Source organism: Girardinichthys multiradiatus, chromosome Y (genome assembly GCF_021462225.1).
Source record: "Girardinichthys multiradiatus isolate DD_20200921_A chromosome Y, DD_fGirMul_XY1, whole genome shotgun sequence".
Taxonomy (NCBI): domain Eukaryota; kingdom Metazoa; phylum Chordata; class Actinopteri; order Cyprinodontiformes; family Goodeidae; genus Girardinichthys; species Girardinichthys multiradiatus.
This window is the reverse complement of record NC_061818.1, coordinates 21,659,871-21,780,839: the sequence shown is the minus strand read 5'-3', so window position 1 is coordinate 21,780,839 and position 120,969 is coordinate 21,659,871. Positions and strand designations below refer to the sequence as shown.

At 40.1% G+C, this 120,969-nt stretch overlaps 5 protein-coding genes and 1 long non-coding RNA gene across 9 annotated transcripts; 2 read left to right on the top strand and 4 right to left on the bottom strand.

Moving 5' to 3' along the window:
- The first annotated feature begins 252 nt into the window (after positions 1–252).
- Positions 253–6,058, top strand: LOC124864384 (meteorin-like protein). The gene is made up of 4 exons (XM_047359163.1): positions 253–430; positions 821–1,215; positions 4,328–4,387; positions 5,513–6,058. The coding sequence occupies exons 1-4, from the start codon at positions 348–350 to the stop codon at positions 5,839–5,841; spliced, it is 867 nt and encodes a 288-aa protein (XP_047215119.1). The 5' UTR covers positions 253–347; the 3' UTR covers positions 5,842–6,058.
- A 7,231-nt stretch (positions 6,059–13,289) lies between these two features.
- LOC124864370 (rho GTPase-activating protein 17-like) lies at positions 13,290–41,808 on the top strand. Of its 4 annotated transcripts, XM_047359140.1 has the most exons (21): positions 13,290–13,595; positions 17,850–17,889; positions 28,581–28,685; positions 29,121–29,197; positions 30,094–30,205; positions 30,414–30,490; positions 31,657–31,759; positions 32,066–32,134; positions 32,216–32,297; positions 32,925–33,052; positions 33,588–33,699; positions 33,788–33,869; positions 33,964–34,044; positions 34,437–34,550; positions 34,654–34,745; positions 36,163–36,298; positions 37,083–37,373; positions 37,943–38,064; positions 39,182–39,571; positions 40,104–40,155; positions 41,477–41,613. In XM_047359140.1, the coding sequence occupies exons 1-20, from the start codon at positions 13,543–13,545 to the stop codon at positions 40,109–40,111; spliced, it is 2,274 nt and encodes a 757-aa protein (XP_047215096.1). In that variant the 5' UTR covers positions 13,290–13,542; the 3' UTR covers positions 40,112–40,155; positions 41,477–41,613. The 4 variants fall into 4 exon arrangements, with proteins under 4 accessions (XP_047215096.1, XP_047215094.1, XP_047215097.1 ...); XM_047359138.1 differs by lacking the exon at positions 40,104–40,155 and having other exon boundaries at positions 41,477–41,808; XM_047359139.1 differs by lacking the exons at positions 13,290–13,595; positions 40,104–40,155 and adding an exon at positions 13,630–13,744 and having other exon boundaries at positions 41,477–41,808.
- LOC124864397 lies at positions 21,533–28,312 on the bottom strand. Its single transcript, XR_007037301.1, has 3 exons — positions 28,173–28,312; positions 27,885–27,947; positions 21,533–21,601 (listed from the first exon to the last, which is right to left on the bottom strand). It is a non-coding gene; the product is annotated as an uncharacterized LOC124864397 (long non-coding RNA).
- A 1,507-nt stretch (positions 41,809–43,315) lies between the features above and the next one.
- Positions 43,316–51,723, bottom strand: LOC124864372 (sodium/myo-inositol cotransporter 2-like). The gene is made up of 15 exons (XM_047359142.1): positions 51,566–51,723; positions 51,039–51,188; positions 49,645–49,716; positions 49,343–49,447; positions 49,202–49,261; positions 49,025–49,129; positions 48,831–48,936; positions 48,616–48,696; positions 48,324–48,529; positions 46,487–46,622; positions 46,298–46,405; positions 46,069–46,219; positions 44,534–44,702; positions 44,235–44,450; positions 43,316–44,062 (listed from the first exon to the last, which is right to left on the bottom strand). Exons 2-15 carry the CDS (start codon positions 51,186–51,188, stop codon positions 43,700–43,702), a joined length of 2,028 nt encoding a protein of 675 aa, XP_047215098.1. The 5' UTR covers positions 51,566–51,723; the 3' UTR covers positions 43,316–43,699.
- Positions 51,724–51,868: 145 nt separating this feature from the next.
- On the bottom strand, positions 51,869–106,452 carry LOC124864143 (delphilin-like). The gene is made up of 23 exons (XM_047358813.1): positions 105,353–106,452; positions 102,769–103,022; positions 102,336–102,668; positions 102,093–102,247; positions 84,037–84,315; positions 82,535–82,620; positions 82,335–82,404; positions 81,576–81,872; positions 80,690–80,841; positions 78,490–78,596; positions 78,244–78,391; positions 77,765–78,093; positions 74,704–77,019; positions 63,504–63,591; positions 62,680–62,769; positions 62,388–62,584; positions 62,126–62,281; positions 59,116–59,202; positions 58,904–59,033; positions 58,710–58,828; positions 58,453–58,617; positions 55,701–55,777; positions 51,869–52,005 (listed from the first exon to the last, which is right to left on the bottom strand). Exons 1-23 carry the CDS (start codon positions 105,432–105,434, stop codon positions 51,951–51,953), a joined length of 5,772 nt encoding a protein of 1,923 aa, XP_047214769.1. The 5' UTR covers positions 105,435–106,452; the 3' UTR covers positions 51,869–51,950.
- A 3,693-nt stretch (positions 106,453–110,145) lies between these two features.
- Positions 110,146–119,453, bottom strand: LOC124864142 (transcription factor E4F1-like). The gene is made up of 14 exons (XM_047358812.1): positions 119,310–119,453; positions 118,913–119,028; positions 117,632–117,713; positions 117,222–117,403; positions 117,008–117,128; positions 116,739–116,891; positions 115,210–115,397; positions 114,903–115,127; positions 114,701–114,806; positions 112,033–112,250; positions 111,749–111,947; positions 111,495–111,658; positions 110,686–110,745; positions 110,146–110,534 (listed from the first exon to the last, which is right to left on the bottom strand). The coding sequence occupies exons 1-14, from the start codon at positions 119,404–119,406 to the stop codon at positions 110,172–110,174; spliced, it is 2,274 nt and encodes a 757-aa protein (XP_047214768.1). The 5' UTR covers positions 119,407–119,453; the 3' UTR covers positions 110,146–110,171.
- Between the last annotated feature and the right edge of the window lie 1,516 nt (positions 119,454–120,969).

Genomic DNA, 120,969 nt, shown 5'->3' with positions numbered 1-120,969 from the left:
TTAAAGAATGTGGCTGGACACTTCAGTACTAATGTAAAAGTAGGATAATGGATTTCTTCAAGTAAATGAATACCGCTGCAGAAAAGCGCACTGCTCTCAACAGATGGCCGCAGTCTTTTCAAACTGACCGGGTCTTCAGAGGGGCAGATATAATAAGCTGCAGAGGCCAGCAGCCCCTAACAACTGGATCAGGACTAATTGGATCCTGAGAGAGAGAGAGAGACAGAGAGAGAGGGAGATCTGCAGCCAGAAGGCAATCTGCTTGTCTTTTCAGTTCGCTCTGCAGGTTTCCCTCTCAGCATTCAAACCATGCACCGCCGTCGGCCTCTCTGTGGATTCCTCCGGATATGTTGCCAAGTGTGATCATCGTCGCCTGCCTGCCTGTTTTGGTTCTTCGTTGTGCAGCTGATCTTTGCAACTGGACTGGAAGGTGAGCAGCTTCTCTGATTTTAAAAAATAATATATTCATGAAAAAAAAAAAAAACAGGTCAAATGGCAACACAAACAATTATACACTGTTAACATATTATTAAAAACGTCCGAAACTACATTTTGGATAGTTGTGTAAGACGAGTAAATGATTATGCATATTTAATATGATAGTTATAGTTGGGTGGGGGTGTTTTAACCGTTCACCCACATTTTCTGTTTTTTTAAGACATAAACTATTTATGTTTATTATAAATTTTCATTGCGATTATTAGCTATATACTTGCAATGAGTACTTTTTAAAACTTTTCATTCAAAAACCACTGTGCATGCCGTCAGAATCTGATTCAAAAGGCCGCTTAAATCCAGGCTCCGGTTCTTTTGCATGCAGCGGTTTTGCAGTAGGCGCGGACCCCAGGATCGTTCTCCAGGTGCGGCTCCGCTGCACGGAGGGTTCCGTCAGGTGGGTCTACCCGGGTCAGGCTCTCAGGGTGGCACTCGAACCCAATTTGTCGTCCATCCGGTACAACACGGTCTGCATCCAAGAGTTTCCATCCCTCAGCGGAGCCAGCGTCTTTATTGAGCGGGCCGGAGAGCTGGAGCTACTGGTGACAGAAGACGGCGGGCGCACCGGGCGGCAAGTGTTCTGTTTCCAGGCGGGTGAGCCACACAGGCCCGTCATCTACCTCCAGGCCGGTCCGCAGAGTCCCGAAACATGGAGCAGACGCATAGTGGGCTTTAGATACAAGCTGCTGCGCAACAGGAGCGCCAACAGTGGGTTGGAGAGTGAGTGTGGACCCTTTTGTTCATTAAGTTTAATTGGGTGCTGTAATTTAAACACGTATAAGGGTATTTATTTTTCAAATTATGGGTAAGGAAAGAAAGAAAGAAAGAAAGAAAGAAAGAAAGAAAGAAAGAAAGAAAGAAAGAAAGAATGTTTCTGAAATAATTGTTAATTAGGTGAAAAAGTATTTTGTCAGTTATCACACATTTCTTTTAATCTTTTTAAGGGTGATTGTTTTTTATGTACATTAAAAAGTAACTGATGGACCAGCAGAGTTTTATTAATACGTTCTCTTTGTGAGAACAGAAGAACAGACTGAAACAAATTCACTTAAATAAACTTTATCAACACTATTTAGCCCATGTTGAGACCTAACTATATCCTTACTATTTTAGTAGTCTTGAAAACGTTGATCCAAAGTTGTAGAACCATATAAGTAGGTCTATAGCAATGTAAAACTAAATGAAAACCCATTTAATTATTAAAAATCACTAACTTCATATAGTAAAATATATGACACCTCAGTTTGGTTTACATGTCAAATAATAAAAGTGAGTTTTTAAATTATAATTAATGGTGGGAGGTGTTTGTTATGACCCAAAAGGACCTAGCAAGGAAACCAGGCTACATCCCACTGCTCTTTACATCTAAGAACCTGACCTCAGTGACCTTTTCAAACTATTATATATTTGATATAAAGTTAAAAGGCAGCAGATGTCTGGAGATACAAACTCAAAAAAACCAATAGTTGTTGAAAAAAAATAAAAATGAACAGGAAGTCATTGTAAATAGGCCAAAATAGGTGAGAAGTCATTTGGCTTGTGTGTACCAGTCAAAAACTGAGCTGCAACAGTTAGGTACATTTTATATCTGACAGCAGTAACTGATTAATATCAAAATAAAAGCTATTACAGTAGTCAAGTCTATATGAAACACAGGCCAAGATCGCTTTCTCAGATTAGTTGAAAAGAGGGCACACTTGTCAAAGAAACTGACTTAGACAACAGACATTAATAATGTTGGCATGTATTTAGGTTCCAATGAACCAAGATTTTATATCATAAGAAAGAAGGTCCAAAATTGATCTATTTATTTTATTCTCATAGACATTTCTATCTGATGTTTGGTCTAGACTCGACAGTCCAGTGAGGCTCTCAAGATAACTGTAGCTTTAGTTAACTATGGCATAAAAACGTAGATCAAACATGAAATCAAGAATACATCCCTGAGGAACTCCACATGTGAGGAGACAACCAAGCTTTTTTGTTAGAGCTGCAAAGTCCGACATAAATGATTTGGGGTCTCCCAATATGTATGTGCCAGGATCCATTATTCTTTGCTAAGGTGTTAAATAAGCATTGAACACTCACCTGGATCTGTAATTATCTAAAGATCACTTAAATGTTTTAAAAGTAAAGTGATGATCTTTGCAGCAAACTACAATGTTTAGGGGTACTGTTTACAAGTTTTGATTGGGCTTTAGAAAGGAAAGGAAAGGAAAGGAAAGGGAAGGAAAGGAAAGGAAAGGAAAGGAAAGGAAAGGAAAGGAAAGGAAAGGAAAGGAAAGGAAAGGAAAGGAAAGGAAAGGAAAGGAAAGGAAAGGAAAGGAAAGGAAATGATTTTCAGTAATTTTTCTGAATATCAGACACATCAGATGGGTTCAGATTTCGGTTTGAATATATGGTTGCACTGTCGCATGTTAGAAAGACCTGTTTTAATGAAAGGTCATACAGGGAAAACACCAGTTAAAATCCAATAAGAAAGCATTGGCCAGCGGGCATGTTGTTGGCTTTAAATGGCAAATAATGTGTCCATCCATTATCTTCGCCTATCTGAAACTGGGTCACGAGGATAACAAGTCCAGGAGGGAAACCTAGACATCTTTCTGCCTAGCGGCACTTTCCAGCTCATTCTCAGCAATACCAAGATGGTCCCAAGGGCAAAAAAATATTTAAAACCTCCTGTGAGTTTTTGGTCAGCCTCAGGCTCTCTCCTTCCACAGGGATGTGTTTGGAAAACCTCCAAAGGAAGGCTGCCAAGCAGTGTCCTGAGCAAGATACTCATCTGATTCTTTTCAATGCAGAGGAGCATCCTTTTCTTCAAGCTCCCCCTGAATGACTGAGCTCCTCACTCTTTCTCCAAATCTGACACCATCTAACCACCTAATTTTGGCTGCTTGTATCCAGGATCTGATTCCTTATCTCAGGATCCTTATCTCAGTACTATGGCTGATGGTCAGAACCTACACGAACCAGTAAAACAAGAGCTTTAATTTTTAGTCTCAGCTCTTTCTTCAGCACAACAGAAAAGGCCCAAATCCCTGTCTGAAGTAAAAAACAAATCAGCCAAAACAGAAGAGAAACACACTCAAAACTCATCAAAAACATATGTTTTTATATTAAAATCAGGCATAAAAACAGTGCTAATTTAACAGGGATATGTCTTGTTGAGGAGAAAAAGCAGCTGCTGGTCAGTCTTATGTTTTGTCTGGTTGTCTGGTTTCCATCAGGACACAAAGCAGAGATGACACAGCAGACGACAGGGCGGCTGGAGGGCACCGGGCCAGCATGCCTGCATTCAACACGCAAATACTTTGCAGATTCCACAAATGCCTTATCATTGTACCAGTCTATTTATTAGCATTTATCCATGTGTGTGGACCGTTCCTGGCGTGCTGATGTCATCCCCTGCCCTTCATAAACAACTGCCTGTTTATCTTTTCTGTATTGGCAGTCTGGCGGAGTGTTTGACTCCTGCAGCCCTCTGCATTGGCATGGGGTCATTCAATTAGGTGTGCACAAAAGAAGCCAAACATGGGGTCAAGACCAGCGTGGGGTGTGGATGTGGAAGTGATGCTGTGGGCAGAGCACAAATGCAGGAGCAGCATTCCTTCAAGTAAACCATGGAGCCCCGGTCTGTGATGTGGGCTCGGTGATGAATGGAGACCGTATGCAGGTCAGGGAAGCACTAGGGAGGATTGACAACCTTCTCTCGATCACTGTCAGGCATAATGGATAGGAATCTCAAAGGGCAAGAACTATTGATTGAAAGTTGAAAAATGGGTCAAAAAATCAGCTTATATTAACACAGCATGCGTATTCTCTTCACCCACAGCTTCATGCCGACCCTGCAATGACACAGAATTGCTCATGGCTGTCTGCAGCAGTGATTTTGGTAAGTACATGCAGGGTTTGATCGTATAAGGCAACCCACATCTGTTTTAGGTTGAGTTAGAACTTTTTCACTTTGCAAATATAGCATTATAATAAATAAAAACATTATAATACAAATAACAATAAATTGCAACAGTTCATCTCTGTGTTGCATCACGTTTTGTTGCAAAGCACCACACAAGTAAACTGTAGAAACTCAGTAAAGTTTTGGGAACTGAAAACACCAACTGCTGAACAAGTGGTTCCCCTTTGTTGCCATATACAGTATTTTAACTGCTGAAGATTACAGGCACTTAATTTTTATTTCAAGAAGCTACAGCAACCCCCACACTTACAGCCACATCTGGTTGTAAAATAATAATAATAATGAAACATTATCTTTTATTGTAACAGCTATATCTCATAATTTTAGAAAAATCCTATCTTTAACCTGAGTACATTTATTAACTGGGGGAAAATAAATTATCCTTCCATAGTCCATACACGCTTATCCCTTGCCTATCTCCAGCGGTTACTGGGTGACAGACAGGGTACACCCTGGACAGGTCGCCAGTCCATCACAGAAACAGACAACAATGCACACACACCTATTAATTTAGATAAACCAATTAATCTAACAGTTGTGTTTTTGGACTGTGGGAGGAAGCTGGAGTACCCAGAGAGTCCACGCATGCATGTGGAGAACATGCAAACTCCATGCAGGGATTCAAACCTGTTGTTTGTGAAGCAAATGTTACTGTAGCCAAAGAATATAACATGTAAAGTTTTTTGAATAAACATTAAGGATGGCCTGCCTCTTGTCCAATTTAAATTTTGGCCCACTGCGTATTTGAGTTTGACACATCTAGAGAGACTGTGGGAAGAAGAATGATCTCTTTGTGTGATCAAAGTGATTCCAGCACAATCATTGGTGTGTATGGAACATGCATGAACAGGCATTAGTAGTATACATACACCATGTGTGGTGGTTTAAGGTGTAATTGCTACTAATTGTCTACACAGTGTCAAATGCTGTACAACTGAAAAAAGTTGGTTGTACAGTCAGTAGGGTTACCAAAAAGAGTGGCACTTGCGTTTAAAAAAACAAAAATTTTTTTTTAAGGAAACCTTTTCTTATATTTTGTAGTGGTTCGAGGCTACATCAAGAATGTCTTCCATGACTCTCGACGGCAGACATCACTGGTGGAGGTGTGGACAACAAAGGGTTACTTGCAGTGCAGTGGAGTTTTTGAGCAACAAGTGCATCCATATGTGTCATCTCAGTCCCGACATGGACGCATTCGAACGCTCCTGCAGTGCCACGTGAAGCCTGGGGACGGACAGTTTCTCTTCATGGGGTCAGACCATTTTGAGGAAGCTTGGTTAGGGTGCGCCCCACGCTACAAAGACTTCTTGTCCATCTATCACAAGGCCAGGATGGGACGTAGGACTTTCTGCAACTTCCCCCTAGACTGAAGAGCTGTGTTGTTTTAAGAGCCAAATAGACTCTGTAATGGCGCTGTGGGGACCCTGTAAAGCTGTCATATGCCAACAAGGTGGCATCAAGGTTCAACAGCGGGGGCAAAGCTGCTGAAATGCTGCTGGAAAACGCATGTGGTAGGGCAGAACAGCAGGGCCTCCTGAACTGAGGCTCAGAAAGGGTTGGCCTTTGTCTGTCTCCAATCACTGGCTTTACTCCTGGGAAGCTGAGGAGGGGTTGGGTTGCTGCTCTCTTTTTAAACTCTCCTCACATTAGCTGTTGTTCACTCTGCGGTCTCGGTGCGATCAGAGCTTTACAACCTGAGGTGGGAGGGAAGACGAAGATCGACTATTTGTCCTCACAGCTTGACTTAATGACTTTAGGCTTGTACATACATATGCCTGTAGGAGTCTGTATTTTCTTGTTGTTATCATCGCAATTGAAATAAAAGTTTTTTGTTTTTGTGTTTCCAGACTGGCATTAAAGCTAGAAATTATTTAAAATAATATTGGTTGATTTTTGAAATTGTTAGAAAAAAAGTTAAAGCTGTGTCATGAAGGAAATAATGCACGTATTCGTTCGCATTTTGTCACATAACAACCCCAGGAAATTTTCACAGGATTTTTTGTGATAGACCAACATAAAGTAACTCATGATACAACAGGAGGTTTTGATGTTCATATGTATTCATCTCATTTGTCAACGTTGTAGAAATACTTTTTCACTGCATATCTTTTGGGGCTATGTTTCTATCAGCTTTGCACCTCTAGAGACTGACATTTGTGCCTATGCTTCTATCTCTCTGCAAACAGTAATTTTCAAGCAAACATAGGATTTAGATCTGGACTTTGACTGGGCCATCCTAACATATGAAAATGTCTCATGACTTTTGCAGCCTCTGTTTCCACTCAATGTTGCCCTGTGTTTAACTTTATCCATATTTCTATCATCTCTGTGTTTAAGAAAAACATCTCTGGAGCATGATGCTGCCACCATCACGCTTCACAGTGGTGACAGCATGCTCAGGGGGAGGGGCATTGTTAGTTTTATTTCATGTGTAGTGTTGTGCGTATAGGCCAAAAAGTTAAATTTTGGTTTCATCTGATCATAGCACCCTCTTCCTCATCTTTGTTGTGTCCCCTGTGGCTCATGTCAGCAACTCCTCCAGAGTTACCATGGGCCAAGGGTTACTCCTGAATGAATGCTCTCCTTATCTGGCTTGCTGGTACCATTTTGGTAGGTTTGCAGTTGGTGTGTAATATGTTTTTTTTTTCTTACAAATATTGGGATATTGTTTTATACCCAAAAACTCTGTTTTCTACAGATTTACTCCTGATCTATGCGTGGTGTTCCTTGCTCCTCCATATTGCTGTTTGTTCACTAATGTTCTTTAAAAACCCTCTGGGGACTCCACAGAACAGCTGGATTCACACTGAGACGAAATTAAACACAGGTAACTCTATTTACTAGTTAGGTGATTTCTTCCATGGATTTTATTTAGGGGTATCACAGTGAAGGGGTCTTAAGTTTGTAGTTGTAACATGACAAAATGTGAAAAAGATTTCTAAGTGTGAATAATTTTTAAAACCCTGTAGATTTACATGTGTGTGCTCTTTTTCTTGGCTTTTATTCTTCCCTGAGGCAAGAAATAAAAAAACAAAATTGTAATGTGTTAAATTTGTAGCTTTTTATTGGCATATTTGAATAAACTACACACAAACTTTTAAAATGTATATTTGTGATTCTTGAATTGTTAATTATTCAAACTAATGTTTCCATGGAAAAATATTTATCCTCAAAATTAATGTAATCATTCATTCAGAATCCCCAAGATCAATCAACTAAACCCTTACATCTCTTTTTCTGAAGCAACTTTCTCCTGAGAATCTCCACCTCCTCTCCTTTCCTGGTTGTTGGGGAGAAAGGGTTTCCCTGCAGAACTGTTCAAAATGTCCCCTTTCCTTCATGCTAATATTATTATGATAATATGGTTGAAGAACATTCGTGGATTGCCACAAGTCAGAATCAGAACTTTCTTTTTAGGTTTATGCCCCCTTGCTTCTTGGCTCAAGAAAATAAGTAGACACATGTGAGGCCCCTCAAATCCCAGGGATCCTCCCCCTTTGGCCCTTCCTAGCCAGGAGAACAATTAATGAACTTTTAAAGCACCTGCTTTCTGAGCTCTTCCACACTTTGCTCCCTGGCTTAGCTGAGCTCACAAATTGGTGTGCTAAACTTTTTATGAGGACTAAATAGCTGCCAATGAAAGTGTAAATGACTGCATGGTGAATGGTGAGCACACAATGACCCTGTGGAGACAAGGCCTCTGGCAGACATAATAACCGTTGTTGCAGCTGCAGTCACAGACAGAGGCCATCAGGACTCCAGAGTGCAAGAAAGAAGGAGCATAAAATCTGTTTAACTGAAGCAACAATATTTCTCCATTTTCTTTTTCATTTTTTAACAATTTTTTTTAATTATTATTCCTGTTTTCAGGTTAAATAGAACCAATAAGTAGGCAAGCATCATAATAATCATGTACCATGTGCTGCAAGAGAAACCTTTACTTGGGCCATATCTCTCACATTATTCCAAGTCTGCTCTGATTGGTTGATCAGCCCCTAGTGACAACTCCTCTGAAGGCTAAGCCTGCTAGCCTCTAAAACGACTACGTTCAGAGAGTCGAACAGAGGTATAAAAAAAGAATCAAAACCATCAAGCAAAGTTGAAACTAGGACCTCTATAACTCTGCTGAATTTGTTTTTCCATCTTAAGTTTTGCAATGTTTGTCTAATTTGGTGTAAAATTTCTCAATGATTTTCGCTGTGGTTCCTCATCCAAAGCGGGGAATAACCAAAGCATCTGAAAGAACGGAACCAGAACTTCAGTGCAAATCCAGACGGAACGTGAACTGTCCTGCGAGTCATTTAGCTGAATCTGGACCACAGTAAGGCTACCTATTCTTTTTTGCTGGTGGTTCTGGTGTTGGAACTTTGAACATCAATGGTGGTTCTGAAGCTTTTAGTTATTCTTCTCTTTTTTTCACTTTTTTTTTTTCTCCCAACATTTTCCCCTCAATGTAACATTTAAATAAAACTTAAATCAGGATGCAAGTCCCTTTATTTAAACTCCCAAGAGACCAAAATAATTTTGTATAAAAGTGATACTTTATTCAGCATAGATAATACTCTGAATGTTTAATTTGCTTTTCATAAAACTTGCCGTCTTACTACTTTTAGAGTATTAGAGTAGATTTAATGTAGCAACTTTGTTTTATTTTTGTTTGTGTCTCTTTTTACCTAATTTAATCAGCAAAAAAAACTTTAATGTCATAAATGATCTAATAAATTCTTCATTACATAGACAAAATCATCATTGTTAATTAAAGGGTATTCATCCTTGTTTAATGGAGAATCTCCATGCTTCTATGTATGTTTTCTTTGCATTAACACCAATTAATGCAAAGGAAAACAACTCATCCCCAATTTACAAGACTGATAATAATACTGAACATTTAAGTGTACTAAAATTAACACAGCTTATCATAGTTACATAAGGATGCCCCTATAGAAAACCCTGCAGAAGCTCAGTATGATGTAGCCTCCCCCAGCTCTTTCCCAGGAGGCCACCATGTCAATTTTTCAAGCCAAATATAGTCTCTTAGTGGGCTTTTGAGTCCACACAATTCCCATCTCTGGAAATTCCAGCTGGCTCTCATGGGGATCGAGGCTAGGAGGGTTAGGGGCCCGGAGCCGCGGCATGGTGCAGCGGCAGGAGTCCGCTATGACTTGGGGAGTAATTGGTTTATCCTGCCGCCCGGCCTGCTTTCCCATGTGGGCCACTGCTGCAGGGAGGCTAAGGGGTACAATATGGAAACAGCATGACACCCTCCAGAGCCGCGCTGGCATTCACCTCTGCAGCTATAGAGAGCAGGGACAGAGTAGCAGGAACACAAAGCTGGAGAAGACATGTCTTTGAGCTTTGAAAAGGTTGCTATTTGATGTCCTTTTTTACAAAAAAAAAAGTGGCAAACATTTGTGGTTGAAAGCGAGAAGTAATCAAATTTTGACTGAAGCGTTTCTTAAAATAAATCTACAGCTGAAAGGGGCTTGAGTCAGAAAGATTTTACAGAGGTCAGATTGTAATTTATCATTCATGGGTATATATTTATATTGTCATTTTGGTTTAAAAGACAGAGCAAAGGGAAAGCCAAGGGTCTTTTTTTTTTTTTTTTTGGCTGAGCTCATTCTCAACAGCTATGAAATGAGACAATGTGTTCTTAAAGGATGAAAATAAATCTTAAAGTATCTATATAGTCTATATGTTTCTGACATATGGTCCCTTGCAAAAGTATTTATATCTGTGGACTTCTTCACAATTTACTTTTAAACAACAAACTTCCTTTGTTGACAAGACAATTGTTGGTTTTGCTTTCAGCAAATCAGACCTTACTGAAAGAGTAGCAAGACGAACGCATTAATAAGTCCTGTTTGCAGCTTGCAAAAGGAGACATAAACAATTGGAAGGTGTTCTAGTCCAACAAGAATCACATTGAACACTTTGGCCTACATGCAACATGCCACGTGTGGCAGAAAACTAACACTGCAAATCACCCTGAACACACCTTCCACACAGTAAAACATGGTGGTGGCAGCATCATGCTTTAAGGTAAGATTAATAGAGCAATGCGCCTTCAAGCAAGGCAATGACCCTAAACATACAGTCAGAGCTTCAAGGGAATGCTTTAGATTAAAACATATTCCAGTGTTAAAATGGCCTATTTAAAGTACAGACCTAAATCCAACTTAGGGAATGTGACAAGATTTGAAAATGTATGTTCATACTGGCTCTCCATCAAATCTTTCATGGTGACTGATTAGACTGATTACAGTTTAATCTGAACTCGGTTTAACAAGCAGAAAAGGAGCTGGCGAATAGAAGATATCATTACCAGCAACGCCCACAAGGTGGCAGCAGTTCACTCTGGAAAAACAGCTGTGGGAGATGGAGTTGTGGTTAATCTGAAACCATCCTGCAAATATCCTAAACTTTTCAGCTTCTGACTCAGAAACAAAAGTGAGAAAGACTTTTGATCTCAACTGTTGCTGCTTTAAATAAAGAAAGACCACTAATAAGCAAATTAAACACAGATATAATGTCAAGAACAGACTCAAGAACAATCATACTCCTTTTTCTTTACCTACGTTTTTTATTTCTTGACACACTAATGGAAAATAATAATATGCCTTTCTGGTCATCATCTAACGACCCACTGGGGGGCCTGATACGAATATACAGGTCCTTCTCAAAATATTAGCATATTGTGATAAAGTTCATTATTTTCCATAATGTCATGATGTAAATTTAACATTCATATATTTTAGATTCATTGCACACTAACTGAAATATTTCAGGTCTTTTATTGTCTTAATATGGATGATTTTGGCATACAGCTCATGAAAACCCAAAATTCCTATCTCACAAAATTAGCATATCATTAAAAGGGTCTCTAAACGAGCTATGAACCTAATCATCTGAATCAACAAGTTAAATCTAAACACCTGCAAAAGATTCCTGAGGCCTTTAAAACTCCCAGCCTGGTTCATCACTCAAAACCCCAATCATGGGTAAGACTGCCGACCTGACTGCTGTCCAGAAGAACACTATTGACACCCTCAAGCAAGAGGGTAAGACACAGAAAGAAATTTCTGAACGAATAGGCTGTTCCCAGAGTGCTGTATCAAGGCACCTCAGTGGGAAGTCTGTGGGAAGGAAAAAGTGTGGCAGAAAACGGTGCACAACGAGAAGAGGTGACCGGACCCTGAGGAAGATTGTGGAGAAGGGCCGATTCCAGACCTTGGGGGACCTGCGGAAGCAGTGGACTGAGTCTGGAGTAGAAACATCCAGAGCCACCGTGCACAGGCATGTGCAGGAAATGGGCTACAGGTGCCGCATTCCCCAGGTCAAGCCTCTTTTGAACCAGAAACAGTGGCAGAAGCGCCTGACTTGGGCTACAGAGAAGCAGCACTGGACTGTTGCTCAGTGGTCCAAAGTACTTTTTTCGGATGAAAGCAAATTCTGCATGTCATTCGGAAATCGAGGTGCCAGAGTCTGGAGGAAGACTGGGGAGAAGGAAATGCCAAAATGCCAGAAGTCCAGTGTCAAGTACCCACAGTCAGTGATGGTCTGGGGTGCCGTGTCAGCTGCTGGTGTTGGTCCACTGTGTTTTATCAAGGGCAGGGTCAATGCAGCTAGCTATCAGGAGATGTTGGAGCACTTCATGCTTCCATCTGCTGAAAAGCTTTATGGAGATGAAGATTTCATTTTTCAGCACGACCTGGCACCTGCTCACAGTGCCAAAACCACTGGTAAATGGTTTACTGACCATGGTATCACTGTGCTCAATTGGCCAGCCAACTCTCCTGACCTGAACCCCATAGAGAATCTGTGGGATATTGTGAAGAGAACGTTGAGAGACTCAAGACCCAACACTCTGGATGAGCTAAAGGCCGCTATCGAAGCATCCTGGGCCTCCATAAGACCTCAACAGTGCCACAGGCTGATTGCCTCCATGCCACACCGCATTGAATCAGTCATTTCTGCAAAAGGATTCCCGACCAAGTATTGAGTGCATAACTGTACATGATTATTTGAAGGTCGACGTTTTTTGTATTAAAAACACTTTTCTTTTATTGGTCGGATGAACTATGCTAATTTTGTGAGATAGGAATTTTGGGTTTTCATGAGCTGTATGCCACAATCATCCGTATTAAGACAATAAAAGACCTGAAATATTTCAGTTAGTGTGCAATGAATCTAAAATATATGAATGTTAAATTTTCATCATGACATTATGGAAAATAATGGAATTTATCACAATATGCTAATATTTTGAGAAGGACCTGTATACAGCTCTGGGTATCCTTAAATTTGACATTCTTTTGAATTATAGTTTTTTTTCCTAATGTGCATCATAAGCATGAAAGGATTACTGGAAAGATATATGAAGCAAATACTAAGATGCAAAAGGTGTCAGGGGGCCCAATTTTCGGATTCCGCATGGGGTCACTATGATTTCTTCTCGTTTGTTTATATTCAGCTAACTATAAAAAAAAAAAGAGGTGCAAAAATAAATCCCATCACAGCCAAATGATGGGACTTTTGGTGTGCAACAACTACATCCAAATTCACAGCTGGAGAACCCAGTGGTTATAACCCTATTTCTGGGGTTCTCTTGTTTTTATTTATTTATCTGTGTAGAAACTGAAAGCAGATTTATTCTGAAAGAAGTCTGATTTTGCAATGACAACAATGCCACAAACTGAGACCAATGGCTTCTTCTCGCAAAAGTGTCACATGCCACCAGGAGGCCCTGAGGCTTGTTTGCAGTCGGGAAGTAGAAGCACTTCCTCCTTCCTACCTCTCCTTGCTCCGAAACCAGTGGGGAACCAGGCGCCTGTCACAGCTCGAAAACACTGATTTCTTTTAAGGGGGAGGACAGACCCAAAGCAGCGGCGGATATCAGCCGGTTCGGTTCTGAAAGCTTCTCAGTTTTCAGTACGTAGAAAGTGACCGGAGTGAAAATAACAATGGCTGCGACGTAGCGGAACTTTTAGATCCAAGGGGTGGATGATCGAGAGTCGGTGGTGCTGGTGACTTTTACGGACTAGAAGGAGACTTGGAGGAGGACTTTCAACATGAAGAAACAGTTCAATCGCATGAAGCAGCTGGCCAACCAGACTGTTGGAAGGTGGGTGCTGATCTGGTGGCAAATGCTGCGGTTTAAACCGGGTCGGTAACGTTCAATCTGGATAATTTGGGTCTTCTATTGTCAGCCGTCTGCTTGTTGTTGTGGGCGGTGTCGGATGGACTGGGACGGGATTTTAGGGAAGGAAAAATGTAAGTGTTACTTTTTTAAAAAGCTGCTGTTTGAAGTTTGGTTTTGTTTTTAGGCTACAACCAGTTAACTGGAGGCCTTTAAATCACTAATATATAAAAGTTAAAGTGAGTCGAGGCTTCCGCAAGCTTCGATGTCTTACGCTTTTATTTATAATTTTATCCTATTTTTTATCGGTTTTTTCTAAATATTTAGTTTGTATTTATTGCATAGCTGGGGACAATTTTGCTGAATATTTTAGCTTGAAAGTGTTTATTTATATTACATATATGGCTAATAGTAATAGTGCCAACTCGACTAATTTAATGGACTCAATAAATAACTGTGTTTTTGTATGGAGCAGGGGCGTTTCCAAAACGTTTTTCAAGGGGTGGCTGGGTGGGGGCCCTATAATAATTTTGGGGTGGCTCACCAAAACAGGTCCAATTTAGAAATAAATAAATAAATATATAATTTGAGTCTTGATCTAAATAGTCTGTTGTAGTTTACAAGTAACCTTATACCAAACATCAGCTGATTTCATATGTTTGATGTTTTTTTTTTTTTTTTCCATGGTTTTCAAACGCTACAATTCTCCTATTTGTTTTTTTTTTTTCTACCTGAATAGTGTGTTAACCTGATATTTGAGAGTGAGGCCAGGAGTGAGTGACAGATGTCCAGGAAGGGCACTATGGAGGACATAAAACAGAATAGATTAATTAATATTTGCTACTCATTTATGTTTGTCTGTCTTAAATTCTTGGATAAAGAAATATAATGAATATAAAACTGCCTGGAATGAGGGGTGTGAGCGGGCTTTGATGCACATCCAGAAAGTTGACATTTTCATATTATTTCCATTTTATTATTATTTTTTTTGTCCTTTATTGTTTATTTTTTATCTGCGTTAATATTTTTCGGACATATTATAGGGAGTAAATGTAGATGTAATTTTTTCTATTTAAAAAAACACTAAAAGCTTTAATATCTGTTGCCTACAGTGCTAATACTAATTGCTCTAACTTGATCAATTTAATGCACTCATTATCAATTGTTTTATATTACAAGGATCAGTTTTGAGAACTAACAATAAATTATATTAATGTGCCAGATGTAGATTTCATGCTCTCCTTGACTGACTGGAATTTCCTCAGATGTAGTTTAAGACTCGTTTCCTGATGGCACAGCCGATTAGACCACCCGTTCCCGGTCTCGCCCTCTTCGCCGTCCCTAAGGGGCCACCCAGCCCTGTCCTCCATCAGCCAACTCTGTGCCAATCTTTCCACCTATTACTTCTTTCCACCTATTACTATAAACCACTGAATAAATCTGTGGTTGCTCTCCTTACAAGAGCCTTCTTAGAATGACTTACCCATCACTCTGTGGCATTGGCAGTGGATTCCTTCCAGTCATTGCTCCACATGTTGTGCAACAGCAGTAAAAGTCGACTGAGCGCACTCAGAGATTGCTTATTGAGAAACAAAACTGTTTGCGAGCACACCCACCTTGAATTTTGCCTGGATGGGATTTACAATGCTCAAAATGCTTACAAGTGCAAATTAGAAAATAAATAGCTTATCATGCTTAATTAATCCCACACCCAGCTGATTCTGGTTTAATACTTTGACAAGCTTTGATGCATAACAAACCAATAACCAAAGTTAGAAGGCACTGAATGAGGCACAGCTGCACACAAACAACAGCACAGTTGGTTTTAACAGATAGTGTGTTGCCGGCAGAGCAGGTCGGGATGGTTTGTTATGGGCAGCACACTGAGGGGATTTTGTGGAGTAAGCAGTGCGGAGGACACAGGCTGAAACAATGAAAGTCTCTTTCTTTTTATAAAGGAAGAAACCAGCTATATTTGCAGTCAATTAATAGTAGGAAGAAAGTTGAATGACGCACAGTTTAAACACAGTAGTGTTTACAAATAGCTTTGACCGAGGTATTTTAATAAAACAAAGATTATAGAATTACTCCTGACTGCGGTCAGATGTTTGCTCAACATGACTCAACAAAACTTCATAAAAACAGCATATTGCACATGACGTCTTCATGCATAGTGGACACTGTACATCATGTCTCTGTCTGAAGGAGTTTATTCTTAGAACAGTAGCTGTTGCCCGCCTCTGAGCTCGATCAATGCTAATTGAGTATTGATAAGAATCATTGGATTGTTTATAGCTTATCCCTTTAGAGGTTATCCGCTGCAGCATCGTGCTTAATGTGTTCATATAAGCTGCAACCAGGAACTTCAATTTATGTTTTTGGGACTTTATATGACAGAACAGCACAAAGCAGCAATTGGGAAGTGAAATTGTGGTGTGCATTTATCTACTACAATATTTATTTGTCCACAATATCATGATAAATCACCATTTTTATCACAATTTTCTTACAATAACCATTAAAAAAAATCCTCCACTCTCCCAGTCGGCATTCCCATGTCTGGAAACATGGAAAATCAGGCTCCTGAGTGCAAAGAGAACACACCACAAAAATTTATCCCAAGCTTTGAACTTCTCACAGAGTACTATTGATCATAAAATGGGAAGACTATGGCACAACTGGTAAGCTACCAAAACATATCGTCCAACTAACTGAGCTTTGATCACAGAAACATATAAATAGCAACACTTCACATCCATTTGAACACACCTTCCTAACAGACAGGGCGTTGGCAGCATTATGCTGTGGGGATGTTTTTGTTTTTTTTAGCTGTGTAAATGAATGATTAGGAAGACAGGTGAAGGTACATATAAAGCAGTCCTGGAAGGAAACCTTTTAGAGGCTGAATACAAATGCATACCATAATTTTCAGATTGAAAAGAAATGTAAAAACCATGTCATAAAATCCTCAGTAATATGTTGAAGTTTGTGGCTGTAATGTGGAAAGAACAATGAATATAATACTTTTGCAAGGCACTTTATCTAATGTAAGCACGTGCTACTGATCCAAATCCTGTTTTAATGAAACGTTTCTATATGAGAGTTAATGAATACATTATAATCTCTTGATTTCTAGCTTTTAAATTATTACATTCCTTAAATGTTGTCCTTTTACAATCTGGATTAAAAAAAGCCAGAGGTTTTCGTTTCTTCTTTTCTTTTAATAACAGTGGAGGCATTTAAGGCCCGAGTGAGGTGAGCCTTTACAGTATGCAGAGGGTGGAGCATGAAGATAATATTCTAAGAAGCTCATAACTGCATTGTGTAATACCTCATGTCTGAGCAGTAGATGGTTGATTGATCCCTGCCAGGTTTAGGCTCATGGTGTGGGCTCGGGCGGCTGCAGAGACAGAGATCTACGGGAAGTTGTGTGTGGAGACACAGCTCGCAGTGCATTTGTTAGATATCGATTGGAAATGAGACAGATTAAAACCAAAGGACAGAAAACAAGAGATTTTTTTTTTCCCGCTTGCAAACCCAAGATGCTCTAGTAGCAATTCCGTCAACATTTCCTTGAAGCTTGACAGCGATGACATGTCATTGTTTATACCCAGATTGTGTCACACTGCAGCGTGTTTCTGACATCAACAAGCCTCATGGCAACTCTCACTCTCGTGCATACATGCATGCACACATCTGCCCCTGTTGCCACTACAAATAAGGTGCAGATGGTTTGAGAAGTGTGCTTTTCAAACTGGGTGGAGGAATCTGACAGGTTTAGCTTGGCCTCTGGTACATACTCGTCGAGCATGAGTGTACAGATGGAGCACATTAAATTAAAGCTCATATGCTCCCTGACAGGTCGTTATAGGAAAAGTTTAATAGTGGGTTTCAGTTTGCTGCATGCTTTTGTTGCAACCTGCAGACAGAATGAGCTGGATTTGTTGACGTGCTCTAGTAAAACCTGTCAGTGTGGTTAAAACAATATTGGGTTATGATTAAAAATGGCAATAAATGTTATGTTTACATATACAAATTCATGCAAAATATTCTGCCAAACGTCTAAGATAAACAAACAATAGAAAAGACAAATGATTTACAGATTTAAGAGGTGCAACACTTTGTGTGGATGTGCCTCTCAGTGCCACTGAGAAAGCATAAAGAAAAAATGTATGGTGTTTATGTGAGGCTTGTTTTTATTGTTTTCAGACGTCTGATTTCTGTGTTTTTTCTCCACAGAGCTGAAAAAACAGAGGTCCTGAGTGATGACCTCCTTCAGGTAAACATCCCGTCCTCTATGTTGTCTGCTTGTTGAAATGTTTCCACTGTAATGCCTCGATATATGGTTTTATTTTAGTTTTTTGTATTTTCTCTTTTAGTTATTTTTATAACTTCATTAAATATCATTTTACTTTTTACTAAATGTTAAATGTATTAGTTTTAATTTTGTTATTTTTCTTTACTTTTGGTTTCATTTATTTTTTTTATTTTAAATTGTTTTGTTCTTTTTTGTTTTTTAAGGAAATAGTGCTTGTTCTACATGTTTATATTAATAAATAAACATGTTTGAAGTTGTTTCTCTGTTTATGTGTGAAATGTAAGTTGTGTTTACTGTTGCAGCCCTTGCAGAAAGAGCAGAGCCTGTACAAGACTGTAATTCATCTGTCTCTATTAAAAGTGATGGGGTCGGTGCTCTGTGTTACATCAGCTTTAGTTAAACTAATCTGCAAGTGATTTTTTTTTTTTTTAGTTTGAGCATATTTTCTGGAGGAAAAAAGGTTTTGAGAGTTTCAAGTTTTTTGTTCCCATCTTAGACTCTGTTAAAGCCATCATGGTCACAACTTGTTGAAGCCAAACCTTTCTCAGGGCTTGAGTACAACTGCTTGTGTTTAAACTTTAATTCAGTAAGGCTTTACCAGCACAAGTTTAGCACTTCAGAAGAAATTCCTCATTGTTTTTTTTTTTCTCACTCAAAGTGAAGTTGGGTTTAGAGTTTAGGAAATGCATGCTGCTGAGTGTGTATGTGGTTGTTGGGGGATGGGAACACTTACGCTTTTGAAACGATGAGAACATCTTTAGAAAGAAAATGTGGGAATAAATATGGCATGAACGAAGTACCACGGAAAGGTTATCCAGTGCAGAGTAAACCTTCAACAACCTTCATTCAGTCTCAGAAGTGGAAGCTTTATGACCTGCAGCAGTGAACTCTGACCCTGTAACTCCAAACACAAACTGGTGCTAAACATAAATATTTCCACATTAGTAGTACTCATCTTTCTTTATGTATGTGTTTGATGTTATTTCTTTAAGCTCACAGAAGCTAACACTGAATGCTCTTTCTCGTCTTTGGTGCTGACCGATGGGAGGTTTGTGCTGTGTTAGACATTCCTTGAGCTCTGGCTCTCAATGAGGAATGTTATTGTCAGGAGGCCAACGTTGTTAAAGTAGCTTGGATGTCTATTTGCAGCTCCAGCTTCTGACAGGTTTTCTGTTTAAAATGTCACGTACACACCTTTCTTAAAGTTCCAGGTCTTTGTTACCTAAAAAGAGGCAACCATGACAGATTATTTTCAAACGTTTTCCATCTTTAAGTGAGTCAAAACAACTTGTTTTTTGCTACTAATCATAATAGCATTCATGCTGACAAAAATCAGCCCATCATGTGAAGAAAAGTAAACCCCACAGCATGATGCAGCCACCACCATGTTTTACTGCAGAGTAGTTGTCTTGCAATCGGAAAGTTGTGGGTTTAATTCCAGCTTTTTTGTGTCACATGTCCATGTGCCCTTGTGCAGGGCACTTAATCCAAGTTTCCCACTGATCTGCAAATTAATGTATAGATGTATAGATATGTGGGTGCAGTTGGGTGAATGAGACTCTAGTGCTTTGAGTGGACACGATGGCTGCTAAAGTTCTCAGTAAGTTCAGTCTATTTCCCATTTAAGGCTTAGCTTCATTGGATTATAACACATTCTGCCACAAGTTTCTGGGCGACTTTAGACAGGTCAGGATGTATCTTTTTGGTCTTCCTACTCCTTTGTCCAGACATGTAGAATATAGGAGATTGGTGTAACAGTTTGTGATGGAAGTTCCTGCAGCTTCTTCACCGTTTATATCGGCCTCTCTGTAGCCAATTGCTTTCTAGTATTTTCTTTGTTCACGTGCAACCAGATACAGTACTGTGTCATGATATATACTGTACATGAGAAAAAAAGTCATTCTAATATTCCATTGTACTTCCTTTAGCTTTGATGATCACATCCTTTCACAGTGACATCTCTTCAATAAGCCTCTGCACTGTCACATTTATTTTATTTCAGATTTGTATAATTTTATAGCCAAGATCTTATAGATGATGGAAGAGATGGACTGCCGGGCAAATTCTTCTCCAGTACACACCCAAGGGTCTTAATGGGGCTAAGCTCTGAACTCTTTGGTGGCAAATCCTTTTGTGACAGCGGTGTCTCGGTCTCTTTGAACCACTCTTTCACAGTTTGAGCTTGTTGATGAATCCTGCCATTGTAATCTAGAAATATGCCTCAACCATCAGGAAAGACAAAATTCTCTGATGGAATAAACGGTTCATTCATTGTAATTAGTTTATGGCCTGACCTCAAGCTTTTATTACCCTAGATCTGACCAACTGCAGCAACCCCAGATCATACACTGCCTCCACAGGCTTGTCCTGTAGCCGCTAAGCATAATGGAAGCATTACTTCATGCACATCTCTTCTTACCCATCACTCTGGAACAGGGCAGAGCATGTGATCTACCATTGCGCCAGAGTCCAATCTTTACGCTTCCTAGCAAATTGAAGTCGTTTTTTCGTATTGGCCTCACTGATCAGTGGTTTTCTTAAGGCTACACGGCTGTTTAGCTCCAATCCCTTGAGTTCCCTTGGCACTGTGTGTGGAAATGTTCTTAGTTTAACTATTGAACACACTCTTTGATCACTGATCACAGTCAGCCAGGGTTTTTTGCTGACCACATTTTCTCCAAAGATGATGGTTCTCAACCTGTCCACGAGGACAATGTGTCCTCTGACATTGTTATTTTAGAAATGAGGACCCACTCACTGTATCTGCTAGGGGTAAGTTTTTACCTGCTGAAATCATCTATGCGGTAACTATCCCATTTATTTTATTATATTTTCTTCTCTAATGGCTTGTATTTTAGTCAAGTTGTACACTGTATATGTCACATTACAGTTGGAAAACATTTTTATGCAGTTGTTTGTCACAACAATCTGCACCTTTAGCAGGGATGTGTGCACTTTGTACTCAGTAGCACGTTGCTAATAGTCAGTTATTACAGCTGCTGTGATCTGAGTTAAGTTTGCAGTTTACTGACACATGAAGCAGTGAATCAGTATCAACATTGTGATTTAATCACACTACCTGGAAATGTTTTTCCCACATCTTCCAAGCATGAGACCAGAAGGGATCATTTTTCCTAACCTACTTCCCACATGTTCCTGCCCCCCCTTTCTACAAATGGTCCAACGTGAAATTTGGCTCTGTTATTTCCATGCTGTCATTGTACTCTCTTTTCCTGCATTTTCCGACGTGCTTTGCATTGGCTAATGCATTTATCTTGTTTGTACTCGTCCTGCCTCATTGGGAGGCTCTGGGAGGCTGTCAGACTGGATTGTACCCTCCTCTGCCTGGAGTGAAGGGCATCAGGTTAGAACTGGTTCCACAACTCAGTATTTGAATACAAGTGAAGATTAGATATACACTATACCTTAGATATACTATGCAATGCTCATATCTGGTGGTTATATGGCAGGCAGGTATTGCATTAGGCCCGGCGGTGAGAGAAACAAAACTTCAGTGTTTTGTTGGGTGCTGCTCTGACTTCCCATCCGCTTGCAGTGATCATGTGAATTCACACCACAAACATCTACGTCCAGTATAGTTCTTCTTTTCCACTAGTCAGCACAAATACACAAACCTTTTTCATGGTTGCAAAATGAAGAGCGCACATTTGATCTGTAAGTTGACATGTAATGTTAGGTCACACTAAATAAAAGTGGGAGCGAAACAGAGAAATAATTTTCTTAAAATGCAGATTTGTAGTCATGAGATAAGATACACTCCAAGAAATGTGTAGTAGTCCATTTCTGTGTGACCTTATCTGTTGCTCTACCTGTTGTAGAGGAAATTTGGCTCATTTTTTCTTTTACTTAATTGCTTCAGGTCATTTATATTTGAAGACTTTTGTTTATACACAGCTCTCTTAAGGTCCTACTATATAATTTCAATCATGTGGTCTGGACTTTGACTGGACCATTGTAACACCATAGTTCTGTTTTTATTTCCATTCTGTTGTATATTTGCATGATTGTCCTGTTGAAGATCCAGATCTGTAGGACATATGGCCTCATGTTTGTCTAGAGAATAGTTTGCATGTTTGCTCCACTCAGCGACCTCAATGTACTCTGGTCCTGGAGCTGCAAAACAGCCGGCAACATCACACCACCACCACGATGCTTCAGATTTGGTATGGTAGGTGTTAGGTTTTCGTCAGACATCCCTCTGTGTATATGACCCAGCATCCCTACTTGATCCAATCGGTCTAGAAGTCTTGAGGTTCTTTCATCTCAAACCTCAGCAATTGCTTCTCTAAGGTCTTTGCTGATGTCTTTCAAAACTTTGCATTGTGTAAACACACACCTGTATGCTCCAAACCAACACTAGTCTTGCTGTTATAGAGGTGGTCATGTTTGCTGTTTATCAATCAATCTAGTGGCTTTGATTAGTAACAGCCTGCTGTATTTCACATCAGCTCTTTGTTGAATCTATAGTAGGCCTGTTCTCATTGTATGTTTAGTCTCTTATAATAGAAAATAGAAACGGCACTCAAAGCCTTGATGGTACGTGACTTTCACTCTAATCTGTTCCACACTAAATATATAACCACTCAATAGCTTGAATTTAAAACCTGACGAGGCCTAATGATTGTCTGGTAAAGCAAGATTATCAGTTTTTATGTTAGCGATTATTATTATTAGCATAAAACTGATGTGTTTGTAAAGTTGCTGCTGTTTGTGTTTGTTAAATTATACAAACCAAACCGAGGCGCTTCACAGTAGCATCCCATAAATTACATAAAGTAAGCTGCTGTTTGTGCCAACCTCCGCTTGACACAACCTTCTGTTGCCGACTGATAGGCATATGGTATGTAGGTTAACTTCTAGCTCTGAGTATTCATGTTTTAAATTTGTGGAGCCATTTTTCTTTCAAGATATTAGGGTGTGCATTTTTATTGTAGAATTATTTTAACTCTTATATTGTACTGCTCTCACTTAAAAATTTGCTCTCACACTAAAATCAATCTACAAGTATACTTTGCTCTCTCTCAAAACTATGTTTCTGTGCTCAGATTTAACGCAAATATCTTCTGCTCCTGTTTGAGTCCTACACTTAAAGGTTTAACTTATGTAGGAATAAAACCAGCACTCTCAAGTGTTTTCTTTCCTTGCAAATTATCTTTGCCCTTTTTTGGAGCAACATCGTGGCATGGTAACAGTTCCTGCCAATAGAAAGACATTATGACTTTGACATCACTGCCTTCTTTGAGATGTTCCTCAAATTTCTCTCCAGAGATTCGTGAACTTGGAGATCAGAGCTGAGAGGCAGTTTTACCTGCGAGCAGAGGTCCTTTGACAGGCGGAGCAGGAGAGACCTCACATCTGACTGCAGAAACAGATTTTGGGGATGAGCACAGCATATTTGCAAGCAAGACTTTAAGTGTGAGCAGAATTTTAAGAGAGAGCGGTATACCGTCTGAGAAAAAATAGGGAATCTTTCATCCAAAGAATGAGCTTGTTACATTTTCAGATAAATTCCCCTCTTTTTCAATTTTATTATGATTTAACATTGTGTATGAACCAGATACTTAAAGTTCCAGTCAAATGAAAAACCAAGAATTAATGTTGAGAATCAACAAGACCGGGCCTCTCAACAGTCAGCATGGAGGGGCCTTCCTGATTTTAAAACATTTTTTTTAGCCTGGGCCTAGCTCCAAGAGCCAAAGGTCACCAACAGGTACTAGTGCGTGACCTTGCTAACTAGGCCACCACTAGATAGCGAGCCACCTACCTAGTCCAGATGGGCTCCACCTAATATTGTGGCCTCCATTCATTGAGATCACCCAGCTGCTCTTAGTTTGAGCCCTCACCTGGGCGTAGTATGATATGGGAGACTCCAGCAGGACAACACAGCTTCATGGATCATAGGCAGTACTCAAACTGTTTTATCACGATAAGAAGGTGATTCTTCAGAGGTCAGTGATTCTTCAGGGGAGATGTTAGTCACTTCCTTGAAAGGAGTAATTGAAGGAGGTTCTGGCATCTGATCAAGATGCCTCCAGGGTGCCTGATTTTGGACATTTTCTATGTGTATCCCACTTGGGAACACTCAAATAACACATCCTAGATCTGAATGAATGAAATATTCTCATTGAATACTTTGTTCTGTACAAAGTTGAATGTGCTGACAACAAAAACACACAAAAATCATCAACGGAAATCAAATTTATTAACCAATGGAGGCCTGGATTTGGAGTCACACACAAAATTAAAGTGGAAAAACACACTACAGGCTGATCCAACTTTGATGTAATGTCCTTAAAACAAGTCAAAATGAGGCTCAGTATTGTGTGTGGCCTCCATGTGTCTGTATGACCTCCCTACAACACCTGGACATGCTCCTGATGAGACGGTGGATGGTCTCCTGAGGGATCTTCTCCCAGACCTGGACTAAAGCATCCGCCAACTCCTGGAAAGTCTGTGGTGCAACGTGATGTTGGTGGATGGAGCGAGACATGATGTCCCAGATGTGCTCAATCGGATTCAGGTCTGGGGAACGGGCGGGCCAGTCCATAGCTTCAGTGTCTTCATCTTGCAGGAACTGCTGACACACTCCAGCCACATGAGGTCTAGCATTGTCCTGCATTAGGAGGAACCCAGGGCCAACCACACCAGCATATGGTCTCACAAGGGGTCTGAGGATCTCATCTCGGTACCTAATGGCAGTCAGGCTACCTCTGGCGAGCACATGGAGGGCCGTGCGACCCTCCAAAGAAATGCCACCCCACACCATTACTGACCCACTGCCACACCGGTCATGCTGAAGGATTGCAGGCAGCAGATCGCTCTCCACGGTGTCTCCAGACTCTGTCACGTCTGTCACATGTGCTCAGTGTGAACCTGCTTTCATCTGTGAAGACCACAGGGCACCAGTGGTGAATTTGCCAATCCTGGTGTTCTCTGGCAAATGCCAAGCGTCCTGCACGGTGTTGGGCTGTGAGCACAATCCCCATTTGTAGACGTCGGGCCCTCATACCATCCTCATGGAGTCGGTTTCTAACCGTTTGTGCAGACACATGCACATTTGTGGCCTGCTGGAGGTCATTTTGCAGGGCTCTGGCAGTGCTCCTCCTGTTCCTCCTTGCACAAAGGCGGAGGTAGTGGTCCTGCTGCTGGGTTGATGACCTCCTACGGCCTCCTCCACGTCTCCTGGTGTACTGGCCTGTCTCCTGGTAGCGCCTCCAGGCTCTGGACACTACGCTGACAGACACAGCAAACCTTCTTGCCACAGCTCGCATTGATCCTGGATGAGCTACACTACCTGAGCCACTTGTGTGGGTTGTAGAGTCCGTCTCATGCTACCATGAGTGTGAAAGCACCACCAACATTCAAAAGTGACCAAAACATCAGCCAGAAAGCATAGGTACTGAGAAGTGGTTTGTGGTCCCCACCTGCAGAACCACTCCTTTATTGAGTGTGTTTTGCTAATCACCAAAGATTTCCCCCTGTTGTCTTTTCCATTTGCACAACAATATGTGAAATTGATTGTCAATCAGTGTTGCTTCCTAAGTGGACAGTTTGATTTCACAGAAGTTTGATCTACTTGGAGTTATATTGTGTTGTTTAAGTGTTCCCTTTATTTTTTTGAGCAGTGTATAAACTTTTTTGTGAAAAACAGCCTTGTCTGCTTTGATTTTTCACTTACACTGGTGTGATGGCATTGCCATCAGCTTTATATCAGCTTTGCAATAATTCAAAATTAAGTTTGGTTTAACCTAAATACATTTCCAGAGATTGGCAAAATTGGAAAAGTGCTTATTTTCCTTGTTTTGTTTTTTGGCACTCTGATGTTCAGAATCACATGAAATCACTTAAACATTTTGTTTAATTAAATGTGGACTTTTAGGAACACTTTCACTGTATTTTTTCAAACTCCACACTACTTCCAACCAAAGCAACAATTTCTCTGAGCTCATATGACTCTCTGGTCTGTTTCTAGTTATGATTCCTGCTTCTGGTCCATAATTATCTGCATAATCTGGCAGTTAGCTCCTCTGCCAACCAGCCCAGCCATCTAGTCACCTTCCAGCTGGTTCGGTGACGCTGCTTTTCAGTCGACCAAAGCGGAACCGAGCCTGAAAACCCATCCACACAGCTCCTGAGTAACACCCTGAATATTCCATATATTCTGGTGTTGTAGGTCAGAGGTCAGCAGCTCGCTCTGCTCAGTTTTCAGTGCTGCCTGGAAAAAAAAGAAAACAAAAAAGTTGGCAGTTTTGTGAACCTAAGTACAGTGCTGTAGCAGCAGTGTGGAAGCAGTCATCTTTAGTCATTTTTAGTGTGTGTGGACTTGTCTTTGAATATTATCATTTTTTTCTCTCTTCCATCTTTTAAACCACAGTTAATCAGGATGTGTGTTTGAGAATCTCTAATTAAGCAAGAATAGAGGTATTACTTTGGGAGAATGGGAAAACCAGTGGATTAAGCCATGATGAGACCAAAAAAGTTAGCCAGAAATCTTTGAGGATCCCACTGAGCTTCTTCTTTTCTTGGAATTTTCCAGACGTCCCTCTTTACTTGACGTTGTTTAGATTTTCTTGTTTTTATTGTGTTCCTTTTGCTGTATGCTTGGAAAGAGCTTGTTCTAAAGACACAGACTGTGGTCACCACGTGTTTCTAGCCCAGCCGTCTCGCCCACACTGCAGACTCTCAAACCTCTTTCGTTTCTTTTAGATCAGAAGCCATTTTAACCTTTAGTTATCATATTTACTGTACCTTCAAAATAAGACTTATTTTAAAACTAACTTTAATCAGATCCAAACATGGGTAACAAAAAGCACCATCCGTAAATGCTGATGCTCTTTTAGTTTATCTTTAGGCTGGTAAAAACTAGTGATCTTATGCATTTATTTGCATGTGTGTCGTGCCCATTCAGGAACACCAATGCTGTCTATTGCCCGCTCTAAGAGGGAGCAACTTATAAGAGCGGATAAAAGTGTAGGAAGAAGTTGAGATCTGACAGCAAATAGGCTCAGATCTGGTGGCGCAGCTGGATGTTTACGCCGAGAAAGGAAGAAGAAGATCATACTTAACTGGCAGGCAGCCATTTGTGGTTCAATGCAAAAATTAGCTTGTCAAGACCTCAAGAGGAAGAATTGTAATAATGATTTTACCAACATGGCTAATTTTCTTGGTCAACTAACCATATTGTTGTTTCATTCTTCATCTGACTGATTTTGCATTGTATACATCACTGCTGACTATTTTCCAAAGGAAACTAGTTGAGTGTATGATCATGAGACACAGGTAATCAAAAACTGCTTTTTGTGAAAAATGTATAAAAATAAAAAACGTGAAGGAACCCTGCCTTGACCATTCAGGTTCAGTTCTATTCTGCCCTGCTTCTCTTCACAATTTGCTTCCTTATGTTTTATCGTTGTCAAGTTATCCTGAAATTCGTACAGTGTCCTTACATGCGACTCAAATGCTATCTGCACCTGCACATGTAAACTAGTGCAGCACAATGTAAGAAAATCTTAAGATGGTGCTAATATTGCTAAACATTGCAAAGATGATATTAGCTGCTATATATGCCTATTTTCTTCTTTTCTCCCTTTCTTATCTGTGCTCCCTACAATATGCGACCTATAGCTTTATAGGCAACATCCTCTTCGCCCGGTGTGACCATCTGCTGCCGTGAGACTAACTGGCTAAATATTAGCCAGTAAAATGCATGTTCAGAACACTTGTAATATATTACCCTAAAAGTATTTGCACTCCAGAGAGTACTTTGTGAAATGAATATTGCACACACTGTTATTGCGATGACTATATATTCATAGCCTTAATGTAAACACCCTTTGAATGAGAAATTTCATTAAAAACAGATGGTTAAAGTGTAAAAACAAGAAATAAAAAACACAGCTAATTACTCAAAAGAACTCCAATCAATTGTCTCTTACCTTGTGTGATGTCATTAGAGGCAGGTGAGCCTGGAGACTTGTTATTGGGAGGGTAGATTTTGTCTTGATTACATAATGAATTGGAACAAAACATCAAAACAAAAAAGAAAACCTGAATGTGACATTAAGTTGTGTTGGTAACATACAGCATCTAAAGTTAGTTTAGGTTTAAATCTGATTAGTAGCTTTAAGTTGTCCAACAATGATTCACTGTAGAAAGAGGGCCATCACATTGTAAACTGTATTGTTACAGGGTTAAGGCATGTAGAACAGCAGATAATATAATACCTCCTCCAGGTTGATAACCTGTCTTGCAGCTTTGTAGTCAATATGATTGATGTATTCTTCTCCATTGTTTCTCATACCTTCTGTCACAAAGCTTTGCCTGCCCTCATTGAGGAGCACTCATCACTCTGCGTTCCCTCTTGACGCCCGTTGGTCTGCTGCAGGACACAGATCATATCCTCCATGACGTCCCCATAATGAAGACAGGATGGAGAATTTTAAAGATGAATGTGTGCTTATTCTGCCTCTATTTTGATTTGTAGCCCTCACCTGGGTTGTATCTGTTGAACAGGAAGATTGAAGGTTTATGTTTCCTACAGCCTGGTTTGAACCAGTGTACTGATGTTTTCCTACTGTTTTCTTTCTTTGGTTGTCAAAAGGTTGTTTTTTTTCTCGTGTATGTGCACGCAGATCGAGAAGCGGATTGAGATGGTGCGGTTGGTGTCACACAACATGCACAAGAGGCTGGTGTCTTGTCTGCAGGGTCAACTAGGCACCGACACAGAGAAAAGACAAGTAAGAAGAATGTTCTATCACCGTTAGCCTTTGCTCTTTTATTTGAGCTGAACTTTAAACTAAACACAACTGTACCATCAGGTCATGTTATAAACATTCAATGTTTCACTGTAAGTTATTACTGGTGCTTCTGTGCCACATGGCTGCCATGTCCAGACACACCTTTTATGATTACAGTAATGGTATCTAGTGCAGAGAACACATTGCTTCTCTTCTTATGTAACACATAGATATGAAAAAGGGCCTCCTGCCACTGTTACAATCCCTGTAGAGCAGCTAGGCTTAGTGCAGGAATCACTTCTCTTCTGTTTCTTTGCTATACTTGTTACTTAAATTATCCAAACAGGATGTTGTTTAGCATTTTCTGCAGTTACAAGTCAACTTCAAGCCATTTTCTTCTATATAGGCCTAACATTTTTTCATGCCCTGCTGCAGAAAAAGCTGCCGCTGACGGGGTTGTCCCAGACCATGCAGGAGGGTGGTCTTCAGCTGGGGGATGAGAGTCTGATTGGGTAAGAAATGACAAATTCGGAGATTTACAGTGTCTTGAAAAAGTTTCAACCTTAAACTAGAATGTATTCTATTGAGATTTTATATATTCATACCCTTTATGCTTTTCTGTGAAAGTCCCTCAGAGAACATTTGTGAAGAAAGTGCTTCATAAACACCAGGGGACATAGCAGGAAGGTCACAGGAAAAGTTGCGGAGAAGTCTAAAGCACAGTTAAAAGACTATATTGAGAATACAGAGAGACAGCGAAGAGGCCCATGGTAACTTTAGAGGAGCTTGAGACATCTACAGCCCAGGCGGGAGAATCTTATCTGTCGTGATAAAACATGGAGGTGGCAGCCTAATATGGTGGGAATGCACCAGCAGTCAAATTGCAGATCTCAATCAAATTGAGAATTTGTAGCAGCACTCGAAAAGTGATGTTCACTGATGCACTCAATCTAATCTCAATGAGCTTGAGCCCCTTTGTAAAGAAGAATGGACTAAGACTGGTAGAGAGAAACTACAACTAACTTACAGCTGTAGCAGCAGCAAAAGGTAGTTCGGCAAAGTTCTGACTTAGGGGTGCTCAGCAAAATTGTGCACCACACTCTTCTACTCTTCTATTTGTAAAAAGAATTTTGAATGCATGTATCCTTTTCCTTCCACGTTACATGTATGCACTATTTTTATGCTGGTCTATCCCATAACGTACTAATGAAATACTCTGGGGCTTCTAGACAAAATGAGAAGAGGTTCATTGGATATGAATACTTTTTTAAGGCACTGTATAATAGCAACATTAACCTGTACTATAACTATTTGAATGACTTAAAGAAATGCTTTAGTTGACTCTGCCAGAAACTGTGTGAATAATTGTGAAAACGGTCAAATTTGCATATTTTTGTGTGTGTTGCAGCAAGATGTTGGAGGTGTGTGGAGAGACAGAAAACCAGTTAGCCACCGAACTTATGCAGCATGAACTGCAGATCGAAAAAGATATTATGGATCCTCTTAACCAGCTGGCAGAGGTATAAAAAAAAAAGCAGACATTATAACTCATTATATGCCTCACAAAATACTCAGGATCTGACATGCAGCTGCTCTGTAACCGTTGTTCTGTAAACATTAGCATTAAATTGGGTGTGTAATTCACAGACTTGCAGGAAAGTTGTTCTCAGTGCCATGCTGCATGGCATCTCATGCCTTTCACTTGATTCCTGAATGTTTTTCTCACAGGTGGAGATTCCTAATATACTGAAACAGAGGAAGCAACTTGCCAGACTAGTCCTGGACTATGACTCGGCGAAGACGAGGTGCAGTTGCAGCATGATGCCTATAATTAATCCAGAATTTATGAAGCCTTATTAGTTTTAAAATGTTCAGCTGAGCATGTGGGTTGGTTTCTTGGCATCTTTTCGATTTAAAAGGCTCATTTGGGATGAAAACAGCTGAAACCAAGGACATATAACCTTTTTTTTCCCACTCTGATGTTAAATCAGACATTTTTGCACACAAAAAATTATTTTTAGCTCTGCCCTCCATTTTTCTATGAGACTGGGCTTTGTGATGGCCACTCTAAAACAATGACTTTGTTGTCCTTACGCCACTTCGTATCTACTGTAGTGGTATACTTAGGCTCACTTTCCGTTTTGAATTTCCTGAATGACTTCTTCACATACCGCTAAAATATCTCAACATAACGTTTTTTTCCTCATGACGCGATCATTTTTATGAAGTGTACCAGTCCCTCCTGCAGAACAACTACCCACATGGTAATGCTACCACTGTACCACACAGTTGGGATGGTGTTCTTAGGCTTATAGTCTTCTTTGGTTGTCCTCCAAATATAAAAGTGGTCATTATGGCTAGAAATTGTTGTCAGTTTCATCCGAGCATGGGACATGTCTTTACAAATTTAGCTCTTTGTCCCTGTGTGCATTTTTGGACATTTTATGTTGCTTTTGGAGTAATGGCTTCTTTTTCTCTGAGTGGTCCTTCAGCCCATGCTGGTATATGACTTCATGACTCTCCTACCACCTTCAGCCAGTATTTTTAAGATCTTTAACTTTTATCCTGGGGTCGATTCACACATTTTGTACCAAGATATGTTCACCTTTGGGGCACAGAACCCGTCTCCTTCCAGAGCTGTATACAGATGTATGTATCCGAATATGAACCAGGCTTGTGGAGGTCCAAAATTCTCTTTTTAAAACCTTGGCTGATTTATTTTTATATAAGCTGTAGATTATTTTTATATGATGTCATAGAATGAAGCAGTGTGTTTTGGGTGTTGCCTTAAATCAGAGTGTTTGCTGATTTGAACAAAGTTTAAACAAAGATTTTCAATAATTCCTATTTATCTAAAACAAGAAAGGTTTAGTTTGATTTAATATCAGATAATGAGGAAAAAAAAAGGTTGTGTATAAATATCTGTTTTCAGCTACATGTTGTAATGTCTGATATGTGTTGTGTCCTTCAGGTGGTATCAGGCAACAAAGTCCAACAACCAGGCCATGGCAGCTAAATTAGACTCACTCAAAGATGAGATGGACGAAGCTCTCAATAAAGTAGAAATATGCAAGGTAACAATCAGTAACAGTGGAGTAATCTGCTGTATATAGATTTTAGTGGAGACTCGTCTGAGCTAGTAGGTGTACATTCTTTGGGTTAATGAACCGGCTGAACAAAGGAGGTCTTGTAACAGGAACGGCTCAGGACAATCCTCCCAGGCCTGTTATTAATGACACAGTATAATTAAAGGTCAAAGCTTTGTCATCTGGGGTTCATCAGTGTCATAATGAGTAGTTTACGGTTCGTGCACGGAACAAAGGTTAAAGATGCCGTCACGTTTGCTGTGTATGAATAATAAATGTTCATTCATCCTGCAGGACCAGCTCTCTGCAGACCTGTACCACTTTGCCTCGAGGGAGGGAGAATACGCACGCTATTATGTCATGGTGGGTGCATCAAAGTTGAATAGTTTAGACTAGAATCCAGATGGATGATTCATGGATGATAGAGTTTTGTGTTTGTTGCAGTTATTAGAGGCCCAAGCAGACTATCACAAGAAGTCTCTGGTAGTGCTGGAAGCAGCTCTTCCCACCATCCAAACACAGCAAGGTGAGGACATCTGCACAATTACAGCATAACAAAAATCTGAATCTATGAATGGTTGCTTTATTGGGCAGTAGCATCGACATGGTCCAATTGCTCTTTAGTCAGCTCAGTAGAAGCACATCAGTGAGATAGATTACTTCAGAATGTCAGATTGATGCTAAGTGGCTCTTTGTGTGAAATCATGAGAGTTTCATTTCCTCTGAAGAAAAACAGAATAGGAGAGAGATCTAACTGACAAACACAAATAAAACCACTAAAATCATAAATCGGGCTGTCAGTTATCAGTTGGACTACTGGATAAGACAATTATTAAACACTTGGGGAGGCAGACTATACCCTTTTTGTATCCAGTCATGTCAGTAAAGTTAGTTGAGCTCAATTCATAATTGATTGACGTGTACCTTGCCTCTTGCCCAATGACCACTGGAGATAGGCGCAAGCCCTAGTTTATAGTGTTTTTCTACAGTATAGCTACGTCTTAGAAACTTAACATCATGCTAATGTGAGACTATATAAACGCAGCCAAAAATGCAACCTAATTTGCTTAATAATCTGACTAAAAGCCACATAAAGAAACCACTGTTTATAGTTTGATTGCTTCTGAAATGGAAACGTTTTTCATTCACGTAGATTCATGGATGGAGAAGCCCGCGTTCGGCACGGCGCTGGAGGAGCACCTGAAGAAGAGCAACCGAGAGATTGCTCTGCCCCTAGAGGCCTGCGTTATGATGCTGCTGGAGACCGGCATGAGGGAAGAGGTGAAGATGAAGGGAAGGCAGTTCATAAAAAAAGAAGAAATAAATAATAACGCTAAATTGGGGGCAAAGTCGATTTGTTATTAACCACAATTTGGACATATATTTGTGGCTATGAAATCCCCGTTTCGAGCTGGAAGAAGATCTGGGAATGACGTCATCTACAGTCTGGAAACGTCTGTTGCCGGGTTTTGGTCAGCTAGTCTTGGTTCTGCAGGGATAAAACCAGTGTATGTGTGGACATCTGTTATCCATTAGCCTCTCTGCTGTTGCACACTTAAAATGTAACAGTACTGCTGAACTCCCTGTAGAGTGTGATTTAAAGCCTTTTTTATGAAGTGAAACCAAACTATTGTGCTGTGTCTGTCTGGTGCTCAGACAGACAGAGACAGAACAGTTCCTCTCTTGTTTCTGGCAGATATCTACTTCTTTCCTGTTCCTAGCCCTGCTCTAGCTTCTTGATTTGTTAAGGTGAAACCCAGAGCTGGGTGCAGATACTCATCAGTGCTGTTTTTTTTCCTACTCATGTTCCTCCCAGGGACTTTTCCGGATTGCTGCCGGAGCTTCAAAGCTTAAAAAGTTGAAAGCAGCTCTGGACTGTTCCACCTCACAGCTCGAGGAGTTCTACTCAGACCCACACGCAGTCGCTGGTACAACCTCCGCTGCAGTTTAATGAAAAGTAAAAGCTGCTGATACTGTTTTTTAAAATTTCTTATAGTAGTTTTGTGCTTTTTACAGGAGCCCTGAAGTCCTACCTCAGGGAACTACCTGAGCCTCTAATGACATTTAGCCTGTACGATGAGTGGATACAGGCCTCCAAGTAATAAAGCATACACACACAAACACAGATGCAACTTTTGTTATCCTGCAAAATACATGTTGCATGTTTCCAACTGTTTTCTGTGTGTTTTTAGCATATCTGACACCGCCTCGAGGCTCCAAGCCCTTTGGGTGGCATGTGACCATTTGCCAAGGGCTCACAAAGCTAACTTTAAGTATGATCACCCTCAGAAATGTTTCACTTAGTTGGAAGAACCCTGAAAAAATAAATTTGGAAATTACATTAACATTGCTTCAAATTTAGAGCTTGTTTTTCTTTAAAAATGTAGTAGAATTCAAGCCTGTATGCTGTGGAAAATGTAGATTTAAAATGCATTTTTAGAAGCAGTATCTGTTGCTTCTGGTAAAACATGGTGAAGGATACTGGAGGACCTAATTCATTGTAGATATGAGGTCATAGTGTAGTTTGATGGTAACTCTAATAAATGTTTTATTCAATTACAGCCAACACTAGGGACTTGTAAGTCTCATATTTATCAGTTTATAAACTAGATTGTAAAAGCAACACTGTTTCTTATACTTATTAGGTTAATGGTTTGTTTTGCAGGTATCTGGTGAAGTTCCTGGCTAAACTGGCTCAGGAAAGTGAGGTCAATAAAATGACTCCTAGCAACATCGCTATCGTCCTGGGGCCTAACCTGCTCTGGGCAAAAACAGAGGGGTAAAAGACACTTTCTTTGTTGTAGTTCTCTCAATTCTAAAGTACATAAACTAATGGCTTGCTTGATGTACTTGTTTTATTTTGCTGCTATGGTAAAACGCAGGACGCTGGCAGAGATGGCAGCAGCTACGTCTGTCCATGTTGTGGCCATCATAGAACCCATCATCCAACATGCTGATTGGTTCTTCCCTGAAGGTAAAACATCTCTTCGTTGTGCTTGCAGTAATACAGCTCTAGTTCTTTCTATTTTACACAAATAGGTCTGGTTCAACAACAGGAAAGAGAACAGATTTCTATTTGCTGCTTCACTAATGTGTGCTGCATGCAGCTGCCTGCAGCTGCCTGCAGCTGAGTATTTGCCGTATTTTGTGTTGATGTTTCCTCAAACTGTTTGTTTGTAAGTTATATTACTAAATCGTAGAGCCATGCAACAGTTCATTCTCTGTATGTTCCCAGAAAAGATGTTTTAAAATACAATCTGTAAACTAGCGTGTAAAACCCAAACATGCAGTACATTTGTTCCCACTTGTTGTCATGTCACAAGATTTGCATTTAATGTTTTTATTCAGATTTCTTTGGGGCATTGACTTAGATCTGTTAATTTTGATTAATGAATTACAGAAAAAAAAACTATGTAATCACACTGTTGAATGTAAACAGAGATGCAGCGACACTGTCCAGAATTGATTGTAAAATACAGAAACTACATGATGGAAACCCAGTTTTAAAAAATATTGATATTTTTCCCCCAACATGGTTGCGTGACTTTTTAAAGTGTGAAGGAGCAAAAAAGGCATTTTAAACATAACTGCATCTGGATCTGTATGGGTGGAGGAATCACAGTGTGAAAACATAGCCACAACATTGCAGTTTCCATTAAGTAAAGATATAAATTGCTGTGCATTATCATAGTACAAACCGCATATGTTATTAATTGGTTCGGTCATCATCATAATTGGTTTGAATGGAAAAACTTTGCTTATTTTGTCAAATATTGCCTTTTGCTAAAAATCCTAATAATTGCAATTAGCCCTAATTAACCCCTAATTAAAGTAATCAGATTATTTTTTTAATAATGCGTTTAAAAACCACCAGATTTTATGAGATAGATCGACACAAAGTAGCACATAATTGTGAAGTGGACATAAAGGATACATGGTACTCAGAAACACACGATGTGCATTTCTGTTCAGCTCCCCTGAGACGTTTCAGAACCACCTTTCTCTCCAGTCATAGCTGCAAATGTTTTATGGTCTCTACCAGCTTTCCATATGTGAAGTCTAAAAATGATTGCGTTATTCTTCTTCTCAAAATAGCTCAAGCGCAGTCAGATTGGTTTTCCCCCACAGCATGATGCTACCACTACCATGTTTTACTGCTGGGATGATTTATTCAGGGTGATGTGCAGTGTTAGTTTTCCTCCACACAGTGTTATGGATGCAGGCTAAATAGATACCTTTACTCTTATCTAAACAGAACACTCTGCATACTAGCATTTACACCCAAACTTGGGAAGTAGCAAGCATTTGTCTTCAGTAATGTACACTGAGGTTTGTTGTAATGTGACAATGAACAGTTGATTTACCTATATTAACTGCTCTTGTTTTGCCAGAGGTGGACTTCAATGTTACAGGCATGTTTTCCATGCCCAGCCACCCACCAACCCCAGACTTGGAACCCAGGCTGGACAGGAAGCACCCCGGCAGCACTGGGCACGACGGGGACTCTCACACGCCCCGTAAAGACAGGTACACGTCTCGTCCCAACCTCAGCCTCAGCCTGCCCCTCGGCCTACCGTCCCGCCCCAAGACACTGAGCAGACAGGAGTCGCGGGGCCCGGCAGTGTCGGCCCTTTACGTAGTGGCCGACGAGTCCGTCACAGTCACCGAGACGCCCACTGAAGATCTGCCTAGCCTAGACTTCAAAGCTGTGCCATAGCAGGATGTAGCCTTAATCAATTCAGTTACTGACTTATGAAAGAAGGGAGGATGTTTTCTGTAAACCGTGCACTTTTTTTCTGAATTGTTTGTGAGATTTCACAACAGTTTAATCACGTACAGTTTCATACTCATGGTAACGAAACACTTTTTTGTTTTTATAGACATTTTAAAGAAACTTCGTTGTTGGGTTATGATTTTGTCTATATCTCTTTGTATTACTGTTCTGTACTCTTGTCATCTTTTTAATTTTCAATTAAAGCTTAGCTCTCTCTGTAGGTTTACATTTTGTGTGGGCTTCCTGTGTTGCTTTTTGTTTCTCTGGTGTCGCCTCTGTATCTTTTATTCTAGCAGTGAGAGTGCAGCCCAGTGTTGCTCTGTTTCAAAGGTGACTGTCATGTGGTTTTTTGTCCTCTTTGGGTATTTCTGCCTTGCCTGGTTTCACTGCACTCAGGAAGTAGCGTCTCTTTGTATGTTTCGCACAGTCTCTCACTCCCCTCGCTGTCTCTTTCTGGTTCTCCTGCTCCATCACTCTATTTGGTTGGCATCTGGTTTTGCCCTCCTGAACTCTCTCCCCTTTCCCCCTCCTTCGTAGCCGTGTTAACAAACCGGAGCCCACTCCACGCAGAACCGGCACTGTAAATAGAAAGCAGACACAACTAACCTCACCCACCTTCCAACCCACACTGCCCCCTCTGGAAACCGGTGGTCCCTCCCAGCCTGAGCCGCAGTCCCCCCAGGTTCAGTCGCCAGCTCCAGAGGCTAAGCAGCTGGGTCTGAGTGCTGCTGGTGGTGGTGGCGGAGGTGGTGAAGCTCAAGGGGGTGGGGTCCAAGCAGCCGCTGTTCAACCTCAGGTTGTAATGCTCCTCGGCGCCGAGGACAGCAGGTAAAGAGCGAGCTGAGGTCGCAACAGTACTCCATCGTCCGCTCACAGCCAGTCAACCAATCAGGAGCTCGCCTACCCTTTGTGTTTGCCAAGTGTCTTGTTGGTAACTGTAAGAATCACTCTGGATCTCTTTGAATAATAATTTCTACCTCATGCACAACATTTAATTTGGCTTCAGTAATTAAGACTTCATTGCAATGATAATCATGTTCTGCTTTGATCATGCGCTTTGTTTTCTTCTCTGTTCTGCTTGCGATGATGAACCTATTTTTAAAGATATTTTGTGCTTCTTACCAGGACGTTCCAGTGCTTAACTGGTTCATGGCCTTTTTCATTTTGCATGCAACACATTACTGAAACAGTTTTGTGTTTGCAATTCCTGACTTTTTTTTGCATCTTGTTACCTAAATGTCTCTTTCTTTGGTTCATTACTCTTGTTTTGACCTTCATCATGGATGGAATATGTGTTCGCCGTTTGTGTGCATGATTTGTTTTGATTTTGCACCTGTAAAATGTCTTGAGTAGAAAGTGGGCTACTAGTAATGTTTTGCTTTGTTGTTTTTCAACAGCCAAGCCCGTGAGCCCACATCCACCCCTCCTCCGCAGAGGAATGGTTCACCCCATCTTATAGTCGGGACCACGCTGTCACAGGGTGGGTCAAGAGGGCCGAGTCCACATATGATCCGCAGAGGTGAGAACAGTGTACACTCTCATATCCTGTTTACAGCGCATTGTTTTCACACCTCTTGAACCTTTTCACTTCTTGTCCCGCTACAATCCCAAACTACAGTTTATTTTATTGGGATTTTATGTGATTAAGCAACATAAATAAGAACGTAACTGTGAAATGGAAAAAAAATGATACATGGTTTTCAACAATATCTAAAAAACAGTGACAGAGCTGTATTTGCAACCCATTTTCCCCTAAATCAAACAGATCTTCTTCCTGCAGAGGAAGGTGATCTGTTTAGATTGGACCAAAATTGTGTTTTTTGGCAAACATGCAGAACACTTTGTGGTAAACAATTAAAATTGCACATTAACCTGAACATAACTTTCTACAATGAAACACAGTGGTGGCAGCATCATGCTGTGGCAATGTTACTCCTCAGGAGGGTAGCTGGTCAGAGTTAATAGAAAGAAGGAGGGAGCTAAATGCAGGCCAGTCCTGGATGAAAATCTGATAGAGGATGCAAAAACTATGATGCTCACCTTCCAATAAAGCAGTGACCCTGAACATACAGCCAAACCCACAATTGAATGGTTTAGATCAAAGCATAGAATGGCCTAGTCAAAGTCTAGAGCTGAATCTTACTGAGAATCAGTGGCTAGACATTTATTAAAAGCTGTTATTGAAAGCTCTCCATCAATCTGACTGATCTTGCTCCGTCTTGCAAAGAAGATAGAATTAGGTCTCTAAATGTGCAAACGTGGTAGATACACACCCTATAATTGCAGATAAAGGTTCTCGGAGGGCCAGAGGCAAAACTAACACTGTACATCACCCTGAATTCACCATTCCCACAGCGAAACAAGGTGTTGGTAGCATCATGCTGTGGGTACACTTTTCTTTAGCAGGGACAAAGTATTGATTTGGGCATGATTGAATACAAGTACACAATACCCACTTTTCAGATTTCAATTTGAAAAAAAATGTTGAATACAATTTATCATTTTCCTTTCACTTTACAATTATGTGCTACCATTTGTTGATTCGTCACATAAAATCTCAGTAAAATATTTTGTAGTTTATGGTTGCAAGGGTTCAAGGGGTATAAATAATATATTTTTGATCCTCTGCTTTGAAGGCACCAAAAAGCAGGCACCAGCTCCACCCAAACAGCCCAGCCCATACGCTTTTCAGTCCAGTAGCCCCCTGCTGCCCAGTTCTCCCAGTCACCCACCCCTCACATCCCGTCGTCACTCCAGCAAAGATGTCATCCAAGCCCCGAGCCATCCACCGCCACAGCCTCCTCTAGCCCACCAGCCGGCGCAGGGAGGCCGCGAGTCCTCGCCCCCACCTCCAAGAACGCCCACTCCTCCCGATACTCCACCGTCATACCACACTGGATCTCTTCCTCGCCCCTCCAGGCCCACTCCAAAGCCGCGACCACGACCCAGCATGCCTCCACCACCACAGCCTGCAGCTAATGACAACGGTAATGGCGTCTGCAACTCTGCATCCAAGATCATAACAGGTAAATAAATGATTCGATAGGTACAGATGCAGAATATTCAATGCATATTTTTCATTATACACAGCAAAAAATTGTAAAAAGAAAATTGTTTATATAAATTTATCAGGCAGACATTTTTTACATGAAGTTGTCATAAGTGCAAGCTCTGTTATTAGGTCAAATGTATTAAATGCGGATTGTTATCATTCCAGATGCATGTTTATGACATTTGCCTCATAAAGGTAGCTGAATGTGTGAGATTTTACAAGTTGCTTAAGTTTTTCTGGCATTTTTATTAAATCATTCTTCTTTTGGTTCAAGTTGAAGCGGAGAAAACATCTCCAGCCATGTTTTTCTTTGTGACAGTGTTTCAGCGTCTAAATAGTTTTTTTCCCCCTCTGCTCGTCTGCCAATAACCATCTATAACTTCCTCTTAAGGCGCTGCTTTATTTAGATTTCTGGCTTCTTCTGGTTTCACTTTCTCGATTTGTGTCACACTGAATAGGACTGTGGTGATCTAAAGCATGACAAGAAATGTGTGTAAACATTGCAGATGTCTGAGCTGCCAGCCTGCCTGTAAGATGAGATTTGCCGGGCAGGTGATGGTAAGGTTCCCATTGGCTGGTGTCTTGGACCTTTTTGCTGCTTCATGTTTGTGCGTCTGTATGGAAAAACAACTAGAGCTCCATTGAATGTCTAATTCATGTAACATAGATGGATACAAGTGCATCTCAATAAATTATGTTATCATTCAAAGGTTGATTTGTTTCAGCAAATAAATGTAAATACTGAAACTCATGTAGATGTTTCATTGTTTACATTTTGAAAGATATGGCTTACAGTCAGTGAAAACACAAAATAATGTTTCTCGTAAAACCAAAATATAACATAAGACCATAGAAAAGGATTCTCTGTCTATTTTCGAAAAGATTTTTGATGAACAATTCTCTCAGGGGTTTCAGTTATCCCTGTTGCGTATGCAATTTTTCCACAACACTTTTTTCCTTCCACTCAACTTTCCATTGATATGCTTGAACATAGCACTCTGAGGACCTAACTTCTTTAACAATGACCTTTTTGAGGTGTCAGTGACTTTCTTCTTCTTTAATCTGATTTACCAACACAAAGAGGTGCATTATTGTGAAGAGGAAGGAAAAAGGTTTAATCGTTCACCATTCATACTTTTGTAATCATTCAAAAGTATGAATGGTGCAAAAATGTCTAAAAACGGAACTTTTGTCCTGCTTCTGAAATGCTGATTGTGGCAGAAAACTAATACTGTAAATCACTTTGATCAGACCGTACACACAGGGAAATACGGTGGTGGCAGCATCATGCTGTGGGAATGCTTTTTAGCTGGTATAGGAAGCTCTTCAGAGTTCATGAGAAGATGGGTGGTGGTAAATACAGAGGAATATCCAAAGAAAGGATTGAGCTGCAAAAGACTTGAGGCTTTGTAAAGTAGAGTGGGCCAAAATTTCAGTCTCCAGATGCCGAAAGTAAATAACACTAATTAGAAGAGGAATCTTTTGATGATATTCTAATTTATGAAGATGCACATGTATGTTTATGTCTGAAGGCATGTTTTTGTCCATTTGTCTGTTCCTAATACACTTGCATTTAGGTATAGATTGAACTGCTTTGCTGTGATGACTAAACATGCTTCTAAACAGGTTTAAACTGTTTATTTTCCGTGGTCAATGGTTTTGCACAGATCTATGCAACGTTTTTTATTGCATTTACAGATTAACACACCAAGGAAACTCATAAAAACCTTTAACAATGATTAGAAGTATTGATGATGTTTGCATTGCAGAGGAGTCCTTGGTGTCTTAAAGAATGTGGCGTTTGCAGTGGTGTGCATGTGCAGCTGTTTGCTGCTTATTTCATGATGTGTTTGGTGATTGTTTTTTTTTTTTTTTACAGATAGAAACCTGGTTATAAAGAAGATCGGAAAAGCTTTTGTCCCTCAGGTGATCGAGGAGCAACAAGTGATGGGTTTTGCTGGTCAAGAGCCCACCTCCACCCCGACCCTGCACCTAAACCGTCACATCGAGACAGAGAATACTGCTCTGTAAAAGATGCTCTAGCTTTTATTGTTAATTTAAGCCTCGTTATACAATAGGGGGATTAAACCACAAAACCCCTGTGCAGCCATCACATTGAACTCATTTTGCTGTATGATATGCTGAGTGTTTAGAGACTGGATTGCAGAGCCAAAGCTTAAAGGACCTCATTTATATAGCAACTTAACTATGTCAGTTTCTTTTGGAGACGAGCATCGGAGTGCGGTTTTAGCTTCCATACCTTTTAACCTGCAAGGTATGGATGAGAAGGTTTGAATTCAAACTGCTGCCTATTTATCATAAAACTAAACTGCATTTTCACTTTCCAGGGTTTCATCTTACCTGTGTCAGTGTAATGTTCAGACTCAGCAGGAAGGTATTAAGACATGGCTAAAGACCTAAAGATCATTATAACTTCTTTAGCACATTAAAAGTTGCAGTGACCAAATACTTTTCGGGAAGGGTGCAATAAGATATGCAGTTGTCTTCCGCTAAAGGCCTGTTCAGAGCATGTTGCTGCGGTTTCAGGCAATTTTACAGAGATATCTTGAGTAATACAACAGGGTGCAGTTTGATTTTCTCATTTTTAAATCAAGATTTTATTTCATGTCCCCTAAGCTGATTTTTAAAAGGAAAAGTCCTACTTAATGCTTCAACATTTGATTTTATTGTTAAAAGGGACAATCTTTTTCCATTTGTAACTAATTACTCTTACACCAAAATCAAAGCTTCGACCAAATACTGGAGAACAATTAAAATCCTTTTTTGAGTATGATTTTTACTATGAGTTTTCTTGTCTTTTCTGCATCGTAGCTGTTCATAATTAAAGAGTTTTATACACAATTTTGACCATAATTTTAAGAAGTTTCTCAATTTTTGCAACTATAGATACTTTCCCAGTAAAACATATTATTTTTAAAACAAGATTAAAAATAATACAAAGCATTTTAGAAGCTTAATTGAACTATCTGGGGGTTTTTTAAACTCCAGGTACCATAAAACATTTAAATCTGTCCATAAGGTATACATGTAGTATTTGTACCACTGCAAATATTTTCACATTGTGTCACAACATGACCACAAGGTTTAATGTATTTTTATGGAGACTGTGGCTGAATGGGAAGAGCAAGTTGTGGGTTTGATTCCAGCTTGCTACCCCTGTTTGCAGACCAAACCCATGTATTGGTGGATGAACGTGTGCGCTTGTTAGAGTGTAATGTGGCTCTGGTGTACAGACATCGCTTCAGGTGGTCGGTATGACTGGAAAATGCTTTAAAAGTTAAGTCCATTCGCCGTACACCAACACAAGAGAACATGATTATGAAAAAATTATGCAAGGGTTTCATTTTATTTATTTTGTTTGCACAAATTAACATCTGAAAACTCAATCTGCATCTTATGCGACTAGAGACTGAAGGTCTTGTCCACTCTTTCCCCGCATTTGTGTCCATCATTCCATAGCTTCCCTGTGCTTGCTGGAATAAAAAGGATTCCCACAGTATTATGTTGCCACTGCCATGTTTCCCCATGGGGCTAGTCAGTGTTAGTTGTGCCATACTCTTCATTGTCAGGTGATGGATTAAACGGTGCTCCATGAGATGTTCAAGGCTAATCTAACCCTGCTTTAAACCTCTCCACAACTTTAAGCCTCGCCTCCTTCCATGGTCTTCATAATGCTGTTAGTTCTCTAATGTTCTCTATCTCACCTCTGAGGCCTTCACAGAATATCTGGGTTTATATTGAGATTAAATTACATACAGTTATGTTTTGTTTGCTAATTTGCCAACTTCTGAAGGCAGTTGGTTGCACTGGATTTAATTTAGGGGTATCTGAGTAAGGGGAATAGAAATACATGCCAAACTAACATTTTCCCTCTACTTCAAAATGATCTATTGCATAAAGCTCCTTATATAGAATGCATTGGCCTTTGTGGCTGCAACTTGAAAAAGTCTCAGGGGTAGGAATACTTTCATAAGGAATTGCATAGAGTTCTGCCCATCAAGCCCAGTAACCGATGATGAAGACGGTTACAGAGAGGCAAATGATGAGGTTGCTGTTGACAAGGTGCCGCAGATTTGGCTTTTCATCCAGAGTGCAGATGATCTGCTTGGGGGCAGGAGGAGTCACAGTGTTGCTGTCCGCCTCCTGTCGCCTCTCCATCCCACACAACCAGTAGATGGCGGATATGAACCTGGACTGACTGGGAGCGCTGGACACAGATGAAGCAGAGTCTGCCAAGGTCAGTGAAAAATATGGAAAAAAACTGAATAAGCCAGTTGGAAAGGAGAAGTGTCAAGATATGCAGCAGAGACAGACTTCTCCTTTGATGGCCAGCTTGTCCATTTCTGCTCTCTGCGTCTCCTCCTGTATGTCTCTGCTCCACTGGGATCACCTGCTCTTTTGGCTTCACTGGATCAAACCTTGTGTACCAAGTGAGATGACTTATCTGTTTAAAAAGTAAAGCAGTGAGAACTTATGTCACTGCTGGAGTCTGCTTCAACATGTATCCTAACACATTATTGACACCTAGTGGCGCTGCGGGTAAATTTAATAATTTTATTTCTGTATGGGTGTAAACAAAGAGAACCAGCAGAGAAAAGGTTAGACTGCAGCGTCACCTGTTCTGGAGTGGGTTCCTCAGTAGCCAGACTGACTACAACCACCACACCCAGGGTGATGAATGACAGCAGCATAGAGAAGTAGAGGTAATGGACGTATTTTAGCACGCTGGGCCTGTCGTCCTCTTCAAAGCACAGTGGTGCAGGGTAGATGAAGTCCAACAACATGCGTATGCAGCCCACAGTGAGACCAATGGCGAGACCCCAGAATGCACCCTGCATGACAGAACATCCTACTATAAGCACAATACATCAGAAGGGCTCAGTTGTAAATGCACTCTGAAGCTGTAGCTCCTCACTTTCTCATCAGTCCTCTTCCAGAAGCAGCCCATGAGGAAGATAATGCTCACAGGAGGCTGCAGGTAGGTGCTAATGGACTGGATGTAGATGAAGAGCTGGCCTCCTTGACTAGCCTGGACAATAGGAATCCAGAGCACTGATACCGCCACCAGGACGAGCACAAACACCCTGCAGCGTGCACACACAGTTTAAAGATTTAAATGCTAAGTAATGCAGCTCAGGTCTGTGAGGGTGACATGATGACTCAATATGTAAAATATCAGCATCACTAGATGCTTTGTTGTTAAACTCAATTGATAAAGATTAATGTGGAAACAGTTGGAAAAGTCATTACTTTGGGAGTACAGTACCATGCATTAGTATTCAAACAATTTTACTTTTATTACATCAAAACCCCAAATTACTATTTATTTTATTGGGATTTTAGACAAAGCACTGCATAAAAATGGTTTTCAAATTATTTTACAAACAGAAATCTAAAAAAGATAAAGTGTCACTTATTCAATACTTTGTTAAACCTCCTTTGGCTGCCATTACCACTGCAAGTATTGATTCTTCTTTGCAAAACAGCTCACACTCACACACAGATTGGATGGAGAAAGTCTTTGAACATCCATTTTCAAGTTTTGCCCCAGATACGTAATTAAATTTAGGTCTGCACTTGAACTAGGCCATTCTAATACATGGACATGCTTTAATCAAAACAATTTTGTTGTATCTGTGGCTGTTTGGGGCTGCTAATGGGTGAACTTCTGCCCCAGTTTTTGGTCTTCTGCGGCCACCACGAGGATTGCCCTGTATTTAGCTCCATACAACGTCCCAACTAACTAACAACTGTGACCAGCCTCTTTGTGCCTGCTGATGAAACGCATGCCCAAAGCATCTTGCTGCCTCACCATGTTTCACAGTAAGGATGTGTTCAGGGTGATGTGCAGTTTTATTTTTGTCTGTGACATGTGGTTTCATGTAGACACAAACAAAGTTACATTTTGATCTTATCTGACCAGAGCACATTCTTCCTCATTTTTTCTTTATCTCCTTTAGTCTTTGTGGCAAACTTTAAACATAACTTCTGATGGCTTTCTTTAAACAATGCCATCCTCCTTGCCCAGTGGGTCAATGCCAATTTTACCAAATGCATGACTAATAGCTGTAATTCTCCCATAAGAGTTGACTAATTAAAAAAGTTCTGAGGAGAATTTGTTGCAATGCATTTTATTTAGGGGTATCAGAGTAAAAGGGACCACACTTATCAGATTTTAGTACATTTTAATAGTAGTTTCTTTTCAGAAATTAGTAAAAAAAAACTACTTTGTATTGGTTTATAGAAAAGTAGAATACACACTTTACAATAAAGAGAATACATTGTGGATTAAGACTTAGATGGTCAAATTGAAAGTAAAAAAAACAAACATATTCTTTGTTAAAAATACTGCCTAGTTTGTACCATATTTACAAAAATCACCAACATCCTTTTAAATCTATTCATACTGTGAGTTTCTGTACTTTGTGCTGGTGCTAAAATGAGTCATACCTCCCAACAATCATGAGCTCCCATTCAGAAGCATGAGATCTGAAGCTCTTCCATAAATCCATGGTGAAAATGGTACTAGAGCTGTTGAAGATGGATGTCAGAGATGACATGAGAGCAGCAATCATCACAGCCATCATGAGACCTCGCAGCCCTGAGAAGGAAGAGTTGCAAGTAGTTGACTGTGTTTGCAATGTTTACATTAACATTGACATCAGAACCAGTGTCTCACCTGCAGGCAGAAGCTCCATAACCAGATTGGCATAAGCAATGTCTGAACATCCCACTGAATTCCCACAAATCTGTTTGCACAGGTCAGGGTCTGCACACGCCACTTCATCTATACAAAATTTATCATACAGTGAACAAGAAGAATACAAACTGAAACAACGTGACTGATCCCATAAATCCTATTCTGTACCTGTGTAGAGGATCCTGCTGATCATCCCAGGGAGCATGATGGCAAAGAAAGGCAGAACTTTCAGGTACGCAGCCAGGAGCGACCCACCCTTAGCGTGGGTCAAAGTCTTTGCAGCCAGAGAGCGCTGCACAATCACCTGCAGAGAACCAAGGAAGACTCTCAGTTTCCAGGTTGTGGTGAATGGGTAACTAAGATCCTCATTGAGACACTTTATTTAGAGTAAACCAGAATGGGTACAGTGATCCTATAACTCACTGTTGTCACTTAACTGATAAGACAGTAAATGATCAGTTAAACTACCCGTGTATTCTTCTCTTAATCACTGTTACTGTGAAGTGGTACATTTTTGAACAGCAAAATATGCCAACAAGTTTTTCAGAAGAACTCTGAGAAAGGCTAAATCTAAGGGTAAAATATGGACCTTTCAAAGACTCGTCATGGTCAGCGTGTAATTTTCATACCCATTTTAAAAGATGAACAAATTAATTTAAATTAACAGGATAAAACTTGTTCTGATAATCCAAATTTTACATATAGTTCCAATCTTTTCTGATTTGGTTCTAGACATTGACTTGCAAAAGTCTTCAAACATTCAAACTTCATTACAACCACAAACTGCAATGTATTTTATTGGGATTTAATAAGATAAACCAACACAAAGCGGTGCACAGAAAAAGGAATAAGATGAATGCTTTTTAAACTTTGTTACAAATAAAAATCTGAGAAGTTCCGTACATTCATCTCGCTTGCAATTAATACCCCTAAAACAAATCTAGTGCAACTGATGCCTTCAGAGGTCACCTAATCAGCAAACAGAGTCCGCCTGTGTGGGATTGAATCTCAGTGTTAATGTAGCTATGCTGTGAAGCCCTCAGAGGTTTGTTAAAGAACATCAGTGAACAAACAGCATCATTAAGGCCAGGGAAAAAGTTGTGGAGAAACTCAAAGTATGATTAGGTTATAAAAATCAGTAGACACAATACGTATTAGTCATGTACTCAACAAATCTATATGAAAGAGGTAAAAGCTATACGAAGTCCTACTTGCAGTTTTCCACAAGCCAAAAAATACTTGGAAGAAGGTGGTGCTACCTGATAAAACTAAAACTGAAAATGTCTGGCCTATATGCATAATGCTGTTTGGCAACATCATACGTACAACGAAAGATGATGGTAGTAGTATCATGCTGTGGGAATCTGTTACTTCTACAGGGACAGGGAAGTGGGTCAGAGTTGATGGGAAGATGGATAAAGATAAATGAAGAGGAATCCTGGTTACAGTCCTGGTTTAAAAATTGTTACAAGATGCAATATACTTAAAACAGAGGTGAAGGTTCACCTTCCACAATGAACCTAAACATACCGCCAGAACTACAATAGAAAGGCTTATACCAAAGCATTCAGGTGCTTAAATGATCCAGTCAAAGTCCAGACCTAAAGCTAATTGAAAATATATGGCAAGACTTTAAAATTTGTGTTTATGGAGTCTGTCCTTGAGTTTGACCTATTTTTCAAAAAAGAATGGACAGAAATTTCATTCTCTAAATGTGTAAAGCTGGTGGTAGGCGTACCCCAGGAGCTGGAGCTGTAATTAAAGAGACACAGTATTCACTCAGGGGGACTTAAGACAAATGCAAGTCGCACTTTCAGATTTTTTGGTGTAAAACATTTTGAAAACTATGCATCATTTTAATTCCCATTCCCATTTATGCTACTTTGTGTTGAGATCATATTAAACACAGTATGTTAAAAGGTGAAAAAGTTCAAGACCTATACATATTTTGCAAGGAACCATATGCTGGAATAGTTCCCAAAAACATTTTTTTTTATTGTAGTACCTGATCAGAACACCAATACCACATGGAGGGAATGGACATGCCAACAATAACGCCAGGCCAGGGTAGGTCTGAGTTCACCGGGTCTCTAAATATGTGAAAGGAATCATCTCGAGAGATGCCACAGGTCGAGATAGGTACACGAACTGAGGGAATGGCAGTGAAATACCCCTCCATCAGAGCATCCCAACCTCCAACCTCAGCAAAACCTCAGAGCGGAGAAAAAAAAAAGAGAGTTGGACAAAGACGGAAACAAAATGCAGAAGGCGGAAAAGTGACATGGTCAGTGACTTACTGAAGCCCATGAGGGTGAGCGCTCCTGCCAGCATGATTGCAGTTTGAGCTGCATCAGTGTAGATAACTGCAGCAAGACCACCTGCAACACAACACAAGGCTCATAAAGCACCTTTAGCAGCTGGTGAATAAACAGAAGCTGCAACACATGGGACCCCTATGTGCAAATCAACAATACATTTCACACAATGTAGTTGATGGAGGGGAAAACATCACCTGCTACAGTGTAGAGAGCTGACACTGCTAGCAGCAGCACCACGGCCAGGTAGATATTCCATTTTAAAGCAAGCTGGATGAACACAGCACCTGCATACATGTCCACCTGACCACAACACATGATTTGACAATACATTCAGGTTTATACAATTTCTCACCAAAACACAGAAAGTCCTGCTGGATTTGGGCCATACCGATATTTTTGTAAAGATGTAAATAAACAGGGACAAGACTGCTATAAATAACTGCGTTCTTCTTCCGCCGAAGCGCTTCTGCAAATATTCTGGCATGGTTGTCACCTGCAGAGGAGAGAGTCTTGGAAATTACTCTCACAATGCAAGAGTTCACTCCTGTTTGTGTGCAAAACTCACCCCAGAGGAGATATAAATGGGAAGGAAGAGCCATCCGAGCAGCAACACCATAAACATTCCCTGTTTGTTTTTAACAAATATAAAGACATAAAATGAATTTTAACTCCCATTTTCTTTATAACATTAAATACTATGTCTTACGTTCCATTCATAGGCTATTGCCCCGATTCCTGCAGCGGCTCCTGACCCAGCCAGACCGATGAAATGTCCACTGCCAATGTTACTGGCAAAGAGTGAAGCTCCCACCTAAATATAGACGAGGAAATTGGGATCTAGATCAACCCGGTCGGTTTCTTTCAAGAGGAAAACAGTTCGTCTCTACTGGTGATTAAGGAAAACTATGTTATATGAGGGATTTAACCTTCTGCTACTCATTTTTTAAATCACAAAATCAGTCATAGATCTTTTTTCTTCCTACAAAGATTTGATGGTAATTTCCTTACTGGCCACCAGGTCATACTCTTCCCAGCTAAGAAGTATCCATCCACCGTGCTGCGCTTTGTCCTCCACATGGACTAATTAAATAAAAGAAAGAAGATTGTTTAGAGCAAGTCACGATGAAATCATGTTCTCTAACTAAGTTACACAGGTGCACAGTTTAATCTGAAACATTATACCAGAATCAACCTATATTACTCACATTTTGTCACTTTGTGATTTTTACACCATTAACTTTGTCCTGAAGAACTGAGAACTAATTATGTTTTTGTTTTTTTTTATAATGTTACAAGTGGATGAAACTGAGGTGTTAAGATCGCTGGGCGCTGCCTTGTACTTTAACATGTTTTAGGATAAAATATTTCTAATACTATAAAACATTTCTTTAAGAAAATAAACCCCATCAGTGTCTTTTAATGTATTGCAACTGGCTTGTAGAAGCTAAGATGGATTTTATTTTATTTATGAAAACCCTGTTCAATTCTGCAGCAGAATGTGTGATCATGTCCAAAGTGCATACTGTGTATTTTTTGTACGAAGACTGCTTTGTTGTTGGTTTATTTCCCTGTCATTCCAAAGATAATTTAAAATGTAAATCCTGCACTGGTAATTTCACCTATACATAACTCATGATTAAAATAAAACTGGATGTCAGTAAATAAAGTAATTCATAATTATTGAAATACATCCATAATTTAAGAACAGCATCGTTTATTTATTAAATGTGAAATTCAATTAATATAAATTTAAGATTTTCTTTATATGTTAAAACATTATGCTTTATATAATGCACTGAAAGATTATATAATAATCATAATATTAATATCAACCTATTTAATTATAGGACATTTATTAAATCATATACTTAATAAATTAAGTATTGTTTCCACAGATGTAAGTAATGTTTTTATTATTTTTAAAGGTTTTTACTGAAATATAAAAAGTTTATAAAAAATTTTATTCTATTAAAAGAAAAACAAAAAGCACCTATTATCGAATCCTGAATCATGTACATAAGCTATTAAGACATAATTTCTTATTTCATCCATGTTTTGGTCATTTTTTTCCCTTTTATCTGTGTCAAATGAACAGACAGCCCAACACGTGACCTCACACAGCTCAAAGACTGATAAGGAGGAAGTTGGAGGCTGCAAAGGATTGTCTCGGAAAAAACACTCTACTGATAAAACAACAGAAGTTCCTGATTTAACAACAAAAACTAGAATCTTAACCTTTTTGATATAGCAAAAATAGCAAAAAGCCAAAAAAAAACTTATGTATGTGGTATATTATTATTTTTAAGCCATTTATTGCTCATAGCAATGTAAATCCCTTTTTTCAGCATTGAAAAATAACTTTTTTTACTCATTTAAAGTATTTGTGGTATTGCTCTTCTTACCAAGAAACAAACAGCCAGCACCAGCAGAAAGTATACTACCGGGACCACAATATCCACAGTGACCAGGGTGTTGCTCCCAAAAGAGGGCTTCTGAGTTGGGGGCATGTTGGTTGTTGGTGCTCCATCACCAGCTGCATATTTGTAGGTCATCTGAAAAGCAGAACATGAAGCAAAAGTTATTTCATGCTGAGAACGAAGAAGAAAATCTGCTCAGCTCAACCAGAAAAGGAGATTTCCATTACATTTTTCCAAGTATTGCCCTATTCTACATCTATAGATGTAAGGCACTTGTTTTATTTGCCATTTACATTTGATATTTATAATACCGTTATGTGCTTTAACACATTTCTTAATGCAGTCATCACAGTTATCTCATTTTTGGACCCTTCTTGCAGATTTATGCCATAAAAGCAAACATCAACTTTAATCATAGCAGCTATCAGAGTGAAATCAGCAGCTGCAGAAGAACCTACAACACAGTCTTTAAACTACAGAGTGTGAGAGTTTGTAATGTTAAATAAACTCACCTTTTAGTAACTTGTCCTGCAGAGTCTCATACCACCTGGGCTGCCTGGTGCCCAAACAATACGGCATCAATAACCCGAAGATAATCCCAGTAACCTGACTTTGTCTTGAAACCATTTCCACACATCACCAGGTTCAAACTCCACTTTACCCACATGCACAACAAGGTTTAGTTAAAATGTAAGAGATTTATTACACTTCACAGGGAGGCGTGTAAAAGAGAGCTTCCTCATGTCGGTAAATGACTGATTGATTGCTACAAGAGGTTTGAATTCATTGAAACTACTCACGAGACGAAGTAAAAGCAGAACAGTGGAATGGCTGTTTGAGTTCATGTTAGTAGTGATCAGAAAAGAGACTTGCAGGCACAAAAAAGTACTGTTTATATCAGATTCTGCAGACACACAGCTTGCAGTGATGGAATAAGCCACGTAAGCAGCAGCTGTAAAGAAACAAACAGATTCACAAAAAAACATTGGAGAATATAGTAACACAAGCATATTATGTGTTTGATGTTATAAACCAGTCTATTCTCTTTGGTGCAACACAAAGTATTTCTAGAAAAATCAAACAAAAGCATTCATTGAACTCTTTATATTTGTCTGAATTTATTTCTCACAATAGAAAATACAGATGTAATATTGTATAGATGATAAATGGAGAGCAGTGCTTTAGATATAACATTCTGTCACTTAAGCAAAAAACAGCACATATTATATCACTTGAAAACAGTGCTTATAGTGGTTTAAACATTTTTTTAGCAACTGCACTTCAAACAGTAAAAACTACAGTATGCATTTATATACAGGACCTTGCAAATATATTCATCGACCTTGAAGTTTTTACATTTACCTCATTGTTTTTACATTACAGCAACAACCTTAAATATATTTCTTGGTCCTCAAACCCTCAGTCGGTCGTGGCAGATGGCCGCTCACACTGAGCCTGGTTCTGCTTGAGATTTCTTCCTGTTAAAAGGGAGTTTTTCCTCTCCACTGTCGCTACATGCATGCTCAGTATGAGGGATTGCTGCAAAGTCAACGCCAGTGACTGTCCACTGTCTCTACATGCTCATCCAGGAGGAGTGAATGCTGCAAGTCACTGACTGGATGCAATCTGCTGTGTTTCCTTAGATAGAAAAACCTTTTAACCAATTTGAATGATAAACTGAATCTGTCTGCACTGTTTGATAGTTAGGATTAATTGGATTGTATGCACCTGACTTGAAATCTGTATGATTCGATCGAATTGACATTGTAAATTGCCTTGAGACGACCTGTGTTGTGAATTGGCGCTATATAAATTAAGCTGAATTGAATCGAATTATTTAATTTGTTCTTTTCTTTCTACTTCACAGTAATGAATTACCTCGTGTTGGTCTGTCACATAAAATCCCAATAATATACATCAAGGTTTGTGATTGTAGTTTGACAAAATGGGAAAAAGCTCCATAGGGGTGTGAATACTTTTGCAAGGCACTGTAGTTATCTTTAATATTAAGGTAAATCTGTTTCTCTATAAACTAAAGAGCATCGCGGTCCTCTCATTGGATTATTGCTACACTCGGCCCAGAAACGCATTAAAAGCCAGTTAAATACAACAGAAATACAGAAATGTACGAATAATGAAAAAACAAAAACGGAGCTACAGGTTGTAGCATATACATCATTTACACAGTCTCATTCTGCAGTTACCACACAATACATCTCTGTTACACTTTAATAAGTATCTAACAGTGGAGCACAGCTAAACCTTCACAAATTGCACTGCGCCCTCTTTAAGTCTCACATGATCCCACTTCTGCAATCTTCTCTCCGTTTGAAGGTTATAATTACATTATTTTCTATAAAACAAACAGCAAGCTGCAGCTTATATATGAAAGTTTTAATAGTTAGACGTATCATCCAAAAGCATACATTAGGAAAGCCTGCAGATAGTGAGACTAAGGTACACAACAGCAAGCAAAATCACCTTTAATCTGAGGAGTACAGTGCCTTGCAAAAGTATTCGGCCCCCTTGAACTGGTCAACCTCTTGCCACATTTCAGGCTTCAAACATAAATATATAAAATTCAAATTTTTTGTGAAGAATCAACAACAAGTGGGACACAATTGTGAAGTGGAATGAAATTTATTGGATGTGTCAAACTTTTTTAACAAATAAAAAACTGCAATATTATTCGGCCCCCTTGCGTTAATACTTTGTTGCGCCACCCTTTGCTGCAATTACAGCTGCAAGTCGCTTGGGGTTTGTTTCTATCAGTTTTGCACATCGAGAGACTGAAATTGTTGCCCATTCTTCCTTGGAAAACAGTTCAAGCTCAGTGAGGTTGGATGGAGAGCGTTCGTGAACAGCAGTCTTCAGCTCTTTCCACAGATTCTCGTTTGGATTCAGGTCTGGACTTTGACTTGGCCATTCCAACACCTGGATACGTTTATTTGTGAACCATTCCATTGTAGATTTGGCTTTATGTTTAGGATCATTGTTTTGTTGGAAGATAAATCTCCATCCCAGTCTCAGGTCTCTTGCAGACTCCAACAGGTTTTCTTCCAGAATGGTCCTGTATTTGGCCCCATCCATCTTCCCATCAATTTTGACCATCTTCCCTGTCCCTGCTGACGAAAAGCAGGCCCAAACCATGATGCTGCCACCACCATGTTTGACAGTGGGGATGGTGTGTTCAGGGTGATGAGCTGTGTTGCTTTTACGCCAAACATATCATTTTGCATTGTGACCAAACAGTTTGATTTTGGTTTCATCTGACCAGAGCACCTTCTTCCACATGTTTGGTGTGTCTCCCAGGTGGCTTGTGGCAAACTTTAAACGAGACTTTTTATGGATATCTTTGAGAAATGGCTTTCTTCTTGCCACTCTTCCATAAAGGCCAGATTTGTGCAACTGATTGTTGTCCTAAGGACAGACTCTCCCACCTCAGCTGTAGATCTCTGCAGTTCATCCAGAGTGATCATGGGCCTCTTGGCTGCATCTCTGATCAGTCTTCTCCTTGTTCGAGATGAAAGTTTAGAGGGACGGCTGGGTCTTGGTAGATTTGCAGTGGTCTGATACTCCTTCCATTTCAATATGATTGCTTGCACAGTGCTCCTTGGGATGTTTAAAGCTTGGAAAATCTTTTTGTATCCAAATCCAGCTTTAAACGTCTCCACAACAGTATCTCGGACCTGCCTGGTGTGTTCCTTGGTCTTCATGATGCTCTCTGTGCTTTGAACAGAACCCTGAGACTATCACAGAGCAGGTGCATTTATACAGAGACTTGATTACACACAGGTGGATTCTATTTATCATCATCAGTCATTTGGGACAACATTTGATCATTCAGACATCCTCACTGAACATCTGGAGTGAGTTTGCTGCACTGAAAGTAAAGGGGCCCGAATAATATTGCACGCCCCACTTTTCAGTTTTTTATTTGTTAAAAATGTTTGACACATCCAATAAATTTCATTCCACTTCACAATTGTGTCCCACTTGTTGTTGATTCTTCACAAAAAATTTGAATTTTATATTTTTATGTTTGAAGCCTGAAATGTGGCAAGAGGTTGAAAAGTTCAAGGGGGCCGAATACTTTCGCAAGGCACTGTATTTACTTAAGAAAACACGTAAAGAGCCTGTGGTACATTCAGTGTGGTGGGCATCTGACAAAGGTAAAGAACAAGTCAACTATTTCCACAGCTTCTGTGATTTCTGCAGAACCACATAGTGCAGTGAACAAGTCTTGATTAAAGCTCATATCTATTTGAAGATTAAATATATAAATTTGTCTTAATTAAAGATATGCTACAAGATTTTATTTTATTTTATCATTGTTGTACTGTAATACACTGATTCTTGGAGAAATAAAACTTAGACTAAAGGTATTTTACCGAGTATCTAGCTTTCAAACAGTAAAGATATGTTGAAACATAATAAGGTTATTGATCACAACACTTTTTGTTTTCTCTGCAGGATAGAACATGAACAACACTGACATTTATGGGTTCAACATAAAAAAATATTCATCGTTCAGTTTCCCTTTTTCATTTAGCTTGTGTACGCATGTTTTGCATGTTATGCATACCTCAGGTCTGTATCTGTGTGCGAAATTTTTCAAGCTCATCTGCATGTGAATGTGTGTGTTACCAGGCCTGCGGGGAGGCCATTCGAGGACTTCTGGGGCTGTTTGGGATTTCCACTGCCTGTTGATCACTGAGAGCTCTCTGCAGTGAAAAAAAAAAAATCTATCTGTTAGTTATATTAAATCATAGTATGTACAGTGCCATGAAAATAAATTTTTACCCGTTGAGCTTTTTCACATTTTGTCAGGTTGTAAACACAAACTGTAATGCATTTATGGGGGTTGTAAGTAAAATAGTGCATGGAAATCAATGATGTCTTTCAGAATATTTGAAAACAAAAATCTGAAAAGGATGCCGTGCATTTACAGGTCCTTCTCAAAATATTAGCATATTGTGATAACGATTATTATTTTCCATAATGTCATGATGAAAATTTAACATTCATATATTTTAGATTCATTGCACACTAACTGAAATATTTCAGGTCTTTTATTGTCTTAATACGGATGATTTTGGCATACAGCTCATGAAAACCCAAAATTCCTATCTCACAAAATTAGCATATTTCATCCGACCAATAAAAGAAAAGTGTTTTTAATACAAAAAACGTCAACCTTCAAATAATCATGTACAGTTATGCACTCAATACTTGGTCTGGAATCCTTTGGCAGAAATGACTGCTTCAATGCGGCGTGACATGGAGGCAATCAGCCTGTGGCACTGCTGAGGTCTTATGGAGGCCCAGGATGCTTCGATAGCGGCCTTTAGCTCATCCAGAGTGTTGGGTCTTGAGTCTCTCAACGTTCTCTTCACAATATCCCACAGATTCTCTATGGGGTTCAGGTCAGGAGAGTTGGCAGGCCAATTGAGCACAGTGATACCATGGTCAGTAAACCATTTACCAGTGGTTTTGGCACTGTGAGCAGGTGCCAGGTCGTGCTGAAAAATGAAATCTTCATCTCCATAAAGCTTTTCAGCAGATGGAAGCATGAAGTGCTCCAAAATCTCCTGATAGCTAGCTGCATTGACCCTGCCCTTGATAAAACACAGTGGACCAACACCAGCAGCTGACACGGCACCCCAGACCATCACTGACTGTGGGTACTTGACACTGGACTTCTGGCATTTTGGCATTTCCTTCTCCCCAGTCTTCCTCCAGACTCTGGCACCTTGATTTCCGAATGACATGCAGAATTTGCTTTCATCCAAAAAAAGTACTTTGGACCACTGAGCAACAGTCCAGTGCTGCTTCTCTGTAGCCCAGGTCAGGCGCTTCTGCCGCTGTTTCTGGTTCAAAAGTGGCTTGACCTGGGGAATGCGGCACCTGTAGCCCATTTCCTGCACATGCCTGTTCATGATGGCTCTGGATGTTTCTACTCCAGACTCAGTCCACTGCTTCCGCAGGTCCCCCAAGGTCTGGAATCGGCCCTTTTCCACAATCTTCCTCAGGGTCCGGTCACCTCTTCTCGTTGTGCAGCGTTTTCTGCCACACTTTTTCCTTCCCACAGACTTCCCACTGAGGTGCCTTGATACAGCACTCTGGGAACAGCCTATTCGTTCAGAAATGTCTTTCTGTGTCTTACCCTCTTGCTTGAGGGTGTCAATAGTGGCCTTCTGGACAGCAGTCAGGTCGGCAGTCTTACCCATGATTGGGGTTTTGAGTGATGAACCAGGCTGGGAGTTTTAAAGGCCTCAGGAATCTTTTGCAGGTGTTTAGAGTTAACTTGTTGATTCAGATGATTAGGTTCATAGCTCGTTTAGAGACCCTTTTAATGATATGCTAATTTTGTGAGATAGGAATTTTGGGTTTTCATGAGCTGTATGCCAAAATCATCCGTATTAAAACAATAAAAGACCTGAAATATTTCAGTTAGTGTGCAATGAATCTAAAATATATGAATGTTAAATTTTCATCATGACATTAAGGAAAATAATGAACTTTATCACAATATGCTAATATTTTGAGAAGGACCTGTATATTCAGCCGACCCGTGTCAGTGCTTTGTAGAATCGTCATTTGCTGCAGTGACCGCTGCAGTTGCTTTGGGGTATGTCTCTTCCAGCCTTGGACATCTAGAGACTCAAGTTTTAGCTCATTCAAAATAGCTTAGTGGTCTAGACCATTCTATTGTCTGTATGTTTAGGGTGGTTATCCTGCTGGACAGTGAACCTTCACCCCAGTCTCTGGTGTTTGACAGCCTCCAACAGGTTTTTGTTCCCAGATTGCCCTGTGTTTAGCTCCATCAACCCTCCTATCAACTCTGGCAAGCTTCACTGTCCTACCTGAAGAGAAGCATTCCCACAGCATGATGCTGCCATCTAACCTAACCCTGCTTCAAGGTTCTCCACAACTTTCTCTTTGACCTGTCTGATGTGTATCTCGGTCCTTGTGGCACCGTTTGCTCACTAATGTTCTCTTTACAAGAGTGTAACTGCAGTGAAAGGAGATTCTACAAAAAGTTTTATCAGAAGGAATGCATTTGTAAAATAATCTAAAAAGCTTTACAAACTTCTTTGTGTTTGTCCACTACACAAAATTCAAATAAAAAGGCATTGAAGTGATAAAAGGTGAATAAATTCAAGTGGTACTTATGCAAGGTGCTTTTTTTTATTGAAAAAAATTATCAATTTACACATTTTTTGTGTTTTGTTTGGATCACACTATTTAGTTATTCATCTCATTCATTGGGGAGAAAGCTATAGGTTTTGAATTTCTCATTCGAAAAAAGAAAGCACAAGAAAAGGGGACAAATTTTGCATCCAGTTTAAATTAGAAAATCATTTAAATAGTTAACAGCTAAAATTGACTCTCTTACCTCAAACTTGTTCATAAACTTTGCAAATATACCAAAGAAAGCCTCTGTAGTGGTGGCTTTGCTGTCTTCACCAAAGTATGAGGCTGTTTTGCTGAATTCTTCCATGGCTCTCTGCTCGAGCGATTCCAGGGACTGGATCGCTGGATGACTATTTTCCAGGAAGTTCTGCACACATTAAAGTCAAGGAACTACAGTATCTCATTACACCAAGTAGATAATAATTCTCTCTGCTGCTTTCCTTTCGTTCTGAAGGATACACTCATGACGACGGCAAAGCGATCCTCTGCAGTCACCGGCATCTTCTGGCAAGCTGAGCGGATGTCCTGGATGGTCGTGTGGATGTCATTCACATCCGATGAGATAGTCTTCTTATTCACTGAAAAGGTGTGCAAGTTTGTGTGTGTAGAAAGTTTTTTTTCACAAAAGTTAAAAATCTACTGTGTCTTTTTACCTTTTGCTGCAAGAGGGACCATGGTAAGATCTTTGGAAAAATCCAACACTTCCGGAAAGTGCTGACACAACGACTTTACCAAGATGTGCAGAAACGTCGACTTCCCATCAACAGTTTTAGTAGTGCTTAGCTGGACAGGACACAGGAAGGATGTTTAACACACTAGGAAGATTTCAGGCCTATAACAAACAAATTTCCTAGAAGTACAGTACCTCTGTCAGAAAGTTGATCTTGAAGCCTGTTGTCTTGTTGGTTTTAGGTTGGCTGTTATTTAAATAGTTTCCCATCGCCAGCACAAACTAAAAAAGAAGGTTAATACCAAGGGGGAAAAGTGATATTCAAAGTGCTTTTTCAACTACGCAGAACAAACTGAATATACCAACTGTGCTGTACAAAATTAATGCTTTCCTTGAACTTTTTCACATTTAGTCACTTCACAACCACAAACCTCAAAGTATTGCAATGAGATTTTATGGCATAGTAAACCTAAAAGTTTTAATTTATTAAATCTAAAAATCTGAAATGTGTGATGGGGATTTGTAATCAGCCCCATTACCTTTCATTTACAAAATAACATCCTGAGCATCCAACTGCCTAAGAAGTCACCTAATAATTGAATAGAGCTCACATGTGTGTTTTAATCTCAGTATAAATGCAGCTGTTCTGCGAAGGCCTCTGAGGTTTGCTTAGAGAACATTAGTGAACCAGCAGCATCATGAAGACCAAGGAACATAGCAGACAGGTCAGGGGTAACGTTCTATCGTGTGAAAATGAAATGAGGCACAGCTGCAACCCAACAAGGATGGAGTCATCCACCTAAACTGCCAGGTGGGGAAAGAAGAGCCTTAATCAAGGAAACAGCCCAAAGGCCCATTATAACTCTGGAGGAGCTGCAGAGATCCAGAGCTCGGGTGGAGCAATTTGATGACAAGGCTGCTATTAATGTCTCCTCCAGAAGTTTCACCTTTATGGAAAAGTGGCAAGAAAAATGCCATTGTTTTAAAAAACAAATCTTCTGTCTTGTTTGCTGTTTGTTTTAGTCCATGTAGGAAACACAGCAAACATGTTAAAGAAGGTCCTCTGGGCAGACAAAGACAAATTCAAACTTTCGGTGTAGATGTGCAAAGCAGGTGGAGACATACATGTACAAAACAAAAGGTGGTTCTCCAAAGTACTGACTCAAGACGCCTGAATAAAATGATAAAAATGTTGCAATTATGAATATATTATTTAATATTAATACTATTTTAATATTTCTGTTAAGGGTTGTCCTGTGAATACCAGCCCAATAAAGCGGTGGCATTAGGACAAAATTGAAAGGGATGAGCCAAGCTCTGACATTATTGAACAGCAAAATTCTGCACATATATTGAATGAATTCACACAATTTCTTAAAATAAAAGAATTTATTAACAAAAATAAGTCAACTCAAAGTCAAACATATTTCAATCAACAAACTCTTTACTAAGCTAAAACAATCCAACTAACTACCAAGCAGAATTAAAGAATAAGGAAGACTAATGGGCAATGTACAATATAAACAAGTTGATTAAAGATGATTGAGAACCATGACTGAAAGAGTGATGCAATATTACCATGCAATGTTTATGTTTGAGAACCAAGGATTATCTTGAAGAATCTGGAAGTGAAGTTAAGTTAGTCTTGGAACCAACTTAAGCAATAATTGGTATACCTTTAGCCATTCATAATGCAAGATCAGATAAAATATTATTTTAATAAAAATAATATTTTAAAGAATGATCTGCTGAATAAAACCAACCTTCTGGATGACCAGTTCTTAATGGTGTTTAATTAGCTGCCTTTATTTAATAAAATAATATTTAAAGAAATATTATTTTGAATAAGAACCAAATCTTTGAGAAATGGGCTTAATTGTGTTACTTAGTTATCAAGTTTAGCAAAATAATATTTAAGGGAATATTTTACTAGATTGAAAACTAAACCTTTTTGGGTAAATGATCTTTAGCAGGCAAACACGTGTTCTTAGCTGTTAGCAGTTGAAGCTAACAAAATAAGCTTATAGCTTATCATCAGAATCAAACACATACCTTTAAAATACCATTAATAAAAGGGTTAAAATGCATAAACGTGGATGGCGCGCTGTGGCCGATCTTCTGTGTTTAAAATCACCCTTTAAATAAAGTTTGTCTTAACTTAAAAAAAAAAAACAGAAACACACAAATTGAGCACATGTGCTGAGCAGATAATCTGCTAGCACTAAGATGGCTGAGTTTCAACACAAACAAAACCAAACGTCATAAAACGAAAAAGGTTTAGATTACTTCATTCTAACTACTACTCTCTGCCCAACACAACCTCTTACGTGAACTGTGCTGAGGAAAAGTTGTCTGAGCAACGAAGTTGTAGGAAGCATCCACAGTGAACAAAGGGTTAACTGCAGCTAACCTCCGTGGCTGTGGGGCAGCCCACTCTGTCGCCCGGCTGAACTGCACGTTACTACTGTAACTATGGTGATGCGGTCCCGTTGTCCTTCAGACCGGGAAAACTGCTCCACTCAGCGTCGTAGAGACAGGGTCTCTGTGCTGGGAACTCTCTGGAACTCAGTTTGCTTATGTAGACCTCAGAGAGAAAGTCAGGCCACGCTTGTACCTTAATTAACCCCATACATGAATGAATACTGGATACAAAAACAGCAATTCATTCCTACTTAACTTAGTGCATATGATCGTGTGATCGTATGACACTCTTGGATCCAGTTTGAAGAGTTATGTCTGTTTGCCTGCAAAGAGACATTAGTGCACTGTGTCCCTCTGTCCAGTTCCTCTGGGGAGGTCAGATTGTTGCAAAAGCTGTGTTTTTGCAGTGACATCACAGGAAGTCCGCTGTTATTCCATTTCTGGCTGTGCTGAAAGTAGGTTAATGAGATTTATTTTGAAAGTTCCAGAAAGGCTCGTACTAGCCTTTCATTTTGTAACCATGGCAGGGGTCTCAACAAAAAATAACATATTATTTTTCTTTCCATTCAAAATGATGTCTTATATAAACTCCCAATGAAACACACTGAAGTTTGTGGTTGTAACCTGACACACTGGAAAAGGTTTAAGTGGTGTGAAAACTATTTCTTCTCCCTTATTCATTTCTTGTGCCGCCCTATTCATCCAGTCCTAGATGCACCACTGACTCTTTCACACATTTATAACTTGTTTTTAGTTTTACTTAATTCTCTGGGAAGAAAGGTACCTCTAGTATCTTAGCCAGTTTCCTGCTGGTTTTCAGCTCCATTGAGGCCTTGATGATACAGTCAAAGGCTCCCCTTAGCTCCTCCGTCTTCTCCTGAAGTGAACACTTGAAGAGGAGGCTCCGCAGACGGGTGTTATACTCTGGTACAGACAACATCTGACAGACATCAACAATAACCCTCAGATCATTTACATGATGATGCTCGGTTCGTTCACACCTGTGCAACAACAACAAAACTAACACCTGTGTACCAGGACTGTACCTGCAGCATGAACTGGTCTGGCTCACTGAGTTTGCTGGGGTCCTCTCTGTATTCTTCGTATTTTTTCACCTCCCCAGCATCGGGAGCGTACAGCAGTAGCTGTTTAATGTGGGCTGCCTCCAGTCTGTCTGCAGCCATGTTCATCAGGACCTGATGCAGGCTCCCAGGAGAAAGCTTCAGGTGGGCTATCAGGATGGCTGTAAGGTGACAAACAGAAAGCAAAAGATTGGATAGAAAACTAAAACGTAAAAACTATAAATACTGCTCTTTAGAACAGAATAACTATACTTACAGGCATTGTAAGCCTTTTTATGGGACAGAATTTCTATAACATCTTTCTTCTTGAAGGTTTCCAGGTGCGGAAGAGGCTCTGGAGCAGGCACTATAATTTTTGACAAAATTTATCATTTCTTATGGAAGAAATACGGAAACTAAATTTGCAAAGTAACATTAAATGGATAGTTAGGATTTTTTAAAATAAGTTTCCATTTAAAAGACATAAGAAATTAATAAAATGCCTCCAGTGGAAATTTTCATGGTGTCTTTATTCAGATTAGTTTGTCCTTAAGGCTGAAGCTAATGGCTAGCCTCAGAGGGGCCACGGCCACAACGGATCTCTACAGTCTCTAAAACATCAATCTGAATATCAGCTGTTCATGCAAATGCTATTTTGGAAACCTTTAAGTTGTTGTCACTCTTGCACTGGAAAATCTTTGCATGTTTCACTGTCAGTGTTTCACACAGGACAATTATTGGTGGTGCACAGCCTCTTAACCATTTCATGTTTAAATAATCATCAATCTCTTTATATATAACCACCAACTGAAAATGTGGTTATGGTCTAAAGCTGTTAATATAGTGTTTGCATATAATATTTTATTAGAACCTTGCTTTAAGAGCTTTCCATTTAAATACAATAATTAATGTAAAAAAGTCAGAGTAGATTCTTAAAGTAAAAAAGTGAGTGACAAATAAACTCAATAAGTTTTGAGATTTTGTTATGTTTCTTTGAAATCAGTCTGCATGAATATCAGCTGAAGTAGGACCAAACATTAACATAATTTGGCTTCACTCACACATTAAGCACAATGAAAACATCCTATTAAATGTACTTACGTGAGCTCTTCTGTGTCCCAAAGTACAGCTCCAGATCCAAATATTTCACCATGTCATGCAGTTTGTCATAATCGGAAGTTTCTCCCAACTTCAAAAAGAAGAGAAAGGAAAACATATGTAAACTTTAAAGTTTTATCTAAAAAATAAAAAAGGGAATCATTACTTGTTCCTGTTTTTGTTTAACTAATAATAGAAACACGGCATTTGGCTTACAATGAGATAATCTGGGTTGTTAAATTTTGTGTGTGCTGCTGTGCATTTTCAGGCAAGCTCTCTCATTGAAAATAGCCTCCTTTAAGGGTTATTTAGCATTAGTTATGTGACGACAAGAGAAGGGTCAAGCCTCTCACTTTGCCCTCTAAAACCGGCCACAAAGAAAGAGACCTAAATACAGGATTGAGAAGAGGTCAATGGAAAGGTTTTCCTTTTACAGTATATACTGTAAAGGTATACAAACACACACACACAGACACACGTGGACAAAATTGTTGGTACCCCTCGGTTAATGAAAGAAAAACCCACAATGGTCACAGAAATAACTTGAATCTGACAAAGGTAATCGTGAATAAAAAGTCTATGAAAATGAAAAAATGAAAGTCAGACATTGCTTTTTAAACATGCTTCAACAGAATTATTTTAAAAAATAAACTCATGAAACAGGCCTGGACAAAAATGATGGTACTCCTGAAAATAATGCGACCAAAGGGACATGTTAAATCAAGATGTGTCCATTAATTAGCATCACAGGTGTCTACAGTCTTGTAATCAGTCAGTGGGCCTATATATAGGGTTACAGGTAGTCACTGTGCTGTTTGGTGACATGGTGTGTACCACACTGAACATGGACCAGAGGAAGCGAAGGAAAGAGTCTCAGGAGATTAGAAAGAAATCATAGACAAGCATGTTAAAGGTAAAGGTTATAAGACCATCTCCAACCAGCTTCATGTTCCTGTGACCACACAGTTGCACATATTCAGAAATTTAAGATCCATGGGACTGTATTCAACCTCCCTGGACGTGGCCGCAGGAGGAAAATTGATGACAAAACAAAGAGACGGATAATACGAACGGTAACAAAAGAGCCCAGAAAAACTTCTAAAGAGATTAAAGGTGAACTTTAAGCTCAAGGAACATCAGTGTCAGATCGCACCATCCGACATTGTTTGAGGCAAAGTGGACTTAATGGGAGACGACCAAGGAGAACACCATTGTTGAAAACAAATCATAAAAAAGCCAGACTGGAATTTGCCAAACTACATGTTGACAAGCCACAAAGCTTCTGGGAGAATGTCTTATGGACAGATGAGACAAAAATTGAACTTTTTGGCAAGGCACATCAGCTCTATGTTCGCAGACGGAGAAATGAAGCATATGAAGAAAAGAACACTGTCCCTACTGTGAAACATGGAGGAGGCTCTGTTATGTTCTGGGACTGCTTTGCTGCATCTGGCACAGGGTGTCTTGAATCTGTGCAAGTATAATGAAATCTCAAGACTATCAAGGGATTCTAGCGAGAAATGTGCTGCCCAGTGTCAGAAAGCTTGGTCTCAGTCGCAGGTCATAGGTCTTGGAACAGGATAATGACCCAAAACACACAGCTAAAAACACCCAAGAATGGCTAAGAGGAAAACATTGGACTATTCTGAAGTGACCTTCTATGAGCCCTGACCTAAATCCTATTGAGCATCTTTGGAAGGAGCTGAAACATGCCGTCTGGAAAATGCACCCTTCAAACCTGAGACAACTGGAGCAGTTTGCTCATGAGGAGTGGACCAAAATACCTGCTGAGAGGTGCAGAAGTCTCATTGACTGTTATAGGAATCGTTTGATTGCAGTGATTGCCCCAAAAGCTTGTGCAACAAAATATTAAGTTAAGGGTACCATCATTTTTGTCCAGGCCTGTTTCGTGAGTTTATTTTTTTAAATAATTCTGTTGAAGCATGTTTGAAAAGCAATGTCTGACTTTCATTTGTTCATTTTCATAGACTTATTATTCACGATCACCTTTGTCAGATTCAAGTTATTTCTGTGACCATTGTGGGTTTTTCTTTCATTAACCGAGGGGTACCAACAATTTTGTCCACGTGTGTGTGTGAATATATATATATATATATATATATATATATATATACACCTACTCAACAGCCACTTTATTGGGGGCACCTGTCTAACTGCTCATTAACGCAAATTTCTAATCAGCCAATCACATGGTAGCAACTCAATGCATTTAGGCATGTAGACATGGTCAAGACGGTCAGTTGCAGTTCAAACCGAGCACCAGAATGGGGAAGAAAGGTGATTTAAGTGACTTTGAATGTGGCATGGTTGTTGGTGCCAGACAGGCTGGTTTGAGTATTTCAGAATCTGCTGATCTACTGGGATTTTCACGCACTACCATCTCTAGGGTTCTCAGAGAACGGTCCGAAAAAGAGAAAATATCCAGCACAAATGCCTTGTTGATGCCAGAGGTCAGAGGAGAATGGCCAGACTGGTTCAAGCTGATAGAAAGGCAACAGTAACTCAAATAACCACCCGCTACAACCAAGGCACACAGAAGAGCATCTCTGAACGCACAACATGTCAAACCTTGAGGCGGATGGGCTACAGCAGTAGAAGACCACACCGGGTGCCAATCCTGTCAGCTAAGAACAGGAAACTGAGGCTACAATTCACACAGGCTCACCAAAATTGGACAATAGAAGATTGGAAAAACATTGCCTGGTCTTAAGAGTCTCGATTTCTGCTGCGACATTCAGATGGTAGGGTCAGAATTTGGCGTGGATCCATACTGCCTTGTATCAACGATTCAGGCTGGTGGTGGTGTAATGGTGTGGGGGATATTTTCTTGGGCCCCTTAGTACCAATTGAGCATCATGTCAACGCCACAGCCTACCATGCTGACCATGTCCATCCCTTTATGACCACAGTGTACCCATCTTCTGATGGTTACTTCCAGCAGGATAACGTGCCATGTCAAAAAGCATGAATCATCTCAGACTGGTTTCTTGAACATGACTGTGATGGAAATTCTTGCAGTAAGCATTCTACAGTGTATGACCTTTTTTTTATCTCACTCCTCAGAACATCTGTGTTAGAGGAAGAAGCTGTAAAAGCCATTATCAGAAGTTTAATGGTTCAGACACATCTTTTAGGACAATGTCAGGAAGGGCAGTTAGGTCTGTTCCTAGATAACCTTGTCACCTTTGAACTCAAGAAGGGTTTGGGTCATAAAACACAGACTCTTTGCAGTTGAGATAACACTGTCATGTTCTGGTATAAATACTGTGTGTAAATGTTGTTCGGGGCTCTGTTTCACTGACTAACTTCAGTGACAGAGTCATTCAAATGCTGAATGCCTTTGAATAAAACTTATAAAGACAAAGTCCGGATTTTCTCTCGTTATGAGTCAACTTCTCTCCACTTTGATAAGAAAATTCCACAACAATTTTAGCGTCACGAACAGGATCTAACGTGCCAGAGGAGACCGCAGGATGGGACACGGACGCCTGGCCAGCCTGAGAGTTGTTCTCAGTCCATTTTACGGAGGGGAGTTCTGGTGCCCGCCTGCGGCTTCTGGCCGATTGGATCCGAACTATTTGTCGTCAAATATATCTGGGTGAGAAGTTGCTCTGTATGATATAATGTATAATATTATTTTTTATTACACATTAACCATCATCTCCTAACTAATTAATTAGGTTCCAGAGTTGCGAGAGGGAGGACATCAGCTGAGGGCCCGGTTACCCTGCAAAAGGAATGGCAGGGAGGTTCTCATTGGTAACAATAAGATAAAGCAGAACACAGGGTTTTGCGGGTGGTTTTTAGCAATTTTCTACACCTCATAAAGGAGAAAAGCCAGTGGGCAGACGTGCCGCTGAACAGGTAAAAAAAAATGGTTCCTGAACCTTGAGGCATCAGGGGTGTCTCCTTCTTCAGACTCTGATTTATAAAATAATGAAAGGAAAAAGTGGGGATGATTGTGTTAAATGTGCTTTAATTTGGAAGATAAGTTTGGGTTTTCACAGCGTGGAAGTTTGAGTGTAAATAAGTTAAATAGTTTAAATAGTTTCAAGTAAAACAGTTGATGGAAAAATAAAAAAAAACATAAGAAAAGATTAAAAAGCACAGAGTGCATCAATTAAGGAGTTAAAGAGTTAAAACATTCCTGAAGGAAGTTTAGTTTGTCTTAAATATTGCGATCAGTCGGGAAAGAAGGTAAAAGTGAAAAGGGACATTAGAGATGCGAAAAGAAAGTTGTTTTAGAAAGGAGTATAGTTCATGTTGTGGAAGGAAGTGACAGGCAGGGGGACAACTGACTGACTGACTGATAATATTTCTGTGTCCAAAATCTGAACCTATACTAAACTTTTCTTCTGTCTCTCTCACACACAAATACACACATATATGGGATTTGAGTTTAACATCTGCGTTTTTGAGTCTGGATTTTAGAAACCTGCCCTTCTCCATGTCTACTCCACCAGAGACGCTTCTCCAGAACGGCCTGAAAGAGAGAGATCTGCCTTCCTGCATGTTGAATATCGCAGTGTGACTTTCTACAAGAAAAAAAAACAAAACTCAGAAGAAATCTGGACCCACTGAGATAGACAACGATCCATGCTGTTTGCAAGAGCCAGAAGAGTGATACACTGGATTTATATTGAAAGCATCTTATGTGGACAGAAGAGAAACCGGAGCAAAGTTTCTTCTTTCTCCCTCCTGGAGAAGTTAAAGTGGACAAAGAATGATTGAATGTCTCACCAACAGACCTGGGAAGGTCCTGGTTGTTTTTTGGACTGATAGAGGACTGTGTGCCTGACAGTCTGACTCTGGAGCGATTTAGAAACTGATGGAGGTAACGTACAAACACACACACATTTGCATAAATCTTTTCCTATTTTCTGCAATGAAGAACGCTTATTAACCGCTGCTCATGTGACGCTTGCTTGACGTGGACAGATATAGCGGGTTAAAATATTATTTTAGGGTTAGAAAAGTATCTTTAAAAGGGTGATAACTTAACTCATTTGATACTTTCCGGTTAATTCTTTTAGAGAAACAAGTTCTCTTTCATCGTGGAATATTCAGGGTCAATTATTCTAGTTATTAAAAGTTATTAAAAGCAGAGGAAGTTACAATATCTCCAAAACTCAGCAGTAACCAAGTGTTTCTATGTTATTCTCAGGACAGATCTCATGAAGGAGCATTTTTAAAACCCAGCGCATGCGTAAAACCTGATGGGTTTCTCCTTCAGATATTATTTTCTGTTGTCAGAGTTTGTATCCCATAAATCTAATGGGTAGAGACCTCATTAAAACAGGCTTAGTTCTACTGCAGATGGTCTTCATACAGTTTCTGACACAGTATTTACAGTTTGGTGCAGTTTTTGTCCGCAAGTGTTAACTGACGCTTATGAAAAGTACAAATTCATTGTTTTTCACAGCAGCTGCTGGGATGAGGTTATATTAGGTTTTTCTTCCTCTTCTGATTCATGCAGCGTGTTGATTTATACTGTACCTTATATCAGGTCCTGACAAAAACTATGAAAGGTTTGGTTCTGCAGTTTCCTTTTTTCTCCCTTTGGAGAAGGAAAGGACACCTGATCAGTTCTGTGCTGCACAGAAATATTAAAACACTTGTTGTTTTCTAAGATATCACCAGCTAAAAACTTTTAAAACTTTTGAGAGTAATTGGTTTTGTTAAACACATTTTCCTTGGTAAAACAAACCTTTAAAATGAGAATGAAAAATGGGGTTATTTAGAAAGAATCTGATTGGACAGTGGTACCACACAAAAATTAAACTAATCTCATGTTTCCTAAAAGACTCTGCATGAAAAGGCCTTCAGAACCGTGGAGTTATTTTCCACCACAGTATCAAGTTTTTAAGGATGCTTTTTCTTTATTTTAAAACAGATCTGGTTTTTGTTTTGTTTTTGGTTTTTTAGCATAATGTTTGTCTGAAGCTTCTTATGAACTGGGTTAGAAGCAAATATGATCTGAGGTAAATTAGGAGCTGTGAACTAATGATTTTAAATCTGATTATTGTCCAAGCAGAAATAATATATTTAGCCAATCCTTCAATCTCTGCAGAAAGTTAACATCATTGTTCAATGCAGTAGTACTCAACTTGTGGTTCCTGGACTCCTGAAGCCCGTGAGCCATAGATTTTGGGTCCATAAAATTATAATATTTAATTAAAGGTAGGCTGATTACTTATTAAAACAGATCTAAGCCAATGATGAGTTCCAGTCATTTGGTGGCTTTAAAATGCAATAATACTCAAGATTTCTACTCTGAGGACACAGATTGGGGTTGAAGAGTTTAGTTTTGGAACCAAGGTTAGGATTTTTATAACAGAATCAAGACAAGTAAAATCCTTCATTTTAGGAAAAGAAAAGAAATAAAGGCTCTCTTAACAGTAAGAGGATGGTCGGCTCAAACTCCAGTCTCCTTGTTTGATTTCTTAGGGTTTAAAGATTAAAAGAATACATATGAGTAGAAAGGTACACAATGTGATTTCAGATTACTAAGAGATAAAATATTGGAACATTTATCAGCATTTGGATTGTAAAAGAGGGGTTCTAATAATAAGTTTTCCCCAACTCTCAAAATTTAAATAGCCCAAATTAAAGAAAATGATGTTTGTTCTTTTTTAAACACTATGTGGGAAAAAGTCCAGTTTGGAGACAAGCTTCTTATCTTAATTTCTGATTAAGTCAAAAACTGCAGTTTTTGTTTAGTTTGGGTATAACATAAAAATGTCAACGCTGACTTTTCTAATTTCCCCTCGGGGATCAATAAAGTATCTTTGAATTTGAATTGAATTGAATTAAAATACTTCTTTGCATTTAACTTGAAATTCTGCAATACAGCTGCGATCAAATTGAGAAACAAAAAGAGAATTATAACAATAACTCTCAGGATTGTAGTTATTATTATTACAGAGTTACAGTACAAAGAATTAGCAAAAGGTTTCAGCATCAGTAAATTTGGATTCATTTAAGAGAAAACTGTTGCTGTGCTTCTAAATACTTTGAGATCTCTGTGGACTATTTGCACTCATTTTTTTTAAAAAGGATCCTGACGATTGTCATAACAACATTGATCAATTATAGCATTAAAAGATATGGTTGAGAAAACATATTCTGAAAAGAGATTGTTAAAAATGTCTTTGAATTCTTGAAGCTTCAAATTTGGCCATTTGTTTGTCTTTGATGTTTTGTGTTTGTTTTATTAGAATGAATGTTTGTTTATATGTTGCATGAAACAATAATCCATGTTTAGAATAATGTTTCTAAATCCCAGATTGATTAAAACTTTGAGTTTTCAGGAGAGTTAAGAAGCAGCTTGTTTCTGAGGTAGGTGAATGTTAACAGTTTTGTAGTTTAAGGTTCATTAAGATGGGTTTGAATGAAGAAACTGTGGTTCCGCCCATAGGCTGTCAATCAGAGGTTAGTTCTGCCTGACTCCGCCCACCTACCAGGTTGGTTCACGCCTTTGTTGTCATGGTAACGCTCAGCACCTCCCTTCCTGAGTTTTAACACTGTTTAAGAGACAATAGAATCAAAATGCTTGTAGTGATTGTTGCCTTAAAAACATGTTGTTTTTTTTTTGTATAATAATTAAGGATGTAGCATAAAATTTAGATTTATGTGTTTTACTATTAAAAGGTTAATGAAATAGTTTAAACTAGTTTGAAGAATTAGTTTTGCATGCAGAATCATTGGTGATTTATTAGATTGAAAGTTTTCCCTGGTACCATTAAGCTAACTGACAGTTCAAGATATGTCAAAAGTAAGGAATATATTTTTGATAAAGAATCTGAGTTATGATTTCATACTTGGTGGGAATTATTTATTAAATTCAAATTTGTAGGGTTTATGCATCTGAATTACATTAGATGTCCATTAATCTAATACTCATCTTTATACAAGACAAATCAGGATGATATGTGACTAATTTCTAAGTGAAATATTGATGAACTGAATAACTAAAGTTTGTGTTTAGTTGTTAATGGAACTGAATTGCAGTTAAAAACATCTGGATTTTCTTTATGTTGCTTTTGTTAAATTCATAGTGACACATAGTTATGTCAGAATTCATTTCTTTGGTTCTATGTAATATGATCTTGGTTACTAGACGTTTTTTTAAACTTTTTGCTGGATTGTCGCATGGGTTGGACCCTGCGCCAGAAGAGGGGAATGTCAGAATAAAGTAACATGGGGTTCCAAACGTTTTAGCACTCATGGAAAAAGGGTAGCTCAGACCTCCAGTGAGGACTTAGTGACAATGTGAGAGAGACGTTGTACTTTGTTTATATAAATGGTGCATAGCTCCCTAAGACCACATTCTGAAAACCTCTCTGAAATTATGGTGTTGATTCTTTTGTGAAATTTTACATCTCCACAGATTAGACCATTTTTGAAATTCTTTGTGGGTTTTCTGAAACTATAAAATATTGACCTGTAATCAGACCTTCCTCAAACATCATGTCACATTTTTGATATTCAGAATATTTAGCTGATGGTCACTGCTAGTATATCAGGTGAAGTCAGAAGATCAATTCTTTGGATTTTGTTGGATGTTTTGATGAAGTTCATGTAGTTAAGCACTTAGGTTTGAGAATGGGACTTTGAATTGAAAATTAGCCAAGTGTTGTGAAGGCTCTGCCTATTGTTCTCACTTATATGAGATTGAGACAAAGGACACAGGTAAATCTCAGTCCTTTTGAAGTGCTGTGTGGCAGGTCTCCTAATTTGGACATGGGGATATTGCCAAGATCATTTTCTTCCACATCTTTGTGTGAAGATAGGATGTTGTTTTACTGTCAAAACCTGTCCACTGTGTTTTCTCAAGTTTCACAGACGGTGAAGGCTGCATTACCAGAAACAGCCACTTCCACCCTCCAGTCCTTTATTCCTGGCGACTGGATTCTGCTCAGAAAATTTAGGAGAAAACACAGGAAGTCCAGGGCTGGAATGGCCCATATCAGATCCTACTAGACACCCAGGAAAGCTGCAGGAAAGCTCCAGCTCCTCCAGCTTCATCTGGCTTCCAGGACACAAGTCATCTTCCAACTGGATCATCCACGGCTGAAAGGTGTGAGGACAGCGGACCACCACAAGACAAAGAACTGTAAGCTGATCACTGGCGAGTGATTGAAGAGGTGGTTGAAGAACACTGTTCTTACAAGGGCACAATAATCTCTTGGGCAGTGCAACGTTATTTCAGAATCTACTTAAGGCCATCGCATTGCCTGAAAGTTAGAAATCATAAGGTCATTTGCCTCACTGCACACACACCACAGTGAGAGGGAAGACCTCTACACATTGCACATGACCTTTCTCTGGATGATGGACTGGTGACGTCTGCAAAAGAAAGACAGTCAAATATGCGCCATGATGCTTATTCTCCTTAATTTCTTAACATTTGGTGGCTACTAGGGGCTCTTTTGCCTGGACAGCAAGGGTCAGCCAAATTCTTTCCTCCCACTTTGACAGCAAAACTGACTCTGAGAAGGAAATCTCGGATGCTTTTATCTAACTTTTATGTTTATTGCTTGATATTTATCATTATGGTAGAAATTTGAAATGTGTTCATTTCCACCATTGTTTAGTTGGACTATGGAAGCCTAACTTCCAGCAGGATTTTTTTGTTTTTTTTGTTTTTTAAGTTGTGTTTATAATTTGTTTTCTTTGGAAAAAACTGTTTGCTTTCAGTACCAGAAGAAAGGACATTCCACTACAAGGTCACGATGCAGCTATATGGAAGATGGTCCGTTCTGATGCTAATGATTGGTATTGCAAGTATTGTTATAACTCTTGTGTTCATTTTGGGAAAGGTACAGCAAAGACAATGTGTGGTTAATCTGACTAATAATACTCATCAGCGGATTCGAAGAGAGATTCATCACTTTTCTGACTACTATGATCATGCTGATAATGTTTGTGGCAACTGATGCATCAAAACTGTGAGGAATTATAGTGTAAGAGAAAGCAGAAATGTTAGTAGATTTTCTAGTGAGATTAATTTAACGTGTGCGTCTACAGGAACTCTTTATAGAATTTGGGGTATTAGAAATCCGATTAAAGATCCAGATATTTGTATTACACAGGAGGAAAGTACACCTTATTTCCTTGGGAAGACAGTAGGTTGCGAAGCTATTATATCTGTTTTATGTGCTTTAATCAACAGACATAAATTTGAGTCATGTCCTATCAGAACTGATCCTTCTACTATTTCAGGATCTTTGGCTCCTGATCCCTTTGTGTTAACTTTTAATCTTACAGCTTTACTGAGGAAGGTTTCACTGTTCTAACTACGGAGCAGCAGGCTATCAGAACTAAGAGTTTGCAAACTAGAATGGCTTTGGATTATCTGTTAGCTGAGAGGGGTGATGGTTTTGAAGAATTTTCCTTTAGTTGTGATTATCTTGTAATCAGAAGGAGGGAATGTGATGGAAAGTCTTGCAGTAAGCATTCCACAGTGTATGACCTTTTTTATCTTACTCCTCAGAACATCTGTGTTAGAGGAAGAAGCTGTAAAAGCCATTATCAGAAGTTTTATGGTTCAGACCCATCTTTTAGGACAATGTCAGGAAGGGCAGTTAGGTCTGTTCCTAGATAACCTTGTCACCTTTGAACTCAAGAAGGGTTTGGGTCATAAAACACAGACTCTTTGCAGTTGAGATAACACTGTCATGTTCTGGTATAAATACTGTGTGTAAATGTTGATCGGGGCTCTGTTTCACTGACTAACCTCAGTGTCAGGGTCTTCAAACGCTGAATGCCTTTGAATAAAACTTATAAAGACAAAGTCCGGATTTTCTCTTGTTATGAGTCAACTTTTACCCACTTTGATAAGAAAATTCCACAACATGACAATGAGTTCACTGTACTCTAATGGCCTCCACAGTCACCAGATCTCAATCCAATAAAGCACCTTTGGGATGTGGTTGAATGGGAGATTCACATCATGGATGTGCAGCCGACAAATCTGCAGCATCTGTGTGATGCTATCATGTCAATATGGATCAAACTCTCTGAGGAATGTCTCCAGTACCTTGTTGAATCTATGCCACAAAGGATTAAGGCAGTTCTGAAGGCAAAAGGGGGTCCAACCCGGTACTAGCAAGGTGTACCTAATGAAGTGGCCGGTGAGTGTACATACTGTATATACATACACACACACACACAAATTTACCTGTCCCCATATGGTCCCCTCTGAATTCTCCACCTGCTCCCATCGGAGCCTCTTGACACTCATGTGATGTGAGTTCATTCGGGACAGACTGGGTCTTGGCAGTGGTGGAGGGGAGCATGGGGGTGGGAGGGGTGGAGGAGGAGATGGTCCCAGAAGCTCTGTGGGATCAGATATGGAGTGAGGAAGGGACTGTGGCTGACTCTGGTTGTGAGATTGCTTGTTGTGAGCCTGGGCTTGATGCTGTTGTTGGGACTGCAGAAGGTGATGTGAGGGCTGTGACTGTGGACGACCGGTTTGGGTGGCGGACTGGACCTGATGCTGTGACTGGTGGAGCTGGGGCAGAGGCTGGAAGGTGGAGAGGGTGGGCTGGTGAGGCTGAAGGGGTTGAAAGGTGGAAAGAAGCGGCTGGGGCCTGTGGGGCTGCTGAGGAGGATGGATGACTTGAATTTGATGTTGGTAGCTCTGGGGAGGAGGCGGCTGTGGGGTCATGTGGTGGATGTGGTGGATCTGAGGTGAACTGGAATGGTGGTGAGTCTGATGGATGGAAGGGGTTCTTTGGGGAGAAGGTTTGGTGGGCTGGGGTTGGTGCATTTGTTGGATCTGCTGGTCTTTGTGTCTTTCCCGCAATGACATATCTGTCTGATGATGACCTTTAACACTCCTGCGACTCTGATGGGATTGGCTCTCACGCGTAAACTGGACCGGGAGAGAGGCAGGTTCTTGCTGAATTTCATGCAGAAGTTCCGTGGAGGAGTGATGGGCCTTGGGTTGGTGCATTTGAGTGGCTTGATGAAGAAGTTCTGTAGATGAGTGATGGGGCTTGGGTTGATAGATCTTATGGAGGAGCTCACTTGATGAATGGTGGGTTTGGCCTCGGTGCATCTGGGAAGCCTGATGGAGAAGTTCGATTGAGGAGTGGTGAGGCTGCATTTGCTGCATTTGGTGAGATTGCTGTAAAAGCTCAGTCGAGGAGTGATGGGCCTTGCCTTTGTGCATTTGGTGAAGCATTTCTGATGACGAGTAGTGAGCTTGGACCTGCTGCATTTGCAGGAGCATGTCAGTTGATGAGTGGTGGGCTTGGGATTGGGGCAGCTGATGGAGCATCTCAGTGGAGGAATGATGTACCGGACCTTGGTGGAGTATCTCCGTTGATGAATGGTGGGGTTGGGGTCTTATGCCTTGATGACTTTGGTAGATTCCCTCTGCAAACTGACCTTGCTGGCTGGGGCGGACTTGCTGGTGGGGTGATGGCTGATGTGGTGGAGGCGCTGAACGAGACAAGCGTCTGTGGTGGTGACTCTGGTGGGCCAGTTGCTGCTGCTGTACTTGTCGCATCATATAAAGAAGGTGGTTAGCATGTTGATGCGTGGTCTCTTGGGAGGGGAGCGGAGGCAAGGACTGGTGCGGTTGTTGGAGAGGAAGAGGTGAATGGGCCTTCTGTTGTGTTGGTTGAGCAGGCATAGACTGGTGGCTCTGGTAGATCTGCTGCATCTCTTGATATGCTTGGCGTTCCTCGTAAACTCTACGCTCCTCATAGGCATTTTGCTCCTGGTAGGCGTGTAGCTCTTGAAGTGCCATCTGTTCTTTGTAGCCTTGATGCTGCTTGTGTGCTTTTTGTTCCTGGTAAGCTTGTTGCTGTTCATAGGCTTGTCTGTCTTGGTAGGCTTGTTGCTCTTCGTACATTTTTTGCTCCTCGTAAGCCTTCTGCTCTTCATAAGCTTGTCTCTCTTTGAAAATTTTCTCCTTAAAGGCCTGTTGTTCCTGATAACGCTGTTGCTCCTCGTAGGCTTTTTGCTCCTCATATGCTTGCCTCTCCTCGTAAGCTTGTTGTCTCTCCTGGAAAGCTTTAAGCTCCTGTAAGGTGGCTTGGACCTGTAGATCTTCTCTTGTAGGGAGGACTTTATGCAAGGAGTGGCGTTTTGGTGGTGGATTACTGCGTGGAGGTGGTGGTGGAGGGGGGCCAGATTTCCGACGGATTGGCACGTATGCCCTTGGCATGTGCTCAGGAGTGTAGCTATTAGATTCCTGCTGTAGCTGGTGTTGAGGTGGACTCTGTGGGGGTGCTGGAGGAGGAGGTGGTGGGTCGTTGAACTGAACAGGTGGGGGTGGAGGTGGTGTCATAGGGGGAGGAGGAATGTGATCAGAGGAAGAGGAGTATGTGAGGGATGAGGCATTCTCTTCACCACTGCTGCTTTGGACATCACTTGGGCTGCTTAGCTCTGGAGCTAAGAATCCTCCATTTTCTTCCTCGTCCACACCAAGCTTGTCTTCATTATCTTCATCGTCCTCATCTGGGAAACCCATCTGCACAACATCCTGACATTAACACCAAGTACACGCCATTAGACCTTTAATGTCAGAGTGGAATTGTGGAAAACTTGAGATATTAAACTAAACTGGCAACTGTTAACTGTTCACTACGTAATTGCACCAACGATATTCCCCTTCTGATTCTGATTCAGGTTTATGATTGAGTTGAACATTCTCTAAAAATACACATTAAAAGGTCTATAAATAAAGTAATGCATCCTTAGTAATCTGAGTCATTAAACATGGACCACTAGAAATGTGTGGCGATTTCTTCCTTCGATTTCGTAAGTTGGTTCACTTACAGACAATAGAATAGTAATTTTTACCGTAGTTTCATTTTCATGTAAAGAGAGAATATCAACCTAAAATCCTATAAAACTAGTAATAAAAATAGTGAAGAAATCATGTTCTTTTTGTCAATAAAAGTACTATTATCAAATCAGATTTAAATAATTGAACACTAATGAAAATACTTTGCATTTCTTTATAATTTTAACAAAATTTTAACTATAAATTTGAAAAATTATTTATCAATTTATTTCATTGTTCAACAGTCTGCTCTGCTTATTCTGTACATTTGTGGGTAAAAGAGTTCTGCCCTAATTTTTATCTGGAGACAAATCTGAGATTAGTTGAGAGATAACTGTGGTAAGTTAAGCATTTCATCATTTATTGATAACTGATTTATTAAGGAACAAGATGAACTTCCATTTACAGAGAAAGTCCTTCCTGTAACCTGTGTTGACTCTACCTCTTCGTAGTCATTGTCAGGGTTCAGGAAATCATCGACAATCGCCACCCTCTGTCCCAGCTGCTCGCTCAGCGCATCCAGAAAGCGATCTGTGTCTTCTGAACGCGGAGGTTTGGAGAAGGTGTACCGCCGTTTGTTGCTGCGGTAAACAGGTGGACTGGACGGAAAGTCTTGTTCAAGAGGTGAGGGAGGGGGGCTGTCCAGGCTTATGTAGGGGTTAGACTCCCCACTGTTCTGGTTTGTCAAGCCGGGTGGGTAGAACTCGGCTGAGGGTGGACTGGGAAGAGGATCTGGCCATGAGGAATGGGGCGAGGAGCTTTTGTGGGCCCCTGAGACAGAGTATAGTTATTCATATAGACACAGAGTTAAACTTAAGCTATGTTGGCTTTATTGGATTCAGATAATAGCTACTTTGATAAATTATTCTATCTTCTCTTGGACCAAATTACAAATACTCATTCAGTGTAAATTGTGGCTACCTGTGTTAGCATTCCTTGTAGGAGACCCTGTGCAGGATAAAGGTTCCAGGTCCAGCAAACTCTCAGGAGCAGGAGGAGGGCGACTCTTCAATGACTTGGACCTCTTAGCGGAGTACATATTTTCCAGCTCAGCGTACACAGCTGACAGCTTTTATAGGGGAAACATACAAAGAAACTGGAGTGAGACTTTTTCAATGAACTGTAAACAGTGTATATTCTAGAATAAAACCTGGCATTGGTACATGCATTGGTGAAGTTGTTGGGAGTCTCAGGAAGAGATGTTCCGTCTCCTGACTGTCTTTCTCCTGGGGCCAACCTCATACCAGTCTCCTGTCCTGGCTCTCCACGGACGCCTATGTTAATAAACTTATTAGAATACCTTTATTGCAACCCACATCTCCTGGTAATATGACTGAATGTGCAAACTTTGGTGTAACCATTTCAGCAACACACTCCAGGTGACCGCGTCCCAGTTTTAGCTGAAACAATTCTGACAACATGGAAAGTTCAACTGAAAACAATGGTAACCATAGACTAAAACAAAAATGAGCATTCAGTTTTCTTAAGTTCACACCTGCCAACAGATTCAGTGACTCTGATTGTCCTGAAATGTAGATCAGGTTCCTTAATAAGAATTTCTTCAATTTGCTCAGCTGCATCTTTTAGCCCTCTTTGTACAATCATTATCTCAAGGTGGAGAAGGGCTTTTAGTACCTCTTTGATCCTTTGATCCTGGGGGCTACGTTTCACCCCCTGGTAGGATCTCCCATGGCAAACCTGTCTCACGGTTAGGGTCCTACAAAGAGATTCAGAGCTGAAGGGAGACCATATCAACTGGCGAACCTCATCTGGACTACAGAGACCAGGGAACACTCTTGGAGCTAGGTGTGTAAGCCAAGGAGGCAGAGATTACCAGTGAGCACCTGGTGGTTAATCATTGGTTACAAGGGCATGACCAGGCTCAACCCAGAAAGGCAACAGGTCACATCCATGTTGAACCACTACCTGCAAGTCAAAGTCTGTTGCCATATGAGCCATGTGGTGGGTGGTAGGTGACGGAGACAGTATTCTGTCACTGAATCTGTATGCTTGGAATGAGATGTCTTTAATAAAACCATGTTTCAAGCTTAAGGTAGTCCATCTGTTTGCTTGGTTTCAGCCAATTTCGAGCCAAAGGTCGTTAATCCATTTTGTAGTGCTATCATCTGATCCACAGTGTTAAGTCAGCTGTCAGCTGATCACCACCTGGTAGTAAATTGCATTCAGTGGCAGAGAAGGTTACCAGTCAGACTTGGGAAACCTATAGAAGTGGTGAGGGTGAACAGGGTATGTCTAGTAGAGGACGCCATTCAAAAGATCTTTAATTCACACGTACAGGAGAGTTTCAGGTAAGTTTCACATTGAATCAGAATAGGCCATCTTCAGGACCTCTATTGAGGATGTCTTCCAGGAGTTGTGGGCTACAGGTCATTGGTGTATTTCATGATGGCAATCAGAGGACTCACTGGTGGACACCAATGGTGCCGGAAGTCGTCAAGCTGCAGAAAAAAACGATTCAGGGCTTGATGATGTAATGTCAGCAGGTGCAATCCCCTTGATTTGGCAGGGAAATTGTTGACCGACGTTGAAAATGTTGTTGGCAGTGGAAGAAGCATTTCAATGATCTCCTGAATCTGATCACCATGACCTTCACAGAAGAAGAAGAATCTTTTGCACAGAAGAGTTGGCTAATATGCTATGTCAAGATGTGACACATAGACAGACCCCTACCAAAGAAAACTGAATGCTTAAAATAAATTAAAAGGTGTTTCAACAAAAACATTAGTTAAGGGGTGTGTACACTTAGCAACCAGGTTAATGTACCTTTTAGGTTTTTGCATCTGTTGCCCTTAAGAAATTAGTTTTAAAGTTGAATTGTTGATGATATACATTACATTAGTGATGATAAAAGTTTTTAAATGACTTTTCTCAATTTCATTAACGTCACAAAAATCTGGCATTTTACACATGGGTGTGTGCAATTGTGTTAACAAAGATGATGACAGTGAAGACACCTGACACTGCTTAAGTGGTTTCATTGTTAGTTTTGCTCCTGATGCAGAGATATAGAATTTCAGTACCCATGCCCAAGTGTGTGCCAATGACCAGGTCATCAGAGCTACGTCCCCTAACACTACTTCTGTATGTGGTCCCTGTCACCCTCATGGAGCTGCTACGGCGGTGGGGCTCAGGGGCAGCAGACTCGGGCTCCGGAGGAGGAGGGGGAGGAGGAGGAGGTGGTGGAACTGAAACACACATACAGGTCATGCAGAGGAAGAGGAAACAACGTGTGAAGGGTCGCAGCAGCTCAGTAAACCACTGATTTACCTCAAGATCCCCATCACATTCTCATGACAGTCTTCATGAGTCAAATAACCAGTATATGTTATGATACATGTGCACAAACCTGGTGCTTTATATCCAAGAAATCGTGAAATTTTGTTCTGGCAGTGTTCCTGTTCTTCATAGGTCAGCAGCTGGTAAACAAACTGCCAGATGACCTGTTTGGCCGGAGTATCAAGCACCGGGAACACATCCACAATCAGCGTGTCAACATTCCTGTCACCATGGAAACACAGGCAGCAAGACAGAGATCACCTGGCTGTCCAATTAGAGGTCACACTGATTAAGAGGAAAATAAGGAAAGTTCAGCTTAAGTGTTGGGACTACCCTCCAGATGTGAGCGAAGATATACAAAACAAATATCACAAATATATAAATTTTCTTAATTTTGGCATTAGAATTCCCTGCGTTATTCCAAATTAATTAATATGTCCTAACTTTTGATTTGTAGAATTATTTTTATCATGTAAGACAACAGAGTGGCCTATAAAGTGTTTTTAGTTATATCTTTAAAATAAAGACATGAAAGACCAAATTAAATACAATGTAAAGATAATAAGTACTAAATAAGATGTGTGGGCTGACTTCCAATAGTAAATTATAAATCTTTCCAACTGTAAAGAAAATAAATTGAAAATAAAGAAAATTATTCAGCAAACATTACAGAAAACCAAAAAAGTGAAAAATTACTAAAATATGAACATCTGAAAGAAAAACTGGAAAAACCAAAATGTTTGTTAAAAACATTCAATTCAGTTAATTTATATAGCATGAATTCACATGTTGTCTCAAGGCACTTTACAAAGTCAATTCAATTGAATCTTCCATGACAACATTTAAAAATAAGTTTATTTATTGTTTTGGATCACTTATACACTAAAACTCTATTTGTGTAAATACCTCCCACTCTTCCTCTCTCCACTCACAATTTCCTCGCACTTTCAGCTCACCTGTGTTGGAAGAAGTTCTCCAAAGCCTTGCAGATGGTATACTTCTCCTGGATGGTCAGGAGATGTTCCAGCTGTTGTCCAAAGGTACGCCCCTGGACCCTGATGCTGGGAGGCAGGATGTCAGCCACCCACTGCAGGGAGCTGAGCACTGGAGAGCGTGCACGCTCAGTGGGAGCGCCACCCCCGGGAAGGTCCTGCTCGGCCAGAGGAAAAGTAGGCGGGCCTTCCTCTACAACCAGGGTGGGCATGGCTCCGCTTCCTTGGAGCATGGACACAACTTTTTCATGAGAAAAGGTCCTGTAGACCAGGACATTGTACACAAAACAACATAGATAGAAACAGTAAGAAATTGCTTTAGAATTGTGTGGATTTGAACAGTTTCATAGAAAACTGGAAAAAATCCCCAAAACACAGTTCACTGAAGAAGTAGCAGATTATTCTGCTTTATTTATGCTTGAAATAGCAACCCAGTACTGACATGCACTGTTCTCTCAGAAGACAAACACTTCTACATTCTTTTATCTACATTCTTTTCATCTCTTGTCTTAAAAGTCGAGCTATTTTTAGACACAAATGGGAATATGTAGTGTGGCAAGTGTAAGACCTTCGAACAGAAAATCTTCGACAGTCACACTACATGTTTAGGTATTTAATGCACTTGATCTTTTCTGTTATTATTAAGAGAAACTTGTTCATATACAATAGGCTGCTTGTGCATAAGGATAATATCTATGAAATTAAGGGAAGCAGGAACCTTACCTCATGTCCAGCCCATTCAGAAACAGAATCCGATCTCCAGGTTTTAAACCTGCCTTGTCTGCAGGGCTTCCTGCAGAGCAAAGCAACATACCAGGGGTATGATTTCTCATTGCTCAACAGATGTGTAGCCTCATGAATGTGTCACCAAGTTCTGTTAACTGTTATTGAAGTGTAAAAAAAACTACAACACTAAAACCTACCAGGGATCACGGAATCAATCCATACTGGCGCGTGGCCTCTAAGAGTGAAGCCAAAACTCATGTTGCCCTTACAAACTCTGACTGTCCTGCAGAGACAGATTTCAGGTTAGATTAATAACCGAGGCCTTCAGATGCAAGAAATAAAAAAAATCAAGACTCAAGGTCATCTTATATTATGATGTTATAGACTGACAGCGTTACTATGTTGTCTGTAATGTGTCACAAGAGAATCAAGAAACTGAAATGCTTTAGATTAAAATCTATTTGTATTTGCCTGACTGAACAGTTGGCATTCTTTCTGGTGAAATGGGAGTGGTTTGGAATCAGCCGTAGACTGAGAACACCTGAGTCCAATGTTCCCTGTCTATTTAAATGTGGCCGCTCCCCACACCCAAGGCTGTCATGTATTTGGTTTTGCTTAGTTTTGGCTTGTTTGTTTAAAACTATACACCACTTGCACATTTACTCTTTTATAAACATCCATACCATACACAACTGATTTACTGATACATCTTAACTTAACATGGTTTTTCTTTAGAGCTTTGTTTTGATTTTTCTTTTTTTGTCTAAACTTAGGTTAATTTAAAAAAACATTTAAATCAGAGATGCCCAAAGCTGGTCCTCAAGGGCCCGTGTCCTGCATGTTTGAGATTTTTCCCTGCTTTAACAGTTCAGCAAAAGCCTGTTAATCAGCCATAGATAGAAATCAGGTGTGCTGAAACAGCGGAGCATCTACAACATTCAGGACACCAACTTTGGGCACCTCTGAATTAAATGTTTTTATTAAATTAATCTAAGTTAAGGCAAAAAACAAAACAAAACTGATTTAATTGGTTGCTGTAATTGTTGCTTGTCCTATTTTTTTGTCATGACCTCATAAGCTTGGATGTGACGACATATGATCTATTTGTTTTGTTTTGTCCCTTTTTTAAAACAAACACATTTTATGTTATATCTGCCATGAATACTACTACTAAATATAGACAGTATATCTCTTAAGAGTTCAATAAAACCTAACAATGCCAAAGCCTTAGATAAAAGATTTCACTGAGGCGTTTTTCAACAGAGGGTAACAAGATGTCTAGATGGAGGTTAAAAATATATATTTTTGAATGTGTCCAGAAGTCTACTTTCTATGCAGTGATGAATATGATATTTGGACCATCATGATTGAAAAGAAGTGCAGGAGAACACTGATGGTTTGCTAAAAAGGCACGTGTTATCACAACAGGCTCTAGTTTTTAACTTTTTGCACTTTATAATTAGCTTAGTTATCACTCTTAAATGTTTCAGATCATCAAATACATTTTAATATCAGACAAAGATAGCTTGAGCTAATACAAAAAGCAGATTTCAATTAATGATTTCATTTATAAATAGAAAAAAGCTATCCAAACCAACCTTGCCTGAAGCAATAATGGTGTCTTTTTTGTAATTGGGTAGCCAGACTTTCCTCCTTCACTGATTGCCACAAAAAGCCCAAATTGTCACTTGTTACAGACCTGCAGTTGGTGGTGGTGGTACAACTCGAATGGCCAGCTATGAGGGAGGTAGTCTTGCGCATGCCTCTGGTAGGGGGTACCACGCCTTCCTCTGCGTGGGTGCCTGCTACCGAACTGGCCCGTGTGGAGACGAGGAGACGCTCGGGGTGGTCCTCGCTACGGCTGCGGCGGAGGTGGCTGCGGCTGGGGTTGCTGAAGCTGCGGCCCTTCAGCCTGCTCATCAGGCTCTGAGAGACCACCTCGTCGAAACGCTCCCGGTGCTTTTTGGGAATGAAGATCCTGGCAAACATGGTGGAACCACACAAACAATCACAAACTGACTAGAAAAGCTTAAACAGCTCACAACATGTTATAATTTCACCACAAATCCCATCTAGAGTCCAAGTTATTGCATCCAAATCTCTCCGGGCCTTTGTGAGAAGCAGACCACTCCATATGCTTTATGGGAGGACAGAAACACGTAAATTAAACTGGTCCAACAATTGAATAAGAGTGCCTATGCTTGCGGGAGATGAGCTCTGTAGTGAGATCACAGCAGCTGTAGATAAGAGTGCTCAGAATCAGTGACAGCTGACAGCCAATAAACGAAAAGGAGGGAGCTCAGTGTAAGAGTTATCTCTGGGAAAAAACACTCCTCTCACCCCAAAGTTGTTTTTCCTACTCTTATTATCCAACATTTGGCTCCTCTTAAAGCAAAGAAAACTAATAACTGAACCAATAAGAGTGTGTTTTATTCTCTGATATTTGATGCTTCCACGAGCCATCTCATATATTTCCTATGCAGTTAAGGCCATTTCTGTTTATTAAAAAAATGAAGCCTAAAATGCAAAGAGATAAGAGGAGTTTGCAACTAATTATTTCCACAGAAAAAAAGCTTAACAAAGGAATCATCAGACCACTTTTATGATGATTTCCTCCCTGGATGACAATTCATCATCTCTCAACAGCTGAAATAGAAAAAAAAAAAGCTTTTCAAAGCATAGGGATCCAAGGTCAAGGCTGACATCTGCCAGTGAAGTCTGCTTCCATTAAACTTCCTCGTAGCTCAGGTGTCTGCTGCATGTGTGTTTTCCTTGACCAAATATCTGTAAGAGCATTAACAGCATATAACAAAACATCTGACATGAGCCATAGATAAAGAATGATTAAAAGAGTTACAGGGCATGTGTGTTTTTTTATTCAAGAAGGGCAAACACTCCTTACTTGTTCTTTTTATCTCTGCATACATTCCTTCACATCCCACCTGAAAAATAGTGCTGCCTCAATCATCAGCATGGCTCTGTCTTCTGTCTGTGTCTTTGTGTCTCTTGGGTGCTTCCGTTGTGCAGGAGGAGGAAAATAAGCTTTTAGTTTCGCAGAATGCACCATTTCCAGTGTGCCTCCATTATGCACAGCACAACTCATTATTCAGGTTCATCAGTGACGTAAATATCAGTTTAGATGTATATTTGATAACTTTGTGATTAATTAAATAATCGTCTCTGTACCGTAACCATCCTGAAATTTAAAAATCTGACCTTTGTCTGATTTGTGAAAACACTGATAACAAAACTCTTCAGTGTGGATGTTGTCAATGAGTGGAAAAAAAGTTAGGTATTTTTAGCATCAGTGGGGTGTTTACAATGAAGTCAGATGGACTACAAAAATGTTCAAAGTCTTGCTGTAACAGAGTGAGAGAAAGCAAGACTTAAAGCGGATACCTAGAAGGCTGAAAAGTAAAATTGCTGTTTCATCATTTAGAGCTTTCAACCTCTGTCTGTAGAAGATGCTGCACTTGGAAATATTTGTAGCCATCTGGAAATCTCAGCGTAGATATCTTGATATTCTGTTTGAGTCATATCTTTTAATCTGTTGAGTTTTGTCTATTATCTATTACGTTTTTAAACTATGACTTTACATTATTTGCTGCTTAACTACTAAACAAGATCACGGATGTCCGGCTAAACAATTCGTGTCCACTATTATTATTTCTAGCTGTGATTTTGTAGTCTAAGCTCAAATACGCTGAAGCTGCAAGTAGATAAGTCTAAATGTTCGGTTGTTGGGTTAATTACCCACACATATCATTACACCGTCCCCCAGCATAAGAACCATCTCAAAGTGCCTGGTTAAAGTTTAGTTTCCATGGAAATTTATCTTCGTTTGCGCAAGGAAGAGTGCTTTCAGCAATCTCTGCCAGTATCAAGAAGGATTTGCTGAAAGACTTCATCTGATTAAAGGATTAGCTCTATAAATCTTTGAAAACAATGAACGCAGCAAAATGATAAGCTGCAATGAATGCCAAAATGACAACAAACTTTATTTTAGACAAGAATTTCTGTGTGTTGATATGACGTCCTAGCCATTGTTTTGATAGCAGTAGCATTGTGCCTTCTGGTCATGTTAATGCTGTGTACTGCTTTTAGCTCCTTGAGGACAGAACCGTACTGAGTGTTTTGAATAGTATTGTTACAGTTTTGTGTTATTTTTGCCGTTTGTGTCTTGTTTCTGTGCTGCTAGATAATTGTATCTCTGCTATCAAACTACAAAAATGGCCAAACGGGGTGCAGTTGGACGCTCTTTGACTTGGAAGGGGCGGGCGGGTTGTGTAGTGCCTCCATAGCATTTAAAGGGACGTCACCAAAACGAGTTGCTCTCAGACACACCACAGAACAGGGGTACAATAACAAGGAGTTCAGACCAAAGCATTGCATTTTCACTTTATATAGACAACAACATTTAAGTGTGAAAAGGAAGAATTTAAAAGCATATATCCCCCCTTTAAGATCTTTCGGTGAAGTCATTGAGAAACTACAGCTAAGTTGTTTCATTGCCAAAACAGCAGATAAATCCAGACACAACTTTTCATTTAAACCATGGTGTTGAAATGGATTTTTTTTCTGCTGCACGATGAACTGTCTGGGTTCTATGTTTGCAAGATCCCAATGCTTTATTACTGGTTAGTTACATGTTTTTTTTTTACCTTTTGTAAGACTGCTAAACTAAAGGGATAGCCACGCTGTGACTGCTAATTAATTAATGACCACTTATGTCAGCAGGACTAGAAAAATTATTTATAATGCTGTTCTTATATCATATTATATTATTGATGTTAAAGAGAAATCAGAATAAAGCCTCATTAGGTATTTTATCAACACAAACCGTGTTGTCTGCCAGAAGAGATTTAAGCAAATAGGCATAAACAGACCATAAAAAAATGTCATGACATTTAAGAGCACAGTTTATATTGAGCAGATGTACGAAACTTGAAAAAGGATTCCTACGTCTTTTCAACCACAAATGTCATTGTTCTAAACAGATTTGAGCACCAATTCCAAAAATCTGCTTGACACAAAAACAACAGTAAATATCACCAAAATAATACATCCCGCTGTGAAACACGGTGATGACATGATCATGCTGTGGGGTTACTATTCATTAGATTGAATAGATTTAATTAAGGTTATTATCCAGGATATCAGACAGTATTGACCAAACATCAACATATTAAAACTTTCAGTTGAATTGTACAGGATAAATGTCACATTAAATGTGGAAACAGTTTTAAAATTATTTAGCACTGTCAAGTTTTTTTACACCGCAAAAACCTGGCATTTTAACGGGGGTGTGTACAATTTTAAGATCCACTTTACATTCAAATCATCTTAATTTCAGGAATAAATCACTTATTATTGCATGTTTTATCAGTTTTTTTCAACATCTCTACCACATTTGCAAAAGTAAAACTTCCAAAAGCTTGATTTTATTCTTTTAAGGCTTCATTCCAATAAGTGCAAAACATTCATGCTATAACCATATAAAAACATATTGTTTGGCAGCAACAGTTGTCTACTTCCACCCTTTGTCTCAGTCTGCAGGCCTACGACGTGAAACACAATTGTGGGAATCCTCAAATAACTGTTGATTCACAGGATTATTGTTTGCCAGCTGACTGGCATCTACGTTTTCCTGATAGCCTCACTCAGCAGCAGACGTGCTTACTATAACAACATACAGCATCCAAAAAAAACATATACAGTATGTGCTGTTTGGTAATTTCAGGATAATGCTCTCTGTTGCATTGCAACAAAACCTTGTAAATCACAAACCAAGGGAAATGGTGTATAAGTAGGTGACAGTGATTAAGTGTTTTGTGCATTCTTGCAGGAAAACCGTCAACACTTCCCCCGATGGGGTAGTCATCTGTCGCACCACTGTCTTCATGACCTGTTTTTATGTAACAAGAGGAAGTCGTCTTAATCTCAATGACAGACAGATGAAGGGACACAAGTTGCACAATCTGAAAGAGCCATGAGAGCACAAAGAGAAACAGCAGAGAACTAGAGCTCTTTCTAGGCCAGGGTCATGTAACTATCAGAAATGAATCTGCGTCGTCCATAGTTTACAGTTTATGTAGGCCATATAACTTTCCTGAAAAGCATTCACATCACTGTGGCTGCTTGGTTAAAATGATGGACAGCAGAAAGAAACTGAATGAGGTCATTTAATGGGGATTTCATTTCTTCCTCCTGCCTCTAACACTGAACCTTAGTCCTATGTTGTGTACAGTCATTTGACGAAAGGGAACATAAGAGGGGTGTCTGGTAGCACATGGACTTTGTATGACGAGTACCTTCTCTGATAAAAATGTTTAATTGTCGCAACAACAAATTATAATGCCTAGTTTCATACTTTACTATTATCATGCTTTCATTATCTTCTTTAACAAGCATCAAAAATGCCAATGTGTGCAGCAAGCAAGACGACTTAATATAAATTGAAACAAAAAACATGTCACCACTTATCATGCAAAATACATCCGAGACCATCTAAAGTGTTCTGGTTTCTTAAAGGAGCGCTTGTAGTGGATTATTTTAAATACTAACCATCCTGATTTTAAACGAATAATCAAGTTGACACACAAAATCTAAGACTAGAAGTGACACCAGAACATTGGATAAAGCTGTTATGTGTTTATGAGCTAGTTTACCAGCTTTCTCTAACTCCTTCTACTTTTGTGGTGTTTTTACAGCACTCTCTTGAATTATTGGCACCATTGGTAAAGATATTAAAAGCCTTCAAAAAATCATGTTATAGACAAGTGGCACTTTCTCACTCAGAAAAATGAAAAAAAAAACAGCCAGTAATTTGATTACATTTATTCAGTTGGGGGGAGGAAATTTCATGTTAAGAAATAATTGTTTTAAATAAGCTTACAATGAAATTTCTGAGTTACTTTTTACATTTTTACTAAATTATGAATCCCTGTTTCCTGGAAGATAAGTTTGACTCGAAAAGCTCTGTGAAAAGACCCAAGTATGCAACTACTAGACATTAGATTACCAACCCTTAGATATTCTGCAACCGGTCATTTGGGAACCACAAAAAAGCCATTTCTGTCCTACCATCACAAACGTAAACACATGGAGTTTGCCAAATGCTACTGTGTGTTTTGATCAGATTAGACTAAGGCTGAACTTGCTGGGAACAAACGACCCAGGTGGATTCAGTGTGAAATAAAGGATAAATATGTACAAAACTTAAAGTACAATGGAGGATCTGTGATGCTGTGGGCCTGTTTCCCTTCTGAAGAACCAGATGAACCTTGTTAGAGAGCATCACATCATGAACTCTTTAAAATACCAGGAAATATTAAAAGAAGATGTGGTGAACTCTCCCAGCAGGAGGACAATAACAATCCAAAATTCATGAACAAATCAATATGGGTTTACCAGACACAAGCTCAATCTTCTTCTACGGTAATCTACGCCCCCAGACCTAAATTCTGTTGAAAACCTGTGGAATGAATTGAAGAGAAAAGATCATAGGACAGGAACCACGGCTCTAAAGAGTATAGAAGATTTTTGTGAATGGGAAATGCAAAAGATTCCTCTAAGTTCCAACCTTGTGAAATGTTCTACTGGCAAAAAGTGGGTCGTACAACGAAATGAAAGCAGGGTTGCTAATAATTAAACTAAGGAAACTTACTTGCAGGTATTAATATGGATTAATATAGTATGAAAAAATATAAATTTAAACTTTAGCATTTTCTCTCACTAAAGTTGGATGTAGGCTTCGGGATGCCCTAAATTATAAGGAGGCCGAGAGGAGTCTATAATTGGGTCTGTGGGAGGGGTGGATCAAGGACACGATGCACAGAGGGATGAATGACAACTGCAATCAGCTGGGAAACTCATTGCACAACCAATTATTAGCAGACCCACTTCTGATCAGCCAGTTTGACAGCTGGGCCAAGCATGAGTTTGCAAATGCAAAGCACATTATAAGGCACAAAGGAGTAAATTCTAAGGAGGGGATTTATGTAAAATCTTACAAAATAGAAGGGTTAATAATTTTTGCTAGAATGGCAAGGTTTTCTTCTTGCTAATTTAGAAACAAATACTTTTGAATACAAACAAAGTGTAAAATTTATCTTCAAAATATGCCTTGATAAATGCAGTAGCATAATAGTGCTCGGCTACCTCAAATACACCCCATAACAAACCAAAAAAAGCACAGTCAACATTGCTTAGATCAAAGTAAAGCCGTCGTACCTAAAGTGTCTAGAAAGGCTCCTATCCCTTCCCATTGCTCCTCAGGGCTATGAGGAAGTGCTTGAATTTAGTTGAGCAATGCAAATGCCTCTTCTGTATCCCAGAGACTCTCCATGTAGTTGGAACAACTCTCCCGGACAAAGGAAGAAGAAGAGGCAAAGGAGAAGTGGGAAGGTGTCCTGGATCTCAAAAGCACTCGCTGCAGGCTTGGAGAGCAGCCAAATGAAGAAAGAGGGGATGGTGGGACTCAGGGAGGGAGAAAACCAGAAGAGTGGCTCTAGTTTACATCCAGTCACTCTTCCAAAACATCCTCATGGAGCATCTTCAAATTTTGTCCACATTCACGTTTGGGGCAGCTCTTTTTACGTTGTCCCATTTTTAAGCTCTCGAACAGAAAGGTAAGGGTCAGAATCAACAAGGGCCGATCCTCTCGCTAACAGTTCAAAGATAATCCTCCTCATTAGGTTGTCCATCATTCGGCAGGCAGAGGTAGTAAGTGACAAATCTTCCAGCCCCTTAAAGGAGGAAGAAAGGAATGAGATGAACAGAAGTGGGGAGGGAGAGACAAAAGAAGTGAAAAAGAGAAAGGAGTCCCTGCGGAATTTATAGGCAGGTCAGCACAATGACTGGATCCATGCAGGAATCAGTAACATTCCCAAGCAGACATACAGGAGCTTTGAAAGCTTTCTCTCTCTCTGCCAAATCTTAAGTCACATTTTCTATTGTATGCAACCACATTTAACATTATCAGAAGGGAAAACCAAGCATGTGGCATGCATTGGAGGTATCCTTCAAGCCAGTTTAGCGTACATAATAACACAGATTTCATCATCTAAAGCAAAAACTGCTTTCCTCGACAAACGTTTAGATATAGTCATAACAACTTCTTGTCCAAAGCAGATGGCTTCTACGAGAGTCTAAAGAAAGTGGTTAAAAAATAGTAGACTCAGTTGTTGTTATTGACTGTCTAACCAACACGTTTCCCCAAGTACTCTTCTGATTGGGTGATAAGTCCTTCTGATATCTTCTTCCCCGAGATCTCTGACTACCTTTAACTGAGATGGGTTCTGACTCAGAAAGAGAATAACAAAGAACCAGTACTCCCATCAAATAGCTTTGCTTGTCCATGTCGGATTCAAGACTGATCGCCCTCTAGAGATTCAGTTGTAATAAATGATAAATCTGTTCGCATCATACATGTTTCTATATTGTCAAATTTTGTGTAAGGTTCCTGCAGGTTTTGCCTTGTCCCCCCTCCCAGCTCAATGCCCTGGATGTGTTCATCATCGATCCAGTGGTGTTTCCTTTGATCATTAATAGAAGTTTAGCTATTTTTTTGATTGATGAAAAATAAATCTTAATCTGAGACATATACAAAAATCTCCTTGTTTCTTTAATTATTTTAAGGAAATTGTTTTTGTGGAAGGGAAGGAAATCATCAGTCCTACAGTTTTTTGAGAGAATATGAAACTGATTTATTTATGAACTTTGATAATGTTCATAATACCTTATCAACACTACATCACATATAGAAACAATGTCAGACAAAAGCATTTACTTCATCATATTTTCATGAAATTCACCACAAGGTTATGAAACTATAGTAAATGACCTCATCATTCTTTCAGGTTTTCCTCTAATGCCTCTGCAGATACTCCAACCGTGTGGATCTGACCATCAACGACCTTTGAGCTCATCCACAGTTTAAGAATTGACACCAGTGAGTGACTCAGAAACTTAAAAGAGAATTTATTCAAAGAAATAGGCTGCTCAAAAATAGAAAACATTCTGTGGGAGGCAGCGGCAGACGGAGCACAGCGTGGCCCAGCTGGTCAGGGCCTTACGAGACACTAAAAACAAGAAGTTAAACTTAATATAAGCTGTTTAACACACCTAACTTGTTTTGATATGAGACCTCCTGCGGAGGTTGGCGGGAGAGCTTTCACAGCTCTGTGCAGAGCGTGTCACTGAAGACTGTCACGGGAAGTGACAGTGATTGAGGGGAAGATGGTGAAAGACTGGAATCCATTAATACAAGGAGGAGACAGCGAGAAAATAAGACAGAGATGCAGTGACAGGAGCAGACACATACAGGTCCTTCTCAAAATATTAGCATATTGTGATAAAGTTCATTATTTTCCATAATGTCATGATGAAAATTTAACATTCATATATTTTAGATTCATTGCACACTAACTGAAATATTTCAGGTCTTTTATTGTCTTAATACGGATGATTTTGGCATACAGCTCATGAAAACCCAAAATTCCTATCTCACAAAATTAGCATATCATTAAAAGGGTCTCTAAACGAGCTATGAACCTAATCATCTGAATCAACGAGTTAACTCTAAACACCTGCAAAAGATTCCTGAGGCCTTTAAAACTCCCAGCCTGGTTCATCACTCAAAACCCCAATCATGGGTAAGACTGCCGACCTGACTGCTGTCCAGAAGGCCACTATTGACACCCTCAAGCAAGAGGGTAAGACACAGAAAGAAATTTCTGAACGAATAGGCTGTTCCCAGAGTGCTGTATCAAGGCACCTCAGTGGGAAGTCTGTGGGAAGGAAAAAGTGTGGCAGAAAACGCTGCACAACGAGAAGAGGTGACCGGACCCTGAGGAAGATTGTGGAGAAGGGCCGACTCCAGACCTTGGGGGACCTGCGGAAGCAGTGGACTGAGTCTGGAGTAGAAACATCCAGAGCCACCGTGCACAGGTGTGTGCAGGAAATGGGCTACAGGTGCCGCATTCCCCAGGTCAAGCCACTTTTGAACCAGAAACAGCGGCAGAAGCGCCTGACCTGGGCTACAGAGAAGCAGCACTGGACTGTTGCTCAGTGGTCCAAAGTACTTTTTTCGGATGAAAGCAAATTCTGCATGTCATTCGGAAATCAAGGTGCCAGAGTCTGGAGGAAGACTGGGGAGAAGGAAATGCCAAATTGCCAGAAGTCCAGTGTCATGTACCCACAGTCAGTGATGGTCTGGGGTGCCGTGTCAGCTGCTGGTGTTGGTCCACTGTGTTTTATCAAGGGCAGGGTCAATGCAGCTAGCTATCAGGAGATTTTGGAGCACTTCATGCTTCCATCTGCTGAAAAGCTTTATGGAGATGAAGATTTCATTTTTCAGCACGACCTGGCACCTGCTCACAGTGCCAAAACCACTGGTAAATGGTTTACTGACCATGGTATCACTGAGCTCAATTGGCCTGCCAACTCTCCTGACCTGAACCCCATAGAGAATCTGTGGGATATTGTGAAGAGAACGTTGAGAGACTCAAGACCCAACACTCTGGATGAGCTAAAGGCCGCTATCGAAGCATCCTGGGCCTCCATAAGACCTCAGCAGTGCCACAGGCTGATTGCCTCCATGCCACGCCGCATTGAAGCAGTCATTTCTGCAAAAGGATTCCCGACCAAGTATTGAGTGCATAACTGTAACTGTACTTTTTATATTAAAAACACTTTTCATTTATTGGTCGGATGAAATATGCTAATTTTGTGAGATAGGAATTTTGGGTTTTCTTGAGCTGTATGCCAAAATCATCCGTATTAAGACAATAAAAGACCTGAAATATTTCAGTTAGTGTGCAATGAATCTAAAATATATGAATGTTAAATTTTCATCATGACATTATGGAAAATAATGAACTTTATCACAATATGCTAATATTTTGAGAAGGACCTGTACAACTTACAAGTGCTTCCAGATGGTGATGAAGCATCCCGATAATCTCTAAATCATTATGCTGGAGTTGCAGTATTTGATCTATAAGTGAATGTTTTGCAATTTGATCAGACAAAACTATTGAGACTGACAATCTGAGGTCTGTGAATTCACACTTAGAAGCAGTGAGCTTTAGTTGAATGTTCAAAGTGAGAGAGAGCAAATGGTTCACCTCGGTTTAGCATGTTAACAGTGGTAATTTTCTTTACCACTGTTAACCTGCCAAGACCAGTTCCTTTTTCAGAATCAGAATCAGAATCAGCTTTATTGCCAAGTTCGTACATACAAACAAGGAATTTGCCTCCGGTACACTTTGCTCTTTTGTTCTGTTTTTGCATTACAGAATATACAAATTTACAATTTACACATATCTAATAAAAAAGGAGCATTTGCAACATCTGTATGCTGTTGTTTTGTACTCTATTGAATGTTCATCAGAGAAACAGCCTGAGGGAAGAAACTGTCTCTGTGGCGGCTGGTTTTAGTAAACAGTGCTCTGTAGCGGCGGCCTGAAGGTAAAACTCTAAACAGTTTATGTGCAGGGTGTGTGGGGTCTGCAGAGATTTTGGCAGCTCTTTTCTTGACCCTAGACCTGTATAAGTCCTGGATGGAGGGAAGGTCAGCCCTGATTATTCTCTCTGCAGTCCTGATTATTCGTTGCTGTCTGGACCTTTCCTGTTTTGTGGATGATCCAAACCACATTGAGATGGATGAAGACAGGACAGACTGAATGATGGCAGTGTAGAAGATGACCAGCAGCTCCTGTGGAAGGTTGAACTTCTTGAGTTGCCTCAGGAAGTACAGTCTCTGTTGGGCCTTCTTTCGAACAGTGTCTATGTGTGAAGACCATCTCAGGTCCTCAGAGAAGGTGGTTCCTAAGAACCTGAAGTGGTCCACGGCCGATACAGTGTTGTTGAGGATGGTGAGGGGGGTGTATGGGGGTGGTGTTCTCCGAAGGTCCACCACCATTTCCACAGTCTTGAGTGGGTTCAGTTCAAGGTAGTTCTGACCGCACCAGTGTACCAGCCGATCCACCTGCTGTCTGTATGCACTCATCACCGTCCTGGATCAGTCCAATGACAGTGGTGTCATCTGCATACTTAAGGAGTTTCACGGACAAGTCCGATGAGGTGCAGTTATTTGTGTACAGAGAGAAGAGGAGTGGGGATAGAACACACCCCTGGGGGGCACCAGTACTTATTGATCTGGATCGGGAGAAGATGCTCCCCAGTCTCACCTGCTGCTGTCGGTCCGTCAGGAAGCTGTTGATCCACTGACAGGTGGAGGCTGGGACGTTGAGCTGGGTGAGCTTCTGGTGGAGGATGTCTGGTATGATGGTGTTGAAGGCCAAGCTGAAGTCTACAAACAGGATCCTGGCGTACGTCCCTGGACGGTCGAGGTGTTGCAGGATGAAGTGTAGACCTAAGTTAACAGCATCATCTGCCGACCTGTTTGCTCGGTAAGCAAACTGCAGGGGGTCCAGCAGGGGTCCTGTGATGTCTTTCAGGTGCTTCGACACCAGCCGCTCAAAGGATTTCATGACCCCATGACGTCAGGGCTACAGGCCTGTAGTCATTTAATCCTACGATGGTGGGTTTCTTGGGAACCGGGATGATGGTGGATCGTTTGAGGCAGGAGGGGACCTCACATTTCTCCAGTGATTTGTTGAAGATTCTTGTGAAGATCGGAGCGAGTTGATGTGTGCAGGCTTTCAGGCATGATGGGGAGATGTTATCAGATCCTCCAGCTTTCTTTGTTTTCATGCGCTGAAAGAGCCTGTTTACATCTTCCTCGGAGATCTTTAATGCAGGCAGAGGAGCTGATGGTGGGGGGTTGGTTGCTTTATGGGAGGAATTTGTTCCTGAATGGGATGTAGAGGGGATGATTTGAGGTGTGAATGGCTTCTTGTCATGTCTGCAGTAGAAGCCATTCAGACAGTTGGCCAGGAGACGACTCTGTTCAGGATGGGTGGAGGGGCTCTTGTAGGCAGTCAGGTTTCTCAGACCGGTCCATACAGCTGAAGTGTCACCAGTAGAAAGGCTGTTCTTCAGCTTCTCACTGTAGCTTCTCTTAGCTGCTTTGATCTCTTTTGTTAGTTTGTTCCTGGCCTGCCTGTACCGCGCCCAATCTCCACTGCTGTGAGCTTCTTCCTTTTCCCTGCGCAGGTTCCTGATGTGTGGAGTAAACCATTTTAAAGAGATCTTCACCTAAACCTGCTGGTTAAGGATCATCGGTCCACAACAATTTGAGCCAGATCATCTGTTATCTTCTAAGGTCTCTCCCAACAGGAACAAAACATGATGGTCTTTTCCAATAAGGATACACTTGATTTTGTGTTTAGCTGTGTCTCATTTCTATATAAAATGATTAAGGATTTATTCTATTCCATTAACTCTGTGTGCTTTTGTTTTTTGTTTAGCTCTGTCTCTTCCCTGGACAAATGAATTGACACAGTTATTGCTGCCATTAACTAAGTGCACCTTTTGTTTTTCTTCCCAGAGAAAGTAGTCTACTGACAACCCAGCAATTCTGTTTAAATCTGTTTCTTTGCTTAACAAATTAATTCAGTCAAAGCTATTACTGCCATTAGCTATGTGTACTCTCTTTGTTTTTCTTCCACATAGAAAGTACTCCTGGCTGATTGCATCTATGTTTAGCTGTGTCATTTTCCTGTATTGATTAACTGGCATAGCGATGAATGACACAAACCAACGGTGCGTCCTAATTGTACTTGGAAGTCAGAATTTCCAACCACAGAGTAGGAAATTTCAACTGGAACACCACCGAAAGTCAGAATTATGAGTCGGAAAGTCGTGACAACATGACCATACCCGACTTCTGCATTCAAGATGGCTGCTACTTGCATCAATTGTAGTAAAACTTTCTTACTTTGCCTTTATTTAGCATTTCTTTATTATTTATGTAACATTTAGCCAGTCATACATGTACTACTTGTCAATGTTTATAAAACAAGATGTTTCAGTGCTGTTTATATGCACAAAATACGGTTTAGAACAGTGTTATTGTTGCTGTTGTAAGACTGCTGTTACAGTTGCAATACAAACAAGAACAAGCAAGAAACTGGAATAAGAATGCTGCAACTCGAAGAGGATGTACACTCCAACTTCCAAGTTCCGACTTCCAAGGTTAATGGAACGCAGCATATAGCCGCTGTCATATCATTGTTCAGCAACAAATACATAACCACGAACACCACCTTCCAGATCTTTTTATCATCAGTCCAGCCAGATCACAGGCTTTCTATGTTTTCATAGTATGCAGCTTGGTTTGTTGAATCAAAGCAGTTTGGCCTAGAACTCCCAGCAATCCAACATGTGTAAAATATGTGTGGTGGACTTCCCCTGTATCTGATTGAGTTCTGTAGCCCTGACCTCATGCAGGCTGTCCAAATATGTTCAGTGCTTTAAATACAAGAAATATAGTTGTGCACCATCCTTAACTATTTATTATCTGAATCAGATTCTGCTGATCATTGTATTTCTCAGATTAGAGGATTACCCTAATGTCTCTGTGTCTCTGTGCTGCTGTGGCTGCTGTCTTTGCTTTGTATCATATCACAATGTCACACTTATAGCCACTGAATGAACTATTGCTGCCATTGACTCTGTGTTATGTTTTATTTTCTCTTACAGGAAAAATAATCCAGGACCAGTGCTTTTGGGGAATTTTTATTTCCTCTTGTCCTCCCAACCCAGCCAGTTGCAGCTGATGGGCAATCACACTGAGCCTGGGTTACTCTGTGGGGTTATTATTGTTAGAAATGGGTTATTCCTTTCTACTGTCGCCACATCTTGCTTAAGATGAAAAACTGCTGCAAAACCATTGGATTAATGCATTTGGTTTGAATCTGACTCCACATTAATGGACATAATTGGACCTGTTATTGAGTTGACATTTGTTGTGAATTGGCAATATATGAATAAATGGATTGAAATACTAGATGAATATTTGGGGAATAAGCATCATTTTTGGGAAATCCTCTTTGGGAAGCTGTGTGCAAATCTTCTCTATAACATTTCTTGAAGGCTTCAGATTTAAAGTGATCAACAAATCAACATACATCATCCGCAGAACGTTGTTGTTTGCTAAAAAAAAAAAAAAGCAGACCTGAAACATGCCTTTATATATGTAATTAGCCCCAAGATACAGAATACTTTCATGTTAAGCATTTCACTATAGTCTCCAACATGTGTGAGATGCAGAAGAAACCCTTTACACCAAAACGATACCCTGAGGCAAGGCTTGTGGGCATCCTGGAATCCTAACGTCTTACAATATGGCAGATTACAACAATATCAAATTTATGCTGATAAAGTTTGTTTATTTGGAACATTTAGCAAAATCTTAAAAATCTGCATACTCAGTTTGGAACTGGGACAATTGGGACAAATACATGAACCACAAAGGGAGAACAGAGGAGAACATTGCTAATTAGGCCCCGCACATCTGAACAAAACAAACCAACACACAATTTTAGCAGAACTAAGCTATCTGAATATACTGTTGATTTCTCTACAGAGGAACTGGGACTCCTTTCTGGAGAGTTTCTGTGCTTTCTAACTGCCTACAGAGCGAAAAAAAACACACAAAAAACCTGTGTCGCTTATGCATAATTAAATTATGTGCAAAACAAAGAACGCAAACCATATTTGCAGGCTGCTTTATGAGGAAAAGGATAGTCCAATGAACATTGTAAGAAACTGAGATGCATTGGCTACTATGTCCCTCAACTCAAGATAAAAAAGATTACTCTCTAAAAAATTAGCCATAAAATAGAAATACAGCTTTTTTTATAATAATCTATAAACTGCTTCATTAAATAGAAAGCTCTACCAGCAAACTTCATGATTGGTTATATTTAACAGCTTGTATAACTGAAACCAAGCCAAACTGTTTTCCAGTGCTCACCTGAGGCAGCAGTTCATAATTTCTCCCAGCATGGGACTTCAAAGCCAGTACGTCTGCATGTGTGTGAGAAGCATCTGCATAATTCTCTGCATTCATACGTCTGCACATCTCTAGCACCAGCAGCAAACTGTCTGCAGCAGCTATGAGCTGTGTGCTGAGGAGGGAATATGAACATCTACTGATGAGATCCACAAAAAAAAAAAAAAATAGCTAGAGTGTTTCACAGAGAGAGAATCTCAGCTGACAGGGAGAAACAGGGAAGAAAGACATCAACTAAGAGAAAGTCAAAGTGAGAGCGAAGAAGACGGAGTGAGGCAAAGTAACACACAAAAAAACTGCAAACGTGAGCAGTGGTGTTGTGTTTAGGGGTTTGGTTTTCCAATCAGTGCTGAGGAAGAAGAAATGCAATATACAGCAGAGAATTTCTAATCATACTGTGCATTTCCTGAAAGGTGAGGATAAGAGGGAGTGGTTTATACGTGGGCAAACTCATTCACTGGAGAGCTTGATTTCACAGTCAGATCGTGAAGGAGTGGGGTAAGTCTAAATTATTTATTTCATTGTGGAGTTTTTGTGCCTTCACTGAGCTCCACTGTTGTGTCTATACTATCATTGAAAGCACTATGCTAGACAGTCCAGGCGAAGGAAATAAGAGACAGGTTTGTTGAAAATATTTTTGATATTTTATACACCTCAAAATCAGTTGATCATTTATTCAGAAAAAACACTGGATTACCAGGAAAGACATCTGTTATTAGAGGAAGCTGTGAGTTTTTGTCAAATATTCATAACTAAAACATGAATAATAGATTTTTGCTTTACTCATGCACACTGTTGTCAACAAATGAAGCAAAACAACAATGTAACTTCAAACTACCTAGTTCTTATAATCTGTACAGGGTTTGACGGAGAGGCTCATTTCGTTCCGCTATTTTTTATTTGTATACAGTTTATATATCTAACAGGTCTGGTATAATCCCCACTTGGTAGTGATTAAAGCAATCAGCACAGTTGGTAGCACTGTTCCCTTGCAGCAAGAAGGTCCTGGGTTTGATTCCTGGCCGGGGTCCTTTCTGCATCGAGTTTGCATGTTCTTCCCGTGCATGCATGGGTTCTCACTGGGTACTCCATCTTCCTCCCACAGTCCAAAGACATACCACTTAGGTTAATTGGTCTCTCTAAAAAAATTGCCCTTAGGTGTGTGTGGTTGTTTGTGTGTTGCTCTGTGATGGACTGGTGACCTGTCCAGGGTGTACCCCGCCTCCCGCTCATAGACTGCTGGAGATAAGCACCAGTTTCCCTGCGACCCACTATGGAATAAGCAGTATAGAAAATGACTGACTGACTGAATACATTTGAAAAAACAATAACCTGGTACACATATTACCATTTCTTATGGATTTTCACTAATTCTAACTGGATTAGCACTATACAGACTTAATTACATACAGTTCATACACCCCCACATCTCCCTTAGGGAGTTCCAGAGAAACCACATGATTGTACTGGCCATCAGAAAGATCCTGCCATAATTCTGGCATGATTGCACCAATACCAATGCGCTCAGCGTTATGCTGCCACGATCGCGCTTGACAGTTGGTGCATTGTTCATAGATTTGAAATCCTCACCATGCCTCCTCCATAAACACCTCTTGTCATTGAGCCCAAATAACTCAATATTTGTCTCCCCTGACCAGGAAATGTTTCTCTAGAAGCCATTTGGCTTGTCTATGTGGGCATCTGAAGAATGAAGACCTAAATCCACAAAAAACACAGAAATTGCCCTTTAATTTAGCACATCATCATAGGATGCAAATCAGTTCCCAACTGGAATGTCACCAGCATTACCGTCCAGTGCTTACACTTACAGGGGGTACCCATTCCCATTGACTGGACATGGAAAAAGGCAATAGAAAACTTATTTAGAATAATACACAGCTTCAGCCTTTCAAGATCACTCTAAGATCCAACTGAACTCTAAGGACCCACAGTCCGAAATACCATTGGGTTCATGCACCGTGTTCTTTCTGGCTGGAGCATGCACTAAGGGAAACCTGTGTTCTGTTCTGTTCTGTTCTGTTCTGTTCTGTTCTGTTCTGTTCTGTTCTGTTCTGTTCTGTTCTGTTCTGTTCTGTTCTGTTCTGGGTCAACGACTGCACATGGGGTAACAGCAATACATCATTTAAAAATTATTTTCAGTTTGTGTTAAAGGTTAAGGCAAAGTCAGAGTTAGGGTTCAACATTATGTTTCCCCATATCTCTCATGCTGTAATAAAAGCCAGTGAGTAGAGATGTGTTTTTAAAAGAGACCTAAAAACATAAACAGTTGGAGCCTGTCTGATGTGTAGGAGCAGGCTAGAACCCTAAATGCTTGGTGACCTCTGTGAACCAGCCTTGGCCTTGGTACTGCGAAAAGCAAGTAAGTATTAGATCTAAGGGATCTGGAGAGTGCATAAGGCTGCGGGAGGTCCTACAGATACCCAGGACCCTGTCCCTTCAGTGCCTTATAAGTCAACAATAAATCTTTAAAATCAATTTTAAGTGAACAGGTAGCCATTGAAGAGAAGCAAGCCTCGGGGAAATATGTTCACGCCTTTAGGTTCATGACAGAAGATGGGCTGCAGCATTCTGGACCAACTGCAATGGTACCAGGCACCTTAGGTAAAAGCTGCAGTTTAAAATAAATTATTGCTGCAGAGCTGAACACATCTTTTTTTAAAGGTAAAATAGTATTAATTAGATAATTAAAGGTAATAATTAGATTAGGTTTATAGGGCATGTAAACAAAACAAAAAATGTACAAACCTGAAAAGGAATGAGAGTAGTGGAGGAGAATGATGCCTCCAACCATATTATGAGTAAGTAGTTACCTGACACTGTCGATCAGCTGCTGATGATCTTCTGTAATCAAAATGTCAGGCAAGGCTTCAGCCAGACTCTCCACATCCCTGTCAGCAGCGTACTGCTTGAGCACCTCAAACAGCTGTTCCTTCACATCAGGCTCTTCTCCAAGAACCTCCTCAACCTGATTTCATAAAGAGGATGTTAAAATGACACATGATGTCAGTATAAAAATGGAGCAACTTGGATGAAAGACACAGCTTCACACCTACCTTTTTATTGAATTCCATTGCCTTGTGAGCACGACTCTCCCTGATGCTGTCTCCGCTCTGTGACAGTACCCTCATGCTGCTGCTCAGCCGCTTGGGTCGGCGGGCCATGCTGAGCACGCCCAGTCGGAGGGGTCGGACCTGCGCTGCCTTGATCATGGCTGCTGCTGTTTCGTGATGCTTCACCGGGATGCCGTTGACCTCCATGACGTAGTCACTGACTTTGAGGCCACTGCATGCAGCTGGACCACCAGACATGCATTCCTCCACCATCAGAGGGCTATCCCCCACGATGGTGAAGCCAAAACGCCCGTCTGGGCCTGGGGTGATGTCAATCTTAAGAACAGTAAATGAATGTTTGCCAAATTATTCTACAAAAATTATTCTACTTCTACAAAGTAGAAACAAAATCTGAAATATTTGGGTGTCCGCTGACCTGTTCAATCCGTGAAACAACGCCAATGCTGGGTGGTACAGTCTTGAGGGTTTGAGCTAGAGCAATCAGAGCTGGTGTGCTGAGGTTGGTCACATCCTGGCCCTCAATGTCCACCACCTGGTCACCTGGCTGCAAGCCGGCAAGGAATGCACTGCTGCCTTCCACGACGGACAGGATGTAGCTGGGCCCAGTGCCTCCAAGCCTGAAGCCAAAGGCCTCTGGCCAGTTCTGGTTGGTGGCAGGGAGACCAAGGTCTAAAAGACAGTTGGAGAGGCTCAAACTGAAATGTTGCTGAGATGGTCTAAGTATAGTGCCTTGCAAAAATATTCATACTCCCTAAATATTTTCACATTTTATTTTATTTTATAGGCCAATCCAAATAGGTGGACTATTGTTAAGTGGTAGAAAAGGGATACATGGTTTTATTTTTTACAAATAAAAATCTGTGTACATCGTGGGTTTGTTGTCGGCCCTCTTTATTTTTTTAACCCTTTTTTTTTGTATTCAGAGTCGCTTGCCTTGATAAGTCATCTAATTGGTAAATACGTTTCATCTGTGTGTAATTTACTCTCATTATAAATCCCACTGTTCTTTAATGGCTTCATTGTTCACCTACGTCTGATGTTCAAAGAAAGGAGAAGCATCCAAAAAGTTTATTGTAACTCTGGAAGAGCTGCAGAGATTCAGCTCATTTGGAAGAATCTATTAAAAGGACAACAGTAGTTGTGCACTCCACACTAAAACTTACATTCCACATGATGATAAACACACTAATTTGAAACATGGTGGTGGCAGCATCATGCTGTGGGGATGCTTTTTATCAACAGGTCCAAGGAAGCTGATCAGAGTTGATGGGAAAATGGATGGAGCTAAATACAGAGCCATCATAGAAGAAAGCACATTTAAGGATGAAAAAGACTTGAGACTGGGGAGGAGGCATAAAGTATATTCATGTGTATGAATGGCCTATTCAAAGTCTGGACATAAATTCAATTGGAAATCTGTGGCAAGAATTGAAAAATTGTGTTCACAGATGCTTTACATCCATTCTGACTGAGCTTGAGGTAATTTACAAAGAACAATTAGTAGAAACATATTCTCCAGATGTCCAAAGCTTGTAGAGGCACACTCCCAAGAGGTAATAATAGTAAAATCAGGTTCCACTGAATATTGACACAGGGGGGCATATGCATGCCACACTTTTCAGATTTTTATTTATAAAAGAAATCACAAACCATGAATTATTTTTATTCTACCTCATAAATCCACTTCACAAATATGTAGCACTTCATATTCAAATAATATCACATAAAATCCCAACATAATACCCAGAAATGTGTGGTTTGACATGATGTGAAAAATTTCAATTGGTAGGAATACTTCAGCATTGTATAAGCACTGTTCTTTAGCAAACCATACGTTAAGTAAAGGACAGTGTCAAATATCGTGTTTAGTGTTCCCCTTAAGAATATGTCTGTTTGCACCAAAATTATTAAGGAGCCGTGCCAGTTAAGACATATATCCTAGTGGGTGGTGAGCAGGTACACAGGTCTACTTGCTGGAACAGCAAATAAAATGTTCAAGAACTGTCTGGGATTTTGTAAGTCAAACAAATCACAGCAAGAGGAAAAGTTCAAAAGAGAAGTAGATTATTTGTGACGGTCGGTATCTGGACCACATGTTGAACCTCTGGCCTTCCCCTGGTCACTGACCTCATTCTGCTGCTGCACAAAGTGTCCCAATAGAGACACAGGACTTTATCTGTACAGGACATGGATCTGGATATATTAAAACATGCATTATGTGGTGTAGCACAGAGAAAGGTCAGCACATTTTATAGATTTTTTTGTGTACTAGACTAGATCTAGCCCTTAAAAGTATAAAGCGCCTTTTTGGTTTTACATGCTTAGTCTTTCGTTCTAGTCTCTTGGTCTTGTGCTCTTGTTTTTTATTTTTGTCTGGTAGATTTGCTTAAAATAAACCAGATTTCGTGCCTTGGATCTGTGCATTCGGTAACTTTAACACCTAAGTAAAATGAAAGGAGTCAGACAAGTTGAATGCATAACATGATGGCAGAATTGCTTAAGCGTAAAACCTGCATCAAGTTGTTTTATTCCTTTTTAATTGTTTAGAGAGCCAGACATGAAAACTGGCCAAAGAAAACTAAGGACTAAAAATGGATGCAACAAGCAATTTATCTTAAAAGTCAAGTAAAAGGAGTCTCAATTGGAAATAATGTCATATCTGCTGAAGGGCAAAACAGATCTCAGCAGTAACCCAGGCTCCAGACCGACTGTATAAGAAATAAATCAAAGAATCAGTGCTGGAGAAGCTACTGTCAGCTCAACAAAGAGAATAAAAAAAAAGTATTGATTTAAAAATAGATAAAGATATCATGGAAGGATCCTCTATTTGCCTTCCCGGAACATTAAGCTGTATTGTCAGGACTTTTCTTCGGTTTTCTCCACCCTGCGTCCCAGATAGTGTGCTCCACTGGAGCTTCTCTTTATCTCCTCTCATGCACACAAAGCCCTTCAGGAACATCATCATGCAAAAAAGATCGAGACAGAGAAACAATACTTACAGAAATCTTTGGCGGCACTCTGGGTCCCAGACTTGCTCTGGCGCAAGGAGAAGCGGCCCTTTCTGCTCAGGAAGCGTCTCATCCTTGCCCGGCTTGCGGCAGGGCACGTTCCAGCCAGCCTTTCTGCACCCCCAGCCAGGGGGTCGATGCAGCCAAAGAGTGCCCCTCAGACACCCTCGTGCTGCTCCTACACCTGACCTGTCTCACCTCCTCCCTGAATCCTCTACCAACCTACACAAAAACTGGCCCCCAAAAGGTCACATTTGTAGATTGTGAGGGCCAATTCTTCCCTCCGCCCTGAATCAGTAAGGCAGCTGTAGGAAGCTGAGGAGCTGACAAGGTCTGAGAGTCAGGCTCTCCATCCTGGGTGAGGCTGTCCAACCTCAGCCTCGGTCCAAACCCTCTGGCTGAGCAGCAAGCATGAAACTGGGACACTGTAACTTGGTCCTGAAATGGTTCATTGCAAGGAAAGGTACTGTGAAGCCCCATTTTTCTATAAATACCTTCCCCTCTCATTCTCTCTCCCACCCTCTCTCACTGTCTCCCGCTGTTGCTTGTGTGGATGAAGCCCTCTCAGAGGGCTGAAGAGTGACCCAGAAACTGAGCCGCGTACCAGCCAGTCAGGGACACTTCTGATTATAGCGTCTGTGTTAACCTCGGTACTGGAGCACCAGTTAGAGATATCGCCGGCAAGATGGGCTCAAGGTTACACGCAACAACTGGTGCAATGTTTTCCTGCTAGGCCAAACAGCTGTGATGGATTTAGAGCAGGAATACGATCAACACTTTGGCTCCAGTAGTGAGGTGCAGTAGTATACTTCAAAATCAGTGGATATTATTCACACTGCAGCCATGTGCAACTGCAAAACAGATAATATATTTATACTCCTAAACTTTGTTGCAGTTGGTAACATTACAACCACAAACTCCAATGTGTTTTACTGCATTCTTAGGTGACAGACCAACACAAAGCAGTGCATAACTGTGAAATGGCAAGAAAACTGATACTTGATTTTTGAATCTACCTTTCTTGCACATCAAGAGACGGACATTTTTTTTTTCCCATTTTTCTTTCCAAAATACCTCAAGCTTAGTCCAGTTGGATATTAACATATTGTGATAAAGTTCATTATTTTCCATAATGTCATGATGAAAATTTAACATTCATATATTTTAGATTCATTGCACACTAACTGAAATATTTCAGGTCTTTTATTGTCTTAATACGGATGATTTTGGCATACAGCTCATGAAAACCCAAAATTCCTATCTCACAAAATTAGCATATTTCATCCGACCAATAAAAGAAAAGTGTTTTTAATACAAAAAACGTCAACCTTCAAATAATCATGTACAGTTATGCACTCAATACTTGGTCAGGAATCCTTTTGCAGAAATAACTGCTTCAATGCGGCGTGGCATGGAGGCAATCAGCCTGTGGCACTGCTGAGGTCTTATGGAGGCCCAGGATGCTTCGATAGCGGCCTTTAGCTCATCCAGAGTGTTGGGTCTTGAGTCTCTCAACGTTCTCTTCACAATATCCCACAGATTCTCTATGGGGTTCAGGTCAGGAGAGTTGGCAGGCCAATTGAGCACAGTGATACCATGGTCAGTAAACCATTTACCAGTGGTTTTGGCACTGTGAGCAGGTGCCAGGTCATGCTGAAAAATGAAATCTTCATCTCCATAAAGCTTTTCAGCAGATGGAAGCATGAAGTGCTCCAAAATCTCCTGATAGCTAGCTGCATTGACCCTGCCCTTGATAAAACACAGTGGACCAACACCAGCAGCTGACACGGCACCCCAGACCATCACTGACTGTGGGTACTTGACACTGGACTTCTGGCATTTTGGCATTTCCTTCTCCCCAGTCTTCCTCCAGACTCTGGCACCTTGATTTCCGAATGACATGCAGAATTTGCTTTCATCCGAAAAAAGTACTTTGGACCACTGAGCAACAGTCCAGTGCTGCTTCTCTGTAGCCCAGGTCTGGGGAATGCGGCACCTGTAGCCCATTTCCTGCACACGCCTGTGCACGGTGGCTCTGGATGTTTCTACTCCAGACTCAGTCCACTGCTTCCGCAGGTCCCCCAAGGTTTGGGATCGGCCCTTCTCCACAATCTTCCTCAGGGTCCGGTCACCTCTTCTCGTTGTGCAGCGTTTTCTGCCACACTTTTTCCTTCCCACAGACTTCCCACTGAGGTGCCTTGATACAGCACTCTGGGAACAGCCTATTCGTTCAGAAATTTCTTTCTGTGTCTTACCCTCTTGCTTGAGGGTGTCAATAGTGGCCTTCTGGACAGCAGTCAGGTCGGCAGTCTTGCCCATGATTGGGGTTTTGAGTGATGAACCAGGCTGGGAGTTTTAAAGGCCTCAGGAATCTTTTGCAGGTGTTTAGAGTTAACTCGTTGATTCAGATGATTAGGTTCATAGCTCGTTTAGAGACCCTTTTAATGATATGCTAATTTTGTGAGATAGGAATTTTGGGTTTTCATGAGCTGTATGCCAAAATCATCCGTATTAAGACAATAAAAGACCTGAAATATTTCAGTTAGTGTGCAATGAATCTAAAATATATGAATATTAAATTTTCATCATGACATTATGGAAAATAATGAACTTTATCACAATATGCTAATATTTTGAGAAGGACCTGTATGTGAAGAACAGTTTCTAAACTTTTCCACAGGTTCTTAAGAGGATTTACCTTTGTACTTGGACTGGACCGTTCTAACATAAATATACATTGATCTAAACAATGCATCTTCAACTTCAATCTTGAAGAGCTATTGTCCTGCTGCTTTTAGATCGGTCCCTCAATCAGATGAACGGCTCACTACCAGGACCCTGTAGAACCTGATGACATGCTAAGCAGGTAATTTAGCTATTTGACTGAGGTGTGGTGGCAACTAAACGTTGCAGGACATTGTGTCTCACGGACTGGAGTTGAAGACCAGTGATCTGAACTATTCCATTGAAGCTGTGGTTGTATGTTTAGCAGTGTTTCTTAGGTTTCAGTATCTATGACTCTTTAAGACCATAAGGAGTTAAGACATGTATTAGTTTTGAAAATAAACATTTTAAGCAAAAAGTACACCTAACTTGATCTGCCTAAATTTATGTTTTTAGACTGAGGCATGTCACTGAAAAGCTTTTACACCAGGAGTATCACATTCCAGTCCTCAAGGTCCAGAATCCTGCAGCTATTAGATGTCTGTTCTTTAAAAAACTTGGCATGGCAGGCTAAATTTCTAGGGATACATTCTTTTCAACATCGAGTTCCTTCCATCTACACTACTCTGACCAGCCTACTCTGACCCTGATGAAGAAAATAGGGAAGGTGTATTAAGGATGAAATGCTGTAAATCTTCCACCAGACACTGACATGTGTTTTGCATACAGTTCAATTTTGGTCTCAGCTGACCAGAGCAGGTCTAAAAGGGTCATGAGAACTTTTTTCTGTCATGTCATGTATGTTAGAATAAGTTATAACCGATAAAAATAAAAAAAACTCAGAAACCACAGCATTAAGAAAATAGCATTTATTTCATCTGAACTGTGCAATGGTAATACATTTTACATTTGAGCAGCTGTGTGACATGCTGTACCACTTAGACTGGGAACACTGTATCATTGAGGGCCACACACAACAGCCTTTAAAAGGGCACCACACTTCAAAACTGAGATAAAGTTCAAAAACGCGACTGTGGTTGATTCAGGGACCTGGGAGCAGAACTGAATTACGTCTAATTAAAATATCTAATGCAAAGCTCCCATTACTTCCCCTTAAATTTCATACTTTACATTTATTCTGCACATTTGAGTACAAAACTTTTACAGTTTTGGGGTTTTGTTTACCTGAATGGTAATGTGGTTAAAGATTACAGCACCACACAAAAGCTGCATCAAAACCAGCTTTAATGGAATTTTATGTGATAGAGCAACACATAAGTGGAAAAAATAGATACATAGCTTTCAAAATTTTTTTTTGTTTTTTACAAAGAAGCCCCTAAAAGTGTATTTAACCCCCTTCATTGAGAGACGCCTAAATAAAACCCAGTGTAACCAGTTTTGAAAACTATAATTTTTCTCCCACTTCACATTTATGTCCTACTTTGTTTTGCTGTGTGACAAAATGTGAAAAGGTTCAAAAGGAATGAATATTATTGCAGGGCATTGTATTCCAAATCTGTTTGTTTAAAAATGTAACTGGACTTCAGATTTTTTGAATCACAGTTTATGTGATATATGTATGTCTGCAAATTTCATAAGAGTGCATAAAAATACTTTATAAAAGGTCTATGGCACAAATCCATGCCTCAACACAGCCCAAAATCCAAAATAATCAATGAGTTGGACAAAAACTGAAGTTGTGATGTGGCAAATAAGACATAACGAACCTTTTTAGATAAAAGGAATAAGAAACATAGCCCTGAAACTTCCACTGTTTTTCTTTTGTCCAGACTTAAGACTTTTCAAGCTGCATCTGACTCTGCAGGTTGCATTAAAAAAATACTGAAATTAGATATGTTCTGCACAGATATTAAACTCAATTTTGCAGATGTATTAAACCCTATTTATTGAATCACAAATAAAGGTCACATTGAATGGTGAGCCAGTAAACAACACTATGAACTGCCAGATAAACCTGCCCCTTATTAACATTTGTTTCCATATCAAAAATGTACTGTGTTACATTTCTGTCACTATGGGCATTACAACAATGTTGGCCTTAAATTTATAATTAATTCATCCACTCGCTCAAAGCTCACAAAAGGCAACTAAAGCAAGAAGAGTTCTTTGGTGGCATCCTCTTTGATCATACAACAGTCTGAACCTCCACCTCCTCTTGGGAGGTGATGACATACTCCTCTTGCTGCTGCACCATCTGTATTTCCTCTTCTACTGCTTCCTCTGTGGTAACCATGGTAACAGTCCCCTCAGCGTCCTCAGTGGTGCCCCTAGTGGCGAGCAGCGTCCCATCGCTGATGGCGGAGGCCAGCGTCATGGCCACCTGCTCCGTCAGGCTCTCCGGTGTGGCGATGGTGATGGTGTCCCCGCAGTCAGAGATGGAGGCGCCCTCTTCGTCCGCGCCCACGTTTCGCACAATGATCTGGTGGCCGCCCGCGCTGTGGGACTGGCTGACAATCTGCTGCACCGCTTTCATGATCTGGTTTCCCATCTTGGAAGAAGAGATAATAGAAAAATGTTTGAGGACTTGTGAGACGAGCTCAACGGGAACTTACATTTATGCATTAATGCTCTTATGTTAGCAAGAGATATATAGATTATGCATAGGTTCTCTTTGCTGCTCCCCAAACATGCACACTGACCTCATTTTGGCTGTCCTGAATGAGTGTAACTTCTTCCTGCATTTCCTCTCCAGTTTGAGTCTAAATGACACGAAGGAATACAGAAGCAAGGGAACAACTTTGTTATATTTTTCATGTTAATCTCGCAGGACCAAGAGGCTTCCTGCATAAAACCCCTGAAATAACACAAGGAAATTATAAAAGATGGTGAACAATAAATGGTGTTCCAATCAGGATGTTTGGGGGGGAATAAAAAGGCCCGATAAAGTGAAACATTATTAACCAGAGCCGACAACTTGATGTATTTGAACCCTTATGTTTTTTAAAAGAATTAATAATTTACAAATTTAAAAAATCCTTGCATGTTAGATATGTCTCCATGCTTTCATTTCATGATTTGATCAAATATGTGTTTCATGTTTTTGACTAAAACTATAGCAGCTTGTAATTTCCTATGTAAATACTGTTTATATGTTAAATCTGAAAGTGACTAAATGATTTATTGTATTGGAATTTGGAATGAGTTTAATAGATCTGAAATGAATTTGGACCTTTATAATTTGATATGAATTGTACCAGTTTGTCTCGCAAAGTACATTGAGATTTTATTTTTTGCAGGTTTAAGATTTTATAAATAAAACTGAAATAAATTACTTAAATACATGAAACGTCTAGAAGCACACAAACCTTTGTAAACCATAGACAGCATCTTTCTTCATTTTAAAATAAGCTATTTTCATAAATAAATAAATGGTAGAAGTTTTTGTGTGGTTTCCCTCAACTTACAATGAGCTCATGTTCTCTCTTCATGCGGCTCCTCTTGCTCTCACCTTTATAATATACTCCTGCGTGTCTGCCACCACTGAGGAGAACTCCACAAGCACCGCATGAGGATCTTCTGCTATAACTTCCTCTGTGCTGAGGCTGTCCACAGCGGCCTGCTCACCCGCTACTGCCCCCTGCTGTTCGTTGGAGTTCTCCCTATTGCAGCCTCCTGGTGTAAAAACAACCATTATTAGGTCAGCTTGTATCGGGCAGTAAATACCGGAGTCCTTTACGTTCTCTCTCTGTCCGTCACCCTGACCTTTAGGGCGCATGTGTCGGTTGAGAGTCCGGTGCTCAGCGAAGCCCCGCCCACACCTCAGGCACTTGAAAGGCCTCTCTCCAGTGTGGTGCCGGATGTGTCGCACCAGAGAGCCTTTTTCTCTGAAGCCCCTGAGGCAGAACTCACACACATAGGGTTTCTCGTCACCATGGGTCCGTTGGTGAACTTGTAAGGCATTCTGACAAAAATAAATACAAAAAAACCAATCAGCATGAAACTGCCGTTATTATCTTTGCTGTGTATACACATGCACTGCAAACCACCTTGGTCTTGTATCCCTTGTTGCATCTGTGACAGCGGTAGGGTCTTTCATCAGAGTGGGCTCTCATGTGTTCACGAACATGTCCGATAGTTTTATATAGCTTGCCGCACTCGCCGCATTTATACCTCCTCTCGCTGACGTGGACCTCCATGTGCTTCTTTAACAGGTAGCCAGTTAGAAACTCTTTTTGACATAGCGCGTACTTAAAAGGTTTGTAACCTGCAACACAGGGACAAAATACACAGATCATATAAAAAAAAAAACAATATGCTGCTTTAAAGATGATCTGTAAAATTCTTTAAAATCTTTATCTAAAATCTGAAAAGTGCAACATACATTTCTATTCAGCCCTCTTCATTTGATAATATTTTAATTTAAAAGTAAACACAACTGTTCTCTGAAGGCCTCAGAAGTTTCTTAGAGAACGTTTGTGAACAAACAGCATCATGAAGGCCAAGGAACACAGCCGACTGCTCAGGGATAGTTATGGAGAAGTTCAGAACAGTGTTAGGTTACAACACAGTTCCCCAGGCTGTGGTCATCTTACAGAACAGCTAAAAATGGGAAAAGTGCAAACTTAGCAGGACATTGGGCTTGTATCTAAAGTGGCAAAACCAGACAAGTAGAGCCATGCTCTCCACAAATCTAGCTTTCATGAAAGAGCAGCAAGAAATCTGTTGTTGAAAGAAGCCATATATATATACAAATATCATTTAAGGATTGGCATGAGCTATGTGAGGAACACAGCAAACGTGGATGAAGATGCAATGGTCACAAGACTAAAAGCGGGCCTCACCAGAACCATTTGGTCTACTTTAAATGGAACCGTTTCCTTTAGATAAGTCCCTTTTCCATTGCAGGAACTTTAAGCCATTACCTGGGATTTTGAAAGCCCTCTGTGCGTTTTAACTCAATTTTACCAGAGTAATTTCAGTTTTCTGGCCAAGTCCACACTCTGCTGCATAAAAGGTCCAGGTCTGGGAGCCAGGACTTTTAGATTACCCGGGGATTGTTGAGTGGTGGGGTTATGTGCGAAGCAACAATGGTTGGTGGACCCTGTGAGTGTTTTGACTTCTGCTCACATCACCAATCTTCTAAAAACGATTTGAAAACCAAGCAACATTTCTTTCCACTCCCCAACTATGTGCTTCTAGTTTGGATTAACAACATTTTAAATTACACTAAACTGTAATATACTCGCTAAATCAGACTTATGTTTGGCCATTAATTAAATAATGCCATAGTCAGTCAGACGTAAATTTTTGTTTCCAGTGAACAATCAATTATTGTACATTTAAAAAGCCTAGTGAATCGATTTCCCAACACTGCAACCAGACTATAAGAGATAAAGACACATAACACAAGCTCTACGAGAAAGATCACCCAGAGCTACTGCCTAAAACAAAGGATAAATGTATTATTAATCAAAATAATCTATATAATTTACAAAACACATAAATAACCTATCCATCACAGCTAAAAGGGGCTTTGGCAATAATAATAAATGAACCTTCAGCTACTCATTTAACAAATTCAGACTCTGAGCTGTAACACTTTTCAGATTTTCCTCTCAACTCTGTGTGAAAATCATCTCGTCTTTCTGACCATCTACCAAGCCTTGAGAATTGAGGGAAAGGGAAAAGGGTGGTGCAACCAATAACATCTGAGGTCTTATATCTCAAGCTAGTAATAAAATCCATCTGAGCAGTAGAAGCTTTAGTCATTTGTCCCAGGGCCACACAGTGTCGGTAAAAGTTCTTTCAGCACCGTTTAAGCCATGAGCAGAGCTAGCTGGTGTGGCTATTAACATGGGGGAGAATGTTTTGGGTGAAATCTGCTCCAAGCTGGAATAAAAACTATTTTATTTGCATACGGTGGCAGTAATAAAGCAGACAAAGTGACGAACACAAACTGGTGTTCTCCTTCCTGTCGACCTGGTGATCAGCCTGGTTCTTGCTGAAATCCTTCTTCTTCTGACTCTCTGGCTTGTCAGTCAATAACAATCTCTGTCTCCCAGGAATCTGTATCATGTCATCCAAGGCAGCAAATCAAAACACCTCATCCATCCTTGTCCAATACCGAAGACATGTCTCACACAGATTTAAAGGAAAACGCCTCTGAGGTCTTTGCACATTAAACAATTGGACATTGAAAAATAATTGTCATAGCAAAGAAATATTATGATATCAGAATTTATAAAGAATCGTTCAGTTTCTAAATCACACCATTAAATAAAGCATCACCATAACTTACTATGTAGTTAAAACTTATGGGGGATCATTGCTCTAAAACAGCAATGATCCCACATTTTAATCTTGAATGGCAGAATAATCTGTCATTTCATGGTTTTAGTCTGTGTAGAAATGTTATTTTGTTACAACATAAAACACTGCAAATTAGACATAAAAAAGGGGAAAAGGTTACATCCCAGGGGTCCTGTTATGCTCCATTCTACTTTCTGTTGGTCTATCACATTTAATCTCAATAAAATACATTGGATGTTTGTGTTTGTAACAAGACAGTGTGTGAATATGTTTAAGGTAAATCAACACTTTTGTAAGACGCCCCCAAGTCATTCCAATAAAACTACGAGGACTCTGACTTTTATTGTTTGATAATACAGGCCAAGTATTGGGAAGAAAAAGCTTCAACAGTCAATATGGACTTACCTAAATGACCTTTGACATGAAAACGAAAATAATTCAAGCCTTTGAACGACCGATTACATTGTGGACAAGTGTACAGTTTACAAGATGCTCGGTTGTCAGCTGTCTCCTATCCAAACAACAAGAAAAGGTTGAGATTTATGACAAATTCATCCAAGAAGACTTTTTAGGAAAAAAAACACATTAAAATCCATTGTGTATGTACCTCCTCCGTCTCTTCAAACTCTTCTTTAACCTGGATCTCAATTACACTCTGATCAACATTTGTTGGGTCGGAACCATCTTTATCCATCTCTTGCGTTGTCAGCGAGGCCTCCTCGACCACGGTTTCCTCTGTGCCCAGCGCAATGCCGGACTTGATGATAGCCTGGCAGATGAGGCTGTCCCCGGCAGCGGCCAGAGCATCTGCCTGAGACTGGTCAACCACCACCTGAATCAAGCAAAACATTAACACCAGCTTGTGATATGAGCGAAAGGAGAACAAATAAAAGACTGAAAGTGTGTGCTCTCACCTGCTGCTCCTGTGTTGTTCCATCAACCTCCACTGTGAAGTGAACCTGACGGAGGACCTCTTGGGAGCTGGCCTCTACCACACTGACCACACCAGCGTGAGCCTCCACCATCTCCTGATCTTCTGCTTGCTGCTCCACAACTACCACCTCTTTTTGGGAAACTGCTGGGGCTCGATCAGCTTCAACACCTGAAACATTCACACCGCCTCAGTAACGTGTCATTGGTCAATTAACTATGTCATTCCGAATCAGCTTAAACACGGAGAAGCTCTGCTACACTAATTTCATAAATAAAACTATAATGATTTTATGTTATAATAAGGAGTTCAAGTATCTCGGGGTCTTGTTGACGAGTGAGGGGAGAATAGAGCGGGAGATCGACAGATTGATTGGTCCGTTGTGGTGAAGAGAGAGCTGAGCCGAAAAGCAAAGCTCTCGATTTACCGGTCGGTCTACGTTTCTACCCTCACCTAAGGATATGAAATTTGGGTCATGACTGAAAGAACAAGATCCTGGATACAAGCGGCTGAAATGAGCTTCCTCCGTAGGGTGGCCGGGCACTCCTTTAGAGATAGGGTGAGGAGCTCGGCCATCCGGGAGGAGCTCGGAGTAGAGCCACTGCTCCTCTTCGTCGAGAGGAGTCAGTGTAGTTGGCTCGGGCATCTATATCAAATGCCTCTTGGACGCCTCCATCAGGAGGTGTTCCAGGCACGTCCCACCGGGAGGAGGCCCAGGGTACACTGGAGGGACTATGTCTCTCGGCTGGCCGGGGAACAACTCGGGCTCCCCCCGGAGGAGGTGTTTGGGGAGAGGGAAGTTTGGGCATCTCTTCCAAGTCTGCTGCCCCCACGACCTGGTTCAGGATGAAGCAGAAGACGACGAGTACGAGTACTCATTTAAATACTTCTACATTAGACATAAGGAAGTTAAAGTTTTAAATCTATTAAAACTGTTCTTACAGTTTCAAGTTTTTTTTTAAGAGATGCAGCAGTATGGATGATAGAGATGTACCCCATTAAAAAAATTCAAAACAACAATTAATAAATGTTAAATATATAAGTAAATTGGTAACTTTATGATAACCACCATAAGAAATGTTATATTTAAGGTTATCAAACATTTTCCAATTCAAAACAATACTTCTTCAGACTCAAATTTCAAAGTTCAACATCGACTCCTAAGCTCAGGCTTTAAATATGGAACCAGAAAAAAACGTTACACTGTTAAAGAGGATGGACAGACGGACGGACGGAGTGGAAAGATTGCTGGATGGATAAGAAGATGGTCCGTTCACAGAAGGCTGGATAAATATAGGCTGGATGGAAATATAGATGGATGGACGTGGAAATGTTTGGATGTATGGAACTGTTTTAAATGGATATAAAAACACACTGGAAAAGCATGCTGGTTGGTTGGGGCAACTTGTTTTTAGAAATTAATTTGTCATGTTTTGGGATACATGTATTGGGGATCAAATCTGAACTTTAGCTACTGCACTAAATTGCTTTTTCCTCTAAAGCCAGTCTGACCTTTCTGCACTCCATCCTTGCTGACCAGGATTTCCTTGTACTGGACAAACCGGATCTTCTCTGTGCATGGAGTCAAAGATTTAAGATGTCTGGTGAGAGCCCCCGACTCTCTGAAGGACTGTCCACAGAGGGTACACCGATAGGGCCGCTCATCTGCAAGCACAGGAAAAAAAAAAAAAAAATATAAAAGAAGAGTTTGGATTTCTGGCACAGATTTCAAAATGAGTTTATTTCAACAGTGCTGTGCGACTCGAGCTCATTCTCCACACCAGTGTGCCGACGGTTGTGACGTATCAGTGAGCCTTTGGTGCGAAATGAGGTCCCGCACAGTTCACATGAGAAGTTCTTCTGGTCACTGTGAGTTTTCATGTGAGTCCTCAAGATGTTTGTCTATGGAGAGAAGCAGAATCACAGAGTGGAAAAAAAAGTTAGAACCAATCAACAACTAAAGTATTTGCATCATGTGCTTTATGTTTGACTCACAGTTTTAAAAGTTTTTTCACAAAGGTGGCAAATGTAACGTCCCGCTTGATTAACTTTGAATGCCTGTCGTTCACCGTCAGTGTTTTCAGATACAAATGCTGAGATTTTATCAGACTGGTCAGCAACTTTAATAGACGCGATTTTCTTCCTGTGACCTCGACCCATCGGACCACTGCTTTCATCTGTGTGAGAAACAAAGAAAACGGAAACTCAGCAAACTACTGCAGAGCAAATCAGAGAATAAATGTACTGGATAGATATACATCACATGGTTAGTTCACAAACTAATTTGTGTTTCAAAGTAAATCAATGAAATAAAAATATACATCTTTTATGACTTCTAAGATTCTCAGGGACTCTATGGAGCAAAGGAAAAAGCAAGAAAAGATTTATTAGGGTTGGTAACTTACCATTGGTGGTCCCTGGTGGTATACCTGCAGATATACCATCTGCTTTTATCTTGAAGGTAGAGCTTCGAATGTTTGAAGGGACCTAGAAAAAATACATACCAAATGACTTTCTAATCCTATTATCTGCTATTTTGAATGGTTTTATGATATGTAAACAGAAGGGAGAAAAGATGCGATCAAATGCAATCAAAATATTAGACAAAAAAGCTTCATTTTGTAAAGTTTTGCGAGCACTGTTCAATTTTCAGTCCTGCTGAGGCAAAGCATTGGAGAAACACCTTCAGCTGGCTTTTGGAGTATGTTTCTATCTAGTAGGGTAACAGTGGGAGTTTAACAACTGATAATAGCTTGTTAATAACCTACGTTATTGGCATGATTAGCTAGCCTGCACTCATCTGCTTAACACACCTGCTGCTTTATCTTTTATAATGCCAACTATACTTTCCAAAAACCATAGGGACGCTGGTAGTAAAGGAGGGGTACGTGCAGAGCAACTTTGCCAGTTACTTCACTAAACTTCTCCACATTCAAATATCAGGAAAAACAAGTTTATCAAAGACTCTCAAGCTGTTTGTGCAGAATCAAGAATTACTCTGGAGGAAAAACACTATAAATCTACATTCGAACCCACATTTTGAAAGTCATTAAAGATACAGGGACATGTCCTTGTTTTATTTAACTCACAATATGGTAATCAACAACAGCCCTTTGTAAATTCACGGGGTGTATTTGGTAAATCAGGCAGCTGATCCCTCAGCTAGTAGTGCTGATGAGCAGCAAGTGAGGAATTTCTCTCTTGAAAGGACTGAAAGCCTTTGCTACATGGGGGATGTGTCTCCTTAAATTTGTAACGACCTGTCTGAGCAAAACATAAACATGCAGAAGTAAAAGATAACCTGCCTGATATCTGATTTTTTTAATCCCACAGTTTAGGATTTATCATGCCTAACAAAATCACTGACTATACAATAAACAGCACCCCACTATGTGGCTCCAATGGTGCAGTATCATTTAGTGTGGTAATTAAGACAATATTGCAATACAAATATAGTACACTTAATTAAATTGTATTCAATAAATTTCCTTACAAAAATACTGTTTCTCTACTCACAAGTGAAATTACTTGCTTGCTTTTACTAATAAAAGACTGCGTAAAGTTTCTCCTGAAATGAATCAACATAAATAAATCTGATGGATTTCCGAGTGGATGATTAAAATAGTTTTGACCACCATAACTACACAGTTTATTTAGTAGAAAAGAATTGTAATTCGAGCACATACCTGAGCTGCCTCGTTGGTCTCCAGCCGCTTACAGCTTTGCTGCAGTTTGTGCTGGATGAAAGCCTCCAGGCTGGAGAACTCGAACTGACACCGTCCGCACTTGTGGACATCATCATCTAAAAAAGCACGAAAACGAACCGTATAAATGTGAGCTACTTTTGTAGCTTCTTCGTCGTTTAGCTCTTATTACTGTACGGTGCTGCATATTTGATGCAAAGTTTTCAAAAATAACACCAACAACAGCTGGGTAAATCCACAGCATTAAAGCAAACTAGCTAATGTTGCTAACGTTAGTTAGCTGCTACTAGCACAATTTCATTATGGAGGAAGTTAGCAAGGCCCAAACGTGATAACTGATATATAAATTAAACTCGTTCTATGCTGTCAGGGGTCTAACCTTCATCTCCCAGTGTAGTCTGAATGGTTATGGTGTCGGTGCCGTCCGTCGTTTGCTCCTTCTCTGTTTCTGCCGTATGATTATTTTCTGCATTCATCTCGTTTGACTTCTCCGTCTCTGTCGCAACGCAGCAGTGGGGCGGGAGCAAACATGGCGGATTTACGACTGCGTAGTCATAACAACTAAAAGGCTCCTGCACCTGTGGAATAGACACAGCATTACTATATGGGTAATAATAACATAATAGCTTTTAAGGGTTGAGTAAGTCAGTTGTGTATGCTTTAATTATTAGAGCAAAATATTAAACACCTTACCCAAGTATTTCACTTAGAAAAAACAAACAGGTTATATCTTCGTGGTGTCTGGTCAACACAGCAGTGCTACATCATAATGTTAGCAGCAAAATATGCAAATCTTGATGTGTTTTCTTCCTTCTTATATATATAGAATTTGTTTTAAAGATCACACAGAAAATACTCCTATTAACAGTCATTTTCTATCAGAGAGCCAAAATAGTTTTTCAATTGCTACATGCATGCTCAGTATGAGGGATTACTGCAAAGTCAACGCCAGTGACTGTCCACTGTCTCTTCATGCTCATCCAGGAGGAGGGAATGCTGCAAGTCACTGACTGGATGCAATCTGCTGGGTTTCCTTAGACAGAAAAACTTTTTATCCAATTTGAATAAATAACTGAATCTGACTGCACTGTTCAATGATTAGGATTAATTGGAATGCATGTACCTGACTTTGTGAAGTGCCTTGAGACGACATGTGTTGTGAATTGGCGCTATATAAATAAACTGAATTGAATTGAATAGAGTTCCCTAATTATACCATATTTTTTTAGCTTTTATACAATTTTTATACTGATACCTTTTTTGTACAGTTGCTTGAGGTATCCCATTGTCTCTTTGTTTCCAATATTAGTATGTATGTTAAAAAACAAGCACTTTTGGGTGATAAAGGAGCATCACCAAGATAGACAAATTTAAAATATTAGGTGACAGAAAGGGGGACCTTGGTGCATTTGGGTTTGATCTACCCATTGCAGACTAAAACATTTTGAATATTGTGTTGATACCACAGTGTCTTGTCTGGTCACTTGAGGTGAGAAACAAATTCAAACAATTAAATATTTAGGGAATGTTCTGCAAACATTTGATAAAGGTTACTGGGATGTTGGCTGTGATCTTGAACAAATGTTCTAATTAAAATTCCTTGCTGTGGTTCTCACAGCTTACTTTTGGAAAACAACACAGTATGGCAAGCATCTCTTAATTTTCTCCAAACCCTTCTTCATCTGCAAACCGTTGTTGCAAATTCCACAATGCAATGCCTAATATGATCTGCAAAGAAACTTAAGGGAATGTTTGGTGAAGGTTCCTCAAAGGTCAGATGCAAGGTTAACCATGTATCTTTAAATATGGTTTTAGAGAACCTGAAGTTAATATTCCATGAAAGTTCCCCAAGGGTTGGTTGCAGCATTCACAGTCACTCTTTCAGATCTTCAGGGAAACTTTCCAACTTACTAACTACCTAACTGCTCAGCCTCCAACCCACAAAAAACAGTGGTGGGGACTTGATACCCTCACTGTGGACCCCTCCCATTCCCTGCACCACTCCTTCATGTTGATGCTATCAGGCAGATAATATAGAA

Bases quoted from the DNA above. Each gene is read 5' to 3' on its own strand.
- LOC124864384 (XM_047359163.1), top strand. From the start codon at position 348: ATGTTGCCAAGTGTGATCATCGTCGCCTGCCTGCCTGTTTTGGTTCTT. The intron at 431-820 runs GTGAGCAGCTTC...TTTTGCATGCAG, and splicing joins CTTTGCAACTGGACTGGAAG to CGGTTTTGCAGTAGGCGCGG. The intron at 1,216-4,327 runs GTGAGTGTGGAC...CTTCACCCACAG, and splicing joins CGCCAACAGTGGGTTGGAGA to CTTCATGCCGACCCTGCAAT.
- LOC124864370 (XM_047359138.1), top strand. From the start codon at position 13,543: ATGAAGAAACAGTTCAATCGCATGAAGCAGCTGGCCAACCAGACTGTT. The intron at 33,700-33,787 runs GTACAACCTCCG...TGCTTTTTACAG, and splicing joins AGACCCACACGCAGTCGCTG to GAGCCCTGAAGTCCTACCTC. The intron at 34,551-34,653 runs GTAAAAGACACT...GGTAAAACGCAG, and splicing joins CTCTGGGCAAAAACAGAGGG to GACGCTGGCAGAGATGGCAG.
- LOC124864372 (XM_047359142.1), bottom strand. From the start codon at position 51,188: ATGACCTACAAATATGCAGCTGGTGATGGAGCACCAACAACCAACATG. The intron at 48,530-48,615 runs GTAAGTCACTGA...CTCCGCTCTGAG, and splicing joins GCTCACCCTCATGGGCTTCA to GTTTTGCTGAGGTTGGAGGT. The intron at 46,623-48,323 runs GTACTACAATAA...GGTTCTCTGCAG, and splicing joins GGTATTGGTGTTCTGATCAG to GTGATTGTGCAGCGCTCTCT.
- LOC124864143 (XM_047358813.1), bottom strand. From the start codon at position 105,434: ATGAGACGCTTCCTGAGCAGAAAGGGCCGCTTCTCCTTGCGCCAGAGC. The intron at 78,392-78,489 runs GCATGTACCAAT...CCCCTATAAAAG, and splicing joins CTCCCAACAACTTCACCAAT to CTGTCAGCTGTGTACGCTGA. The intron at 58,618-58,709 runs GTATCCTTCAGA...TAATGTGTGCAG, and splicing joins GCTTTGCCGTCGTCATGAGT to AACTTCCTGGAAAATAGTCA.
- LOC124864142 (XM_047358812.1), bottom strand. From the start codon at position 119,406: ATGAATGCAGAAAATAATCATACGGCAGAAACAGAGAAGGAGCAAACG. The intron at 117,129-117,221 runs GTGAGTCAAACA...TTCTCTCCATAG, and splicing joins GTGAAAAAACTTTTAAAACT to ACAAACATCTTGAGGACTCA. The intron at 116,892-117,007 runs GTGTGGAGAATG...CTGTGCTTGCAG, and splicing joins TCACAACCGTCGGCACACTG to ATGAGCGGCCCTATCGGTGT.